Raw genomic sequence first — 144179 nt, forward strand, 5'->3', positions numbered from 1 at the left:
TGCGATTCATGGGGTCACAAAGAGTCAGACACGACTGAGCGACTAAACTGAACTGAACTGAGCCCTTTTTATTCTATGAAACCAGTACTATAATTGGAAGTGAAAGTGAAAATGAAGTCGCTCAGTCCTGTCCAACTCTTTGCGACCCCATGGACTGTAGCCTATCACGCTCCTCCATCCATGGGATCCTTCAGGCATGAGTACTGGAGTGGGTTGCCATTTCCTTCTCCAGAGGATCTCCAGACTCAGGGATCAAACCCGAGTCTCCAGCATTGTAGGCAGACTCTTTACCGTCTGAGCCACCAGGGAAGTCCTATGATTATTCTGATTTAATTTAGAGGTAATTTTACTTAAACACACAACCAGGAAGTGGAAGAGCTGGAATTTGAACCAAGTCTATCAGTTTCCTGAGCATGCCTTTGCATGCAACACTGTAGAATCTAATCTACAGAAACAAATATTCTATTTTTCTTGAGTCCTAAGAAAAATGGTTTGTGAACATTTTAATTAAAATTATCATTATCTTTAATTCAGCCCTTGAAAAAAAGTAAAAGTAAAATGGAAAGTAATTCTTCTTCATAATTAAATTCTTTCAACTATGAATCTAAGCAAGATGATGAATATAACATTGAAATCTTAACCCACTAAATCTCTTTCTACAGGGAATTAAGATAATACGGTCAGCATAATTTCCTTAATAAACCCTAGCTTTTGGTTCAACACAGGAAAGGAATTTGGAGAAACTTGAGGAATAAAGATTTAGTATGTTCTTAGACTATGTCTGTCCTATATCAACTATCTCAAGTAAACCTTCAGCAAGTGTTGCCCTACAGACTATTTACAGTGGAATCCTTTGACAAGTGCCTGAAATGCAGCTCTCATCCCTCATTGATTATAGATCTATCCATGTTATTTAAATTATAAACGCACAGGTGGCAGTGTTGACATCTCTTTTAAAAACTGAGGAAACAGTATTGCTTTCCAAAGTCCATCTCACATTGACATAGAGAGACTCCATGACAATTTGCAGGCTTCTGCAATGGAACTCTTTATTTTCAAGTGACTTTATTTTCTTAGACTCTGTTGTTATTAGTGTATATGGATGAGTTCAAAATCAAGATCTCTGTAATTGAGTTAACACCATATCCAGAGTTACAAGCTTTGAAATCCATCACATTTCTTGGAGGAAATATTATTTCTCCAGAATAACAGGAATTTAGAAAAAAAAAATCATACTCTCTCCATGATATCATGCCTCCATTCATTACTGGATAATATTGAATCAATTGACCCTGATATCTAACATCTTTGAGAGCTTCTAGTTGGAAGAACATCTTTTCACAACTGTTTCAAATATTGGCTGTTGCTTTTTATCTCACTGCCAACAACTACTGAATCATGAAGGAGCTCTCAGAAGCTTTTCTATTGTCAGTTGTGACAATTCCTAGTAGCCAGTTTACATTAAGTTTATCTTTCTGGTAGCTCATATTCTTTAACAGTGTCTAGGCTACTAAAGCACTGTCTAGTGTACTATCTTTGTATAGTTCACAGGACATGGTAAAAAAAAAGTCTGAGTCAGCTTCCTAGTGAAATTGATATAATATCCTGCTGCTGCTGCTAAGTCGCTTCAGTCGTGTCCGACTCTCTGCGACCCCATAGATGGCAACCCACCAGGCTCCGCCATCCCTGAGATTCTCCAGGCAAGAACTGGAGTGGTTGCCATTTCCTTCTCCAATGCATGAAAGAGAAAAGTGAAAGTGAAGTCACTCAGTCGTGTCTGACTCTTTGCGACCCCATGGACTGCAGCCCACCAGGCTCCTCTGTCCATGGATTTTCCAGGCAAGAGTACTGGAGTGGGGTGCCATTGCCTTCTCTGATATAATATCCTATATAAAACTAAAGGGACATCTTGATTTCATTTCTTTAAGAGTGCCTCTAAGAACACTGACTTTACAATTCAGTCTTATCTTCATTGGACTTACCTTATATAGATAAAGTTACGAGTCTAAGTTTATCTTTGACTCTTATTTTTTTAGCTTAGGATTTCATGTTTCATGGCTCAGGGTCTTAACCAGGCTGCTGCTGCTGCTGCTGCTAAGTCGCTTCAGTCGTGTCCAACTCTGTGAGACCCCATAGACAGCAAGTGCACCAGGGTCCTCCGTCCCTGGGATTCTCCAGGGAGAATTCTGGAGTGGGTTGCCATTTCCTTCTCCAAAGCATGCATGCATGCTCAGTCACTTCATTCCGTCTCTGTGTCACACCATGGACAGCAGCACGCCAGGCTTCCCTGTCTATCACCAGCTCCCAGAGCTTGCTCAAACTCATGTCCATCCAGTCAGTGATGCCATCCAACCGTCCTATCCTGTTATCCCCTTCTCCTCCTGACTTCAATCTTTCCCAGCATCAGGGTCTTTTCCAATGAGTCATTTCTTTGCATCAGGTGGCAAAAGTATTGGACCTTCAGCTTCAGCATCAGTATTTCTAATAAATATCCAGGACTGATTTCCTTTAGGATTGCCTGGTTTGATCTCCTTGCAGTCCAAGGGATTCTCAACAAGAGTCTTCTCCAACACCACTGTTCAAAAGCATCAATTCTTCAGTGCTCAGCTTTCTTTATAGTCCCACTCTCACATCCATACATGACTACTGGAAAAACCATAGCCTTGACTAGACGGACTTTTATTGGCAAAGTAATATCTCCGCTTTTGATTCTGCTGTCTAGCTTGATCATAGCTTTACTTCCAAGGAGCAAATGTCTTTTAATTTCATGGCTGCAGTCACCATCTGCAGTGATTTTGGAACCCAAGAAAATAAAGTCTGTCACTATTTCCATTGTTTCCCTATCTATTTGCCATGAAGTGATGGGACCGGATGCCATGATCTTTGTTTTCGGAATGTTGAATTTTAAACCGATTTTTTCACTCTCCTCTTTCACTTTTGTCAAGAGGCTCTTTAGTTCCTCTTCACTTTCTGCCATAAGGGTGGAATCATCTGCATATCTGAGGTTATTGATATTTCTCTTGGCAGTCTTGATTCCTGCTTGTGCTTCATCCAGCCCAACATTTCTCATGATGTACTCTGCATATAAGTTAAATAAGCAGGGTAACAATACACAGCCTTGAGGTACTCCTTCCCCAATTTGGAACCAGTCTATTGTTCCATGTCCAGTTCTAACTGTTGCTTCCTGACCTGCATACAAATTTCTCAAAGGCAGGTCAGGTGGTCTGGTATTCTCATCTCTTTAAGAATTTTCCACTGTTTGTTGTGACTCACACAGTCAAAGGCTTTCATGTAGTCAATAAAGCAGAAGTAGATGTTTCTCTGGAATTCTCTTGCTTTTTTGTTGATACAACAGATGTTGGCAATTTGATCTCTGGTTCCTCTCCTTTTCTAAATCATGCTTGAACATTTGGAAGTCCACAGTTCATGTGCTATTGAAGCCTAGCTTGGAGAATTTCAAGCATTACTTTGCTAGCGTGTGAGATGAGTGTAAGTGTGCGGTAGTTTGAACATTCTTGAACATTCTTTGAACATTCCCAAAGAATGTTTGGGACTGGAATGAAAACTGACCTTTTCCAGTCCTGTGGCCACTGCTGAGTTTTCTAACTTTGCTGGCATATTGAGTGCAGCACTTTAACAGCATCATCTTTTAGGATTTGAAATAACTAGAATCAAAAAAGATGTCTATCCCAAAATATGCCTTTTTGATCATATGGGACTGAAATGCAAAAGTAGGACATAAGAGATACCTGGAGTAACAGGAAACTTGGCCTTGGAGTAAAAAATGAAGAAGGGCAAAAGTTAACAGAATTTTCAAGAGAAGACTCTAGTCATAGCAAACACCCACTTCCAACAACACAAGAGAAGGCTCTACACATGGATATCACCAGATGGTCAATACCAAAGTCAGACTGATCATATTGTTTGTAGTTGAAAATGGAGAAGCTCTATACAGTCAGAAAAACAAGACCAGGAGCTGCCTGTGGCTCTGATCAAAACTCCTTATTGCAAAATTCAGACTTAAGTTGAAGAAAGTAGGGAAACCCATAGACTATTCAGGTATGACCTAAGTCAAATCCCTTATGATTATACAGCAGAAGTGTCAAATAGATTCAAGGGATTAGATCTGATAGAGTACCTGAAGAACTATGGATAAAGGGTCATGACATTGACAGGAAGCAGGGATCAAGACCATCTCCAAGAAAAACAAATTCAAAAAGGCAAAATGTTTGTCTGAGGAGATAAATAGCTGAGAAAAGAAGAGAAGCAAAAAGCAAAGGAGGAAAAGAAAGATAATCCCATCTGAATGCAGAATTCCAAAGAATCGCAAGGAGAGATAAGAAAGGATGCTTGGGGCTGGTGCACTGGGATGACTCGGAGGGATGGTATGGGGAGGCAGGTGGGAGGGGGGTTCAGGATGGGGAACATGTTTACGCCTGTGGCGGATTCATGTTGATGTGTGGCAGAACCAATACAATATTGGAAAGTAAAACAAAATTTTTTTTTAAAAAGCCTTCCTCAGTGATCAGTGCAAAGAAATAGAGGAAAACAATAGAATGGGAAAGACTAGAAATCTCTTTGAGAAAATTAGAGATACCAAGGAAACATCTGATGCAAAGATGGGCACAGTAAAGGACAGAAATTGTATGGACCTAATAGAAGAAGATAGTAAGAAGAGGTGGTAAGATTACACAGAATAACTATACAAAAAAGATCTTAATGACTCAGATAACCAGGATGGTGTGGTCACTCACTTAGAGGCAGACCTCCTGGAGTGTGAAGTCAAGTGGGCCTTAGGAAGCATCACTATGAACAAAGCTAGTGGAACTGATTGTATTCTCTCATCCTGGCTCTCAACAACTTTCTCAGGCAGCTGAGAAAGTTACAGTCAAAGACCTCTACCATGCAGCTGTCCCTATAGGGAAACCCACTCATTTTAGTTAAAAACTTGCTCAACTGGAGATGAAAATAAGAACTGGCTGTTCTGCAGTGTGAGCTTTATATGCAACCTGTAAAACCAAAGGCATGTAATATGGGACTAAAACAACTTTGGAGCAAAAGCTTGATGAATTACAGTCTCAAAAATTACATTGACCCACCACACAGTCATCACTAGCAATTTTTATTTCAACAAACTAAACTCAAATTGGGAGATAAAGCTTTCAGAACAAAAGAAAAAAGGGATGGTAGACTATCAGCCTCCAACTAATAACCCAGCCATTTTTCAGTCAGTTCAGTTCAGTTCAGTCACTCAGTCGTGTCTGACTCTTTGCCACCCTATGAATCACAGCATGCCAGGCCTCCCTGTCCATCACCAACTTCCAGAGTTCACTCAGACTCACATCCATCGAGTCAGTGATGACATCCAGACATCTCATTCTCTGTCGTCCCCTTCTCCTCCTGCCCCCAATCCCTCCCAGCATCAGAGTCTTTTCCAATGAGTTAACTCTTTGCATGAGGTGGCCAAAGAACGAGATTTAGCTTCAGCATCATTCCTTCCAAAGAAATCCCAGGGCTGATCTTCAGAATGGACTGGTTGGATCTCCTTGCAGTCCAAGGGACTCTCAAGAGTCTTCTCCAACACCACAACTAAAAAGCATCAATTCTTCGGCACTCAGCTTTCTTCACAGTCCAACTCTCACATCCATACATGATCACAGGAAAAACCATAGCCTTGACTAGATGGATCTTAGTTGGCAAAGTAATGTCTCTGCTTTTGAATATGCTATCTAGGTTGGTCATAACTTTTCTTCGAAGGAGTAAGCGTCTTTTAATTTCATGGCTGCAATCACCATCTGCACTGATTTTGGAGCCCAGAAAAATAAAGTCTGACACTGCTTCCACTGTTTCCCCATCTATTTCCCATGAAGTGATAGGACCAGATGCCATAATCTTCGTTTTCTGAATGTTGAGCTTTAAGCCAACTTTTTCACTCTCCTCTTTCACTTTCATCATGAGGCTTTTGAGTTCCTCTTCACTTTCTGCCATAAGGGTGATGTCATCTGCATGTCTGTGGTTATTGATATTTCTCCCGGCAATCTTGATTTCAGCTTGTGCTTCTTCCAGCCAAGCATTTTATGTATGTACAAAACTTAAAATACTTATTTAATTGGGAATTAAAAGAAATCTCACCCTAAAAATGAGGGGATTCTTTTATTGCACAGGCAGTTAAGTCTCAAAAGCTGGCTTGATAAAAATATCTTTTCAGAATTCTGACATTAAGTAACGCGTTTTGGGGGGGAACTTGCTTTTGTCTTCCTATGCCTTTGAGATGTATGCTTTACATGCTCATTTTAAGGTATTCTGTGAGTGTGTATGTGTGTTTTGAAAACTTGATCTCTACCATGCTGTTTTTGAGAGTAAACTCCCTGGATCTTATTTAGGTGTCTTCCCCTCCCATTCTTTTATGGGGAATCCTCTTGCATCTTATTGATTTGACTCACTATTGATATATTTCATTAAAGGCCAAATGATGTATCTTGTACATTGAAGCACAAGCTGGAATCAAGATTGCCAGGGGAAATATCAATAACCTCAGATATGCAGATGACACCGCCGTTATGGCAGAAACTGAAGAAGAACACTGTCGAGAGGCTATCTTGATAACAGTGAAAGAGAGTGAAAAAGTTGGCTTAAAGCTCAACATTCAGAAAACTAAGATCATGGCATCCGGTCCCATCACTTCATGGTGAATAGATGGAGAAACAGTGGAAACAGTAGCAGACTTTATTTTCAGGGGGCTCCAAAATCATTGCAGATGGTGAAATTAAAAGATGCTTACTCCTTGGAAGAAAAGTTATGACCTAGACAGCGTATTAAAAAGCAGAGACATTACTTTGCCAACAAAGGTCTATCTAGTCAAGCCTATGGTTTTTCCAGGAGTCATGTATAGATGTGAGAGTTGGACTATAAAGAAAGCCGACCAGCAAAGAATTGATGCTTTTGAACTGTGGTGTTGGAGAAAACTCTTGAGAGTACTTTGGGCTGCAAGGAGATCAAACCAGTCAATTCTAAAGAGATCAGTCCTGAATATTCTTTGGAAGGACTGGTGTTAAAGCTGAAACTCCAATACCTTGGCCACCTGTTGCAAAGGGCTGATTCATTTGAAAAGACCCTGATGCTGGGAGGGATTGGGGGCAGAAGGAGAAGGGGATGACAGAGGATGAGATGGTTGGATTGTATCACTGACTGGATGGACATGAGTTTGAGTAAACTCCAGGAGTTGGTGATGGACAGAGAGGCCTGGCATGCTGCAGTCCATGGGATCACAAAGAATCGGACGTGACTGAGCGACTGAACTGAAATTGAAGAAATGAATAAATTGGACAATTTCTTGAGTATTATTATTACAAATAGCTGTTTTATTGGTACCTATAAAAAACAAAAATTAAATTAAAGGTGGAAAAAAGAAATACACCTAATGGTCAATCTGAGTCAGACATGACTTAGCAACTGAACAACAACAAAAATCTAAGAACTTCCTTAGTTTAAATCAAAGAAAAACATATTTGGGAAGCCTTATTTGTGGCCTCTGCTTCCCTCTGAAAAACATTAGAATAACTAATATTAATAGGGGAAAAAACCTGTGAGAAAAGTCTAGATACTTTTTACAACAAGGTAGAAAATTTTAAAGGATTTATCTCAAGTTAATAAAGAAATCTTTAGATGGTTATTCAAAATGAAATAAATAAAATAGACATTTATGTAATTAAAACACAAGGTTTTGATATTATACTACATAAGGTTAAATTGGCCACAAGGGACCCCATGATGGTGTTCATTATTAAAGGCCAAAATAGTCCACTCCATTCAGTCCACTTTAAAAAATATATGTGTTTAAAGAACTAAAAATACTTATATTGTGATATCTGATCAAAATTGAGGGGGGCAACATTTCAGCCAAACGTTCTGAATCCCTTGGCTCAAATCCCCTCTGGGGATCCCAGAGCCTTTTATGTAAAAAATAGGTAAAATTGAAAGGGAATAAAAAGAAAAGCTTCTAGAACCCCTCCTGTTTTGGAATCCTATTTTGATTCTAATAAAGCTGAGGGTAAATGTTGATAGAATTGAGATGAAAGTGTAAAAATTGATATTTCAATGGGCTTTATATAAGATCTGTTTTTATAACAGAGAAAAGTCAGCGTTGACTTTTCCATGCTAGATCTGTTTCTTTGGCCACTTTTGTTATTATAATCATACATGATGGTTTTCTTCAGAGAATCCTGCCCCTCTCCCTGACTGTTAAGCTGAAATGCCTTTATTCAGAACCCTGTCCACCTGTAGATGGCAAGAAGGAAGAAATAAACACATTCCCCTGTCATTCTAGGAGTTAGTTGCAAGATTAAATGGAGTTTTTACTTTGTTTCCTAAGCTCCCCCATCTCTGATCCATAAAAGAAACTGGCATCCAGACCACAAGATAGTTATTTTGAGACATTAGTCTGCTGTCTTCTCAGTCAGCAGCTTTCTGAATAAGTCATATTCCTTGCCTTGATACCTTCTCCCTAGGAATTATTGTCCTCTCATATGGCAAGCAGAGAGAGCTTGGACCCAGTAACAATTTAATTATATTGCCGGCAGGCCTGTTTCACTAAGGAATGCTTCCCCTCATAGTATTATAAGACAAGGCATATGAATCTGCCCTTCAGGAAATAGTTGAACCTAATAAAAGAAAAGAATTGGGTTACTAATAGTAAAACATTAGTCATCTGAGCAAGCAACTTTAATGTATTCCAACTGTTCTTCATAAAGTAGTAAGTTTATATTAAAATACTTGATTCATAACTAGATTTTTTTATATTTATTTGACTGTGACATGTCTTACTTGAGGCATGAGAGACCTTTAGACGTGCCATGCAGGATCCTTAGTAGCAGCATGAAAACTCTCAGTTATGGCATGTGATGTCTTAGTTGTGGCATGTGGGATCTAGCTCCCTTGACCAGGGATCAAACCTAAGCCCCCTGCGTTGGGAGCTCAGAGTCTTAGCCAGTGGAAAACCAATGAAGTCACTTATGTTTTTCTTTTATTTTAAGAGAAGCCATGAGATCTCTAGTTTTGCCTGTGTACACATTAAATGTGTGTGTGTGTGTGTGTGTGTGTGTGATATCTCTCTCTATGGAAAGTATTAATCTAAATTGAATTTATAAACAACCCAATTTATTTATTATTTTTAATTGGAAGATAATTGCTTTATAATGTTGTGGTGTTTTTTGCCATACAAAAATGCAAATCAGATATAAGTGTATATATACAGGCTTCCCTGGTGGCTCAGAGGTTAAAGCGTCTGCCTGGAATGCGGGAAACTGGGGTTCTATCCCTGGGTTGGGAAGATCCCCTGGAGAAGGAAATGGCAACCCACTCCAGTGCTCTTGCCTGGAGAATCTCATGGACGGAGGAGCCTGGTGGGCTACAGTCCATGGGGTCGCAAAGAGTCGGACACGACTGAGCGACTTTACTTACTTATATATATACATATATATACCCCCCCTCCTTCTTGAGCATGCCTCCCACCTACCACCATGCCACCTGTCTAGGTTCTCACAGAGTACCGGACTGAACTGTGTTATATAGCAGCTTCTATTATATATGGTAGTATTTATATGTCATTGCTCTTTCAACTTGTTCCACCCTTTACTTCCTCCATTCAGAACTGCTATGGACACTGGAGTACACGTGTCTTTTGGATTATGGGTTTCTCAGGGTATATGCACAGTAGTGGGATTGCTGATTCATATTGTAGCTTTATTCCTAGTTTCTTAAGGAGTCTCCTTGCTGTTCTCTACAGTGGCTATATCAGTTTACATTCCCACCAACAGTGTACCCGGGTTCCCCTTTTTCCACATCCTCTCCAGCATTTATTATTTGAGGGTTTTTGATGATGGTTATTCTGACTGGTTTGAGGTGAGACTTCACTGTAGTTTAAGTATGCATTTCACTAGTAATTGGTGATGTGAAGCATCGCTCATGTGTTTATTTGCCATCTGTATGTCTTCTTTTTAGAAATGTCTGTTTAGGTTTTCTGCCCATTTTTTATTAGGCTATATGTTTTCCTGATTTTGAGTTGTGTGAGAGGCTTATATATTATGGAGATTAATCCTTTGTCAGTTGCTTTGTTAGCAATTATCTCCCACTCTGAGAGTTGTCTTTTAATCTTGTATACTGTTTATTTTGCTCTGCAAAACTTTCTAGTTTAATTAGGTCCCACTTGTTTCCTTCTGTTTTTATTTCCATTACTCTAAGAGGTGGGTCAAAAAGAATCTTGCTGCAATTTATGTTAAGGGGTTTTCTCTCTATGTTTTTATCTAAGGTTTTTATAGTTCCTGGTCTTACATTTAACTCTTTAATCTGCTTTGAGCTCATTTTTATGTATGGTGTTGGGAAGTGTCCAAATTTTATTCTTTTACATGTATCTATCCAGTTTCTGTGTAAAGAGGCTGCATTTTCTCCATTCGTGCCCTTTTGTCAAAACCTATAGGTGCTTGAGTTTATCTCTGAGGCTTTCTATCTTGTTCCATTGGCCTATATTTTTGCTTTTGTGACAATAACATACTGTTTTGATGACTGTAGCTTTGTAGTATAGTCCGAAATCAGGAAGCTTGATTCCTCCAATTCGTTTTTCCTTCTCAAGATTCCATTGGGCTTTTGGGGTCTTTGCATTTCCATAAAATTGTGAAATTATTTATTCTAGTTCTGCTAAAAATACATTGGAAATTTGATATTAATTGCACTGAATCTGTTGATTGTTTTGGGTATTATAGTCTTTTTCACAATACTGATTCTCCCAATTCAAGAATATGGTATATCTGTTCATCTGTTTGTGTTATGTTTGATTTCTTTCATCAATGTATTATAGTTTTCTGCATACAGATATTTTGTCTCTTTAGGTAGGCTTATTCCTAGGTATTTTATTGTTTTTTTCTGCAATGGTGAATTAGATTGCTTCCTTAATTTTTCTTTCTGATTTTTCATTTCAGTGTATAAGAATTCAAGGGATTTCTGTGTATTAATTTTGTATCCTGAAAATTTACTAAAGTCATTGATAAGCTTTAGTAATTTTCTAGTGACATCTTTATGATGTATAGTTTATGCCATCTGCAAACAGTGAGTGTTTTAATTCTTTTCAATCTGGATTCCTTTCATTTTATTTTTCTTCTCTGATTGCCATGACTAGTGCTTCCAAATTATATTGAATAATAATGATAAGAGTGGGTGCCTTCATCTTCTTCCTGATCTTAGAAAAGAATACTTTCAGTTTTTCACCATTAAGAATTTTCTCTGGAAAGGTTTTCTGTTTGTTTGTTTAATCATAAATGGGTGTTGAAGATTTTTGAAAACTGTTTCTATGTCTATCTAGATTATCATATGGGTTTTTTATCTTTCAAATTGTTAAGGTGGTGTATCACATTAATTGATTTGTGTATATTGAAGGATCCTTGCATCCCTGGGATAAATCCCACTTGATCATGGTTGATCCTTTCAATTTGCTGTTTTATTCTGTTTGCTTGTATTTGGTTGAGGATTTTTGCATTTATGATCATTAGTGATATTGGCTTGGAATTTTCATTTTTTGTGATATCTTTGACTGGTTTTGCTGTCAGGGTAATGGTGGCCTCAGAAAAACATTCCCTCAGTGGGAATGTTCTGCCCTTTGTAATTTTTTGAACAGTATGAGCAGACATGTGTGAGATATTCTCTAATCATTTGATAGAATTCACTTGTGAAAGAATGTGGCTCTGGGATTTTGTTTCTTAGAAGAATTTTGATGACAGTTTTTATTTCAAGGCTTGTGATTGGCCTGCTCATATTTTGTATTTCTTCCTAGTTCAGACTCAGATACTTTTCTAAGAATTTGTCCATTTCTTCCAAGTTGTCCATTTTATTGGCATATTATCTCATATATTCATATGAGTATAGTTATTCATAGTAGTCTATTATGATCACAATAAACTGTGGAAAATTCTGAAAGAGATGGGAATACCAGACCACCTGACCTGCCTCTTGAGAAATCTGTATGCAGGTCAGGAAGCAACAGTTAGAACTGGACATGGAACAACAGACTGGTTCCAAATAGGAAAAGGAGTACATCAAGGCTGTATATTGTCACCCTGCTTATTTAACTTCTATGCAGAGTACATCATGAGAAATGCTGGACTGGAAGAAACACAAGCTGGAATCAAGATTGCTGGGAGAAATATCAATAACCTCAGATATGCAGATGACACCACCCTTATAGCAGAAAGTGAAGAGGAACTAAAAAGCCTCTTGATGAAAGTAAAAGTGGAGAGTGAAAAAGTTGGCTTAAAGCTCAACATTCAGAAAATGAAGATCATGGCATCCGGTCCCATCACTTCATGGGAAATAGATGGAGAAACAGTGGAAACAGTGTCAGACTTCATTTTTTTGGGCTCCAAAATCACTGCAGATGGTGACTGCAGCCATGAAATTAAAAGACACTTACTCCTTGGAAGAAAAGTTATGACCAACCTAGATAGCATATTCAAAAGCAGAGAGATTACTTTGCCAACTAAGGTCCGTCTAGTCAAGGCAGGGGTCGCAAAGAGTCAGACACGACTGAGCGACTGAACTGAACTGATTATGATCCTTTGTATTTCTATGTTGTCTATTGTAACCTCCCCTTTTTCATTCTTTTATTAATTTTTTTTTTCATGATGAATGTGGTTAATGGTTTCTCAGGGTTTTTTTTTTTCTTTATTTTCTCAAGTTCAGTTCAGTTCAGTTCAGTTCAGTTCAGTCACTCAGTCCCATCTGACCCTTTGTGACCCCAAGGACCGCAGCATGCCAGCCCTCCCTGTCCCTCACCAACTCCCAGAGTTTACCCAAACTCATGTCCATTGAGTCGGTGATGCCATCTAACCATCTAATCCTCTCTCGTCCCCTTCTCCTCCTGCCCTCAATCTTTCCCAGCATCAGGGTCTTTTCAAATGAGTCAGCTCTTTGTATCAGGTAGCCAAAGTATAGGAACTTCAGGTTCAGCATCAGTCCTTCCAGTGAACACCCAGAATTGATCTCCCTTAGGATGGACTGGTTGTATCTCCTTGCAGGAGACAAGGGTTCAATCTCTGGCCTGGGGATATCCCACATGCTGCAAAGAAATTAAGTCCATACTCCACAACTATTGAGCCTGTACTCTACAGAAAAGAAGCTGCAACTACTGAAGCCTGTACACTGTAAAGTCCATGCTCCAGAACAAGAAAAGTCACTGCAATGAGAAGGCTGCACACTGCAATGAAGACTAGCCACCAGTCACCCTTGCAACTAGAGTAAAGCCTATGGAGCAATGAAGACCCAGCACAGCCAAGAATAAAATAAATAAATAAATCAAATGATTTTTAAAATTAAATTCCATTTTATCTGATATGAGTATTGCTACTCCAGCTTTTTTTTATTTCCATTTGCATGGAATATCTCCTTGCATTCCCTCACTTTCAGTCTGAATGTGTCCCTAGGTCTGAGATGGGTGTTTTGTAGACAGCAAATGTATAGGTCTTGTTTTTGTATCCATTCAGCCAGTACGTTTCTTTTGGTTGGAGCATTTAATTCATTTACATTTAAAGTAATTACTGATATGTATGATCCTGTTTTCAGTATTGTGGATGAAGCACAATCTGGAATCAAGATTGCCAGGAGAAATATCAATAACCTCAGATATGCAGATGATACCACCCTTATGGCAGAAAGTGAAGAGAAACTAAAGAGCCTCTTGATGAATGTGAAAGAGGAGAGTAAAAAAAAAAAAAAAAAAAGCTGGCTTAAAACTCAACATTAAAAGAACAATATTCATGGCATCCAGTCCCATCACTTCATGGCAAATAGATGGGGAAACAATGGAAACAGTGACAGACTTTATTTTCTTGGGCTCCAAAATCACTGCAGATGGTGACTGAAGCCATGAAATTAAGGCACTTGCTCCTTGGAAGAAAAACTATGAAAAACCTAAACAGCATAGTCAAAAGCAAAGACATTCCTTTGCTGACAAAGGTCCATATAGTCAAAGTTATGGTTTTTCCAGTAGTCATGTTATGGTTGTGAAAGTTGGACCATAAAGACTGCTAAGCACCAAAGAATTGATGCTTTTGACCTGTGGCACTGAGGAAGACTCTTAAGAGTCCCTTGCACTGCAAGGGGATCAAACCAGTCAATCCTAAAGGAGAGGTCAACCCTGAATATTTATTGGATGGACTAATGCTAAAGCTCCAATACTTTGACCACCTGATGCAAAGAGACAGCTCATTAGATAAGGCCCTGATACTGGGAAAGATTGAGGGCAGGAGGAGAAGGGGATGACAGAGGACAAGATGGTTGAATGATATGAGTTTCAGCAATCTCTGGGAGATCATGATGGACAGTGAAGCCTGTCGTGCTGTAGTCCATGGACTCGCAAAGAGTCTGACATGACTGAGTGACTGAACAACAATTGGCATTTATTGTTTTGGGTTTTTTTGTAGGTCTTTTCTTTCCCTTGTGTTTCCTGCCTAGAGAAGTTCCTTTAGCATTTTTTTGTAAAGTTGGTTTGATGGTGCTAAATTCTCTTAACTTTAGCTTATCTTCAAAGCTTTTGACTTCTCCATCGAACCTGAATCAGATCCTTGCTGGATAGTTATCTTGGTTGTAGATTTCTTCATTTCATCACTTTAAGTATATGCTGACACTTCTTTATGCATAACTGCAGAGTTTCTGATTAAAGGTCAGCTATTAACCTCATAAGGATTCCCTTATAGACTTTTTTCTTGCTTTTCCCTTGATGTTGCTAGTATTTTTATTCTGTGTTTAATTTTTGCTAATTTGATTAATATGTGTCTTGGTGTGTTTCTCCTGGATTTAATCTGTGTGGTTCTGGGGTTGGGTGACTACTTCCTTTACCATGTTAGTAATGTTTCTTCACTATAATCTCTTCAACTATTTTCCCATGTGTTTTTTTCCTCTTCTTCTGTAATCTCTATAATTTGAATGTTCATGTGCTTAATGTTGTCTCAGACATCTCTGAGGGTTTCCCTGATAGCTCAGCTGGTAAAGAATATGCCTTCTGTGAAGGAGACCCTGGTTTGATTCCTAGGTTGGGAAGATCCCTTGGAGAAGGGATAGGCTACCCACTCCAGCATTCTTGGGGTTCCCTGGTGGCTCAGCTGGTAAAGAATCTGCCTGTAGTGCAGGAGACCTGGGTTTGATCCCTGAGTTGGGAATATCCCCTGAAGAAGGGAATAACATTCTGGAGAATTCCATGGACTATATAGTCCATGGGGTTAGAAAGAGTCAGACATGACTGAGTCTTTCACGTCACTTCAGAGGTCTCTCAAACTGTCTTCACATCTTTTTATTCTTTTTTCTTTATTCTACTCTGCTTCAGTTATTTCCACCTTTCTCTTCCAGCTCATTCATCTATTTCTCTGCTTCAGTTATTCTGCTATTGATTCCTTCTAGCATATTTTTATATTAGATATTGTACTGTTATTCATTGATTGTTTGTTCTTTAGTTCTTCTATGTCTTTGTAGCTTCTTGATCTGTGCCTTCATTCTATTTATCTATGCCTCCTTTCTATTTCCAAGAGTTTGTATCATGTTTACTATCATTACTCTGAATTCTTTTTCAGACAGACTGTCTATTTCCTCTTTATTTGTTTGGTTTTAAGGGGTTTTATTACCTTTCTCATTCACATGCTGAATATTTCTCTGTCTTCTCCTTTTGTTTAACTTACTGTACTTGGTGTCCCCTTTCTGCAGACTGCAGGCTCATTGTTCCTATCTTACTCGTGGCGTCTTCACACAGAGTGTGGGGTTGGAACAGTGCCTTGTGTAGGTTTCCTAATTAAAGGTACTGGTGCCTATGTTCTTGTGCACAGAGCTAGATCTTCTCCCTCTGATGGGTAGTGCTGTACCTTCTGATGTGTTTTGGGGTTTCTGTGAGCTTAGTATATCTTTAGGTAGCCTATATGCTAATGAGTAGGGTTGTGATCCTGTTTTGCTTGGTTTTTGTTTTGAGGCCTCCAGTACTGGGGGTTGCTGGCCATTGAGTGAAGCCAGGTCTTAGTGTTGAGGTCAAGGCCTTTGAGAGAGCTCTCACCAATTAATATTCCATGTACTTGGAGGTTCTCCAGTGGTAACTTCTGGTTGGAGAACCAATATTCTGCCAGCCATAAGGCACAGAAGAGAATAGGAAAGAAATGAAAATGACAAAACCCAAAACAAATGGTAAAAGCAAAACTAAACAGGAAAAAAACACAAAGAAACTGACTCCATCAGACTCATAAGAAGGAAAGACAAAAAAAATAAATAAATAAATAAAGGGGGGGTGGGGGGAGAAAACCAAAAAAGAGAGCAATCAAATCAGTGAAAAATCCCATAAATGAAAACAAACACTAAAAACTAAACTGGAAAAACACAAAATCAAGAGAAATTCAAATACAGAAAGCAAACTAAGAGAGGCAAAGAAAGCATAAAACAAACATAATGATATGACTAAAAGGAAAAATAATGAACAAAAATAATAGAGATGAAAACAAAGGGAAAAACTACAAAGTAACAAAGAAGTAAAGTATAAAATAGGAGAATACAGAATACAGTTTAAAATAAAATAAAAACAGGCAAAACAAATGAAAAGGCAAAAACATGGAAAAATACAAAATAACAAAAAAGTACAGTAAAAATAGAAAAAAAAATTGGGAATTAAAAGCATTTAAATGTAAATAAAAGTAAAAGAATATAAAACAGGAACAACAATAAAAATAGAATAGAGCAAAAAAGAAAAGAAAAAATAAATGAGCAAGTAGTAAAAATATTATTTTTCTGTGGCCTCAACTGTCAGTATCGTGACCCCCACGGTCAGGGTCCAGCCAATCTCCCTACCCAGGAAGTCCTTCAATATGTATAGGAAGGTCTCTGAACCTCCAATGGACACTGTAAGTCTAGCTCAGCAGACTCTGATTTGGTCTTACTTCAGCTTGTACGTGCTTCAAAAATCCATAGTTTCTCCCAAAGTCCACAGCTTCAAATATGGGAACACATGTTGTATATTCATATATTCCACAGATGCAGGGTTACCAAGCCAACAGTGGCAATTCATTCCATTCTCCACCAGCTGCACAAGAGAATACTCTTTCTCTTCTTTGGTTATGTAGCCTGTGGAACTCAGCTTTGGTTTTAGCCCCACCTCTGTTTGTATGTGACCCTCCAGTGTCTGTTACCTGCTCAGACAAGAGGGGGCAAAGGCAGAAGCCAATTAGGGTTCACTTGATCACTCATGCCAGAGAGAGGGAGGAATAGGGCAGCTGCAAATGGGCTGTATGGGGAGTGCCTGAAGTGGCAGAGGTTAGCACAAATTTACTACAGACTGAAGCAGGACATGTGTTCTCCCAGCGAAACTGAGCCAGGATTGCAGGACCCTCAGCAGTGCCAGGCTGCACAAGTTTCCAGGAAGGTGCGAGCAGTGACCTACTGTCACTCAAAATTTGGCAGAAGTGGGAGCAGCTGTCCCACCCATGTCTGAGATTGGATACAGCAGCCACTGCTCACATTACCTCTGGAGCTCAGACAGGTGTGCCCTGACCTGTGTGAATGCACAGAGTTAGATGCTCCTTGTCTGTCCCAGCCTTTCTTTGCATACCCGAGAGTGGGTATGATCTATTGCCCACATACAATGATCTATTGCCTCTCTGGCAAGCCCAGGCTTTGTCCTGGACTCCCTTAGCTGTGTTATGCTAGTTTCCTCAGGCTGTCCTCACAGAGCCAACTCCCATCCTTACTCTGGGTAAACACCAAAGCCTCAGGTTCAGCAACCAGTCCTCACCCTCTGTGGCAGGCATGCAGACAAGCTTAGGGGTACTAGTTGGCACAGATCTGTGCGTAGATTTCTCTCCACTTTGCTCTTCACACATCTATTATTGCGCTCTCCTCTGAGGCTCCAAAGGTCCCCCTGTCTCCACAGTGAGGGGTTTCCTAATGTGTGAAAACTTTCCCTCTTTCACAGCTCCCTCCTGAGATGAAGGTCCCATCCCAATTCCAATTCCCTTTTCTTTCTCTCTCTCTCTCTCTTTTTTTTTTTTTTTTGGTATTATTTCCTTTTCCCTACCCCATTATGTGGAATGCAGAAGGCCTTTTTGGAAATCGTTTTTGGAACACTGACATTTTCTGCCAGCATTCAATAGATGTTCTGTAAGAGTTGTTCCTTGTGCGTAGATAGAGTTTTGATAGATTTGTTGGTAAGAAGTTGATCTCCATATCTTACCCCTCTGCCATCTTGAAGGTCCCTCTAAGAGCTCAATTTAAAAGTAAGCTCTTACAAATTAAATATAAAATACATTGGCCAAAAAGACTTTCAGTTTTTTGTGAACTGGAAAATATTCAATATTAAGTTGCTTTCTGATATTAACATTTAAGTTTGATCTAATTAACAAAGGCAGGTCTTTACAGTCATCAACATTATGTGCCATACTTCTATCACACCTAGGTTTAACAGAAGTCAAATATGACCTTATTGTATCTGGTACAAATTTGTCAGCAAGGAAATAACTTGACATGATGAAACTTTAAATTGAATGTAAATGAGATAAGAGCTTTTTGGGTAAATGCTTTAAAACTGATTATCTTAGAGGTGTCTGCTAATACTTATATCTCCAGATATTTCGCAACTTAAAGTTCTAGAGTTGTGATAATTTGAGTGATAGAAATTCACTGAATAGCTGGATCATCCCCATTAAAACAAGATACTGAGACATTACTGAAACATCAATTACTAAACAGAGAAACTAAAGGTATTTAATAAATATGTTTGTTGTCACCCTGAGATGTTCTCTACAAGAAAATGAATGTTTTTTAGAAATTATCACAGGTATTTATGTTCATTGACCTACAGAATGCCAATAAAAAGGCAGTTCATCGTTGCTTACTTCTTTGTTTTCACTAGAAATTAATTTTTAAGAGCTGGGAATTCTAATTTGAACATGTTATTAAAGCCAATAGAAAAGTAAAGAACTATTTATGTACAAAGTAGGAAATTAGATTGCATGTTTTCAATAAAAATATGAGGAATAAATTACATTTTATTGAGAAAAAAGAAAGTATGTCTTAGAGCTGGTTGTTTTTGGAGGGAAAAATAAGGAATTAAACTTATTATGGATACAGAAAATGACAAAGGTTGTGGAAAGGAACCTTGAGGAGAAAACAAGTTTTAAGTATGGTTAATATTAGGGAAATTTAGATTTAAGTTAATTAAGTAAGTAAATTTTATTGTTAAAAGTAAGCTAGTACAGACTGGAACTTGATTTCTCTCTCTGTTAAGAAAATGAAGTTTTTTAGAGCGTTTCTTTTTGATAACAGATTGTGTGAGTTTCTGAGATCTGTATTTTTAAAATGTTTTTGTGATTTTGGTTAAATGAAGAAGTATTGTTTCACAGTGACCTTTTTTTAAAAACCTTTCTGATATTTTAAACAAAATTCCCCAATATCAAAATCCAAAGTTCTTTTAGCCTCCAACTGACTCTGGGGTACTTCAAAGGAATCCTGAGATATCTCAGAGAAGAATATTAATCTAATTATGTTTATCTGGTATGTTAAATTACTTGAGAAAAATTTTCAAATGATTGGACATGAACCTTAGGTTATAGTATATGGATAAATTTCATTAATAGAGATATTCCAAAATTTACATGAAATTCTTAACATCTGCTATACCCTGAAATAATGTTATCAGTCATAATTCTAATTATTATCTAAAATGTTATATGTTATAGAAATATCTAAGTTTCTTGCCAATTGCATTATACTTAAAATTTTAATCATATTATTTATTTTGTCCTTTAAAGACAATCATTATTTTACATTGATGCATTTACAAAATAAAGATCTTCAAGAAAACATACAAAAAGGACTTTGTAAAACAAATATCTAAGTTTCCGAAAGTCTTTAGATAATACCACTCTACTTGGGAATAAATAACAAAATTCTAATGGAAAACCTGATGGAAAAACTTCATCCAGATCAACAGGAATAATGCATGGGACTGAATGAACTGATGAATCTTATTTATAACTTTATGATTTTTTGATAAATATACTAGCTTTAATCTTTTCGTTCCAGAGAAAACCTTTCCTCTTATGTTATGGAGTACAAGTTGATAAGTATACCTTTGTAAACAAAGATGAAACATTTATCTTTTTCGCTATATATGACCCTGAATTTGGTTTCTCCAGCTCTCCTGTGGAATTGATGGTTTAGCCCAACTTGATTAAGCTCGTTATCCTTATCATTGTTTTTATTTTCCTTTGTTTCCGAATTATTTATGCTTGAGTCTCCCTGCTGCCCTATGACTTTGTCACTGTTACTAATTGTATTACTTACATGCTGCCTATTTTATGAGATTATTGTCTGTTATAGTATCCAATGAGCAACAGAGCCTTCAGCAAAATCAATGGCTAAGCATCTTGAGGAAATAGATCACATTTTATGGCACCCCACTCCAGTACTCTTGCCTGGAAAATTCCACGGACAGAGGAGCCTGATAGGCTGCAGTTCATGCTGAGTCGGACACGACTGAGCGACTTCCCTTTCACTTTTCACTTTCATGCATTGGGGAAGGAAATGGCAACCCACTCCAGTGTTCTTGCCTGGAGAATCCCAGGGACGGGGGAGCCTGGTGGGCTGCTGTCTATGGGGTCGCCCAGAGTAGGACACAACTGAAGTGACTTAGCAGCATTATGCTTATAGAATAATCATAATAATGTGATTCTAGGTATGGGGAGAAATAATAAGGGAATTATTTCTTGAATAATAATAAAATATGTAAACATGTATTACTAGTAACACAAAGGATACAGAGAATCTTTAATTATAGAATGGCATTGAAACATGTATAATATCATATAAGAAATGAATCACCAGTCTAGGTTCAATGCAGGATACAGGATGCTTGGGGCTGGTGCACTGGGATGACCCAGAGAGATGGTATGGGGAGGGAGGTGGGAGGGGGATTCAGGATTGGGAACACATGTACACCCATGGCAGATTCATGTTGATGTATGGCAAAATCAATACAATATTGTAAAGTAAAGTAAAAAAAAAATAATAATAAATAAAATATGGGGGAAAAAAACAGTGCCTAATCTAGAAATTAGCACCTGGAGTGGCACAGCAACAAGAATATTGGCCAGAACTTGGATGAACCTCTCAGCACCATGGAACAAAAATTAGTCATGAAATGTCTCCCAAATATTGATCAAATTTTGGTCAAAGAGGAGGGATTGAGAAATAAAATATTGCCTTCCATATCAATAACTAAAGGATGTCACAGTTATCAATAACTGCAACCTTCCCTACTCCCTCCCTCAACTGTGAGCCTTGAGGGAACTCGGTAAGGAAGAATACCAGTCATCTAGCTGTAGCCAGACTGCAGCCATCCCCAAGGGTACACCCTGAGGAAACTCAGAATGAGAAAGCACAGGAGGCTGACCCCAGATACATGAGGTATATATCCAAAGAATAATTTCAGCAAGCCTCAACTCTCACATCTTCCCATACATAGAAAAGCTCTAAATTCCTTAACTTGAGATATCTGGTTTTCTTTAATTAAATATTTATCTTTTGAATTTCAGATACCTGCTCTTATTGCAAAACTCCTATATACCCTGGCTATGCCCCTTGCCTCCTCAGAGCAGTTTTCTCAGGGTTATTTGAAATGTTATCTCTGGGACTTGAAGTCTGCCTCCCAGGCTTGAATATCTGCCGAGTAAAACATAACTCTCAACTTTTAGATTGTGCTTTTTTTCCAGTCAACACCTCATTGGGCTACAGCTCCTCCAACTTTACATGTTGAACACAGCAGTGAGCTCCTCCACAGTCGATTTTTCCAGTCTAAAATGTACTGGGACTCCGAGAGCACACCAAGAAATGTGGGACTCCCTCTATAGTCATGGAATGCTTGTGTTATCTCTCATGAGTGGTGAAACAAATGCTATACTTAAGAGACTAATCTTTTACTCCATTTGAATCTTCATTAAGTCACATTTCTCAGGACAGTTTCGGTAACTATTATAGACTAATCTTAAAAGTGAACTAACTGCATGTATATTACTCTCCATATATGCAGTTTATCAATATAGACTTTTAGTTGGCAATAGCAATACTTTTTTCTAGAGTTAAATACCCAGCAGTCATAAGTGTAAGTCAAAGAAATTTTGTCTGAGTGTGGATTATCTTTTTAAAAAAAGATAGCATCTTTTGATATGCAGGTAAATATGGTTAGAAAAATTTTATCACTTAATATTTATATTTTAATATAACAATTATGACATTTGAAAAAAAAAAGGTTGATAAATTACATAGAGGCTGTTTCTTTTCACTCCAAGAATGCTGCAGTAAGCGTTTTCTGATGAAGAAGAAATCCAACTGGACAACTTAAGGGAACTTCCACACCTCTCATGTCAAACTCACCAGTTAAAGCTCCTGTGCACTTACAGATTTTTCACAACCTAAAAGTTGAGAGTTATGTTTTATTCAGTAAAAGGAATATTAGAATTATTTTCCAAAACTCTTCAGAATAGAACTAGGGTCAAGGTACACAAAGTGAAGAAATCTATTTGAATTAATATGAAGAATAAAATTGTGATAATTAAAGCTGTCCAACAAGGAACTATGCACTATGTACTGATATATTTAGTCCATGTATATTGGAAGTATTCAAGCAGGTGTTTTCCCATAAGATTGTCAAATAGATTCATGCAAGGATTCATGTTGTATTTTCTATGGTGTTCTTGGATTCCAAATGCCTTGTCACAAGTGTGGCATACTGTCAACTATATACTAGACTTCTAATTGAGATATAAAGTTTCTGAATTGCTCTGTCCAAACAAATAGTCTAAAACTCACTTAAATATAAACTCAACCTGATTTTTGTAAGGCAGGTGCAAAGTCACTTCTCATTACATTATTGTCTCACTTCATCTAAAACAGTGAATATGCATTTTTCAAAAATGTGAGCCTAAGCTTTCCAAAGATTTGGATTTTGCAATAAAAGCCCTCTCAAAATAGTCTGTATTATATACAAATTTACAGACAACACTAATTTTCACCCCACAACCAACTCCAGACAGAACACACCAAAATTTAAAAACAGAATAATAATAAAATTATTGTTGTTATTATTAATTATTATTAATAAAATAAAAACAAAATAATAAAAACAGAAGCAAAACAGATTCACTGGCAGCTAACAGAGGAAATCTGTCTTGTCTAATAGGTACAGTATTGCCTTCTTAAAGGAAATATTTTGGGAGCTTTAATTGAAGTAGGAAAAAAGATATAAATTTCAGAAAAAGACTGTCAGGTTTTTTTACAGGAAGATTCGTTATTCTTTCTCCATAATAGGAAAAGAAATCAGTGGCTACGGGTTGTATGAACATGTTATTATAAAACAGAAAGTTGAAATCTGGATCCAGGCCAAGGAATAAAAACATCATCTTATATATTTACTCAGAGAATGAAAAAAGTTCATCTTAAGGTTAAGAAGCTGGCACAATACAGACGTTTCATCAATGTTTACCCTAAGTTTGGCTATAGTACATGTATATAAAATGCCTAAAATTAAATCCATAATTGACCAAATGTAGTACGTTTGAAGTTACATAAAATATTTAGCCATGTTTTAGCATTCGTCATTGTCTGTTTTAAACATAAAGAGCTTAGATTTATGCTATTATTAGTTCTTGTGACAAAATGGGTTTCCTTAAGAGAACTATATTAATAGAATCTTCCTAATGCTAGGAATAGTTACAGAATTAAGAAAATTTGAAAAATTTTGTTTTTACTCACAGTAAAATATTTTCATTATATTTTAATAATTCCTTCTTCCCTTAACCCTTAATATTTCCTTTAAAAAGCTGAAGAAAATATTTTATATTTATGCCTTTATTTGCTATCTGTTTTTTAAAATTCTCTGGCCATACATTCAATTTTATTTAAAGGAGACAATAAGTAGAGTTACACAGAATAAAATAAGAAGAAAATCTTAACAAAGCAAAATGGCATATTAAAAGGGTGCAATAAGGGGGTCTAATGAATAAATTTCTATTAAAAATCTTATGATGTATTTGCACCACAATTTTTATTGCAGCACTATTTACAATAACCGAGACATGGAAGCAACCTAAATGTCCATCAACAGAAGAATGGATAAAGAAGATGTTGTACATATATACACAATGGAATAGTACTCAGCCATTAAAAAAGAATGAACTAATGCCATTTGCAGCAACATGGATGGACCCAGAGAACGTCATACTGAGTGAAGTAAGTCAGACAGAGAAGGGAAAATATCATATGACATATGTGGACTCTAAAAAGAAATGATACAAATCAACTTCCTTAAAAAACAGAAAGACTACAGACAGAGAAAATAATCTTATGATTGCTGAGGGGAAAGAATAGCTAGGGAGTCTGGGATATTTGTTATATTTCTGTTACATTGGAAACCAGTAACCAACAAATACCTACTGTATAGCACATGGAACTCTGCTCAAAAATGCTATGTGGCTGCCGGGATGGGAGGAAAGTTTGAGGGAGAAAGGATACTTATATATGCATGGCTGAATCACTGAAATTATCACATTTTAATCATCTATACCCCAATACAAAATATAATAATACTTACAGTTTAAAAAAATCTTATAATGTATTACATTGGAATGTATGTTGTAAATCTCTTGAAAAAGATTTTGGGAATAAGTACCAAGACAATTGAATGGTTTGCCTTGGAGACGAACAGAGATCATTCTGTCGTTTTTGAGATCACATCCAAGTACTGCATTTCAGACTCTTTAGTTGACCATGATGGCTACTCCATTTCTTCTGAGGGATTTCTGCCCGCAGTAGTAGATATAATGGTCATCTGAGTTAAATTCACCCATTCCAGTCCATTTTAGTTCACTGATTCCTAGAATGTCGACATTCACTCTTGCCGTCTCTTGTTTAACCACTTCCAGTTTGCCTTGATTCATGGACCTGACATTCCAGGTTCCTATGTAATATTGCTCTTTAAAGCATCGGACCTTGCTTCTATCACCAGTCACATCCACAGCTGGGTATTGTTTTAGCTTTGGCTCCATCCCTTCATTCTTTCTGGAGTTATTTTATGATTATACAGTGGAAGTGAGAAATAGATTTAAGGGCCTAGATCTGATAGATAGAGTGCCTGATGAACTATGGAATGAGGTTTCTGACATTGTACAGGAGACAGGGATCAAGACCAACCCCATGGAAAAGAAATGCAATAAAGCAAAATGGCTGTCTGGGGAGGCCTTACAAATAGCTGTGAGAAGAAGAGAGGCAAAAAGCAAAGGAGAAAAGGAAAGATATAAGCATCTGAATGCAGAGTTCCAAAGAATAGTAAGAAGAGATAAGAAAGCCTTCTTCAGTGATCAACGCAAAGAAATAGAGGAAAACAACAGAATGGGAAAGACTAGAGATCTCTTCAAGAAAATTAGAGATACCAAGGGAACATTTCATGCAAAGATGGAAGAGAATGGTATGGACCTAACAGAAGCAGAAGATATTAAAAAGAGATGGCAAGAATACACAGAAGAACTGTACAAAAAAGAACTTCACGACCCGGATAATCACGATGGTGTGATCACTCATCTAGAGCCAGACATCTTGGAATGTGAAGTCAAGTGGGCCTTAGAAAGCATCACTAGGAACAAAGCTAGTGGAGGTGATGGAATTCCAGTTGAGCTCTTTCAAATCCTGAAAGACGATGTTGTGAAAGTGCTGCATTCAAGATGGCAGCAAATTTGGAAAACTCAGCAGTGGCCACAGGACTGGAAAAGGTCAGTTTTCATTCCAATCCCAAAGAAAGGCAATGCCAAAGAATGCTCAGACTACCTCACAATTGCACTCATCTCACATGCTAGTAAAGTAATCCTCAAAATTCTCCAAGCCAGGCTTCAGCAATATGTGAACCGTGAACTTCCTGATGTTCAAGCTGGTTTCAGAAAAGGCAGAGGAACCAGAGATCAAATTGCCAACATCCACTGGATCATCGAAAAAGCAAGAGAGTTCCAGAAAAACATCTACTTCTGCTTTACTGACTATGCCAAAGCCTTTGACTATGTGGATCACAATAAACTGTGGAAAATTCTGAGAGAGATAAGAATACCTGACCATCTCACCTGCCTCTTGAGAAATCTGTATGCAGGTCAGGAAGCAACAGTTATAACTGGACATGGAACAACACACTGGTTCCAAATAGGAAAAGGAATATGTCAAGGCTGTATATTGTCACCCTGCTTATTTAACTTCTATGCAGAGTACGTCATGAGAAATGCTGGGCTGGAGGAAGCACAAGCTGGAATCAAGATTTCCGGGAGAAATATCAATAACCTCAGATATGTAGATGACACCACCCTTATGGCAGAAAGTGAAGAGGAACTAAAAAGCCTCTTGATGAAAGTGAAAGTGGAGAGTGAAAAAGTTGGCTTAAAGCTCAATATTCAGAAAATGAAGATCATGGCATCCGGTCCCATCACTTCATGGGAAATAGGTGGTGAAACAGTGGAAACAGTGTCATACTTTAATTTTGGGGGGCTCCAAAATCAGTGCAGATGGTGACTGCAGCCATGAAATTAAAAGACACTTACTCCTTGGAAGAAAAGTTATGACCAACCTACATAGCATATTCAAAAGCAGAGACATTACTTTGTTGACTAAGGTCCGTCTAGTCAAGGCTATGGTTTTTCCAGTGGTCATGTATGGATGTGAGAGTTGGACTGTGAAGAAGGCTGAGCGCTGAAGAATTGATGCTTTTGAACTGTGGTGTTGGAGAAGACTCTTGAGAGTCCCTTGGACTGCAAGGAGATCCAACCAGTCCATTCTGAAGGAGATCAACCCTGGGATTTCTTTGGAAGGAATGATGCTAAAGCTGAAACTCCAGTACTTTGGCCACCTCATGCGAAGAGTTGACTCATTGGAAAAGACCCTGATGCTGGGAGGGATTGGGGGCAGGAGGAGAAGGGGACGACAGAGGATGAGATTCCTGGATGGCATCACTGACTCGAGGGACGTGAGTCTGAGTGAACGCTGGGTGTTGGTGATGGAGAGGCACGCCTGGTGTGCTGCAATTCATGGGGTTGCAAAGAGTCGGACACGACTGAGTGACTGAACTGCACTGAACTGAACTGAACCAAGACAATTAATGTACATATTGGTTCGTTTGTGTTTCAGTTCAGCCAGTTCAGTCACTCATTCATGTCCCACTCTTTGTGGCCCCATGGACTGAAGCATGCCAGGCTTCCCTGTCCATCACCAATTCCCAGAGCTTGCTCAAACTCACATCTATCCAGTCGGTGATGCTGTGTAACCATCTCATCCTCTACAGTCCCCTTCTCCTCCTGCCTTCAATCTTTACCAGCATCAGGGTCTTTTTCAAGGAGTCAGTTCCTCGCATCAGGTGGCCAAAGTATTGGAGTTTCAGCTTCAAAATCAGTCCTTCCAATGAACACCCAGGACTGATCTCCTTTAGGATGGACTGGTTGGAAGTCCTTGCAGTCCAAGGGACTCTCAAGAGTCTTCCCCAACATCACAGTTCAAAAGCATCAATTTTTTTGGTGCTCAGCTTTCTTTATACTGCAACTCTCACCTCCATACATGACTTCTAGAAAACCACAGCTTTGACTAGATGGACATTTATCGGCAATTAATGTCTTCAATTTTTACTATGCTGTCTAGGTTGGACATAGCTTTTCTCCCAAGGAGCAAGCATCTTTTAATTTCATGGCTGCAGTCACCATCTGCAGTGATTCTGGAGCCCCCCAAAATAAAGTCTGTCACTGTTACCATTGTTTCCCCATCTATTCACCATGAAGTGATGGGACTGGATGCCATGATCTTAGATTTCTTAATGTCGAGTTTTAAGCCAAATTTTTGCTCTCCTCTTGCACTTCCATCAAGAGTGTCTTTAGTTCTTCTTCGCTTTCTGCCATAAAGGTGCTGTCATCTGAGTATCTGTGGTTATTGATATTTCTCCTGGCAATCTTGATTCCAGTGTGCTTCATCCAATCTGGCATTCCACATGATATACTCTGCATAAGATAAACAAGTAGGGTGTCAATATGTAATCTTGATGTACTCCTTTCCCTATTTGGAACAAGTCCCTTGTTCCATGTCCGGTTTTAACTTTTGTTTCTTGACCTGCATATAGATTTCTCAGGGAACAGGTAAGATTCTCTGGTATTCCCATCTCTTGAAGAATTTCTGCTGTTTGCTGTGATCTACACAGTCAAAGGGTTTGGCATAGTCAATAAACCAGAAATAGATGTTTTTTTCTGGAACTCTCTTCCTTTTTCTATGATCCAAAGGATGTTGGCAATTTGATCTCTGGTTCCTCTGCCTTTTCTAAATCCAGCTTGAACATCTGGAAGTTCATAGTTCACGTACTGTTGAAGCCTGATTTGGAGAATTTTGAGCATTATTTTGCTAGCATATGAGATGAGTGCAATTGTGGGGTAGTTTGAGCATTCTTTCACATTGCTTTTCTTTGCAATTCAAATGTAAACTGACTTTTTCAGTCCTGTGGCCACTGCTGAGTTTTCCAAATTTGCTGGCATATTGAGTGCTGCACTTTCACAGCATCATCTTTTAGGACTTGAAATAGCTCAGCTGGAATTCCATCACCTCCACCAGCTTTGTTAGAAGTGTTGCTTCTTAAGGCCCACTTGACTTCACATTCCAGGATGTCTGGCTCTAGGTGAGTGATCACACCATCATGATTTCTGGGTCGTGAAGATCTTTTTTGTATAGTTGTTCTGTGTATTTTTGCCACCTCTTCTTAATATCTTCTGCTTCTGTAGGTCCATACCATTTATGTCCTTTATTGTGCCCATTTTTGCATTAAATGTTCCCTTGGTACCTCTAATTGAAGGGATCTCTAGTCTTTCCCATTCTACTGTTTTCCTCTATTTCTTTGCATTGATCATTGAAGAAGGCTTTCTTATCTCTTCTTGCTCTTCTTTGGAACTCTGCATTCAGATGGGTATATCTTTCCTTTTCCCCTTTTCCTTTCACTTCTCTTCTTTTCTCAGCTATTTGTAAGGCCTTCTCAGACAAACATTTTGCCTTTTTGCATTTGATTTTCTTGGGTGGGTCTTGATCACTGCCTCCTGTACAACGTCACAAACTTCCATCCATAGTTCTTCAGGCATTCTGTCTATCAGATCTAGTCTGTTGAATCTATTTGTCACTTACAGTCTATAATCCACTTCTATAATCATAGAATAATGCACAATTCAGCTTTTTATTAACATGAACTGACAGTCAAATAAAGAGACCAGGTAATAGAAGAACACATGCAATATAAACATTTTTATGTACACAGAAAAAATAGTATAGAAAAGAATACTAACTATTAACAATGATTATGGCTGAGTTTGTAGGAGTAGGGAATGGACTAGCTGATGAACATCTTACATGAAGTCTTTTAAAAATATTTATTTAAAAATGTTTTCTTATCACATTAAATCACATTTCTTTTTACTCCCTAGTATACAGAAAAAGTTGATCATTAAAATCTTTATGAAATTATTTTAACATAGTTTGCGTGCATGCTAAATCGCTGTAGTTCTGTCTGAATCCGTGTGACCCCATAGAGCGTCTCCCGCCAGGCTCCTCTCTCCATGGGATTCTCCAGGCAAAAGCACTGGAGTGGGTTGCCAATCCCTAGCCAGGGGACCTTCCCAACCCAGGGACTGAACCTGTATCTCTTAAGTCTTCTGCTTTGGCAGGCTGGTTCTTTACCACTAGCGCCACCTGGGAAGCCCAGTGTAATTTTTAACACTCAAAGCAAACTACAATATCCCCAAAATATTAGTGATTATGTTCCTTCTATATTCTGTTTAAGTTCTTTGCTGCCATCTTCTGGAATTTGGTTACTAATGCATGCCATAGGATTTCTTTCCCCTTCGGGGGGCAGGGGGGAACTTTCCAAAGAGAAAAAGAAGGAATAATTGCAGTACAATGCTAAACCAAATTAGCTTCTGTACCTGGTGCTGAAGATTTTGTTTTGTTTTCATCACTTATCACCAGGCTCTGGCCTGTCTTTCCTTGAAATTTCTGAAAGGGATGATCTGTTATAAGGAGACTTCCCACTCTGTGATGTCTTTCCACAGAAACTCATAAAGTTCTTATGTAAAAACATGTAAATCAGTGATGTTTCTTCTCTATCCTCAAATCAGATTTGTGCTAAAAAGACAAAGCAGGAAGGCACCAAGTAATTTCAAAAAAGACAAACAGGAGGGGGAGCTACACATGGAAGAAAGAGCAGAAATGCATTATGCCCCACGTGCCACTACAGTAGGAAAGAGAGAACATTAGGTCAACTCCTGAGGAATAATATGTTTTCATATATGAAGTTTTATTAGTAGTAAAAATTTCTGAAAACCGTAATTATATAATGAAGTCTATGTAGCAAATCAGTCTTGTCTGGGACATTTCACAGACAAAAATATTTTTCAAGCCTACCTGTGTCTCGAGGTGTTCCCATACCATACATACCATATATGCCATATATACGTACATACCACACATACCATACCATACCATAAGAAAGAATTCTTGCCCCACTAACTTCTGGAAACAATACCTGTGTCTCTCCATCACACTTTTTCTCACCTCCCATCCACTTCTAGATGTAATGCAATTATGCTTCGCCTTCTTTCTCACCCATTTGAATGCAGGTAAGTGTTTAATCGGAGAAGGCAATGGCACCCCACTCCAGCACTCTTGTCTGGAAAATCCCATGGACAGAGGAGCCTGGTGGGCTGCAGTCCATGGGGTCACTAAGAGTCGGACACAACTGAGCGACTTCACTTTCACTTTTCACTTTCATGCATTGGAGAAGGAAATGGCAACCCACTCCAGTGTTCTTACCTGGAGAATCCCAGGGACGGGGGAGCCTGGTGGGCTGTCGTCTATGGGGTCGCACAGAGTCGGACACGACTGAAGCGACTTAGCAGCAAGTGTTTAATCTGGGGGAGGGGACAATAGATATCCTGATTTGTAACACTGTGGTGCTTGAAAATTCCACCATGACTGATTTCAAGCCACTAGCTTTATGCTGCTGGATGAAGGGTTGGGACATGATGTGCACAATGGATTCCTGCAGGTACCAGCATCTCTAACACATCTCTGACTTCTCTACTGTAACTGTCCTCACCTGGGTACTGTGCAAATCCCAGGGGCCTCCTAAGGGACAAAATCAAACCCTCAATTCCTGTCCCTGTGTGATGATTCAGACAGCATTGGCACTCCCTTATTTGTGGACCATCTCCTTTGGTTTTCCCTCAATGTCTCTGGCAGTCACTGCCCTTCCTGGGCTTCCCATCGCCCCTGCTCACACCCAGGTTGAAGTTCCTTACTCCCTTCCATTTCCACTCCTTATTTTCCCAGCCTCACACCCACTGCCATATATTTCAGGCTCCTCAATCACAGCAAGTTCAAATCCAGCAGCATATTGTCTCCTTTTACCCTGTTACTTCCCTAGCACACATTTTTCACTAAATTTCCAGTCATATTATTTAAAATGCTTTAAAACCTATCCATTCCTTTCTAGCTTCACTGCAATTCCACGGCCATGTCACAGCTCTCCTGAGCTTCGTGGGTGACACGGTAACTGAGCAAAACCCTCTGACAGCCCGTGTCCCACCCTACATCCTCTGCATGGGGCCCAGACAGTGCCCGTGACATAAGATGCTCCATTTTGCCCCATTTTAAGAAGGCTCAAGGAGATAGGAACAAACTGACCCTGGAGCTGAAGATGAATTGTACCTAAAATAATCAAGAAGATGCTGATCAGACCACTGCATGATCAATTCCAAGAGGACTGTCAGAGCTGACTGCTGTTCTGCATGTAGTGCCCTCCTTTCACCTACACACTTCTGAAATGCCCCTTTAAAAGCTCTTGCTCCCTGATTGGCAGCTGGGAGTTGGCTTTTGGATATGCATCCACCTTCTCCCCAGATTGCTGACTTCCTGCACAAAGCAAGCTTTCCTTTCCAACTTTCCAGTATTGGCTTTCAAGGGGCAAGCAGCCAAACCTAAGTTCAATAACAGTATCTTTCTTTTAGTTTCTTTCCAGTTTCTTTAACCTTCAAGTCATCTTTCAATTATTTCCTAGTTTTTTTCCATTTCTCCTACACAGCAAAATATTAATTTCAATTAGTTTAAGGCATCTTATTAACTCCCTAGTCAGTGTCCTAGGGAGCCATATACCAGACTAACACTAGCTTTTAGCTCCTGGATAGACCATGATTGGCTCTGTCTCCTCGTAATGTGGAGCAGAAAAATAAATAAGACATATTAACATAGAAATAGATAAATATTTCCCACTTTTTCCCATTCTGAGTAGCAGGAAGTTGACTGAAAATATCATGAATATGAAAATTTGGCACAAGTCTTGTATTAATTTCCTATTGCTGTCATAGCAAATTACTACAAACAGTGACTTACAACACACATTTATTCTTTTATACTTAACGCCGGCAGAAATCTAAAATGAGAGAAAGGGCTAAATCCTTTGAAGAATTTAGTGGAGAATCTGTCTCCTAGTCTTTTCTAGCTTCTAAGAGGCTGCCCACATTTTCTGATGGCTGGCCCCAAATCACTCCAATCTCCACTTCCATTGCCATTACATCCTCTTTCTGACTCTTACTTTGCCTGATTCTCTTTATAAGGACCCCTGTAATTATGTTGAGCCCACCCAGATAATCCAGGATAATCTCTGCACATTCAAATTTTTAACTAAATCATTCTGCAGAGTCTCTTTTGACATGCTCTGGTGATTAGGACATTGATTTTGGAGGGACACTCCTCCCCGCCAACAAAAGCATTGTTAAGAGCACTGGCTCTAGGTTATCCTGCCTAAATCCAATTATTAGCTATAATATCTTGGGGGAAAATGGTTTTCGTGCCTTCCATTTTCATCTGTAAAATGTAGATATAAAAAGCACCAATTTCACCGAGCTTTATAAGGAATAAATGAAGTGATACGAGTAAAGTATAGAACAGTTAGTAACATACAGGTAGTAAAAATGGTATCCACTCAGATCATTTATCTTTGTCTAGAACAATATCTCTAGGGGTTATTTAATTAAGGACATTATCCTAATAACAAAATTAATATGTTCAGAATGACAAGTTCTGAGCTGGAACCATGAGGAACCATATTTCTCTTGCTGCATAACTCATTTATCTCTACATAACAGCTCAAAAGAATATATACTGGAATATTTGACTAACAATGGCCAGTTTTCCATGACTCATAAGAAACTGATAAACACTTTATGCAATGTAGTTGGTCATGGTTGTCTTTCCCAAGATTCTAATACCTCCTTTCTATAAGCCTCTTGTTTCTATAAGCCTTCCATAAGCCACAAGTATTGACTGGCAAATGCACTTGAATCTAGGTGCTTTTTCCTATTCTCTGCCAACATGGGCATTCAGTGTTTAATGTAAATATAATCTTTATCAATTGACACCCATAGGGAATTGCTTTTGTAGTATACCTCTCAAAATGTTAGATGGGTGCTTTGTGTTTTCAACCAGGATTGAGTACAAGGATCTTTGAGTACAAGATCCTTTGTCTCCATTGTGTATATGTACCATTGTTTATTACTCAGACTTTAAAAAGAATACATTTGAATCAGTTCTAATGAGGTGGATGAAACTGGAGCCGATTATACAGAGTGAAGTAAGCCAGAAAGAAAAACACCAATACAGTATACTAACACATATATATGGAATTTAGAAAGATGATAACGATAACCCTGTATGCAAGACAGCAAAAGAGACACAGATGTATAGAACAGTCTTTTGGACTCTGTGGGAGAGGGAGAGGGTGGGATGATTTGGGAGAATGGCATTGAAACACGTATACTATCATGAAAGAAACGAATCGCCAGTCTAGGTTCGATGCAGGATACAGGATGCTTAGGGCTGGTGCACTGGGATGACCCAGAGAGATGGTACGGGGAGGGAGGTGGGAGGGGGGTTCAGGATTGGGAACACATGTATACCCGTGGCAGATTCATGTTGATGTATGGCAAAACCAATACAGTATTGTAAAGTAAAATTAAAAAAAAAAAAAAAAGGATCCTTTGTCTCTAACTCATGCTGCCAGTCAGAGGACATAATAATTTGCCTACTCAGGTGAAGACAGGGATCTTTTGTAGAAGAATCACTTTTCAGTTGCTTCTTGATCTGGAAATGGGCCTTCTTACTCCCTTCCTTGCTCAGCAAACAGCATAGTGTGAGCCTCCATATTCATAGACCATTTCCTCTGCTTAAAATATACTACTGATCTTCCTTATCTTCTAAACTCATTAATCAACTCAAATTCCCTTTCTCTGAATAATTTTTAGGACCTCCAGGATGAATTTTTCTCTCTTGAGAGTTTCTCACTATGTACTCTGATAGAGAAATTCTCACAATGTATAGTCATGATTTGTTTACCCAGTCTCCTAGCTATCTCTATTGTATATAATCCCCAGACACGGACTTAGTCTGCTTTACCTTGGAACTCACCAAATTTGACACAGAATGTTATAGGTACACTTACTTTTTGAATGAACAAAGGCAAAGTTCAGAAATGGAAAGAGTACTGAACTCTAAAAAGTTTGCTGCGATCAAATGCATATTAGAAAAATAAAGTATAGAGAAAATGTTAAATAAGCTACTGAAATTTTGTGTGTTGGAGTGTTTCATTTTCTCTGAGTATCTACAAGCTCTTTTAGGAGTGTTTCAAAAATTACTTTTCAACTTAAAATGCTTTTTGTTTATTCTTGATTTCATTCATTCATTCAAAAGTTATTTATTGCAAACTGTACATTAAACAACATCACACGATCAGTTCATTGGCTACAAAGTTCATTCGGGTTCTTTTTGGCCAACCCAATATTAATTCAGGTTTACATAATGCTATTATTAACATATTATTAACTGAAGTTACCTGAAATATTAATAAAGTACATAATATTCTGCCGCTTAAGATAATAGTGAAAGCCTCTGTGCATTAGGGCTTATGAAGAACTTAGCTAGTTCAGGTTAACTGTCTTGTTTATTGTAGCTATGTATGGCATAGATTTGATATCCTGCATTAATTATTTTGAATTAAGTTGAAAATATAAATCTAGTGGTTTGTAAAAAAGATATTCTTTTTCCTTAAAGGCTCTTTAATTTTTTTGAATTTTATTTTTTAAACCAAATATAAGTACAAACTATATTAACCAAATAGATGAAAAAAAATGAGTGTTTTTGAATGAATATAAATATTTCAACATGAGGAAATTAGTACTTCATATATAAGGAAAATGTGGACATGGTCCTCTCATTGTGGATATAGGTACTATGATGAAATCATATTTGTTGGTTAATAACTTATATGGGTCAGGAAGTTAACAGTAAGTGGTAAATGAAACTCTCTGATGCAGACATTCACTTAAAAATTTTTGAAAACATCAGAAGATTGGTTCAAGATCATGGACTAGAAGGATATCACACATCTCCTCCTGCAAGAGCACCAAAATTACAACTAGTCATTGAATGACCATCAACAGGAGGATGCTAGAACCCACCAAAAAAAGATACCCCACATCCAAAGACAAAGGAAAAGCCACAGTGAGATAGTAGGAGGGGTGTAATCATGCTAAAATCAAATCCCATACTCGCTGAGTGGGTGACCGACAAGCTGGAGAACAGGAATGCCAAGAAGTTCTCCCACTGGTGTGAAGGTACTGAGCCCCATGTCAGCTCCCCAGCCTGGAGGTCCAGCAAAGAGACTAGGAATCCCCAGGGAATCTGACTCTGAAGGTTAGTGGGATTTGATTACAGGATTCCCATAGTTCTAGGGGAAACAGAGACTCCATTCTTAGAAGGCACAAACAAAATGTTGTGTGCACCAAGACCCAGGGGGAAAGGAGCAGTGATCCCACAGGGGAGTGAATCAGACCTACCTGCTAGTGTGGCAGGGTCCCCTATGGAGGTATGGGTCAGCAGCGGCCTGCTATATGGATGGGGGCACTGATGGTAGCAGTCTGGGGAGGTACCCCTTAGTGTGAGTCTTCTTGGAGGTCACCATTAGCCCCACCATACAGCCTACAGACTCCAAGCTTGCACAGGCCAAGCAACTCACAGTAGACAACTGGATTAAAATTTTACTGTGTGTGGCCTGCCCACATGAGCAAGACCCAGTTTTTCCCACCAACAGTCTCTCTTATCAGGAAACTTGCACAAGCCTCAGCCTCATCCACCAGAAGGTGGACAGGAGAAGCCAGAAGTACAACTCCACAGTCTCCAGAACAAAAACCACAATCACAGATGCTAATCAAAATGAAAAAGCAGAGTTATAGTCTAAACAAAGGAACAAAATAAAACCCCAGAAAAAAGCAACTAAATGCAGTAGAGATAGGCAAATTTCCAGAAAAAAATTCAGTATAATGATAGTGAAGATGATCCAAGATCTTGGAAAAAGAATGGAGAAAATGTAAGAAATGTTTACCAAAGACCTAGAAGAACTAAAGAACAAATAAACAGAGATGAACAATACACTAGAAGGAATCAATAGCAAAATAACTGAAGCAAAGGAATGGATAAGTGACCTGGTAGACAACATGGTGAAAATCACTGCTGCAAAACAATAGAAAAAAGAATGATAAGAAATAAAGACACCCTAAGAGACCTCTAGGACACCATTCAATGCACCAACATTCTCATTATAAGGGTCTCAGAAGGAGAAGAGAGAGAAAGGATCCCAAAAAATATTTAAAGAGATAATAGCTGAAAATTTCCATCACATAAGGAAAAGAAACAGTTAACCAAGTCCAGGAAGCACAGAAAGTCCCAGGTAGGCTAAATTCAAGGAAGAGCACACATAGTAAACAAACTGACAAAAATTAAAAACAAAGATAAAATATTAAAAGCAACAAGGAAAAAATGACAACATCCAAGAGAACTCCGGTAAGGTTATCAGCTGATTTCTCAACAGAAACTCTACAAGCCAGAAGGGAAGTGAAGTAAAAGTCACTCAGTCATGTCCGACTCTTTGTGATCCAATGGACAACATGGTGCATGGAATTCCCCAGGCCAGAATACTGGAGTGGGTAGCCTTTCCCTTCTCCAGGGGATTTTCCCAACCCAGGGATTGAAACCAGGTCTCCTGTATTGCAGGCAGATTCTTTACCAGCTGAGTCATCAGGGAAGCCCAGTGAAAGTTGTGTCTGACTCTCTGTGACCCCATGGACTATAAAGTCCATGGAATTCTCCAGGCCAGAATACTGAAATGGGTAGTTGTTCCATTCTCCAGGGGATCTTCCCAATCCAAGGATCAAATACAGGTCTCCTGCATTGCAGGTAGACTCTTTACCAGCTGAGCCACCAGGGAAGCCCAAAGAATGGAATGGCACCATATATTTAAAGTGATGAGAAAGAATAACCTACAATCAAGAATACTCTATTTAGCAAGACTATCATTCAGATCTGATGGAGAAATCAAAATCTTTACAGACAGGCAAAAGTTAAGAGAATTCAGCACTACCAAATTGGTTTTACATCCAATGCTAAAGAAACTTCTCTAGGCAGGAAATACAAGAGAAGGAAAAGACCTACAAAACAAAACAATTAAGAAAATGGTAATAGGATCATACACATCAATGATTACCTTAAATGTAAATGGAGTAAGTGAACCAATCAAAAGACATAGACTGGCTGGGTGGATATAAAAATAAGACCCAAATATACATTGTTTACAAGAGATCCATCTCAGACCTAGGAACACTTACAGACTGAAAGTAAGAATATGGGAGAAGGTATTACATGTCAATAGAAATCAAAAGATTTGGGAGAATGGCATTGAAACATGTATACTATTATGTAAGAAACGAATCGCCAGTCTATGTTCGATGCAGGATACAGGATGCTTGGGGCTGGTGCACGGGGGCGACCCAGAGAGATGTTATGGGGAGGGAGGTGCAAGGGAGATTCATGTTTGGGAATGCATGTACACCCGTGGTGGATTCATGTCAATGTATGGCAAAACCAATACAGTATTTTAAAGTAAAATAAAGTAAAAATAAAAATTAAAAAAAATAAAATAAAATAAATGTAAAAAAAAAAAGAAAAAAAAATCAAAAGAAATCTGGAGTAGAAATACCCATATCAGACAAAATAGACTTCAAAACAAAGACATTATAAGAGACAAAGTCAGTTCAGTCACTCAGTTTTGTCCAAATCTTTGTGACCCCATAACTTTCAGCATGCCAGGTTTCCTTGTCTACCACCAACTCCCAGAGCCTACTCAAACTCATCTCCATCATGTCGGTGATGCCATCCAACCATCTCATCCTCTATCATCCCCTTCTCCTCCTGCCCTCAATCTTTCCTAGCATCAGGGTCTTTTCCAATGAGTTGGTTCTTCACATCAGGTGGCCAAAATATTGGAGTTTCAGGTTCAGCATCAGTCCTTCCAATGAACACTCAGGACTGATTTCCTTTAGGATTGACAGGTTTGATCTCCTTGCAGTCCAAGGGACTCTCAAGAGCCTTCTCCAGGACACTACATAATGATCAAGGTTTCAATCCAAGAAGAAGATATAACAATTATAAATATATATATGCACCCCAAAATAGGAGCACCTCAACATATAAGGCAAATACTAACAAACATAAAAGGAGAAATTGACAGTAATACAGTAACAGAGGTAGACTTTAACACCTCACTTTCATCAATATAGAGATCATCCAGACAGAAAATTAATAAGGAAACATAGGTCTTAAATGACACTTTAGAGAAGATGGACTTAATTGATATTTGTAGAGCATTCCATCCCACAGCAGAATACACATTCATCTCAAGTGCACAAGGGACATTCCCCAGGATCAACCACATCCTGGGCAACAAGGTGAGCCTTGGTAAATTTAAGAAAATTGAAATCATATCAAGCATCTTTTCTGGTCACAACACTATAAGATTAGAAATAAAGTATTAGAAAAAACTATAAAAACACAAACACATGACAGCTAAACAATATACTACTAAACAACCAATGAATCACTGAGGAAATCAGAGGAAATTAAAAAATACCTAGGGACAAATGAAAATGAAAGCAAAATGGTCCAAAACCTGTGAGATACACCAAAAGCAGTTCTAAGAGGGAAGCTTTTAAAAATACAATCATTCCTCAAGAAACAAGAAAAATCTCAAGTAAACAACCTAACGTTACACTAAAAATAACTAGAAAAAGAAGAAAAAACAAGACCTAAAGTTAGTAGAAGGAAAGAATTCATAAAAAGCAGAAATAAATGAAATAAATACAAAGAAAACAACTGGAAGGATCGATGAAATTAAAAGTTGGATCTCTGAAAAGATAAACAAAATTGATAAACCTTTAGCCAGACTCATCAACAGAAGAAAGAGAAAGGACTGAAATCAATAAAATTAGAAATGAAAAAGAAGTTACAACTGACTCCACAGAAATACAAAGGATCATGAGACTAGTATGAGCAAGTGTATGTCAATAAAATGGTCAGCCTAGAAGAAATGGACAAATTCTTAGACAGGTACAATCTCCAAAGGCTGAACCAGGGAAAAATAGAAAATATGAACAGACGAATTACAAGCCCTGAAACTGAAACTGTGTTTAACAACAAGCAAAAGTCCCAGACCTGATGGCTTTACAGGTAAATTTTATCAACTATTTGGAGAGGACCTTTCCTTTTGGAACTGTTCCAGAAAATTTCAGAGGAATGAAAACTTTCAAACTCATTCAGTGAAGCCACCATCACTCAGATGCTAAAACCAGACAAAGATACCACCAAAAAAAAAAAAAAAAAGAAAGAAAGAAAGAAAGAAAGAAAAAGGAAGAAGAAAATTACTGATATTGATCACTGAGGAACATAGATGCAAAAATTCTCAACAAAACACTAGCAATCCAAATTCAATACAGTAAAAAGATCATACGCCATGATCAAGTGGGACTCATCTCAGGGATTCAAGGATTTCTCAATATCCACAAATCAAACAATGTGATACACCACATCAAGAAATTGAAGAATAAAAACCATATAATCATCTCAATATAAGCAGAAAAAGCTTTTTAACAAAATCCAGCACCCTTTAATGATTAAAACTCTCCAGAAAGTGGGCATAGAAGGAACACACTTCAATGTAATAAAGGCCTATATAACAAATGTAAAGCTAACATCATACTCAATGGTGAGCTGAGCTCTAAGATCAGGAACAAGCCAAAGACGTCCACTCTCACAACTTTTATTCAGCACAATTTTAGAAGTCCTAGCTATAGTAATCAGAGAAGAAACGAAATAAATGGAATCCAAATTGGAAAAGAAGGATTTAAACTGTCACTATTTGCAGATGACATGATACTGTGCATATAAGATCTAAAGATGCTATGAGAAAACTACTAGAACTCAGCAATGAATTTGGTAAAGTTGCAGGTTAAAAAAAATACACAGAAATCTGCTGCATTTCTATACAATAACAATGAATGATCAGGAAGAAAAATTTAAGAGAATTTAAGTAAATTGCATTTACTGTCACATCAACAAGAATAAAATACTTAGGAATAATCTTACCTAAGGAAGCAAAAGACCTGTACTCTAAAAAATATAAGATGCTGATGAAAGAAATTGAGGAAGACACAAGAGATGAAAAGATATATCACTTTGTGGATTGGAAGAGTCAATATTGTCAAAGTGACTACTACACTACTCAAAGCAATCTACAGATTCAATGCAATCCGTATCAAATTACCAATGGTATTTTTCACAGAACAACAACAACAACAACAAAAATCTCAAAATGTGTATGGAGACACAAAATATCCTGACTAGCCAAAGCAAACTTTAGGGGCGGGGGGGAAAAAAACTAGCTGGGGGAATTAGGCTTCCTAACTTCAGACTATATTGCAAAGCTATAGTCATTTAAACAGTATGATACTGGCACAAAAATAAAGATATAGAACAAGATAGAAACCCCAGAAATAAACCTATGGACCTATGGTCAATTAATCTATGGTAAAGAAGGCAAGATTATACAGTGTTGGAAAGACAGTCTCTTCAACAAATGGTGCTGAGAAATCTGTACAGCTACACATAAAAAAATTAAATTAGATAATTCTTTAATACCATATTTTTTAAAAAGTTCAAAAAGGATGAAAGATCTAAATGTGACACTGCACATTATAAAACTCCTAGAGGAAAACTGAACACTCTCTGACATAAATTGCAGCAATATTTTTTTTTGATACATGTCCCAGAATAATGGAAATAAAAACAAAGACAAATGGGACCTACTTAAACACAAAAGCTTTTGCACAGCAAAGGAAACAAACAAAATGAAAAGACAACCCACTGATTGGGAGAAGATATTTGCAGATGATGTGACCAACATAGGATTAGTCTCCAAAATTTACAAACATGATAAGCTCATGATACTTAACAGCATCAAAACAAACAACCCAATCAATAAGAGAACAGAAGACATAGATATTTCTCCAAAGAGATATTCAGATGGTCAAGAAGCACATGAAGATGAAAATGTTCAACATTGCTAATTATTAGAGAAATATGAATCAAAACTACAATGAAATATCACCTCATAACAGCCAGAATGGCTACCATCAAAAAAAATGAACAAACAATAAATGCTGGAGGAGGTGTGGAGAGAAGGGAACCCTCCTACTCTGTTAGTGGGAATGTAAATTGGTATAGCCAGGATGGAGAACAGTATGTAGGTTCCTTAAAAAACTAAAAATAGAGTTACCATACGGACATATGCAGGGTCCCACAATCCCACTCCTGGGCATATATCCAGAGAAAAACATGATCTGAAAGGATACAGACATCCCAATGTTTATTGAAGCACTGTTACAATAGCAAGACATGGAAGCAACCTAGAATGGATAAAGAAGATATGGTATACATATACATATACAATTGAATATTAATCAACCATTAATAAGAATAAACCAATGCCATTTGCAGCAACATGGGCCTAGAGATTGCCATAGTAAGTGTAAGTAAGTCAGACAGAGAAGGAAAAATAGCAAATGACATCCCTTATATGTGGAATCTGAAAAGAAATGATACAGATCAATGTACAAAACAGAAAGACACCCCTAGACTTAGAGAACAATCTTACGGTTGTAGGGGGGAAAGCGTGAGGGAAAGGGATAGTAAGTGAGCTGGGGTGGACGTGTACTCACTGCTATATTTAAAATAGATAACCAACAACAACCTACTTACTGTATAGCACATGGAACAGTGCTCAATGTAATGTAGCAGCTTGGATGGAAGGGGAGTTTGGGGGAGAATACATACATGTATATGAGAAGCCAAGTCCCTTAACTGTTCACCTGAAACTATCACAACATTGATAATCGGCTATAATCCAATACAAAGTAAAAAGTTAAAAAAGAATTTCTTGAAAATGTCAAAGTTAAGCAAATGTTGATCAAACTAAATTTTTCAAACAAGTTGACCATAAGCTGAACACTGTATTTAAAAAGTTGCATTGCACAGATTGTTAAAAGCATGGACTGTCTTTTTAAAAAAAGTAAATTTAGTATTTCTTGGTATGCACATTTAGTTTTTCAACATGTTGATTTATTAAACTTGTATCCACTGTGATTTCTTTAGAAATAAATTGTTGAAGAAGTGAAAAAAATTCAGAGGTAGGGGGAAAAATACTGAGAACAAGTTTAATTAGTATTACTAGCCAATATTAATAAATTCAGACAATTCAATTAGGATTAAGCTTCTTCTAAATTAAAAAAAAATAGTAGAAATCCTTGTTATTTTAAAGTCTCTAAAGGAGTGTCTTTTCCTTTTGTTTATTTTGTTAAGGATTACCTATGCTAGTTAAGTGCTGTTATTTTTGGTTACTTTATCAGCACACAGTCCTCTGCCTTTTTAGATTATTTTGTTGACTGATTTAATTTTAGCCAAAATATCCACTGAGTACATACCCAAAGCATTTACATTAAAGAAACACTTGGAATGGGTTTTAAGCTGTGTGGACAAGGAATGACTTCTGTACAGGCCCTTTGTGGCTGAGTTACATAGAGTGTTATCTTACACTGATGGAATGCAATTCCAGGAAATCTTTCAAGTATTCCATCTGCATAATTTCGTTCAATACTCACAGCAACGCTATTAGCCAGTTCACCTCTGTTCAGTCACTCAGTCGTGTCGGACTCTTTGCTACCCCATGCACGGGAGCACGGCAGGCTTCCCTGTCCATCACCAATACCCAGCAGCTTGCTCAAACTCATGTCCATCGAGTCGTTGATGCCATCCAACCATCTCATCCTCTGTCGTCCCCTTCTCCGCCTGCCCTCAATCTTTCCCAGCATCAGGTCTTTTCCAATGAGTCAGTTCTTCGCGTTGGATGGCCAAAGTATTGGAGCTTCAGCTTCGACATCATTCCTTCAAATGAATATTCAGGACTGATTTCCTTTAGGATGGACTGGCTGGATCTCCTTGCAGTTTAAGGGGCTCTCAAAAGTCTTCTCCAACACCACAGTTCAAAAGCATCAATTCTTTGGCGCTCAGCTTTCTTTGTGGCTATTAAGGTTACTATTAATATTATAGCCTCCTTATTTTTTTTTTTAATACAGAAGAGGAAACTAGGGTATACAGACCTTAACTTGCAGGACATCACATGGACAGAGAGAGGTGCGCCAGGATTCAAATGTGCCCTTTGACTCCTGAGACTGCAAAAGTCATTATCTTGCCTTTCTGTCCCATCTGTCAGTGCATTAGTCCGTCAGTACACTACTCCGATTCACAGAACTTCATATGTGTGACAACCTTGGCAAAACAACGGATATGCTTTGCGGGGATGAAGCCCCTCACGCCACTGGCAGGCGCCAACTCTCAGTGCGCAGGCGCCAACTCTCAGGCAGCCGGACGGGTCCCGTCTCCTGGGTAACGACTGAAGCACAGGCGACAGGTAAAACACCCTTCTCCCCAGACCCAGAGGGCTGACGTCATTTCCTTCCTCTGGGCGGTCGCCTTAGTGACACGTAGGGCTGCAGGGCGGTGTTAGGTACCCGAGGCCCGGGGCGGGAGAAGTCACTTCCTCCCAGAGATCTTGTATCTTAGCAACCGCCCCCCACCTCCGTTCTTAGTCCCGCCTCCACGCTTCCTAAGAAGCCAGGTCTCTGAAAGCAGCCAGGCGCAGGCCGGGTAGAGGGCCCAGCCGCTGGGTTCCCGGGTCGCGGGCTGCCCTCCGCAGGAATGCCAGGTGAGTACAGAAGGCGGGACTTGCGGGTCGCGGAGAACTGGGGCCAGAGCCGCTCTCGGCTGTGCATTGGCCTGGCTAGTGGCGGCTGCTGGGTCGGCCGCGATGGGCCGAGCGGTTAGGCACAGGGCGCCACCTTGTAGGGCCAGAGCAGTCCCCGCGCGCTGCGGAGGGCAGCGAGACGGCCCGGCAGTCTCTTCTTCCTGGAGCAACTGGAAACCTTCACGGGACCATTTGACACTGATTTTGTAAAGCTTCATTTTGTTTTATCTAATTGTGTTAACATTTTTGTGAAAGGGTAGAATGAAAAAAAAAATTTAAATGATGATGTTCTTAGATGATCCTTTATGCTGACAGTAGTCTTTTAAATAAGTATAGCTTTTAAGTAAAAGTAGACTTTTCATTTTTTTTTAAAAAAGTAGCCTTTTAAATACTTTTAAATAAGTATTGCCTCTTTTGTAGGCAATATTATACTCTTGAATGGAAGAGAGGTAGAAAAGTTTCTGTTTTAATTGGCAACAAGCCATTGCGCTCGTTATTCAAGTGAGTGCAATAATTGTAAAACTTATTTAGAATAATAACAATTGTAAAAGTACTTTAAGATAACTTAAGTTTGAATTTTCTTTTCTCTTTGAAAACCAGTTTGTTGGTAGGATTTGCTATTTATTTTCAAGAACTCTGTTGAAGTGAACATGCAGCTCAGTGATGCTTTTCTTGTTTTTGTTTGGCTTTTCTGATGGTCAGATGGCAACCCACTCCAGTTCTCTTGCCTGGAAAATCCCATGGACGGAGGAGCATGGTAGGCTACAGTCCATGGGGTGGCAAAGAGTCGGACACGACTGAGCAACTTCACTTTCTGGTGGTCAAGGAAGCATTAAAAGTAATAATAGAAATTCTCAAGCACGCAAAAATGTCTGACTTGTTTTTTGTGTGTTGCAGCCATCATCAGAGGTTGAATTATTCCTATCATTTGTTAGACATTTTATAAAGGTCAAGAATTAAAACACACTATGTCTGATGAAGTTTTTAGCACAACTTTGGCATATACAAAGAGTCCAAAAGTCACCAAAAGAACTACTTTCCAGGTAAAGTATTTTTATTTTGAATGATTTTACAAGGTAATTCCTGTATTAGGAATATTGGACTTGAAAAAAATCCTAGAGCAGTCCTATATAGAGCATGAGTAAATCCTATGTTTCTTTTGAGACTTTGCAGATGATTGTATTTGGGCTCTAGTATTACCAGCTCTTCTGTGTGGCTTTAAGACTACTAAACTAAATACTAGGTTCTTCCTATATTAAAAATTAAATTCGCTTGTGAAAGTTAAATAGCAGCTTCTAATTGCCATTTTCATATAAAGATTGTTAATTTTTTTTTCTGGTTTAACATAATAACACTTAAGTTTTCTCTGTCCAGTTGCTACAATTTTGAACTGAACATCTCAATTCATGGTATTGATTACATCTGTTAATAGCAATATGCTGAAACAAAAGATCATAAAGAATACCAGTTTCTTCCAAAATATCAGTTTATAATGAACCTGGTCCAGATAGAGTCCCTCAATTAATTTTCTTGGTGTTGTCTGTCTTGTTTAACTGTAAGTTCCATGAAAAAAGGGGTTGTCTGTGATGTTCTGTGTTGCCTCTTAGAGTTTGGGTGCATGGCATAAAGTAGGGTTTCAGTAAATATTTGTTAGATGAATGAAATCTGAGTTTTAAAGCAGTTATTAATCAAGCATTATTTGTTTAAAGAATTAGTTCTACATATGAGAGTACACATTTGGGTGGAGACTGATTTTAATTATCTCATTTCAGGATGAGCTAATAAAAGCAATTACAGCTCGCTCAGCCAGACAAAGAAGTTCTGAATACTCAGATGACTTTGACAGTGATGAGACTGGTATGTGAGAACATGAGAAAAGAAATGTCTTCTTTTTGCTTCCTTAATTATGTATAGCCCAAACCTGAAAACAAAAAACAAAAATCACCATTCTAAAATAATACCAGTGAATTCACTAGTTTCAGGTCTCCAACTTTTTAATGAATAAAGTCACTCTTAATTTTCAAGAAGTTGTATGATTGTCCTTGTTCTTTTTCTGAATGTGTATACAAAACTGAAAATTAACTGATAGCAGATTTGCTTGTCAGTGGTAAATTATACTGGAGATGACGAGTTCATCTTTAAGGCCAACCCTATGAGACCTGCAGTGAGGTAATAATTAGGGACCATAGAGCTGGACTTTGGGTACATCAGAATCACTTTTATAATGCTTTCTCTAAATCAAGGTGTTTTGGCTGTGAAAGGGAATCAGTTTTAAAAACCCAGTATATCAGTACTGTATGCTTGATTTGGTTTCTTTGGTTATGTAAGATATTAACATTTCACATTTCAAGATAAACATACAAAATTCTGAACTTGAAATTCAGTGTTTTATTCTTTGCTATTCAATGAATCACTCTCGGTGTTCTCTGGAAAAGGTACCAGAACAATAGTTAAATCATTATAGTTAAGTTAGCCTTCTTTATTATTATTCTCAAAATAAAATCTAATACTCTGGGTATGGATGGAATAGCATTTCCAAAATTTTAATGGAAAAACATTGTTAGCTACTTCTTCCATTTACAAATATTCTTGATTTTATATGATGAAGTTTTTGAAAAAAAAAAAAAAAAAGTTTTACAGTCCAAAGTCTAAATGTCTGTGACTGATTGTTGTCTTGAAGAACCTCTGAATGGCTTCTCTCAGAGCAAGCACAGCGCTTGAGTTGATACACTACTCATACTCAGTAAGTATGTTTTAAATAAATGAAACTGAAATTTTTAATTTTTAGACTGCCCAAGTTAGGAGTTTTCTTAGGGTTCCAAATCTATTCACAGTTGTAAATTCATATCTAGTCTTTAAGGTAATGTTTTTGATTGATGTAACCTTTAAAACTTTAAAATGTACTATTGAAAATATTTTTCTCTTCTATTTTTCAGTTTCCTTAGGTGATTTTTCTGACACCTCAGTAGATGAAAATTCAGTTAAGAAAAAAATGAATAATTTTCACATATCAGATGATGAAGAAAACAACTCTCCCAAACTGTCTTTTTTGAAAACCAAGAAATCAAGCAATGATGTGGGGAAACATGGGCCAGTAGTCTCTATCAAAAACGATGACATTGCACTTGATAATGGTGAAGGCATGGTTGTAAATCCCTTACCTGAATCTCAAAATAAACAACAGGAAGTTGAAAAAGAGAAAATTAAAATGGAAACTAAACCTAGAATTCTTCCAATCAAAAGTACATCTTCAGGTAATTTGTTGGTTTGGTTTGGTTTTGTCACTAAGTTGTGTTCGACTCTTTGCAATCCCATGGACTGTAGCCCGCCAGGCTCCTCTGTGCATGGGATTTTCCAGGCAAGAATACTAAGAGTGGATCAAAAGCACATCTTCAGGTAATTTGTTAGGCTACTGTAATTGCATTTCTTGAAAATTTATTTTAAGATAATTACAAAATATTTTTACATAGGGGCTAATAAATATTTAAGAAAAAAGACTTAACTTTTCAATTTTATAGATATAAATAAAAATAATAGAGGTATAGAAAATGAAAGTGAAAATGTTTATCTCTCAGTCCTGTCTGACTCTTTGTGACCCCATGGACTGTTGCCTGCCAGGCTCTTCTGTCCATGGAATTCTCAGGGCAAGAACACTGGAGTGGATTGCCAGTCCCTTCTCCAAGGGATCTTCCTAACCCAGGGATTGAAACCAGGTCTCCTGCATTACAGGCAGATTCTTTATTACGTGAACCACTGAGAAAGCCCATATATTGGAGATCTGGCTGTGTAGAGGTTGGGTACGTGTGTGTGTAGTAAGTCACTTCAGTTGTGTCCTACTTTTTGTGACCCTGTGGACTGTAGCCCACCAGGCTTCTCTGTCCATGTGACTCTCCAGGCAAGAATACTGGGTGGGTTGCCATGCCGTCCTCCAGGAGATCTTCCCAACCCAGGGACTGAACCCACATCTCTTATGTCTCCTGTATTGGCAGGCAGGTTCTTTACCACTGGTGGGACCTGGGAAACCCAGAACCATAGAGGAAAGCCGTAATTCTAAGGAAAGTCTGGAGGCTTAAACAGTAAGAGCAATAACACCTCTCCCTCTTGTCCTCCAACCCCCATTTCAAATATACAAATGTCAAACAAATATTCTGGCAAATGACTGCCCCAGTGCTGCTCTAACCCTAATGTCTGGAGTATGAGATTGATTAGAAAAGATTCCACTGTAGTTACACTGCTAAAAACAAAATTGGAGCTTATAGGCCTTAGCAAGGATGGATGCGGATGACTGAAAGTTCTTTGGCTTCCTGTCAGGCACCAGCAGAGATGCAAGACTGAATGAATGCAGGAGGTGGAAGAACTTTGAGCATCCACATCCAGCCTCGCTTAGACATATGAGCTCCAATTCTGCTTTTAGCAGTGTAACTACAATGGAATCCTTTCTAATGCATCTCACACTCCAGACATTAGGGTTAGAGAGCAGCACTGGGACTAGTCCTAAAGAATCATTTCTATGCAGCCATTTGCCAGACTATCTATGTGACATTTGTATATTTGAAATAGGGGTGGGGGAGAGAGGTGTTGTTACTCTTATCATTTAAGCCTCCAGACTTTCCTTAAGAGAATCTCCATTTGGTTTCTCTGTTCCCCGGGAAAATCCACTAAAACTCAGTTTTCTGTGGGGAAGTTCCTGGTGTGACCATTACAGTAGTTTCTCCACAGTTTTACTGAGCCCTGGGCATAGTGGAGCAGGGATGGAGTGGAGCAGGCACCAACTGCTGTGAGATTCCCTGGGCTACCATGCAGGAACAGCGGCATAGAAGGTGAAGGATTTGGGGTCTTCCAGTCTTTTTCTGTTTTATGGAAAACAGTAGTAGTTGATAGTAACCTTCACAAAAACCTCTTTCCTTTATATCATCATTAAATACAATACTGGTAAGTATTTCGTACTTTATATATTAGATAGCACTGATAACCTCAGGCAAAGTTTATTTCAGATATGTATTAGGGACCCACTCCTTTTTCCACCCCTGACAATCCTATCCACTTTCAAATGAGAAGATATGAATCAGCGATGATACTAGGGAGAAAGCCACTGTATGTTAATTATGTATGACCTTAGCAATAGGGTAAGCCTTACTGTTCTCATGAGGAGGGAGAGGAACCTTGTTCTCCCTTCCTACAGAATTGTTTGAAGAATGTACCCAGGTGGCACAGTGGTAAGGAATCCACCTGCCAGTGCAGGCGATGCAGGAGAGGTGGGTTTGATCCCTGGGTCGGAGAGATCCTCCGGGAGGAGGACTCCAGTATCTTGCCTTGAAAGTTCCATGGACAGAGGAGCCTGGCAGGCGGGCTGTAGTCCCATGGGGTTGCAAAGAGTCAGACATGACCGCACACACTCATCACACTAAAGTATAAACGTCTACAAAAAAAGTGTAAGCACAAGATCTAATGAAACAGAATGTACTTGCTAAAATGTACCTTACCAGTGTGCTGAGTAAAATAAAAAATGGAGAGAAGGGAAACATAATCAAATAGTGAATAATCCAATAAATCATCATTTCCCACAGTATTTTCCACAGTTTGTTTATTGTATTAAGGGGAAAACACAGTTATAGGAATTTTAAACCGATTTCTTCATGAGAGAGCTTCTTGGAACCATTAGTAAAGACATGCACAGTGAATCTTTATGAAAGATAGAGTATGTAGTATTCCCTAGTCCTAGTTGAGTTTAAAAAACGATTTTCATAGATTTATGTTTATCCTATTTGTCCTGGTTCTGAAAAGCTTTTCATTAGGTAATAAGAAACTGAGCATGCTATAAAAGCTAAAACTTAGTTGGATATAGATATAAGTATATAATTAAAACTTTATGGTACATAATCAGCAACAATCCATCTATTTTAATACGTTTTTTAAAACTTGTGACAAATTAAAATGAATGGAGAAATACTGTACTTTGACCACAAGGTGGCCCCAGGATTATGAATGTGCAATACTGAATTTTTGAACAATCATTAACCATTTGCAATTCACTATATGTAGTATAAAAATAATTACTGAAATAGGTAATCATTTACATTTGATAATGAAACAAGACATTTTGATAATGTATAGACATTTTTTTTTTCTTTCTGAAAACTTAATGCTTCTGGAAGTGGAATGTCGGTAAAAATATTTGAAATCATTATTCCAAGGTTATTCAAGTTGAAGGAAAAAGTTGAGTCTGCTGGTTAGTGCCTGGCATGTAGAATTCTTTAAATATTTGCATATATAAATGAATAATTTATTCATTAAAGAAGAAATATATAAATGAATAATTTATTCATTAAAGAAGTAATGTGGTTTACAAGTTTAGCTTTATCTAAATTTTTAGACTTTTTTCTTTATCATGTTTAGAACTTAATATTTTTAATATGAGATATTGCTGAATATCACTTAATGCTTTATAAAAATATTAAAACCTGAAAGTTTCCTTTGTTCTCGCTTGTCTGCTGTTCAGTTCAGTCACTTAGTCGTGTCCAACTATTTGCCACCCCATGGACTGCAGCATGCCAGGCTTCCTTGTTAATCACCAGCTCCCGACAAGACCCAGTTTCCCCCTCAGCCAGTCTCTCCCATCAGGAAGCTTCCATAAGCCTCTTATCCTTCTCCGTCAGCAGACAGACAGAATGAAAACCACAATCACAGAAAACTAACCAAACTGATCACATGAACCACAGCCTGTCTAGCTCAATGAAACTATGAGCCATGCCTTGTAGGGGCAACCAAGATAGACAGGTCATGGTGGAGAGTTCTGACAAAACGTGGTCCACTGGAGAGGGGAATGGCAAATCACTTTAGTATTCTTGCCTTGAGAACCCCATGAACAGTATGAAAAGGCAAAACGATAGGACACTGAAAGATGAACTCCCCAGGTTGGTAGGTGCCCAGTATGCTACTGGAGATCAGTGGAGAAATAACTCCAGAAAGAATGAAGAGACAGAGTCAAAATGAAAACAACACCCAGTTGTGCATATGACGGGTGATGGAAGTAAAGTCCGATGTTGTAAAGAGCAATATTGCATAGGAACCTGGAATGTTTGGTCCATGAATCAAGGCAAATTTGAAGTGGTCAAACAGGAGATGGCAAGAGTGAACACTGACATTTTAGGAATCAGTGAACTAAAATGAACTGGATTGAGCAAATTTAATTTAAATGACCATTATATCTACTACTATGGGCAAGAATCCCTTAGAAGAAATGGAGTAGCCATCATAGTCAACTAAAGAGTCCAAAATGTAGTACTTGGATGCAGTCTCAAAAATGACAGAATGATCTCTGTTCATTTCCAAGGCAAACCATTCAATATCTCAGTAATCCAAGTCTATGCCCCAAACAGTAATGCCGAAGAAGCTGAAGTTGAATGGTTCTATGAAGACCTAGAAGACCTTTTAGAACTAACACCCAAAAAAGATGTCCTCTTCATTATAGGAGACTGGAATGCAAAAGTAGGAAGTCAAGAGCTAACTGGATTAATGGGCAAATTTGCCCTTGGAGTACAGAATGAAGCAGGGCAAGGGCTAATAGAGTTTTGCCAAGAGAACGCACTGGTCATAGCAAACACCCTCTTCCAAGAGAAGACTCTATATACATGGACATCACCAGATGGTCAATACCCAGACTGAATTGATTATATTCTTTGCAGCCAAAGATGGAGAAGCTCTATACAGTCAGCAAAAACAAGACCGGGAGCTGACTGTGGCTCAGATCATGAACTCCTTATTGCCAAATTCAGACTTAAATTTTCTGCTGTAAAAAGTACAATAATCAAACTCTTTTACTTTATCAGGTAATGGTCACATTGACGGTGATTGTAGAAAGTAATTTTTACAAGATATGCTGTCTTTGTTTTAACTTTAAAGCAGGAACACCTTGACTCCATTAGCATTGGAGCCAGGGTGCTCCTGCTTTAATTCCACAAACTAGAGTTTAATACCATAGGCACATGAGCTCTTTGTTCCTCATTTTATTTATCTGTAAAAGGGGCCAATAGTTGAACCACTGCAAGGGGTTTGAGGCAATTAAATGAGTTTATGTATCTGAAGGGTTTAGAGCAATCTGGCATAAATTAAGCATGCTATAAATGCTTTTACTATTCACTTTATTATTCAGCATTTGTTCATGGGCAGATTGTTTTATTTATCCACACATATTTGCTGTTTGTATGGTATGTCTCACTGTTACAAGCACTGTGATGGTAACTGTGACTGCAGCATTAGAGATGTGGTGCCAGTCCTCCAATACTGTCTCACTCATTTGGGCTGCTGTGATCAAATACTCCCCCAATACTACTGGGGCTTCCCAGATGGCGCTAGTGGTAAAGAACCCACCTGATAATGCAGGAGATGCAGGTTCAATCCCTGGGTTGGGAGGATCCCCTGGAGAAGGAAATGGCAACCCATTCCAGTATTCTTGCCAGGAAAATCCCAAGGACTGTGGAGCCTGGTGGGCTATAGTCCATGGATTCACAGAGTCAAACCTGACTGAAATAGCTTAGCAGCACAGCACAACCAGAAACTTCAAACTGGGTGAATTATAACCGACAAAAATCTGTTTCTCACAGTTCTGGAGGACGAAAGTCTGAGGTCACAGGGCTCATATGGTTGGTTAGGGTCCTTTTCCATGTTGCAGGCTTCCCATTGTAGCTTTACATGGTGGAAAGGGCAAGGGGACTTTCTAGAACATTGTTTTTAGGGCACTAATTCCATTCATGAAGGTCTGCCTTTATGACATAATCACCTCCCAAAGGTCTTACTTCCTAATATATCACTTTTGGGGTTAAGATTTCAATGTAAGAATGGTAGTTATGAGTGGCTAGAGGGAGAGGGAAATGGAAATCGCTAGTCAAAAGGTGTAAAGTTTCAGTTAGCAAGATGAACAAGTTCTAGAGTTCTGCTGTATGGCTTTGTGCCTTTAGGTAATAATACTGTATTCTGCAATTAAAATTTTGTTAAGAGAATGGATCTCCTGTTAAGTGTTGTTATTACAGTAAAAAAGACTCAAAACCTTTTATCAAGGTTTATATAATAGTCTGCTTAAACGGAGATTCCAAAGACCAGCAAGCATTTGTCAGGAGAAGCCAGAAGTGGACATCCTAGGCAAAGGAAGAACTAGGGTAAAAGTTTGGTGGCAAGAGAGGTGGCCCAACTGCAGAAGGAGAGCGAGCCCAGCATATCAAGACAGATTACCAAGGGAGTGTGCCAGTGATGAGGCAGCACAGCTAGCCAGGGACAAGACTGAAACCTTTTATATTGTTCAGAGGCATGCAGGACTGGATGATGGGAGCCACTGAAGAATTCTGTGGAGAGGGGTGGTGTGATCTGATTTGTGTTTTATAAACATTGCTGAGGCAGTAATCTAGGCAAGACTGGATAAGGAACTGACAGTGGGGTTGCAGAAAGTGGGAAAAATGAGAGGTATTTAGAGGTAGAGTCAATAGGATATCATGATGCTTTGGATTTTGAGGGAGAAATCTAGGATAACTCTTGGATTTTAAATTGGACATTTGACCAGAATTTAGGACATACCTAAAATTGGCAGGTAAACATTTATAGTGGTTCCAATTAGGTCTGACTCTAGAATCTTCTAGCAGGATTTATAACCCCACCTAGCAATAAAAAGGTATTCAATTTTGCAGGTTTGTCAGAAGAATACATTGGTAGGACAGCGGAGAAATGTATATATATATAAGGTGAAATTCAGGGAAAAGTTCATGTAAAAAACCTGTATATCATGTTTTGAGGGCTGGAAGTATACCAGCATTAGATTGTTGTTTTAAACTTAAAAGTAGTGGAAATGGTAACTGAGAAATTTTAATAACTGCTGGAGAGGTTTTATGGACTCAGAGAACAGCAGCTCACAAGTTGTCGAGTTCTCCATTCCTTTTTCCAGGGACACTGGCTCTTCTACCCCTGTACCGACTCATCTTCATACTTGTTACAGCACTTACCTTTGTCTGATAATTCTATTTGTTTACAATCATCTCCCTCCCCAACCTCTAAAATCCTAGGACAGGGCCATTGCCGGTGTCTTTCTTTCTGAGATCTGTTCATGTGAGTGATGTGAACAGGGCCTGGCGGCAGACACTCAATAAAGGGTTGACGGCTGAACTGCCTCATTTTATAAAGGCTGAAATCAAGACATGGTTTTGTTTGTTTTAAAAAAATTGTTATTTTTTTTAATGTCATCTATAATTTATTTTTATTTTTTATTTTTTTTTTTTTTTTTTTTTTTTTTTTTTTTTTTTTTTTTTTTTTTTTTTTTACTTTACAATACTGTATTGGTTTTGCCATACATCAACATGAATCCGCCCCGAGTGTACATAAGTTCCCACTCTTGAACCCCCCTCCCCCCTCCCTCCCCATACCATCCCTCTGGGTTATCCCAGTGCACCAGTCCCAAGTATCCTGTATCCTGCATCAAACCTAGACTGGCGATTCGTTTCTTATATGATATTATACATGTTTCAGTGCCATTCTCCCAAATCATCCTGCCCTCTCCCTCTCTCACAGAGTAAAAAATTGTTAATACTATGAGAGTTGATAAAGTAGAATAGTTAACTAATCACAAGAGTGAAGTATATTGGTTACTTTCAGAATGGCAGCCATTAAAAATTTTTTTTTTTGATTGTGAACTATTATCTATTTTTACTTTCTGGAGTTCCTTGTAGAGAAAGGTGTGGGCTTCTTCTCCAGGACAGAGTGGCAAGGCGCTTGGAAACAGGAGGGAAGTTTGCTGGCATGTGGGGTGTAGTTGAAGCCATGACCATCTTAAAAATATATGGGTTTTTACTGTATTAAGTGTATGAAAGCACTGTATTTTCCTGCAGAAAATAACAGCAGCCTTGAAGCAGACAGCCAATTTAAGCCTTCACCTCGACCAAGGAGCATGTTGCAAAAGCACAGCCATGGGGAGAAGAAAGGTAGCCTAGGAGACAGTAGAGAAGCTGTCCCACACGAAGATTTAGAGGCACATTCCGCACCTTCATTCCTCCCAAGGCTGCATGACAGACAGCCAGAAGCTGAGAAGAATGCTTTCTCTGAAAACCTTGGTCCTGAGGTTAGCACTGTTGCTGAATTGTGTTTTGGGTTCCGGTTTTGCATCTGATTATAAGAGAAAAAGAATGTTTGTGTACATGCATGTGTGTGTGTGTGTGTGTCTTACATGTTTTCTTCAGCAAATGACAAGGAACTTTAATTTTTAAAATACATTCTATTGGGTCTAAAACTGCATTGTAAGATAGAGCAAAGATGCAGAATTATTTCGTGTACTGCTAAGAAGGAAAAAAACTGCTAATTAAGCTATAACATGCCAGCCATTCTAAGATGCATCCAATATCAGAGAAAGTTAAATGTGAAAAAACAGTGCAGTCCTTTTGAATCTTTGCAACACTTTCATTGCAAGTATATATTTACACGTATTTTAATTGTATAATTTACGGCCAGTGTCATTTTAGTCAGTTGGTTTTAGTCACTCAACAAATGCATATTGAATGTTCACAACAGTGTCCTATCTTTTGGGGGACACCACAATGGGAGTAGATATGATCCTTCAGGAGTTCATCAGGAGTTTACTGTGTACTGTCATTAGGGAAGAACACTTGGCCTCCTGTATTTAAATTTCACTATGGCTAGGAAACTTCGACCTCACATTTCAGAAGGGATAAGTATGGGAAGAACATTCTTGCTCCACAATCTGCTTAAGCAGATCAGAGAAAACTAAACAGTACCTGGGTAAGCTTCTTTCTTCTGACTCCTCTGTGGTTCAGATGTGAGTAAGAAAGGTGGTACAAAGGGAGACAGGAAGTCCTTTGTATCACAGCTAAATGAATGGATCTCTCCAGTTCAGACCAGAAGGTGATTACAGTAGGCTTCTTCATCCACTCTTGTCCTGTAGGTTAGCTTTATCAGTAAAGCTGGCAATTTGATATAAGCCTCTCTAACTTCAGTGTGCTATGTCCTAATTTGTTATAAAAATCTGGAGAAGAGATGGGCTTATCAAAGCCAAACAGTTATTGTATATTGAATAAGATCATCTGACTGAGTGGATGTTGTGGTATTTCACTGTAGCTGTTACAACAAATTGCCACAAATTAGACTTAAAACAACAAAAGTTTTTTTTCAGTTCTGGAGGTCAGAAATCCAAAATTGAAGTGTAGTAGGGTCATATTCTCTCTGAAGGCTCTAGAGAAAAATCCTTCCTTGCTTCTTCCAGCTTCTGGTGGTTGTCAGAAATCTTTGGTGGGCCTTGGCTGTCAGCTGCATCACTCTAATCCCTGTCTCTATCATCACATGGCCTTTTCCCCTTGGTCTCTGTGTCTCCCCTCACTTTCCTCCAAAAAAAGGCACCAGTCATTTCACTTAGGGTCCACCCTAGTCTAGTATATCCTCATTTTAATTAATTCCATCTGAGATTCAGGATAGACATGAATCTTGAGGTACGTTATTCAGACTGGTAGTGATGCCTGACTAAATCCTCTTTGTGATGCATGTTATATCCCTTGATTAAAGAAAAAAGTATTCCTAAAGTTTTTAAAGTAACATTATATAATGACAGAAAGTTTAATTGAAAAATATCTACTCATAATCCCACCGCTTAATAACAACAGTGTTCATTATTCTTATTCCCTTTGGGGCTATTTTTCCTATACTTCAGTTCAGTTCAGTCGCTCAGTCGTGTCCAACTCTTTGCGACCCCATGAATTGCAGCACGCCAGGCCTCTCTGTCCCTCACCAACTCCCGGAGTTCACTCAAACGCACGTCCGTTGAGTCCGTGATGCTATCCAGCCATCTCATCCTCTGTCGTCCCCTTCTCCTCCTGCCCCCAATCCCTCCCAGCATCAGAGTCTTTTCCAATGAGTCAACTCTTCGCATGAGGTGGCCAAAGTACTGGAGTTTCAGCTTTAGCATCATTCCTTCCAAAGAAATCCCAGGGCTGATCTCCTTCAGAATGGACTGGTTGGATCTCCTTGCAGTGCAAGGGACTCTCAAGAGTCTTTTCCAACACCACAGTTCAAAAGCATCAATTCATCGGTGCTCAGCCTTCTCCACAGTCCAACTCTCACATCCATACATGACCACTGGAAAAACCATAGCCTTGACTAGACGGACCTTAGTCGGCAAAGTAATGTCTCTGCTTTTCAGTATGCTATCTAGATTGGTCATAACTTTTCTTCCAAGGAGTAAGCGTCTTTTAATTTCATGGCTGTAGTCACCATCTGCAATGATTTTGGAGCAATCCATTAGTGATGGAAGATGGAATGTCATGATAATTACATATCTATACTTTTCTGTTAAATTAACTCAGTATTCCTGGGGTAAAATCTGGTCGATCATAGTAGCTTACTTTAGTGTGAGATTTTCTTAATGTTTTGTTAAGACTTCTGTGTCTTTATTTATGGAGGCAGACTATAATATTTTCCTTATAATGTTATTGTCAGGCATGGGTATCATGAATTGGGGAATGTCTCTTTCTCTTTGTTTTCTAAAATTTGGTATGAAACCAAAAATTTGGTATCATTTTTCCCATAATTGGGAGACTTCACCAGCAAAATTAAATGGGCCTGGAATTTTCTTTGTGGAGAGGTCTTGGATACTAAATTTAATTTTTTTCCTTTTTTGAATATATACTTTGGTATTCAGATTTGATACTGCATCGCTTTAGTAATTTTTGTCTATTTAGAAATTAGACCACTTTTTCTGAGATGCTGTATTTATAAAATTGTTTGTGATATTCCCTTATGCTTTTGATGGCAATAAAATTATTATGATATTCCATCTTCCATCTCTAATGTATAGTTTGCGTTTTCTGTCTTTTTTGTTAAATTTTCATAGGCATTGCCCAGTTTTGTTAAAACTTTTCTAAGAATCAATGTTGACTGTTAGTTTTCTCTATTGTTTCCAGTTTCACTGATTTTTATTCTTTATTATTTCTTTCTTTTATTTTCTTTGAGTTTAATTTGCTTATCTTTAAGTTAGAAAATGTATACATTCATTTTAAGCTTTTCATTCTTTCTATCAAACCTTTTAAAAACTATGAATTTTCTTCTAACGCTTGATTAACAGCACCCATTTTTGATGACATTTATTTTCATCATCAGACTTCCCTAGTGGCTCAGATGATAAAAGCATCTGCCTACAATGCAGAAGACCTGGGTTCAATCCCTGAGTTGGGAAGATCCCCTGGAGAAGGAAATGGCAACCCTCTCCAGTATTGTTGCCTGGAAAATCCCATGGAGTGGGCTGCTCCGTCCATGGAGTTGCAAAGAGTCAGACACGACTGAGCAACTTCACTTTCATTTTCATTATCATTCCTTTAAATATGTTTTCTAATTTTCCTTGTGATCTCGTTTTTTGACCAAATGGTTATTTTATGGTGAATGATTTTAAACTTTTAGTCTTAGACTTTTAAAGAACTGAAAGAGTAGAATAAACTAGAATAAACATTTGTAGTTTTCTTAGATTTATATACCATTTCTAAGGATCCTCATTTCTTCCTTTAGATTCATATTCCTTCTAATGTTATTTCTCTTCAATCTTAAGAACTTATTTTTATTTTTCTTGTAATATAGATTTGCCACTGACAGGTTTGCTCAATCTTTACTTATCTAAAAAAATTCACTTCATCTTCATTTTTGAAGGATGACTTAGCTGAATATGTACTTGGCTGACAGTTCTCTTCTGCTACCTCCAGCTCTTTATAGGTTTCCATTGTTCCTGAACTCTATGATTTCTGTTAGAAAATCAGCAGAAATTTATCTTGTTGTACTCATTATATAACATTTTGAGTTTTTTTTCTGACAGCTTTCAGGACTTTTTTTTCAAGACTTCATCTTTTTTCTTTGAATTACAATAATTTGACTACAAGGTACCTAGGTGTAGTTTTTCTTTATATTTATCCTGCTTGGGTTTTGTTGAGGTTTCAGGATCTGTAAACTGATATTTTCTGTGAAAATGGGAAGTTGATTTTTTTTTCTGTTTCATTTTCTTTTCTCTTGTTTGTAATCTAGTGCACTGAAACTTCTAATATGTCTCACTGATCTCTCATGTTCATGTTTCTTCAGTCTTTTTACCCTTTGTTTTCTTCAGTTTCTGTCTTCAGACTTTGAGTTCACTGCTTTTTTCTACCATATCTGATCTGCTGTTAAGTCTATCCAGTATTTTTTTTTTTTTTTTAATTTCAGTACTCTTCAACTCTGGAATTTCTTTTTTTTTTTTGTATTTTCTGTATCTAATAACAAAGATACCCATCTGTTCCACCACTGTGTATATATTTTTCCTCCTAAATGCTTGAAGGTATTTATAAAACCTACTTTAAAGTTCTTGTTTGCCAATTGCAATATCTGGGTCATTGCTGGCTTGGTTACTGTAGACTCTTTTTGTTGTTTGTATTCATAGTATAAGTCACTATTTTCTGTTACTTAATTTTTTGATTGAATACTGAATATTATGGATGATAAGTTGTAGACATTTTGGATTCTATTATGTTTCTCTGAACATGTGTTCTATCATACTTATTTTATGGCCAGACTCAAATTTCCAACTCTGTCTCTGTTGCCATGGACATTGACTAAAACTTCTTTTTTTTTTTTTTTAACTTTCTAGCTACTACAATTTTACAGAGCCCTCTGAGGTCCTCTCCATGCCATGCATAGTTGAGCCAAGGGTTTGAGGTGGATTTTATATGTAGATTTTGGGGTTCTTGCCCTCTGCAGCTCTTCTCCAAATTTATTGGCTGATCATCTATTCCTAAACTCTATTCTCTGACTCCTCAAGCAAGTCTGGTAGGGTTGCAGCCTACTACTACTTGAGCTACACAGTTGGGGAAGTTTTCTCAGGAGAAAAGCTATTAACTTGCAAATCTTCTTGGGTAAAGCTTTATCTCTTAGGGTAGACTCCGGTGTTTTAGTACTTCTGCCATCTTCCCAGATGGTTTCTCTCTATTGCTTTTGACATTAAATATATGGGAAAAAAATAAAAAATTTTATACAACAAAAATCAAACTTCTTATAGTATCATCACTCTTAGACTAGAGTATTATCCTATAAAGAGATGTTTAATATAGGAACACAAATATAATTACTTCATTTCATATATAATTATTTTATTTCAGATATAGTAATTTTGAGGAAAACTAAAGTGCATGAAATCTATGTACTTTTTAATGTAAAATATTTGGAAGTAGCTACTTGGCTTTTGGGCTTCTCAGGTGGCATTTGTTTCAAACTAAGGATTTTTGACCTTCGATCCTTATGCTTTCTTAGAAAGTATATACTTAGAGGAAGAGATGTCAAATACTTAAGTACTTAGAGGAAGAGATGTCAAATACTTAAGTATTTCTGAGCTTTGAATCTAGAGCAGTAGTAGTTTTGAAAATTGCTAAAAATAGATTTAGAAGTTTCAGTTAAAGAACTGAAATAGCTCTTAATTTGAAAGTAAAGTATATTATAACCTCCTTTGACTTAACCCTTATGGTGTTTCAGTGGAAAACTAATAATGCATATTTCAGAGTTAAGAAGTAGTCTTAATACTGCTATTGCCCTCCACAAATCTTGAGAACTAAACTTACATAGTTTCTTTAAATAGGATCCATGGTTAACAACTATACCATCATCATCTGTTAAAGAAAATCTTAAAGATTCCTTTTCACTAGGATCTGAGGAAAAAGCCTCCATTACAGGTGATTATATTAAAGTATCCTACCTTATTTTATTTTTGAACTTCTGTATTGCTTAGAATGCCATAGAAGTATGCCAAAGGAGTAATACTTCACATAGTTACAGGAACAATATATGTTTGTGTTTGCCTGAGTTTTAATCTTGATGATGCAATTTATTAACCTTGTGATTATAGATGCAGAACTTAATTTCTCAGCGCCTCACTCCACCAAGTTATAATAATCAAACTCATTAGGCTATTGTGAAAATTAAATGACACTATGCATTTTAGCCACTAACTCAGTTCTTGACACAAGTAGAGTATTCGCTCAGGGTGAGCTACTGTTATGTATTTGTTGCTCCAACACTCAGCATAATGGTTAGGTGGACTTTTAAATCGAGACTAAGGTGGACTTAAATCCAGGTACAACCACATGAAAAGGTAGCTGACCTTTCTGGCCCTATGTATGGATCTTTAAAATGGGCATAAGAGTAGAGTGGTTGTGAGAATTAAATTAATTAATACATGTAAAGCACATATAACAGGACCGTAGTTAACACACAGTAAGTGTGAGGTATGAATAACATTCTTTCTTTCCTTAGTCCTATGACATGTAAAGGCATAGCTGTTTCTAAAGTTGGGGTGTATAACTAACATTTATTAAGTGCTTACTAGGTAGTATAATTTTTATCCTTTTACAGATGAAAAAAACTGAAGTGCAAAGATATTGGGAAACATACCTAAGGTCAGTGATGGAGCCATAATTTAAATCTTTGGCTCCAAAGTCCTTGTTCTTTTCAGTTCTTTTCACTGAGTACATTGATTAGCAGAATACATTATTGATACTTTGAATCATGAGTACTGTCCAAATATGAACATATAATTGGAATTATAAGGTGATATTATATCTAGCTTACCTCAAAATGAGTTCCCCCAAAATGGCTGTAATGAAAGCCTCAGAATTAAGACTTTGACAGTAAAGATACAGGTTTGGCCAGGTACTGGTAGAACTGAAAGTTGGTGATCAGCACAGAAAGCACTGATTTTCTGTTGTACATTCTAAAGTGTGATAGAATCAAAATAGTAGAAGCAATTCTGCAAACGCAAAACTGAATCCTCCATGCCAGAGCCTAAGCCTGTTCCTAGAGCACTGAGATGGTGAGTATTAGGCCTTCCTTTCCTGCCCTTTTGTTATCAGAGGCAACACTGCATCTTAGTGAGAGTAAAACTCTGGCAGATTACTTTATTCTCTGTGTGGTAGACTCTTCTAGAATTGCATTGATTCTTGGTTTTCTCTGTATCTGTACAATTTCACAACTGCATTGCTAGTAACTGTGGTAGCTTAGAGCTCTACGCCTTTTGTTCCAGCTAAGAAACACAGGCTTTTAAATAGAATAGATATTGCTATCTCATTTCCTTGATTTATACAAGCGTTTGTGACGTGTCTATATTTCAGGATGGTTATTCCATTCTGTTTACTTTATGATATTTTTCTAAGGTGTGCCAAATGCTTTAGTAGGTTTAGTAGCCATTTTCTCTCTGTTATAGATCACTTTGGAAAAATGTTTATTCAAGTTGAATATGGTTGTTTTCTCCATTTCTATTTTGCAAGATAGATCAAAGACAGTTTTCATTTAGCAGAAAGCAAATGAATCAGTTATCCACCTCATTAATTCAGAAGGGAGATTTAATTCTGTTACTTTATCACAAAGTAGATCAGAATGAAGAATGCACTGAAAGCCATAATTCCTTGAAATCAACCAAAAATGAAAAGAACTCCTTTTCGATAGACTTTGTTACTACTACACTTGAGAAACCCAAGGAAAGTCAAGTGACTGTTGGTGATGTTGAAGAAGAAAAGGAGAAAGCTGAACTGATGATGAATGATGACTTAACAGCTGAAGATCCACCGCGACTTCAGCTTCAGAGTATCTTATGTACTGAGTCTTCAAAGGTATTTATATAAAAGTATGCCTTCTATACTATACCTTAAAACTCCACGTAGGACTCTTAAATGTTTTATCTGCCATGTTAGGCACTTCTGAATTGTCTGTGTGAGACTCATCTTCTGACAGTGATATCATACTGCCATGTGGTCCTTACTCAGTGGAATTTTCACTTCAGAGACGTGTTGGAGTGAATACAGTAAAGCCCAACATTTCTTTAAACTTCTCAGAGGCATATGATCATAATATTCTTTTAAATGTTTCAGAAATACATACCCAGAAGTGGGTAGATTTCTATAGGTCTTCACGTAATAAAAATATAGCTGTCTGGAATAATTTCTGAAGGTTTGGAATTAGTGAAAGGTATTCCTTTGGATATCATCTTTAAATACTTTAAAAAAAATTTAAATAAAAATCTTTAAGAAATATTTATCAGCATCCATACCTATTTAAATGGAAGGACAGGGTCATTATCAAGAATAATATTATCATTACCTTGAGAACCAGATTTGTGATATGTAGGATTACTTGTCCCTATGCAATACTGCAGGCGGCCTTGGTGACTTAGAGGTAAAGAATCTGCCTGCCAATGCAGGGAACACGGGTTCGTCCCTGGGTTGGGAAGATCCCCTGGAGAAGGGAATGGCAACCCACTTCAGTATTTTTGCCTGTGAAATCCCATGAACAAAGGAGCCTACAGTCCATGGGGTCACAAAGAGTTGAACAACAAACAGCAATATACTATATTACACTAGAGTACTATACTGTTAAAATTTATGGTGGAGCATTTTTAGTGTCTATTCTCCTGAGTTTTCTTTATCCAGTTTCTCTTGCAATTAACTGGTAGATATCTATATTTACTATTGGGGAAAATAACAGTTATCTGAAAACTCGTGGTCAAACAGGACTTTTATAATACAGGCTATTAGATTTTTATTACATTTTAAGGAGAAGGTTCATTAAGCCATATTGCAGGTATATTTCCTTAGGAAAAACACTAATGCCAAGTTAGGGATGTGTTTACATCTGTGGTCTCATGTTAGTGCTAGCACCCGTCTGTCTGTGGAAAGTAGAAAAGTCATTCCTTAAAAGGAAGAATGATATTCTGGAATTTAAAGATGGGGTTTTAGAAATGTGTAACAGAGGTAATTCTAAATTAGAACAGGTGATTTATATATAGCAAGTAAGATTATAACATGTTTCTTTTGATTGAATCTTTGGCTTTATCCTTACTTGTTACCAAGTGACTTTAAGTTTGAATAAGTAATTCCCCTCTAAGGTCTCTTCGCTGGACTTTCATCATGGAATAAAATGCAGGCTTCTCGCCACTGCCTGGAGATCTCTCGTGGTTCTTTCTGGACCTCATGGTCCTCAGCTGCTGTCCCTGACGCTCACTGTGCCTCAGCATCTTTCACTGGCTTCTGCTTCTCACAGCTATCAAGGTCTCCACAGAGTGTCACATGGCCCTTTCCTATCCATCATCTGTCTGAGCTCTGATGTCACGTCCTGAGGGGCCCTTCCCTGATCACCTGCATTAAAGTAGCTCCTCACCTCCACTCTGTCACTGCCATTACACCCTACTTTATCACTTTCATGAGTCACATTATTTATCTGTCTAGTATCAGTGAGTTTCCCTGAAATGTGATATCCTTATTTGTTCCTGATGACCGCTATGCTTAACACATAGTAGATGCTCAAAAAACATTGACTTTCTAGCAGTTGGCCTCTAGCTATAATTGTGATATATACAGTGAGTAATCTTTTGCTTTTCTATTTAATAGAAAGCAATTCAAGATAGAAATATGAAGAATAAAAAATCAACAAATAATAGAGCATCCAGTGCATCTGGCAGGTAATAAAGTTTTCATTTTCCTTCAGTTATAGGTTTATATTTCAACAAAGCAGGTTTAGTTTAATTACTGAAAGTAAATTTCATTTGGTATTCTTAATTTTCTTCTTATGAGAAGAATGAATTAGTTACTTCATGATCAATACCCCTAGTTGAATATACTCTTTTACAAAAGGGATTGATTAAGGATCCTCTAAGTTCTACATTGCTCATGAGATGGAGTTTCTTTCTCCTATTTTTCCTGAGACAGTAGATATAAAGTAGTAATAAAGCTGAGGTCTAGCATTCACTTTCTCTGTTAAGTGCCTTTGTCCAATGCATGTAAAATTATACTTTAAACTTTGAGGTTCTGTGCACTAAGTTGGTTTATTAAAGTGATAAGAACTGATCATCATTCACACTGATGCCTAACTCATACGTGCTAATCAAAACCTTCAGCGTCTTTTAAATTATCATTACTCAAATAGAAGAGGGGTCAGCAAACTTTTTCAGTGAATTTGCCAATTAGTACATATGGCAGGTCCTATAGGCCATATGGTCTCTGTTGTAATTACTTACATCTGCTATTATAGCAGGGAAGCCATTGTTGGCATTATGAAAATAAATGAAATAGCTGTGGTGTAATAACTTTATATACCAGAAGAGGTCGTGAGCCAGATTTTCCCACCAACCTCAAGTTAGAGGTTATTAGTCTAACTTTATATTTAAGATGGTTTATGTAGCAAAATGGGGCTTCTCTGGTGGATCAGCAGTAAAGAATCTGCCTGCCAATGCAGGAGAAGGGGTTTGATCTCTGGCTCCGGAAGATTCCCTGGAGAAGGAAATGACAACCACTCCAGTGTTCTTGCCTGGGAAATCCCATGAACAGAGGAGCCTGGCGGGCCACAGTCCGTGGGGTGGCAGAGTTGAATGTGACTTAGTGACTAAACAACAGTGCAGCAGCAGCAATGTAGCAAAATAATACAAGAAATTATTAAAACCTACTTATTAATATTGTTTTTTCGCATGTAACTTGAGTCCATGTTTAAAAAAAATGTTTTAATTATAAATAACCTAAAAAGAAAAATTACTTTGAAGCTATATGTAAATTAAAGTAATAAAATTTAAATTATATTGAAAGGGTCTTTGTGTACTAATAAAATACCACATCATTTTCAAAGTAATTATAATTTATTAAATTATAATGTAGTTTTTAGATATAGTAGTTTCAAAATCCAATGAATCTTTTTTCTACCATTGTTTATTTGTAGTAGTTTGTCTTGATTCATTTGGATCTTTTCAGATTAATGACCTCTGAGTTCTTAAAGAAGCCTAGTTCTGTAAGGAGGATTCCGTCGACAGCTCCAACTTCTCACTATTTAGGGACTTTGAGAGTCTTGGACCAAAAGCCCTCACAACAGAACGCAGAACCTGACAGAGCAGATAATCTAAGGGCAGCTGTTTATCAGGTAAAGAGGAAAAAAAATTTTTTTTAATTAGAATTAATCACATAAGATTTTTTTATCAGGGAGTAAAATGAACCTGTCAGAAATGATGATTTATTAACTCATTTCCTTTATAATACCTGAGCAATCCAAATCTCCTCCCATTTGCTTGTGTGTGTGTTTGTGTTAGTCGTTCAGTTGTGTTCGATTCTTTGTGACCCCCATGAACTGTAGCCCGCCAAGCTTCTCTGTCCATGGAATTCTCCAGGTAAGAATACTAGGGTGAGTTGCCAGTCCCTTCTCCAGGGGATCTTCCCAACCCAGGACTGAACCCAGATCTCTGTTAGTGCAGGCAGATTCCTTACCATCTGAGCCACCAGGGCTGCTTTAAACTGCTTAACTGATCATAATTGTAAAGAAAGAGAATTTGCCATAGGAATTGATAAAAACATAACAAAAGCAAAATATAGTTATGGGATATCTATGTTTTTATACTTTTTCAATTTATACTTTATATTGTTATGAACAAAAGTGTTTTAATATTTTTTTCTTTCCTGCGACTTTTTGTATTTGAGTTAAACTTACCTAGAAAAAAGCTGTTCTAATTTTTCAAAGTTCCAAACAGATGTTTTTTTTGGTCTTATTTGTTATATAAAATACAAACAAAATATATTTTAATATGTATTTTTAATGCATAGAAATATGAAAATAGAAAATAATCTCTGTGAATTTCAGAGAAAATGTTAATATATTCAGTCATCATAGTCAGTCTTTGAAATCTGTTCCTAATACTGAGAAAGATAACATAGATATGATTTTCTTAATTCTTGCTCATTGTTGTATATTAGAATATTATCAGAAAAAGAGGAATGATATTAGCACATATAAAGTTTGTAAGGTTTATTTTTTTTAAGTTTTAATTATATATTTCAGAAATAAATAAGAATTCTAATTCATTTGCAAAACTTTGCTTAACATATAGCCTTTTTCTTTCCACAGGAGTGGTTAGAAAAGAAAAATATTTATTTACATGAAATGCACAGAATTAAAAGAATTGAAAGTGAAAACTTAAGGATTCAAAATGAACAGGTATTCTGAATATAGAAATGATAAATATTCTGGATTTTTAAGTGAGTAAAATAGTTTCAAATGCTTAATATTTTTAAATCACCTGTTTTTTAAATGGTGAAATAAATTGTATATAAAATAAATGATTTCTGATTTTATTTCTCTAGTCCTTTATACATTTTTAGTTGATATAACTGGTTTACATGAAAACATAGATACACAAATTTTCTTATATGTGTGCAATATTTTGGCAATATTGATTATGAATATTTTTTTCCTGTGACCATGTACCTATTTCATTCTTAAAAATTGACTTCAGTATTACCACTTAGGCAAGAATATAAAGGGTCTTCAGACATTAACCTTCATTTGTCCTCTTTTCTCGATTCACAGACCTGACATTCCAGGTTTCTATGCAATATTGCTCTTTATAGCATCGGACCTTGCTTCTATCACCAATCACATCCACAACTGGGTATTGTTTTTGCTTTGGCTCCATCCCTTCATTCTTTCTGGAGTTATTTCTCCACTGATCTCCAGTAGCATATTGGGCACCTACCAACCTGGGGAGTTCCTCTTTTGGTATCCTATCATTTTGCCTTTTCATACTGTTCATGGGGTTCTCAAGGCAAGAATACTGAAGTGGTTTACCATTCCCTTCTCCAGTGGACCACATTCTGTCAGACCTCTCCACCATGACACACCCATCTTCATTGAGTTAGACAAGGCTGCGGTCCTAGTGTGATTAGATTGACTAGTTTTCTGTGATTATTGTCTCAGTGTGTCTGCCCTCTGATGCCTTCTCGCAACACCTACTGTCTTACTTGGATTTCTCTTACCCTGGACATGGGGTATCTCCTCACAGCCGCCCCTCCTGACCTTGAACGTGGAGTAGCTCCCCTCGGCGCTTCTGTGCCTGCACAGCCACCACTCCTTGGGACGTGGGGTAGCTTCTCCTGTCCGCCACCCCTGACCTCGGACTTGGGGTAGCTCCTCTTAGCAGATGCTGCACCGTCACAGCCTGGCACTCTCAGCCACCACCCTGACCTTGAGCGAGGGGTAGCTCCTCGGCCACACTTCTGCACGGTCTGTCGTTGCCAACGTGCTTCTGCCGCTGGTCCGTCACAGCCAAAGCATTGAACATTTCATGCAAAGATGGGCTCGATAAAGGACAGAAATGGTATGGACCTAACAGAAGCAGAAGATATTAAGAAGGGGTGGCAAGAATACACAGAACTGTACCAAAAAGATCTTCATGACCCAGATAATCACAATGGTGTGATCACTCACCCAGAGCCAGACATCCTGGAATATGAAGTCAAGTGGGCCTTGGAAAACATCACTATGAACAAAGCTAGTAGAAGTGATGGGATTCCAGTTCAGCTATTTCAAATCCTGGAAGATGATGATGTGAAAGTGCTGCACTCAATATGCCAGCAAATTTGGAAAACTCAGCAGTGGCCACAGGACTGGAAAAGGGCAGTTTTCATTCCAATCCCAAAGAAAGGCAATGCCAAAGAATGCTCAAACTACAGAATAATTGCACTCATCTCACATGCTAGTAAAGTAATGCTCAAAATTTTCCAAGCCAGGCTTCAGCAATACATGAACTGTGAACTTCCAGATGTTCAAGCTGGTTTTAGAAAAGGCAGAGGAACCAGAAATCAAATTGCCAACATCCGCTGGATCATGGAAAAAGCAAGAGAGTTCCAGAGAAACAACTATTTCTGCTTTATTGACTAAGCCAAAGCCTTTGACTGTGTGGATCACAATAAACTGTAGAAAATTCTGAAAGAAGCGGGAATACCAGACCACCTGACCTGCCTCTTGAGAAACCTATATGCATGTCAGGAAGCAACAGTTAGAACTGGACATGGAACAACAGACTAGTTCCAGATAGGAAAAGGAGTACATCAAGGCTGTATATTGTCACCCTGCTTATTTAACTTACATGCAGAGTACATCATGAGAAACGCTGGGGTGGAAGAAGCACAAGCTAGAATCAAGATTGCCGGGAGAAATATCAATAACCTCACATATGCAGATGACACCACCCTTATGGCAGAAAGTGAAGATAAACTAAAAAAAGCCTCTTGGTGAAAGTGAAAGTGGAGAGTGAAAAAGTTGGCTTAAAGCTCAACATTCAGAAAATGAAGATCATGCATCTGGTCCCATCACTTCATGGGAAATAGATGAGGAAACGGTGGAAACAGTGTCAGACGTTATTTTCGGGGGCTCCAAAATCACTGCAGATGGTGATTGCAGCCATGAAATTAAAAGATGCTTACTCCTTGGAAGGAAAGTTATGACCAACCTAGATAGCATATTGAAAAACAGAGACATTACTTTACCAACAGTTGTCTGTCTAGTCAAGGCTATGGTTTTTCCAGTGGTCATGTATGGATATGACAGTAGGACTATAAAGAAAGCTGAGTGTTGAAGAATTGATGCTTTTGAACAGTGGTGTTGGAGAACTCTTGAGAGTCCCTTGGACTGCAAAGATATCCAACCAGTCCATCCTAAAGGAGATCAGTCCTGGGTGTTCATTGGAAGGACTGATGCTGAAGCTGAAACTCCAATACTTTGGCCACCTCATGTGAAGAGTTGACTCATTGGAAAAGACCCTGATACTGGGAGGGATTGGGGGCAGGAGGAGAAGGGGACGACCGAGGATGAGATGGCTGGATGGCATCACCAACTCGATGGACATGAGTTTGTGTGAACTCTGGGAGTTAGTGATGGACAGGGAGGCCTGGCGTGCTGTGATTCATGGGGTCGCAAAGAGTCGGACACGACTGAGCAACTGAACTGAACTGAACTGTCCTCTTTTCTATTTTGAATTTTTTTGTCTTTAAGACCAATCTCTACCTGAGTGATTGCCCCTATCCTTCCCATTGAATGGAGCTGGGCTCTCATTTCAATCTCACTTGTGCTTCACTTTCTGCCTCTAACTCCTGCCCCATAGCCTACAACATGCTCATTTGTTTTTCATCTACTAAAGTAAAACCAGTGGAAAAAAAAAAAACAACAGAACAAAACTAAACAAACCCTTCATTGTGTTTTTTAATACTACCATGAATAGAAATAATTCTGAGTGGAGCAGACCTGCAGGTGGGGTGCTTGGACTCTGGGCCATGTTTGAGCTTGATCTGCCATAGTCAGTGCCAGACACCTCATTTGATCTTCACAGCTCAGTGAGGGTGGCCATACTTCTCCTTCTAAATTATGTTATCTCTGTAATAACAGTTTATAGCATTTAATCCTAAGGTATATTATAAGGCAAACAATATTATGGGATTAGACTGAAGTAAGTAAAGTAATAACATTTTCCAGTCTGGCCCATGTTTTCAACATTTGGTACATGTTTATGCAGTAAGAATTGTATGCTCTGATGTCAGTCAAAACTCAAGGTTAAAGCAAAGACCTGTGGCTTACTGTGTGACTTGGCCAATTTATCTTACTTTGACTGTAATTTTAAACTAAACTAGGTTAATTGGCACTGCAAAGTGCTCATAATGAAATATTGCATTAAAAGAAAAATATCAGGGAAGTTACAGGCCAGAGAGGTAATTAAAACAATTTTTTTAATTATTAATTTTACCCTGATATTTTTCTTTTAATGCAATATTTCATTATGAGCACTTTGCAGTACCAATTAACCAATTTCCGTTTACTCAGAAAACATTTGTTCAGTACACTTCCCAAAAAAGGTTCCTTCCCATGCATGGTAGTACATCAGTATCTGAGAAGTGCTTAGAAAAGGATATTTTAAAATATAGTGAATAATTCAGATAACATTTTTTTATAAGTTAATTTTTCTAAATCATTTAAAATAGATTGCTTTGAAACCTAACTTGATGAACATTAAGGAAAAGACACATACTTATATGTATATCTGTATCTATCTATATTTGTAATATTCATACACATATGACTGTTATTTTTCCAAAATAGAAAAGAGCTGCTAAGAGAGAAGAAGCCTTAGCATCATTTGAGGCCTGGAAAGCCATGAAAGAAAAGGAAGCAAAGAAGATAGCTGCAAAAAAAAGGCTTGAGGAAAAAAACAAGAGGAAAACTGAAGAAGAAAATGCTTTGAGAAAAGGAGAAGCATTGCAAGTATGCAATAGCTTTAATATCTTACTTAATTTTAAATATTTGAAAATTAGTGATTATCTGTACTTTTACTATTTTATTATATTCACATTCAATAAGAAGGTAATTCCTAACTTCTTCAGGCTTTTGAAAAATGGAAAGCAAAAAAGATGGAATACCTTAAGGAGAAAAATAAAAAAGAGAAAGAATATGAAAGAGCAAAGAAACAGAAAGAGGAGGAAACTGTTGCTGAGAAAAGAAAAGATAACTTAACTGCTGTTGAAAAATGGTAATCTAAAATAGCAAGTGTTTTGATAGATCTGAAATTAGTAACACTTTAGGTTTTTCTAAAATTTGTTTACTTGAATGTTATTAATGTACTCAATCTTATTGCAGACACATTAGGGAATCTTTATTATATAGTCTCCTTTAACTTGCCAATGTTTTATACTACCCTACATAGGAATGAAAAAAAGGAAGTTTTTTTCAAGGAAAAGGAAAAAGTAAAAATACATGAGAAAAGAAAAGAAGAACTGAAAAGAGCTGAGAAAAAAGAAAAAGATAAACAAGCTCTTGAGGAATATGAAAAATGGCTGGTAGGTGTTCTTTGTTAATGCAGTTGTGTATCTTAAATGTACTTTTTGTGACTTTTCTGTCCCTAATTCCAGTTCTGTTTGTCTCATGCCTACTGACTTTCTACCTGGAAGTTGCCTTGTTGAATTCATCCTCTCCTTCTACATATATCATAATTTCTTTGATCTACTCATTTCTATTAATGATTGTGTGTGTGCTCAGTGATGTCTGACTCTTTGTGACTCAGTGGACTGTGGCCCACCAGGCTCTTCTGTCCGTGGGGTTTTCCAGGCAAGAATCCTGGAGTGGGTTGCCATTCCCTTCTCCATGGGATCTTTCTGGCCCAGGGATAAAACCCTGGTCTCCCACATCACAAACCGATTACCATCTGAGCCATCTGGGAGTCATTAATGATTCTACTATTCCTTAAACCACTCAGGCTTAAAACTTTAGTGATAATATTGTTGCCCATTTATCCTTTGCAATAATTCTCATATCTAAAATCATAAAAGGCTGACAAGGGTATTACTGAAGATATACCAGGTTAGTTTATGTAGAACTTGGTCCCAACACACAGTAAAATAGTATTTAATGAGAAAGTTATTTCATTTTTTATTTCCTTTTGATCTTCCTGATGGCCTCAAGGAGACGGTCTTACTTAAGTGGTTTTTTAATGAAAGAAAGCAAGTGTGAAGATTGGGAGAAATGATAATAAATGACTTTATTTTTTTTTGTTTCTTTCAATATACTTATGTTTATACTTGCTTTTCATTGAGGGCAAGCAATATATCATTTTATATCTTAAAGCATCAATATAAATATGTATTTTATTAATTGATTTTTGAATAAGTAAATACAGTTCAGATGAATAAGTATTTTGTATGCTAAGTTGCTTTTGGCATGTCTGACTCTTAGCAACCCCATAAACTGTAGCCTACCAGGCTCCTCTGTCCATGGGATTCTCCAGGCAAGGATGCTGGAATGGGTTACCATGCCCTCCTCCACAGGATCTTCCTGACTCAGGGATCGAACCCATGTTGCTTTCGTCTCCTGCATTGTCAGGCAGGTTCTTTACCACTAGTGCCACCCTGGGAAGCCTGATTGAATACATTAGTCAAAAAGTGCAAAATTTCTCCACAGGGATTAGGGTCCAATAAGGTTTCTGATTAAAAATTTCATGTATTTTGACATGAATTTTTGAATTCATGTCTATCAGCAAGTTAAAAGTATGTCATTCAGACATTTTTTTTGGCATATTTTTGAATTTTTTGCATTTTTGTATTCTCTGTTTAGGATTGAGGTTGAGCATTTTTCATTTGTATAAAGATTAATTGTATTTATTTTTTCTATAAAGAGTCCATTTTACACTGAACATAAACTGAACATTTTTTCATTGGTCTTTTTCTTATTGATTTCTAGAAGCTTTTATAAGTACTAGGGAAATTAACGCATCATATCTGATATGAGTTACAGAATTTTTTTCCCCATTGTATTGTATAGTCAACTTTGCTCATATTATTTAATGAAGAATTTAATTTTATTTTCAGGTATCAAATCTATTAGTCTTTTCTATGGCTTCTCAATTTTAAGAATAGTTGAAAGGACCTTCTCAAAATCTGAAGTCAAAGCTCCCATTTTTCTTCTAATAACATTATGATTTTAATATCTTAACATTTTAACATTTGCTCTACTTAGAACTCATCCTGGTGTATGATGGAAAATATGATTCCATCCTTATTTTTTCCAAATGCATCTTTCATGAAACAACACATCTTTTACCCACTGATTTGAGATACATTAGATCATTCCCATATTTTTGGGTCTGTTTCTTGACTTTCTGTTTCATTCATCAGTCTCACTAGAAATATTCCAGTGCTATGCTCTTTCCCTTATCAGGACTTTATATATTTTCATATGTTTGTGTTAATCTCCCTTCATAACTTCATTCAAAGTTTTTCTGAATATTCTAGTTTTCTTCATATAAAGTTTAGAATCAGTAACTAGAGAAGCACACAGGACCCAAAGCAGGCTATTTAAAGGTAGGATAAAAGATGAAATACCTAGGAATAAACTTAGGAAATGCACAAGACCAGTATGAAGAAAACTTTAGAATACTCCTGAAGTACACAAATGAATATTTGAGAAATTAGAACAAAACTACCTTCGGATAGAAACAATATTATAATGATATTATAAAGATGTCAGTTTTTCCCTGAAGTAATTTGCAAATTTAATGTAATCCTAATAAAAATACCAACAGAATTTATTCTTGTGTATGTGTTGACTAGTACTGCTATAATGCTAAATCTCTGCAGAGAAATAGTAATAAAACAAGGCAATCAAAATTGCTTCAGTGGTTTGAATGAGAATAGTAATGTTCTATGGTGATTTTCTTAGACTGAACTTTTAATGCTTTATTATTTAAGCTTTGTTCTAAGAAAAATTAAAAATGTTCTTCTATTAAGGAAATGCATGCTAATTCTACTAGTGTCTCTTTAGACTAGTGCATGTGTGCTCAATTCGTTCAGTCATCCTGGATCCTGTGGGCTTGTAGCCTACCAGGTTCCTCTGTCCCCGGGATTTTTCAATCAAGAATACTAGAGTGGGTTGCCATGTCCTCCTCCAGGGGATCTTCCCGACCCAGGGATCGAATTCGTGTCTCTTACTTCTACTTCATTATCAGGCTGGTTCTTTACCACTAGCACCACCTGGGAAGCCCTTTAGAGTACTGATTGAATATAAATGTCTCACTTTTCAGTTTTATTTTCACATTGTCTCCAAAATTGGATAGAATTTGCCAAATGACTGTCATACATGACTAATGTGAAATACTAAGTTAGGTACATTATGTTTTATTATAATGTTTAGTCACTTTCTCATTCTAATCAATCCTGTGGAGAACAAAAACTCATCAAAGACATAAGACAAAATAACTTGTTCTGATGTACAGTATATCCCTATAATATAGTGCTACCTAAAAAAAATTCCATGACAAAATGTTATAGATCTATTTCCCATCTTACCAATTTCTTATTGAAATTTGCTTGTAGAGAGAATGGGAAATTACTCCTATACAGAAGAGCTAATTACTTCATTTTCATATAAAGTAACATATCACCAACCTAGATAGCATATTCAAAAGCAGAGACATTACTTTGCCAACAAAGGTCCGTCTAGTCAAGGTTTTTCCATTGGTCATGTATGGATGTGAGAGTTGGACTGTGAAGAAAGCTGAGCACCGAAGAATTGATGCTTTTGAACTGTGGTGTTGGAAAAGACTCTTGAGGGTCCCCTGGACTGCAAGGAGATCCAACCAGTCTATTCTAAAAGAGATCAGTCCTGGGTGCTCATTGGAAGGACTGATGCTAAAGCTGAAGCTGCAGTACTTTGGCCACCTCATGCAAAGAGTTGACTCATTGGAAAAGACTCTGATGCTGGGAGGGATTGGGGGCAGGAGGAGAAGGGGACGACAAAGGATGAGATGGCTGGATGGCATCACCAACTCGATGGACATGAGTTTGGGTGAACTCCAGGAGATGGTGATGGACAGGGAGGCCTGGCATGCTGCAATTCATGGGGTAGCAAATAGACGACTGAGCAATTGGACTGAACTGAACATATCAAAATTTTGATGTACAACCTAGCTTGGGGAGTGAACATTTGATGGGTCACTGTTTTAGGTGAAAATTGTAGTCAAAAATCAAGTAAGATGCTTCATGCTGGTTCCCATATTAATTCATGTGCTTAGTGTGTCTGTAGTTGCTCAGTCATGTCCGACTCTTTGTGACCCCATGGACTACAGCCAGCCAGGCTCCTCTGTTCATGGAGATTCCCCTGGCAAGAATACTGAAATAGGTTGCTATGACCTCCTGCAGGGGATCTTCCCAACCCAGGGATCAAACCCAGTTCTTCCACATTGCGGATTCTTTACCAGCTGAGCAACCAGGGAATTCCATATTAATGCATCAGTTCAGTTGAGGTCAGTCGCTCAGTCATGTCCGACTCTTTGCAACCCCATGAAATACAGCACGCCAGGCCTCCCTGTCCATCACCAACTCCCAGAGTTCACTCAAACTCACGTCCATCGAGTCGGTGATACCATCCAGCCATAACATCCTCTGTTGTCCCCTTTTCTTCCTGCCCCCAATCAGTCCCAGCATCAGAGTCTTTTCCCATGAGTCAACTCTTCCCATGAGGTGTCCAAAGTATTGGAGTTCATTACTTTTAATAAAAAAATAAAGCAAAAGATTCATACTCCAAAAAACAACAGAAGAACTTTAACAAGCCTCTTTTAATTATTACTCAAGATAATATCAGTTCAGTTCAGTAGCTCAGTCGTGTCCGACTCTTTGCGACCCCATGAATCGCAGCATGCCAGGCCTCCCTGTCCATCACCATCTCCCGGAGTTCACTCAGACTCACGTCCATCGAGTCAGTGATGCCATCCAGCCATCTCATCCTTTGTCGTCCCCTTCTCCTCCTTCCCCCAATCCCTCCCACCATCACAGTCTTATCCAATGAGTCAACTCTTCACATGAGGTGGCCAAAGTACTGCAGCTTCAGCTTTAGCATCATTCCTTCCAAAGAAATCCCAGGGTTGATCTCCTTCAGAACAGACTGGTTGGATCTCCTTGCAGTCCAAGGGACTCTCAAGAGTCTTCTCCAACACCACAGTTCAAAAGCATTAATTCTTTGGCGCTCAGCCTTCTTCACAGTCCAACTCTCACATCCATACATGACCACAGGAAAAACCATAGCCTTGACTAGACGGACCTTAGTCGGCAAAGTAATGTCTCTGCTTTTGAATATGCTATCTAGGTTGGTCATAACTTTCCTTCCAAGGAGTAAACATCTTTTAATTTCATGGCTGCAGTCACCATCTGCAGTGATTTTGGAGCCCAAACAGATAAAGTCTGACACTGTTTCCACTGTTTCCCCATCTATTTCCCATGAAGTGATGAGACCGGATGCCATGATCTTTGTTTTCTGAATGTTGAGCTTTAAGCCAACTTTTTCGATCTCCTCTTTCACTTTGATCAAGGGGCTTTTTAGCTCCTCTTCACTTTCTGCCATAAGGGTGATGTCATCTGCATATCTGAGGTTATTGATACTTCTACCAGCAATCTTGATTCCAGCTTGTGTTTCTTCCAGTCCAGCGTTTCTCATGATGTACTCTGCATAGAAGTTAAATAAGCAGGGTGACAATATACAACCTTGACGTACTCCTTTTCCTATTTGGAACCAGTCTGTTGTTCCATGTCCAGTTCTAACTGTTGCTTCCTGACCTGCATACAGATTTCTCAAGAGACAGGTCAGGTGGTCTGGTATTCCCATCTCTTTCAGAATTTTCCAGTTTGTTGTGATCCACACAGTCAAAGGCTTTGGCATAGTCAATAAAGCAGAAATAGATGTTTCTCTGGACCTCTTTTGCTTTCTCCATGATCCAGTGGATGTTGACAATTTGATCTCTGGTTCCTCTGCCTTTTCTAAAACCAGCTTGAACATCAGGGAGTTCATGGTTCACGTATTGCTGAAGCCTGGCTTGGAGAATTTTGAGGATTACTTTACTAGCATGTGAGATGAGTGCAATTGTTCTGTAGTTTGAGCATTCTTTGGCATTGCCTTTCTTTGGGATTGGAATGAAAACTGACCTTTTCCAGTCCTGTGGCCACTGCTGAGTTTTCCAAATTTGCTGGCATATTGAGTGCAGCACTTTCACAGCATCATCTTTCCGGATTTGAAATAGCTCAACTGGAATTCCATCACCTGCACTAGCTTTGTTCATAGTGATACTTTCTAGGCCCACTTCATATTCCAAGATGTCTGGCTCTAGATTAGTGATCACATCGTCATGATTATCTGGGTCGTGAAGCTTTTTTTTTTGTACAGTTCTCTGTATTCTTGCCACCTCTTCTTAATATCTTCTGCTTCTGTTAGGTCCATACCATTTCTGTCCTTTATCGAGCCCATCTTTGCATGAAATATTCCCTTGTATCTCTAATTTTCTTGAAGAGATCTCTAGTCTTTCCCATTGTGTTCTTTTCCTCTATTTCTTTGCATTGATCGCTGAAGAAGGCTTTCTTATCTCTTTTGTTATTCTTTGGAACTCTGCATTCAGATGCTTATATCTTTCCTTTTCTCCTTTGCTTTTCGCCTCTCTTCTTTTCACAGCTATTTGTAAGGCCTCCCCAGACAGCCATTTTGCTTTTTTGCATTTCTTTTCCATGGGGATGGCCTTGATCCCTGTCCCCTGTCTCCTGTACAATGTCACGAACCTCATTCCATAGTTCATTAGGCACTCTATCTATCAGATCTAGGCCCTTAAATCTATTTCTCACTTCCACTGTATAATCATAAGGGATTTGATTTAGGTCATACCTGAATGGTCTAGCAGTTTTGCCTACTTTTTTCAATTTCAGTCTGAATTTGGCAATAAAGAGTTCATGATCTGAGCCACAGTCAGCTCCTCGTCTTGTTTTTGTTGACTGTATAGAGCTTCTCCATCTTTGGCTGCAAAGAATATAATCAATCTGATTTTGGTGTTGACCATCTGGTGATGTCCATGTGTAGAGTCTTCTCTTGTGTTGTTGGAAGAGGGTGTTTGCTATGACCAGTACATTTTCTTGGCAAAACTCTGTTAGTCTTTGCCCTGCTTCATTGTGCATTCCAAGGCCAAATTTGCCTGTTACTCCAGGTGTTTCTTGACTTCCTACTTTTGCATTCCATTCCCCTCTAATGAAAAGGACATCTTTTGGGGTTGTTAGTTCTAAAGGTCTTGTAGGTCTTCATAAAACCGCTCAACTTCAGTTTCTTCAGCATTACTGAATGGGGCATAGACTTGGATAACTGTGATACTGAATGGTTTGCCTTGGAAATGAACAGAGATCATTCTGTCATTTTTGAGATTGCATCCAAGAACTGCATTTCAAACTCTTTTGTTGACCATGATGGCTACTCCATTTCTTCTGAGGGATTCCTGCCCGCAGTAGTAGATATAATGGTCATCTGAGTTAAATTCACCGATTCCAGTCCATTTTAGTTCGCTGATTCCTAGAATCTTGATGTTCACCCTTGCCATCTCTTGTTTGACCACTTCCAATTTGCCTTGATTCAACCTGACTTTCCAGGTTCCTATGCAATATTGCTCTTTACAGCATCGGCTCTTGCTTCTATCACCAGTCACATCCACAACTCGGTTTTGTTTTTGCTTTGGCTCCATCCCTTCATTCTTTCTGGAGTTATTTCTCCACTGATCTCCAGTAGCATATTGGGCACCTAATGACCTGGGGAGTTCCTCTTTTGGTATCCTATCATTTTGCATTTTCCTACTGTTCATGGGGTTCTCAAGGCAAGAATACTGAAGTGGCTTGCCATTCCCTTCTCCAGTGGACCACATTCTGTCAGGCCTCTCCACCATGACCCGCCCGTCTTGGGTTGCCCCCAGGCATGGCTTGGTTTCATTGAGTTAGACAACGCTGTTATCCTAGTGTGATTAGATTGACTAGTTTTCTGTGAGTATGGTTTCAGTGTGTCTGCTCTCTGATGCCCTCTTGCAACATGTACCATCTTACTTGGGTTTCTCTTACCTTGGGCGTGGGAGATCTCTTCACGGCTGCTCCAGCAAGGCACAGCTGCTGCTCCTTACCTTGGATGAGGGGAATCTCCTTACGCCGCGGTTCCTGACCTTCAAAGTAGGATAGCTCCTCTAGGCCCTCCTGTGCCTGCATAACTTCAGTTTATCTTAGTTGATATTAAGGTTGATACTTAATTGCCCTTTTCCTGCCCTGACTTTTTAGCATCTGCTGGTAAACTCAAAATTGCTTCATGTTCTTCTTTCTCCCCATCTTAAATGGAATGGATAAAGAGGTTGGTTTAGTCAGTTTCTAAAAACACAGCATGGTCACTGCTTTTCCCTCACCTAGCTAAGTGGGCTTCCCACTCTCTAAAGTATTAAGATGATTGACAGTGGTCCAATTACAGCTTTTATTTTCTCAATTAGCATTCTGAAAGGAGATTCTTTACTAGGAGTAGCAAGGATACAAACATTCTCATGAGGAAGAGCAAAATGTTAAGACAAAAATAAGTCTCATTTTTCTTCACTTCTTTTATTGTATGCATGCTAATGGACCCTTGTATTAACATATTCTTCTTGTGACATTTTCAATTGCTTTTATGCACTGATAAAAGAAGCATCAGTTCAGTTCAGTCACTCAGTCGTGTCCGATTCTTTGTGACCCCATGAATTGCAGCATGCCAGGCCTCCCTATCCATCACCAACTCCCAGAATTTACCCAAACTCATGTCCATTGAGTCGGTGATGCCATCCAGCCATCTCATCCTCTGTTGTCCGCTTCTCCTCCTGCCCCCAATCCCTCCCAGCATCAGAGTCTTTTCCAATGAGTCAACTCTTCGCATGAGGTGGCCAAAGTATTGGAGTTTCAGCTTCAGCATCAGTTCTTCCAATGAACACCCAGGACTGATCTTTAGGATGGACTGGTTGGATCTCCTTGCAGTCCGAGGGACTCTCAAGAGTCTTCTCCAACACCACAGTTCAAAAGCATCAATTCTTCGCCACTCAGCTTTCTTCACAGTCCAACTCTCACATCCACATACATGACTGCTGGAAAAACCATAGCCTTGGCTACGGACCTTTGTTGGTAAAGTAATGTCTCTGCTTTTTAATATGCTATCTAGCTTGGGTATAACTTTCCTTCCAAGGAGTAAGCGTCTTTTAGTTTCATGGCTTCAAAGAAGCATAGACAACTAATAATTTACCAGACTGCCACTCCTCCCAAGCCATTCAGCAGAGACTGTCAAAGGGTTCCCTGATACCACTGCTCTTTGGAATACAAGGAAACCGCTTTATAGTTTTAGCATAGACTTAAAGAAACACACAGTCAATACTGCAGAATGAAAATACCAAATGCTATTAACATTTCAGGTATTCATATATCACTGTTTGGATTTTATATTAATTCTCAGATACATGGTCATTTCTTGGAAGAGAGTATAGCAGGGAAATTAATGGTTCTAGAATTCACCTGATATAATAAAAATGTGAGGCTATGGAAGATAAATTTTCAGAATAATGTGAAACAGTATTATACCAATCACACAATGAAATATGAACTTACCATTTCAGTCACCTATTAATCCACATTCTTCTGCCTTCCTGGATTATTCCCATCAAGTCTCAGAAATATAATCTTAAATAAAAATAAACTTTTTAAAATTCTTCATTTCTCTCCAGCTACAGTTCCATATTTCACTACTCTTTTTTATAGCTAAACTTCTGGAAAGTTTGTTTATACTTCCTTAGTTCTTCATATTCTTTCCATCCTTAATAAACTCCAATCTTAACCTTTTCCCAGAACTCCATTTTGAGAGTTATGATTTTGCCAGACCATTTAACCTATAGGATGTATTCTTTTCTGCCCCATGTCCTAGACCTCTGGGCATTCTGCATACTTGATTTCTCCTTCCACTTATAGCTGTCTCCTCTGTTGCCCTGGTCCCCCGTTTACCTCTGAACTCTCTGTCTTCCTTCTCCAAATCACCTGTTGACAGCTTTTTTTTTTTTTTTTTTAACTTGTGTTCTAAATGTTACAATGACCTGCCACAGTAGATAGAAGATCTTACATATTCACCATGTCATTCTCATCAGGGACCCTCCCCCACCCCTGCCAGGCTATGTTCACACTGGACTCTATTCACCCAGCTTCTCCTTGTGTGAGAGTCTCACGCAGACGCCTCTCCTCAGTGCACGTCACCAGTGTCTCCTCTTACCCATCACATCTCACTGAAAGTGAATGCCTGAATCCACTTTTATTTGAAAGTAAGAACTTCCTTTTATTTTTTTTTTATCAATCACAACAGCTTACTTATATGTTTCATAAAATTTCACACAATTTGGAATTATCTGTTGTTTACATACTTGTTTATTAACCATCTATTTTGAAAGTTCTCTAAGGGACAGGGACAGTAATTTATGTATTTCGATTTTATAGTCACTTCATGCATGGCTTCTTGTATACTAATTGACCATGGTAAAGTCTTGGTTCTTAACAGAATGAAAGAGCATACTGTAGCCAAGAAATTAAAAGATGGTTGCTCCTTGAAAGAAAAGCTATGACAAACCTAGAGAGCAGATTAAAAAGCAGAAACACCATTTTCCAACAAAGATCCGTATAGTCAAAGCTATGTTTTATCCAAATGTACATGTACAAATGTGAGAGTTGGACCACAAAGAAGACTGAGTGGTGAAGAATTGATGCTTTTGAACTGTGGCTTTGGTGGAGACTCTAGAGAGTCCCTTAGTCTGTCAGGAGATGCAACCAGTCAATCCTAAAGGAAATCAATCTTGAAATTTCTTTAGAAGGACTGATGCTGAAGCTGAAGCTCCAGTACTTTGGCCAGCTGATGCAAAGAGCTGACTCATTGGAAGAGACCCTGATGCTGGAAAGACTGAAGGCAGGAGGAGAAGGGGACGACAGAGGATGAAATGGTTGGATGGCATTACTGACTCAATGGACATGAGGTTGAGCAAACTCTCGGAGATGGTGTAGGACAGGGAAGCCTGGCGTGCTGCAGTCCATGGGGTCACAAAGAGCCAGAAATGACTGAGGAACTGAACAACAGCAGCAACAAGGAGAGTAATAGGCCATGGACTCCTCAGAACCTGTTACCTGTAAGGATGTACTATATAATAAAGTAACACAAATTAATGAATGTGAGGCAGTAACAACTGGGATTATTCAGGATATTTGGACATAAAGTCACTTCAAACAATTCGTTATTGTAATACGTACTTCAAAAGACAAACATTAAGCTGGCTTCCTCGGTGGCTCAGCGGTAAAGAATCTGCCTACAATTCAGAGAATGCAGGTTCAGTCTCTGGGTTGGGAAGATCCCCTGGAGCAGGAAATACCAAAACACTCCTTTATTCTTGCCTGAGAAATCCCATGGACGTGTAGCATGGCAGGCTACAGTCCATGAGGTTTGCAAGGAGTTGGACACGACTTACTGACTAAACAACAACAGTAAAATTCCAAACAATAGAATACATAATAATACAAAATAAAAAGTAAGTATATGTCAGGGGCAGCGGCTGTGCTTTGCTGAAGCAGCCATGAAGAGATAGATATCGCATGTCCAAGGTAAGAGAAACCCAAGTAAGATGGTAGGTGCTGAGAGAGGGCATCAGAGGGCAGACAGACTGAAACCACAATCACAGACAACTAGCCAATCTGATCACACCAACCACAGCTTGTCTAACTCAGTGAAACTAAGCCATGCCGTGTGGGGCCACCCAAGATGGATGGGTCATGGTGGAAAGGTCTGACAGAATGTGGTCCACTGGAGAAGGGAATGGCAAACCACTTCAATATTCTTGCCTTGAGAACCCCATGAACAGTATGAAAAGGCAAAAGGAAAGGACACTGAAAGATGAATTCCCCATGTCAGTAGGTACCCAATATGCTACTGGAGATCAGTGGAGAAATTCTCAGAAAGAATGAAGAGATGGAGCCAATGTAAAAACAACACCCAGTTGTGGGTGTGACTGGTGATAGAAGCAAGGTCCAATGCTGTAAGAGCAATATTGCATAGAAAACTGGAATGTTATGTCCATGATTCAAGGCTAATTGGAAGTGGTCAAACAGGAGATGGCAAGAGTGAAGGTCGACATTCTGGGAATCAGCGAACTAAAATGGACTGGAATGGGTGAATTTAACTCAGATGACCATTATATCTACTACTGTGGGCAAGAATCCCTGAGAAGAAACGGAGTAGTCATCATAGTCAACAAAAGAGTCCGAAATGCAGTTCTTGGATGCAGTCTCAAAAATGACAGAATGATCTTTGTTCATTTCCAAGGCAAACTGTTCAGTATCATGGTAATCCAAGTCTATGCCCTGACCAGTAACACTGAAGAAGCTGAAGTTGAATGGTTCTATGAAGACCTACAAGACCTTTTAGAACTAACACCCAAAAAAGATGTCCTTTTCACTATAAGGGGACTGGAATGCAAAAGTAGGAAGTCAAGAAACACCTGGAGTAACAGGCAAATTTGGCCTTGGATTACAGAATGCAGCATGGCAAAAGCTAATAGAGTTTGCCAAAAGAATGCACTGGTCATAGCAAACACACTCTTCCAGTAACACAAGAGAAGACTACACATGGAAATCACCAGATGATCAACACAAACATCAGATTGATTATATTCTTTGCAGGCAAAGATGGAGAAGCTCTATACAGTCAGCAAAAAAACACTATGGTCGGGAGCTGACTATGGCTCAGATCATGAACTCCAAATTCAGACTTAAATTGAAGAAAGTGGGGGAAACCATTAGACCATTCAAATATGACCTTAATCAAATCCCTTATGATTATACAGTGGAAGTGAGAAATAGATTTAAGGGAATAGATCTGATAGACACAGTGCCTGATGAACTATGGGCGGAGGTTCATGACATTGTTCAGGAGACAGGGATCAAGACTATCCCCAAGAAAAAGAAATGCAAAAAGCAAAATGGCTGTCTGAGGAGGCCTTACTAATAGCTGTGAAAAAAAGAGAAACGAAAAGCAAAGGAGAAAAGGAAAGATAAGCATCTGAATGCAGAGTTCCAAAGAATAGCAAGGAGAGATAAGAAAGAGTTCCTCAACAATCAATGCAAAGAAATAGAGGAAAACAACAGAATGGGAAAGACTAGAGATGTCTTCAAGAAAATTAGAGATACCAAGGGAACATTTCATGCAAAGGTGGGCTCAATAAAGGACAGAAATGGTATGGACCTAACAGAAGCAGAAGATATTAAGAAGAGGTGGCGAGAATACACAGAAGAACTGTACAAAAAGGATTTTCATGACCCGGATAATCACGATGGTGTGATCACTCACCTAGAACCAGACATCCTGGAATGTGAAGTCAAGTGGGCCTTAGGAAGTATCACTACGAACAAAGCTATTGGAGGTGATCGAATTCCAGTTGAGGTATTACTGGGGACCAGCCCCAGTTGGATCCAGGGTATCTGAAGCATGGACAGCGTTGGTACTGAGATTTATTTATTTATTTAGAGATACAGAGAGATATAAGGAAAGAATTTTGCAGTTAAGAAAATAGAGGAGAGAAAGAGGCTGATATTCCTTGGTTTACACAGAAAGCCAATAAAGTCCCAAGACAAGGGACTTACACCGTTAACGTAGGCCACAGGCGCCCACTTGAATAGCAGAGGGTGCCCCGCCTTGGGCTCCCTCTTACGTGGGCCTGAGATCCCGGGCAGGAAAGTGTACACAGTGAGCCCCTACGCTCCAGGGGATCAGCCTGAAAAAGAAAGTAAGAGAGAGAGAAAGAGAGAATTGACATGGGGAGCCAAGCAATGATGAGGCGAGGCCCAAAACTTTATTTTTCCAGGGAACTTATATACCTTAAGCTCTACATAGAGAATAATGGAAAATACAAAGTCATGCAGGGTCAGTAGCCCTGACCCTTATCGAAACCAGGCTTTCTCTCTGCATACCTATCTGTATACACAGGTCTTAGGTGATTTACTTCATCTTCTGGCCAGGAGGCCTATTAGCATTTTATGATCCTTTTCTGATAAGGATCCATCAACCAGAAAACTTATTTGCCCTAAAAGTGTTGTTCTTTCCAAAGTCTGGTGCCACTCTCAGAAAGCACTAAATAAAGTTACATTCTTACATAGCAAGGATACAATGATTTATAACAAAGAAAGAAGAGTACAGTGAATTATAACAAAGAGAAAATTCATTAACTCAAAAGTCTAGTATTGTTAACATCAAAACTACTATATTCCTATTTCTGCATCCCAATTACATTGATTAATATCCTCCCAGGTGCCTAAAAGATAAAGGATATGTAGGCCTGGTGGCAATCATTAACTTAACAATGAAACCCTTCACCAATATAATTCTTAGCTCTTTAAAAGGCTCTATATCTTTAAGATGTTTTATGCTTCTTGTGCCTCTCGTGGTTGGGAGGCTGTAAACAATCATATGTGTAGTTGTAAAAGTCCAGGGAAACCTGTCAGGCAAGTTAGAGAGCCATCAGAGGGGTTTGAGCTGAGACACTCCGTTTATATGCAGACTATTATCTGGAGCTCTAAGTTAAATTTTTCCAGAGAAAGGTGGTCAGGATAGCCCCCTGCTAATGTCAGAGGAGTTGGTGAAAGTCATAAAATAGTAAGACAGACAGATTCTGGTTTTGGGGTAGATGCTTGAGAAGGTCGAGGGGGGGTCCATCGAGGCCTCATCTCGCCTTTGCCCATCAGGTCTCTTCCTCATGACCTTTGCCATGGGTAGGATCGCCTGTGCTGGCTTTTGGCAAGCTATTTCAGATCTTAAAAGATGATGCTGTGAAAGTGCTGCACTCAATATGTCAGAAAGTTTGGAAAACTCAGCAGTGGCCACAGGACTGGAAAAAGATCAGTTTTCATTGCAATCCCAAAGAAAGGCAATGCCAAAGAATGCTCAAACTACTGCACAATTGCACTCATCTCACACGCTAGTAAAATAATGCTCAAGATTCTCCAAGGCAGACTTCAGCAATACGTGAATCATGAACTTCCAGATGTTCAAGCTGGTTTCAGAAAAGGCAGAGGAACCGGAAATCAAATTGCCAACATTTGCTGGATCATCAAAAAAACAAGAGAGTTAGAGAAACATCTATTTCTGCTTTACTGACTATGCCAAAGCCTTTGACTGTGTGGATCACAATAAACTGCAGAAAATTCTGAAAGAGATGGGAATACCAGATGACCTGACCTGCCTCTTGAGAAACCTGTATGCAGGTCAGGAAGCAAGAGTTAGAACTGGACATGGAACAACAGACTGGTTCCAAATAGGAAAAGGATTACGTCAAAACAGTATATTGTCACCCTGCTTATTTAACTTCTGTTCAGAGTACATCATGAGAAACGCTGGACTGGAAGAAGCACAAGCTGGAATCAAGATTGCCAGGAGAAATATCAATAACCTCAGATATGCAGGTGACACCACCCTTATAGTAGAAAGTGAAGAGGAACTAAAAAGCCTCTTGATGAAAGTGAAAGAGGAGAGTGAAAAAGTTGGCTTAAAGCTTAACATTCAGAAAAATAAGATCATGGCATCCGGCCCCATCACTTCATGACATATAGATAGGGAAACAGTGGAAGCAATGTCTGACTTTATTTTGGGGGGCTTCAAAATCACTGCAGATGATGATTGCAACTATGAAATTAAAAGACGCTTACTCCTTGGAAGGAAAGTTACGACCAACCCAAACAGCATATTAAAAAGCAGAGACATTACTTTGTCCACAAAGGTCCGTCTAGTCAAGGCTATGGTTTTTCCAGTAGTCATGTATGGTTGTGAGAGTTAGACTATAAAGAAATCTGAACACTGAAAATTTGGTGCTTTTGTACTGTGGTGTTGGAGAAGACTCTTGCGAGTCCCTTGGACTGCAAGGAGATCCAACCAGTCCATCCTAAAAGAAATCAGTCCTGGGTGTTCATTGAAAGGACTGATGTTGAAGCTAAAACTCCACTGTTTTGGCCCCCTGATGCACAGAGCTGACTCTTTTGAAAAGACCCTGATGTTGGGAAAGATTGAAGGCAGGAGGACAAGGGGGTGCCTGATGATGAGATGGTTAGATGGCATCACCAACTCAATGGACATCAGTTTGGGTGGGCTCCTGGTATTGCTGATGGACAGAGAAGCCCGGCGTGCTGCGGTTCATGGGGTTGCAAAGAGTTGGACACGAATGAGCAACTGAATTGACTGAACTGATTGATAGGTTGTTGGACGATAATTTACTACAACTTTGGAAAATATATTGTTGTCATCCAGCAAAGTCGTACATATTCATACCCTACAAACTGGCAGTTTCATTCCTAGGCATGTATATGGAGATTCTTGACTTATAAGCACAAGGAATCAGACATTTACAGCAGCATTGTCTTTGTGTGGGAAGAAAACATTAGAACATCATGTCTTCAAGACCAAAATAGGTGTGTTGTAAATTGTAATATGTCGATATACTAGGATTCTGTGCCTCACTGAATTAGAACTATGACTCTATATAGATGTATCTTAGAGATATAATGATAAAGAAGACAGTTGCCAGAGAATATATAGCATGGTGCCATTTAGCATTGATTTAAAATTGATGCTTTCAAATTGTGTTGCTGGAGAAGACTCTTGAGAGTCCAAAATAACACCTTTTTGCATAAATTTTAAAAATCTGCCAGAAACTTATTTGGGATGAATGCATGCATGACAAAGGTATTAAGAGATGTGCTGCAACTATAAGCATGACATTCAGAGTAATGGTTAGGTCTGGAGGGTAGAGAAAAAACAAGTGCAGTGAGAGAATGGATGCAAGGGCTGCACAAGTATTGATCGTGTTTTATTTCAAAACGCAGGTAGTGAGTGTACAGGTTTTAACTATTACTCTTAAAACAGTTTAGTTGTCTATGATTGAAATATTTTTTTTAATTAAGGACTAAAAATAATGTGGATAAAATGCTACAAGGATAATATGAATTACATGAAAATATGCAAATTGCTAAAAATTTTAAACACTGATACCCATGCAATTAGGTGAGCAAATAATTGCGCAAAAAATTCACAAGAAGACTAAACAAATGAAAAGATGCTCAAGCTCAATAATAAGCAAAGAAATATGAGCCTCAATATTCAAATATCTGTAAACACTAAAGTATCTTCTGCTGCCATCACATACTCAACCTTTGCATCTAGTAATTTATTTCTGAGACCCTGTTCTCCAGAAGTCATCACTAACTTCTGACAATTATTCTCTTTGAATTATGGAATTACAAGTCTTTTTCTTCATATTTTACATAATTCTTTAAAAATATCACTTTTAATATTTTAAAAAATTGAGTGGTGTGCTAATGCCTGTTGATAGTATACTTATAAATCAGCAACATTCCCTGGCTGCTATTGCTTTCTAACCAATTAAGGGATTTCCAGAAATACGTGATATACAGATTATACCACCCTTATGGCAGAAAATGAAGAAAAAAGTGTACTGATGAAAGTGAAAGAGGAGAGTGCAAAAGTTGGCTTAAAACTCAACATTCAAAAAATTAAGATCATGGCATCTGGTCCCATCACTTCATGGCAAATACATGGGGAAACAATGGAAACAGTGAGAAACTTTATTTTCTTGGTCTCCAAAATCACTGTAGATGGTGACTGCAGCCATGAAATTAAAAAATGCTTGTTCCTTGGAAGAAAAGCTATGACCAATATAGACAGCATATTAAAAAGCAGAGACATTATTTTGCTGATAAAGGTCTGTCTCGTCAAACACATGTACACCCCTGGTGGACTCATGTCAATGTATGGCAAAACCAATACAGAATTGTAAAGTAAAATAGAAAATAAATTTAAAAAAAAAAAGTATGGTTTTTCCAGTAGTCATGTATGGATGTGAGTTGGACTATAAAGAAAGCCGAGTGCCAAAAAAAAATTAATGCTTTTGAACTGTGTTGGAGAAAACTCTTGAGAGTCCCTTGGACTGCAAGGAAATCAAATCAGTCAATCATAAAGGAAATCAGTCCTGAATATTCATTGGAAAGACAGATGCTTAAGCTGAAGCTCCAGTACTTTGGCCACCTGATGTGAAGGACTGACTCATTGGAAACGACCTTCACTCTGAGAAAGATGGAAGGCAGGAGGAGAAGGGGACGACAGAGGATGAGATGGTTGGATGGTATCACTGACTGGATGGACATGAATTTGAGCAAGGTCCAGAAGTTGGTGATGGAGAGGGAAGCCTGGCATGGGGTTGCAAAAAGTCGGACATGAATGAGCAACTAAACTGAACTGAACTGAGAAAAACATCTACTTCTGTTTCATTGACTCTGCTAAATCCTTTGACTGTGTGGATCACTACAAACTGTGGAAAATTCTTCAAGGGATGGGAATACCAGACCACCTTACCTGTCTGCTGAGAAATCTGTGTGTAGATCAAGAAGCAACAGTTAGAACCAGATATGGAACAACGGACTCAAAATTGGGAATGGAGTACATCAAGGTTATATATTGTCACCCACTTATTGTATTTCTATGCAGAGGATATCATGCGAAATGCCAGGCTGGATGACTCACAAGCTGGAATCAAGATTACTGGGAGAAACATCAACAACGTTAGATATGCAGATGATACCACTCTAATGGCAGAAAGCAAAGAGGAACTAAAGGGTCTCTTGATGAGGGTGAAAGAGGAGAGTGAAAAGGCTGGCTTAAAACTCAACATTCAAAAAACTAAAATCATGGCATGTTGTCCCATCACTTCATGGCAAATAGATGGGGAGAAAGTGGAACCAGTGCCAGATTTTGTTTTCATGGGCTTCAAAGTCACTGAATAGTAACTACAATCATGAAATTAAAAGATGCTTGCTCCTTGGAAGAAAATCCATGGCAAACCTAGACAGCATATTAAAAAACAGAGACATCACTTTGCCAACCAAGGTCCACATAGTCAAAGCTATGATTTTTCCAGTAGTCATGTATGGATGTGAGAGTTGGACCATAAAAAAGACTGAGCACTGAGCAATTGATGCTTTCAAATTGTGATGCTGGAGAAGACTCTTCAGAGTCCTTTGAACAGCAAGAAGATCAAATCCTAAAGGAAATCATCCCTGAATATTTATTAGAAGAATTAATGTTGAAGCTGAAGCTCCAGTACTTTGACTACCTGATTCAAAGAGCCAGTTCATTGGAAAAGACCCTGATGCTGGGAAAGATTGAGGGCAAGGAAAGAAGAGGGCAGCAGAGGATGAGATGGTTAGATAGCATTACCAACTCAATGGACGTGAGTTTGAGCAAACTCCAGAAGATACTGAAGGACAGGGAAACCTGGCATGCTGCAGTTCATGGGGTTGAAAAGAATCAGATATGACTTAACAAAGCTAACAAATGACATTTAAATACCTTATAGTGATTATTTTGTTCTTCAGCAAGCAACTTGATTTTAAAATAATGGTCATATTTGTATATAAATTTATAGTTTTTTGTTTTCTCTTTAGGAAAAAAAAGAAAGGAAGGAAAGACTTGAACGAAAACAAAAGAAATGCCATCCCTTTCTTGAAAATGAGACACTTCCTCCATGGAGCCCTCCAAGTAGAATTGTATTCTCAAAAGTGTTTTGATAATTCTGAAAACTAAGATCATGGCATCTGGCCCCATCACTTCATGGCAAACAGATGGGGAAACGATGGAAACAGTGACAGACTTTATTTTGGGGGGCTCCAAAATCACTGCAGATGGTGACTGCAGCCATGAAATTAAAAGACACTTGCTCCTTGGAAGAAAAGCTATGACCAACATAGCATATGAAAAAGTAGAGACATTACTTTGTCAACAAAGGTCTGTCTAGTCTAAGTTATAGTTTTTCCAGTAGTCATGTATGGATGTGAGAGTCAGACTATAAACAAAGCTGAGCATCAATGAATTGCTTTTGAACAGTGGTACTGGAGAAGACTCTTGAGGGTCTCTTGGACAGCAAGGAGATCCAACCAGTCCATCCTAAGGGAAATCAGTCCTGAATATTCATTGGAATGACTGATGCTGAAGCTGAAACTCCAATACTTTGGCCACCTGATGCAAAAAACTGACTCATTTGAAAAGACCTAGATGCTTGGAAAGATGGAAGGCAGGAGGATAAGGGGACCACAGAGGATGAGATGGTTGGATGGCATCACCTACTCAATGAACATGAGTTTGAGTAAACTCCAGGAGTTGGTGATGGACAAACAGGCCTGGCGTGCTGCAGTCCATGGGGTGGCAAAGAGTCAGAGACTCTGACTGAGTGACTGAACTGAACTGATTCTTGCCTTATTTAGTTATTTATCAGTTCAACAATTTTAGCCAAACTAACTTTAAAACTATTCATTCAGTTATTTATTGTTAGAAGAGTCTGTTTTAATTAATGTTGATCATTTCTGCTGACAATGAAAAAGATTCTTTGGAGTTTAATCAGTGAAAGCAGTGAAGGTATTTTTATCTCTAGATGTGTGTGTGCTTTGCGCGCTCCGTCGCATCTGACTGAACTTTTGCAACCCCATGGGCTGTATCCCGCCAGGTTCCTCTGTCTATGGGATTTTCCAGGCAAGAGTACTGGAGTGGGTTGTCATTTCCTTCTCTAGGGGATCTTCCTGACCCAGGAATCAAACCCACATCTCTTGTGTCTCCTGCACTGGCAGGCAGATTACTACTGTGCCATCTGGTAAATTGCCAAAAATGAAGAGCTAATAATCAGATTGCTTTTAACCATTGAAATATATAACCCTTTATCATGTCCTGATAATTCTTGCAGTCTGATGATCCATGATGACTTACACTAACCTGTGCGTGTTATTTAAGTGTGTTTATTCCCCAATATCAAAAGAAAGTCATCTAGTACCTTAATCATAGAAATAATTAAATTTCTGAATGATTGACTGCACAGCTAGATTCAGGTTTTAAAATGAATGATTACCATGTAGTGTACATATACTGTTTCTTATAAAACTAACCTTTAGCTCAAAGTAGTTGCATTTATACTGTACAATTTAGAATTCTGATCAGCTGAGGCAGTAGTTCAGTAGAATCATTCAAAGCATTGAGGAATTTTATTTAAGAATGTTGCCTTATGTTTTAATGAGTGTACTTTATCTGTTCCTGCTAAAATGACAATCATAGGCACTTTATAATGAGTAGACCTCTAAAATATATCTTACTAAATTTTATCTCACTTTATCACTTCATTGATATCAAAAGATGTCCATTTCATGGTAGTGGTATACATTAGTTATGGAAATTTCACAAGAGTCCAGGGTCATTATAATTTCTAGACTAAAGCCATAAAAATGATAGACAATTTTTGTCCTCTTAGCTAATCCAGAGTCATATAACTTAACTTTAGAAGAAATTATGAAAAGATAGTTTGTAGAAAATATCTAAAGAATGTATTTATTTGATCTCTGCATGTCCTCATTAATCGGACTCATACTTGTCATCTAGTTTATCACAGACCAAGTGTGTGCTCTGAGTTTAAATGCTGCTCTAACTAGTGAAGCAATGCAGTAGTAGATGAGAGTAAAGTTACTGTTTATTAAGCATCTGTTGTATACTCTCTACTAGATCTTTACAAGTATTATTTTTTTGTCTTTACAACAGCTATTCAGAGTATGTGTTATTATCTTCATTTTGCAGATAAAAGTACTAAGAGAGAAATGAAACAAAAATGAAAAAAGGAATTCACAATATTTAAGGAGTTAGTTCAAATGCCCATGTCTATTAATTGAATATCAGAATACCCAGTGGGTTATGAAACTTAGAGTCTGAGACAGTTAATCAGGAGGTTTCACACTCTGAGGATTAGCCTGCTTGCTGCAGTGGATGTGCAAAGTAGGGAAAATGTCATAGATATCTCTGTAAGATCACATCAGTGCTACAGATTTAAAAAAATCATAAATCAGAATAGATTAAGTATTTATTGTATTGAATTAGCTATTTAGAGCTTAAAAGATATTTGCAAATTCCATGGAGGTAAAGAAAAATAGAAAAATAGTACATCTACCTTTATTGCTGAGATCTTCACTATGTGTGTGATAGATTTCACATCAAATATTTTCTTCAGCATCCTGACCATTTTCTTCTATTTATCATGCTTAGTGATTAACTGTTATCACATCATAGTTAATTAACAAAGCATAAGGAAAGGCTTAATGAGTAATTGTTGATTGTTTTCATTTACTTCTTATGCTGAGCCATGTGTTTCCCCATCTCATGTTTGTGACAAGATTAACATGGATGGGACTGATAATGGTAAGTTAACATTGCACATGACTGATGTACAAGAATAAACCTCTGCTTCCCTGGACAGTCTAGTTGTAGCACTCAAAAGAAAATATAAAGGTGACCTGCATTGGGGACCTTCTAAAAAGAAATCTAAATAGTAATTCCATAGCATTCTTGTGAGGTAAATGAAAAGGGAAATTGAGGTGTTTTCAAAGACCCAACAAGTCATTTCCTTCAAATAGAATTTCCATCTTACTATGCTAAATAAAATATTATTTCCTGTTTACAGAAAGCTGTACTGATTGAATGGTCTAACAGAATGAAATAACCTCTTCTCCTGTAGCAGAAATAAAGCTGAGTTCTGAGAGCTGAGTGAATTTACTTTTTGAGGTCCAAAGAGATGAATCAAGCCTGGTAATATTCTCCTGAAGATGTTTATCTATTTAAGGCATATGATTTCCCTGTATTTATTTTAAAATGATCAGATATCTATATCATTAACATTTATTAAGTTTTTCTTAAAATATGTGTATGCTCAATAGTGTCCAACTCTTTGCAACCCCAGGAGCCTGCCAGACTCCTCTGTCCGTGGTATTGTCCAGGCAAGAATACTGGAGTGGGTTGCCATTTCCTTCTCCAGGGGATCTTCCTGACCCAGGGAGTTGAATCCAAGTCTCCTATGTCTCTTTCACTGGCAGGCAGGTTCTTTACCACTAGTGCCACCATTTTATTCAGAATGAAAGTTCATAATAACCAAGGAAATTAGTGTTACATAAATAAAAAAAAAATGATATGGCATTTTAGATCAGGAAGAGGTTAAAATTTTCTTAATGGAAGAAAATAAGAACTAGGGCTTCACTGGTGGCTCAGTGGTAGAGAATCAGCCTGCCAGAGGAGCAGACGGTTTGATCCCCATTCCAGGAAGGTCCCATGTGCCTCGGAATAACAAAACTTGTGCCCAACAACTCACGAGCCTGTGTTCCAGGGGCCTGGAGCTGCAACTGCTGAGCCCATATACTGCATATACTGCAGCTGTGGACATCTGTGCAACCTAAACCCGTGCTCTGCAACAGGAGAGGGCACTGCAGTGAGAAGCCCAGGCACCACAGCTAAAGAGAGCAGCCCCACTCGCTGCAACTATTGACAGAGAAAGGTCCGTGAGGCAATGAAGACCCAGCACAGCCAAAAATAAACAAAATTATGAGGAGAAAGTAAGACTTGTTCGGGGATAACAGTATTCCAGTGGTTTGTATTGCAACACATTTTGAAAATGTGAGTAGTTCATTTACTGTTTTAAATAGTATTGAAACTGATGTTTTTCACTGTTGCCAAAGCAGTAGCTGTTAGTTACGTGTCCAAAGTTTGGTACCATAGTGTGATACAACTATGCATCTGAAAGAGATTTTAATAATTTAGTAAACCTGGTCCAAATTCTTGTTTCTAACTTAAAGAAATGGATTTCCAAAGCCTTGCACTTGCCTGTTCTCACACAAAGGACCATAAGAAATCTAGAGTTACAACTCAGGTATCAGGTTTCCCAGCTGTAGATTGTCCACTATTCTACAGTTTTGATAATCTGCCATTATTAATGTCATTGATTTTTATACTCTCAGATGTGTCCTTGCACTTCCACAGCCTTCTCCATAACCTCAGATCAGAGCTGTTTGTGCACCTACATTCTCATGGAAAATGTGGGGAAATACTGTAGTTTTTAAAATGCTGAATCATGGGCTAAGATACAGGGAGAAAAAGAATTTTACAAAATAGGACAAATTGATATTTCTCAAAATCATTCCTAAGAATAAACTTGTGCAAAGAAACTCACTGTCCTGATTTAATTTTGACTCTGCTTTCAATAATGCTCTATTAAAAAATATTTAAACCCACATGCCTCCATTCTATGCAAAGCAAAGATACTATCAATTATCCTGCTTCCTGGCTACATTGGCTTCCAGAAATAAAGAATGCTATGTAACATTTAACTGGAGACTACTATGAAATTTTTTTATGTTAAAATTTCATGTTATTTGGTTATTTTGAAACATACGTATTACATGTAGTTGTATAATGTTGACTTGAGTGAACTAAACTCTTCCTAAAGGATGTTTTAAGAAATATTTTAGGAGATGTGTTTAACGTCTGCTTTTTAGTAGCATAATTCATATGATGCATTAAAAGTGAATCATTCAACATGTATTTTATTGGGTGATATTTACTGAGTCCAAGTTTCATTTCATAATGATAAGAACTATTGTGTTAGTTTTATTTGTGGGCTAAAGGGCTAAAAATAAGACCTGGAACTGACTGTGGCTCAGATCACCAGCACCTTACTGCAAAATTCAGGCTTAAATTGAAGAAAACAGGGAAAAGCACTAGGCCATTCAGGTATTTGGAACAACAGACTGGTTCCAAATAGGAAAAGGAGTACGTCAAGCTGTATATTGTCACCCTGCTTATTTAACTTATATGCAGAGTACATCATGAGAAATGCTGGACTGGAAGAAACACAAGCTGGAATCAAGATTGCCAGGAGAAATATCAATAACCTCAGATATGTAGATGACACCACACTTATGGCAGAAAGTGAAGAGGAACCAAAAAGCCTCTTGATGAAAGTGAAAGAGGAGAGTGAAAAAAGTTGGCCTAAAGCTCAACATTCAGAAAACTAAGATCATGGCATGTGGTCCCATCACTTCATGGGAAATAGATGGGGAAACAGTGGAAACAGTGTCAGACTTTATTTTGGGGGGCTCCAGAATCACTGCAAATGGTGACTGCAGCCATGAAATTAAAAGATGCTTACTCCTTGGAAGAAAAGTTATGACCAACCTAGATAGCATATTCAAAAGCAGAGACATTACTTTGCCGACTAAGATCCGTCTAGCCAAGGCTATGGTTTTTCCTTTGGTCATGTATGGATGTGAGAGTTGGACTGTGAAGAAGGCTGAGTGCCGAAGAATTGCTGCTTTTGAACTGTGGTGTTGGAGAAGACTCTTGAGGGTCCCTTGGACTGCAAGGAGATCCAACCAGTCCATTCTGAAGGAGATCAACCCTGGGATTTCTTTGGAAGGAATGATGCTAAAGCTGAAACTCCAGTACTCTGGCCACCTCATGCGAAGAGTTGACTCATTGGAAAAGACTCTGATGCTGGGAGGGATTGGGGGCAGGAGGAGAAGGGGACAACCGAGGGTGAGATGGCTGGATGGCATCACAGACTCGATGGACGTGAGTCTGAGTGAACTCCGGGAGATGGTGATGGACAGGGAGGCCTGGCGTGCTGCGATTCATGTGGTCGCAAAGAGTCGGACACGACTGAGCGACTGGACTGAACTGATTCAGGTATGACCTAAATCAAATCCTTTATGATTATACAGTGGAGGTGATGAATAGATTCAAAGGATTAGATCTGGTAGACAGAGTGCCTGAAGTACTATCGGTGGACATTTATAGCATGTGCAGGAGCCAGTGATCAAAACCATCCCAAAGAAAAATGCAAGAAGTCAGAGTGGTTCTCTGAGAAGGGTTTACAAATAATTGAGGAAAGAAGAGAAGCGGGAAGCAATGGCGAAAGAAAAAGATATGCATAACTGAATGCAGAGTTCCAGAAAATAGCAAGGGGAGATAAGAAGGCCTTCTTAAATAAACAATGCAAAGAAATAGAGGAAAACAAAAGAATGGAAAGACTAGAGATATATGCAAGAAAACTGGAAATAAGGAATATTTCATGCAAGGATAGGGGTCATAAAGGACAGAAATGGTAAATACCTAGCAGAAGGAGAACAAATTAAAAGGTGGCAAGAATACAATGAGAACTATACAAGAAAGGTCCTAATGACCCTTATAACCACTAAAATCAGACATCCTGGAGTGTGAAGTCAAGTCGGCTTTAGAAAGCTTTACCCTGAACAAAGTTAGTGGAGGTGATGAAATTCCATCTGAGCTATTGGATTGGCTTACCATCTATGTAGCTTTGCCTTTCCTGGAAAGTTATAAATGGGGTCATACTGTGGGCAGCCTCTTCATACTGGATTCTTTCACTTAACAGTATACACTGAAGACTTATCTACGTGTTTCCATTGGTTGATGGTTCACTGCTTTCTATTGCTGAGTAGTATTTCATTTTATGTGTACAGGAGGAAAAACAATTTTTACTCTGTCTTTCTAGATTCTTGGTTGAGAACCCCCTTGTATTAAAAGATTACTAAGAGAAAAAAAGACGTTAATGGCATGTATACCTTCTCTGTACAAGGGAACTACCCAGAAAAACTGAGTTACTCCCCAAAATAGCCAAAGCCATCACCTTAAATATAAATCTTCCGATAAAAACAAAAGAAGACCTTGTGAAAGAGGGGACGCCAGTTGTGGCAGGATATTATGAAAAGCAGGGTACACAAAGATATGATTGTTTGCAGATTTAAGTCAGGGCTTCTACAGTGATGAGTTACTTGAGATTTAATCATTCTATTTCTGGTGGAAAGAAGGACATGTGTGCATGTTCAGGCATGTCTGACTCTTCACGAACCCAAGGACTGTAGCCCGCCAGGCTCCTCTGTCCATGGGATTTCCCAGACCAGAATACTGGAGTGGGTTGCCATTTCCTTCTCCAGGGGACCTTCCAGACCCAGAGATTGAGCCCATGTCTCCAGTGTCTCCTGCCTTGGCAAGTGGATTCTTTACCACTGACCCAAGACACATGTTCCTTGGAAGAAAAGCTATGGCCAAACTGGACAGCATATTAAAAAGTAGAGACATTATTTGCCAACAAAGGTCCATATAGTCAAAACTTTGCTTTTTCCAGTAGCCATGTATGGATGTGAGAGTTGGACAATAAAGAAAGCTGAGCACCGAAGAACTGGTGCTTTTGAACTGTGGTGTTGGAGAAGATTCTTGAGAGTCCCTTGGACTGAAAGGAGATCAAACCAGTCAATCCTAAAGGAAATCAGTCCTGAATATTCATTGGAAGGACTGATACTGAAGCTGAAGCTCCAATACCTTGGCCACTTGATGCAAAGAACTGACTCATTTGAAAAGACCCTGATGCTGGGAAAGACTGAAAGCAGGAGAAGGATGGGATGGCAGAGGATGAGATAGTTGGATGGCATCACCAACTGGATGGACATGAGTTTGAGCAAGCTCCAGGAGTTGATGATGGACAGGGAACCTGGCGTGCTACAGTCCATGGGGTCACAAAGAGTTGGACAAAAGTGAGCAACTGAACTGAACTGATAAAGATTGAACTGTATCCCATTGTGTACATACTACATAATGTTTATCCATTCATCTGCTGAAGGACACTTGTGTTGATTCCACCTTTTGGTTACTGTGAATAATGCTGGTATGAATATGGGGTACAACTATCTGTCCCAGTCTTTGCTTTTAAATATTTCGGTTGTATACCCTGGAACAGAACTGAGGGATTCTACATTAACTCTGTGTTTAGATTTTGGAGGAGCCTCCCTACTGTTCTCCACAGCTGTGGCTCTATTTTACTTTATTCCTTTATATGGCAGAATAATGTATCTTATGGCTCTACCCTATTTTGCTTATCTATTCATCCATTCGTGGACATTTTAATTGTTTTTACCTTGAGCTATTGAGAACAGTGCTACTATGAATATTGATGTACAAGTTTATATTTGAACACTTGTTTTAAATTCTTTGAGCATATATCTATGAGTGTAGAAATTGTTGAAACATATGATAATTACACTTTTATATTTTTAAGAAAATGCCAAATTTTTGCATACATAGTTTGCACCATTGTACATCTCAGTAAGTAAAGTTTGAGTTCCAATTTCTCTACACTGTTGCCAACGTTTGTTGTTTTTCTTTGTTAGTTTTTCCCATGTTCATCCTGTGTGTCTTATTTAGGAAGGACCCATATTTGAGGAGAGGGGAGTTAGCATCAAATACTTGGTGGACAACTAATTGTCTCTATCAATTGTTTAGAATTTTTCTGCATAGAGACGTCTATTTAACACCATTCATAAAAATTATGTAATTTATTTTAACCAGTTTGGACACATGAAAATTAAACTTTTGGCTATAATCCAGTACTATGTTATGTACTGTTTAGTTCACTCTTGCTTTGACTATTGAGAGCTTTTTCCACTTGGTCCTGTTTTCATTTTACATAATTTATCTTTTGTGGGGTTTTGGGGGTAATTCTTTCTTTCATTTTAACATTATCCTGATTCACATATTTATTTTCTCAGTCCTAGTATCCGTCCTTTATTCAAAGATCTCTTGTTCCTTTTTATTAGAGAATAGTATTTAAAACTTGCATGCAGGAGCTTAATACTCTCAGCAAACAATGCAAGGAAGTATGTATATGCATCCCAGCCTGTGCACACACATATAATTATATGTATTTCCACGTGGAACTATGTGTATATGTATATGAGGCTAAAGACAGTTTACACTGATGTATCCAACCTGATCTGTTATGACATGTATATTGTAATCTTCTCTCTTTGTCTGTATGCAACTGCCCACACCAGTGATAAGAAAACTGGCTTCCACTACTTGTCATTTATCAAATTCAGTGCTTGTTCCATTTGATGACTGACATAGTAGTTTCAGAACTATTAGCTACTACCCTACTACCCTTCATGGGAAAGAACTCAGAGTCCACTCTTATGTATATATGGTACATTTTGCTTTTGACCTGCAGGTTCCATTCATTTGCACAGTTAACTCAGTTCAGCCCATTTGTCCCACCACCAAGTGTGAATGTTTTTCTTTTTCTTCCTCTTAATCTCTTAGCCTCACTGTATGGCATGTGAGCTTTTAGTTTTCCAACTAGGAATTGAACCCACATACCCTGCATTACCAACATGGAGTCTTAGCCACTGGACAACCAGGGAAGTCTTGAGATTTTTCATACATTTCTCGATCAGTTAGATTCTTTGTTAAATATTGCATTCCAGTCTTAGACACTCCAATACCCTAAATAACTAAATTTGAACAGATAAAAATTTATTTGTTGGGTTGTATATATAAAAAAGTCTAATGTGTTTGATTAAATGCATAGTGGCAGGTAGTCATCACTAAGATTATCATATGGAATATTTCAATGATATCTTCCATAAACTGTTTATTCTGTCCGTTTTGCCCTTTCTATAATGTCTTATAAATATGACCATACAGTGTGTAGCACTTCAAATTAGATTCTTTCGCTTAGCAATATAAGGATTAGAGTCTTTTTTTTTTTTTTTTTGGTAAGGGTTGATGGTTCATTCCTTTATATCTCTGAATAGTATTGCATTTCATTATATAAAAGGAAAAATAGTTTTTCCTCTACTCTTATATGTTCTTCATGGAGATTCCCCCTTATAATGAAAAGGAGCTGAACTGGAGAAAAAACAATTGGAAGTTTAATATATGTCATGCATACCTCCTGTACACTTGAAAGATACCTGGGAAAACTCAATCACTCTCTGAAATGGCCCAAGACTTAACAATTTTTAAATTCTATCTTCAGCTAAGAATGAAAGAAGGATGTTAGGGAATGGAAAAAACCAATTAAGAGAGGTTATTAGGCAAAGCACTGTAAACAAGAGAATGGCGGTTACACAGATTTACATCCCAGTCCATTCCATTGACAAACTTTTCCTGATATTTAGTCATCATCCAATTCCTGACTCAGAGAGGGACACATCTTATAAAATGGAGATATCATTAATAAAAACAAATTTACTTCATAAAAAGGCATTTTCTTCTTGGTTTTCAAAGATTCTCCTGAGTCTGCTGTTTCTTAAATTAATCAGCCCCAAATAATCCTTTTGTCAAATGGGCATATTTTGGCTTGCTGTATAATGCTCCCCTTGACAAGTTTGTGCCATAATTTGCTTATAAATTCATCTACCGAAGAACATTCTGATATGTTTAAGTTTTCAGCCTTTATGAATAGAACTGCCGTGCATTACTTGATGCTAGCTTTATACTGAACAGAGTTTTTCAAAGCAGTTGTCTAAATACGAGAGGTACGCTTCTTAGATCCTAAAGGTGAGACTGTTTAGCTTTAGCAAAAACTGCCAAACTGTCTTTGAAGTTGATTGTACATGCATTCCACCAGCATCTTGAGTATATTCTTATATGCTTATTTACTATCTGTTTATCTTCTTTAGTCAGGTGTGTGTTTCAACCTTTACCAAATTGTAATAGGGTCATTTGGTATAATTTGAGTACAGATCCTTTATTAGATATGTGTTTTGGAAATAGCTTCTTCCAGTATGTGGTTTGTCTCTTGGTTTTCTAACATCTTCCATAGTGTAGAAGTTTTTAATTTTATAAAATCCACATTATTTTTTTCTTTGTTGATAGATTTTTTCATTAAAAATTGTTATTTTTGATTATTTTTATTTTTGGCTGCACTGTATCTTTATTGTTGTGTGCTGGCTTTGTCTAGTTGTGGTGTTGGGGGGTACTCTCTAGTTACGATGTGCCGGATTCTTCATGCAGTGGCCTCTCACCATGGAGTACATGCTTCTAGGCTCATGGGCTCAGTAGCTGTGGCACACAGGTTTAGCTGCCCCAAGGCAGGTGGGATCCTCTGGGACCAGGGATTGGACCAGTGTCCCCTGCATGTGCAGACAGACCCTCAACCACCAGGGACCACCAGGGAAGCCTGGTATTATGTTTTAAAACTCATCACTGAAGCCAAAGTCATGTAGATTTTTGTGTCAAATTTTTAGTTTGATAATTTAAACGTCTATGGGCAGTTTTCAGAGAAGGCGATGGCACCCCACTCCAGGACTCTTGCCTGGAAAATCCCATGGATGGAGGAGCCTGGTAGGCTGCAGTCCATGGGGTCGTGAAGAGTCCAACACGACTGAATGACTTCACTTTCACTTTTCACTTTCATGCATTGGAGAAGGAAATGGCAACCCACTCCAGTGTTCTTGCCTGGAGAATCCCAGGGACGGGGGAACCTGGTCAGCTGCCATCTATGGGGTTGCACAGAGTCAGACACGACTGAAGCGACTTAGCAGCAGCAGCAGCAGCATGGGCAATTTTAAGTGAATTTTGGTTTCCGCCATAAAGTTTGTATCTACATTCATTTCATTCCATTTGGTTTTCAATTAATTGTTTCTTAATAATTTTTTGAGAAGATATGGTGAGATACTTGGCTCCATTTCAGTCTGGCTTCAAACTCAGTATGTGCCGCAGAACTGCATTTGGGATGAGGCCTCTGGTTAAGATGCAGGGCTCCCTGCATTGCTCTGACAATTGGGATGAGGCCTCTGGTTAAGTGCAGCCCTCCCCGCACTTCTCTGGCATCTCACTGGGTGCACAGAAGCCACATCTCTGCCCCTTGGGACACAGGTGCATCCTGACCGTAGACTTTGCTCTGTGATGAGCAGACAGCAGCTTTGTCTCCTCGGAACCCATCAGGGCTTAGGTTTTTGGACAAAAGGGTAGTGTCCACACTGACAGGAGCTGGGATTTCTCAGGACCCACCAGTGAAGAGATACCACAAGGAGAAAAAACGAACAAGTGGGGAGAAGATTCCTGTGTGCAGCTGACTGCTGAGGGTGTGGGTTCCATCTTCAGGGGACTCAGGAGAATGAGAGTTTATGGAATATTGTGCATTTTTAGTTAACTTTATGTGCAGTGTAGATGGTGACCAGTTTCGTTCTTTGGAACATGGTATCTAGTTTTCCTGGAACCTTTTGTTAATGGCTTTGGGTAGACTAAACATTTTAATAATAATTTGTTCTGATGCATGAGCATGGAATATTTTTCCATTGCATCTTCAGTTTCTTTCTTTAGCAGTGCAAATTTATCCTAGATAGTTTGTTTTTTTGATGGAATTATAAATGGTATTATTGTCTTAATTTTTCTTTCTGATGATTCATTAGTATATAGAAACAAAATTGATTTGTGTATATTGAATCCACTTTTGCAACTTTACTGAATTTATTTTTTAATATATTTTTTGAAGTAATGTGATATTGTAATGGAAATCTCACTGTTTCTACTGCAGTCCAGGTCACTGCAGGACCCAGGACATGGTAGCTAATAATATACTCTGCCCACAGTGCCTCTTGATACCAAACAAGGAAAACGAGTATCACCAACTTTGCATGACCTTGGTCTGAGTGAGTCCTGACCTCTATAACAAAGTGTGCTGGCTGTCTTATCACATCGTCTTTCTCCATTCATCAGTTGCTGGAAAAGTGGCTTCCCTTCATTATCTTTGCTGTTGTGAATAGTGCTGCTATGGACACAGTGGTGCATGTATCTTTTTGAATTACAGTTTTGTCTGGATATACTCCCAGGAGTGGGATTGCTGGTTCATATGGCAACTCTCTTGTTAGTTTTTTTGAGGAAACTCCAAACTGTTTTCCACAGTGGTGGCACTAATTCCCACCAAAGTGTAGAAGGATTTCCTTTTCTCCACACCCTCTGCAGAATTTGTTATTTGTAGACATTTTACTGATGGCCATTCTGACTAGTAGGAGGTGATACCTCATTGTAGTTTTGATTTGCTTTGCTCTAATAATTAGCAATTTGGAGTATCTTTTCATATGTCTATTGACCATTTGCATGTTTTCTTTGGAGAAATGTCTATTTAAACCTTCTGCCCACCTTTTTTTTTTTGGCGGGGAGGTGGGTGGGTGTATGAGCTGCTTGTATATTTTGGAAATTGAACCATTTTTGGTGACATCATTTGCAGATATTTTCTCCCAAATAATTAATACAAGTCCTGGGTCAATGAACTCCCACAAGCAAAAGAATAAAGTTGGACCCTTGCCTCTCCTTCTATACAAAATCAACTCAAAATGGCTCAATGGCCTAAACATAGGAACCAAAATTTTAAAACTCATAGGAAAAAAACATGGAAGTAAAACTTCATGACCTTGAATTTGGCCATGGTTTCTTAGATTTGCTACCAAAAGCACAAGCAACAAAATAGATGAATTGGGCCTCTTTAGAATGAAAGCTGCTGTGCACAAAATGAGTAGGTAAAAGATAATCCACCATCCAAAATGGCACAAGATGTTTACAAATCTTGTCTTTGATAAAGGTCTGTAGCCCACTAGTCCTCTGCTGGTCAAGTGGGGGTGCTTGTGGCACCCCTCCCATCCCAGGTGATAAGGGGCCTTCTGCCCCCACAGCACTCTTGAGGAGACACTGGTCATCCTTAGCACCCTCAAGGAGTGAGTGCTGGATTGGTTTGAGCCCAGGCTCCTTCTCGTCACTGCCTTCAAAGACTGGAGGCTTCAGCATGCCTCCAGAAGAACACGGAGTCTTTGCAAGTCTTTTGAGAACAAAGAGGTCATCCTTAACTTTCTTGAAAATACTTCTTATTTCATAGCAGTTACTTTTTCCAATCTGGCTCCCAGGGGTGCTCTCCTACCTTCTTTATTTCTCTGAAAGTGACCACGACAGTTTGGCTCTTCGCAGGTGACAAAGTCAGGGGGGCCAGCTCCTGGTAGTCCTTACCTTCACTGCAGATTAACTCAGACTCTCAGGCTTCTCCCCATCAATTCTCATCTCCCACCTCTTTTCCTCTTGCTTTTCAGTCTTAGAATTACGTGATAGTCACCATTTACAGTTCCTGCAGAGCTCAGCAATTTCTCCAAAAGGAAAGATTCTGGAAAAAATGGAGGGATAAAGAATTGTTTTGCCAAATGTTTTCACTTTTGTCTCAGGTTCAAAGGATCCGTTAACAAAAAATAAGTCACTCATTATATTCAAATAAACAATACAAATATTTATTAGTGAACTCTCTAATCTACTTTCAATATACTAACATTAAAAGAAAAAAAGAAACAGAAACAGCAAAGGAGTGCAACAGTACATACATCACCAAATGGGATTTGCCGGCATCCAGACTTAAAGCATTCTGGAGAAAGCGATGGCACCCCACTCCAGTACTCTTGCCTGGAAAACCCCATGGACAGAGGATCCTGGTAGGCTGTGGTCCATGGGGTCGCGAAGAGCCTGACAACTGAGCGACTTCCCTTTCACTTTTCACTTTCATGCATTGGAGAAGGAAATGGCAACCCACTCCAATGTTCTTGCCTGGAGAATCCTAGGGACGGGGGAGCCTGGTGGGCTGCCGTCTATGGGGTCGCACAGAGTCGGACACAACTAAAGTGACTTAGCAGCAGCAGACTTAAAGCGTACTGGGAAGTTCTGTGTGACAGCAATCCGGAGGTCCAATTGGGAAAAAGTCCCAGGCAGAGCTTCTGCTTTGAGACTTTGGACTGCTGTCTCCTGGGCCTCCCCTAATAATCCCCAGGCTACAAACCATGAATATCATTATCAGTCTGTGAGCAAAACTGCAGCTCTGGTATTATGTTATTTTTTTACAATGCTATTTGCTTTGTTCTGCGAATCTTGGAATGTTGCTAAATCCAGGGAGTGGTTGGCCAGACCTCCACAGACTTAAAAAGTTCCAAGATCTGCTTCCTGTTGTGTCTCTCTTCCACAGCAGGTGTGGCTGACACCCACGCAGTAGTCAGGGCAGTGTCCAGTAGGTCAGAAGCAAGGTCAGAGGCCTGCTGTACTCTTTTGTCTATGAAGCCTGAACAATACTACTATTTTATTTCCCTAAGAAGAACGTAGCTGATCCCTGCACCTTGCTGATACTCAAGGTGATGAGAGTGTTTTCACATTAGAATTTTAAAATCCTCCAAATAGATCACTGGGGGATATCCTGTGTCTTCCTGCTCATTCTAATAATGTCATTCCTGAATTTTAATTCAATAATTTATCTTATGCTGCTACTGCTAAGTCACTTCAGTCGTGTCTGACTCTCTGCGACCCCATAGCAGCATCCCACCGGGCTCCCCCGTCCCTGGGATTCTCCAGGCAAGAACACTGGAGTGGGCTGCCATTGCCTTCTCCAAATTTATCTTATAAATATGCCAAAAGGGAGATCCATTTAAAAATGCTATTGAGGTAACTCCATGGGTTTTACAACAAATAGGAACATAGAACCCATGATCGGACACTGGCTGAGAGATTCCCACCTTGAACAGCTGTCCCTTGGAGGGTGAAGTAGCTGGGACCGTCCTCCTGGGGGTGAGCCTGCTTAGGCTCATCCCATGTGGGCCCGCTGTACTGCTGAACCTTAGATGGCCCAATGGCAAACAGCTGGCTAGAGAGGTGGAAAAAGAGAAAGCTGCCCAGCAGCCTGGGACAACCCACGGGTGAGGACTTAGTAAGGGTCAGTGTCCAGGTTGTTAGTTAGAGCTAGCATCAGGGCCTTACTTAAAGACAGGATCTCAGAGGTAACCTGAGGGCCTTAGCAAGGGTCAGTTCAGGCTATAAGTTAAGAACACCTCAGAGACTTCCCCAGGGACATATTCAGGGCCTTGGTTATGGACAAGATCAGAGTGTTTATTTTGTGACAGCTTAGGCTATAAGGGACAGCATCATAGCATAAGTCAGGAACAGTGTCAAGGTCTTAGCGATAGGGTTAGGGCGTTCATAAGTTATAGTTCAGGCCCTTAGCTAGAGAAAGTATCTGGGGCTTAGTTACCGTGAAAATGTTAGTTGCTCAGTTATGTCTGACTCTTTGCGACCCCAAGGACTATAGCCTACTAGGCTCCTCTGTCCATGGAAATCTCCAGGCAAGAATACTGGAGTGCATTGCTATTCCCTTCTCCAGGGGATCTTCCTGACCCAGGGATCAAACCTGGTTCTCCTATATTGCAGGCAGGTTCTTTACCATCTGGGCCATGAGGGAAGCCCCAGGGCTTAGTTAAGGAAAGCATCAAGGCTTCTGTTAGAAATAACTTGGAGATGTTAGTTAAAGAAGTTCAGGCTGTAACTGAACAGCATCTTCAGGACTTTAATACAGCTAGCATCAGGTCCATAGCTACACTCAGTGTCAGGGCATTATTTAAGGACAGCATCAGAGACTTACTTAAATAAATATACAGGGCCTTAGTCATGGACAGGATAAGGAGGTTGCTGAAAGACAACTCAGCCTATTACAGATTTTCTGGGGCTCCAAAATCACTGCAGATGGTGACTACATCCATGAAATTAAAAGACACTTGTTCCTTGGAAGAAAAGTTATGACCTAGACAGCATCTTAAAAAGCAGAGATATTACTTTACTGACAAAGGTGCATCTAGTCAAAGCTATGGTCATGTATGGATGTGAGAGTTGGACCATAAAGAAAGCTGACTGCCAAAAAACTGATGCTTTTGAACTGTGGTGTTGGAGACGACTCTGAGAGTCCCTTCGACTGCAAGGACATCAAACCAGAATATTTAGGAAATCAGTCTTAAATATTCATTGGAAGGACTGATGCTGAAGCTGAAGCTCCAATACTTTGACCACCTAATACCAAGAATTGACTCATTGGAAAGGATCTTGATGCTGGGAAAGACTGAAGGCAGGAGAAGGGGATGACAGAGGATGAGATGATTGGATAGCATCACTGACTGGATGGACATGAGTTTGAGCAAGCTCTGGGAGTTGGTGATGGGCAGGGAGCCTGCATGCTGCAGTCTATGGGGTCACAAAGAGTCAGACACGACTGAGTGACTAAGCTGAACTGATTATGGATAGCATCAGGATTTTAGTGAAGGAAAGTCAACCCATTATTACAGACATTGTCAGGGCTTTCTGTAGAGACAGCATCAAGGCCTTAGAAAGAGGATTATGGTCTTGGTACATGGTCAGAAACATAGGCACATATTCAGGGCCTTAGTAACAGACAGACTATTGCAAAAGTAGGGACATCAAGGGCTATTAGGGACACTCCAACTGTGGTGTTGGATGTCAAGACCGGCTCGACAGGCAAGGTTTCCGAAAGCGTGATACAGTGGGAGAATGAGAAACAAGATACAAGAATTCAGTGAAAAGCGAGGATAAGGGGACCAATACCACTCCAGGGTGAAGGTGCCGAAACTGAATCCAAGCCAGCTTTATTATGCTCTCATCCATGAAGGAAAGAATATGTGGGGAGTTAAGCTATAACTCATGTGCCCTTCAGGGCCAAAGAACAAAGTGATCATTAACCATTGAGTAATTAAGAAACAGTAATCAATAACAAATAAGTAACTAAGACTAATAATCTTATCTATAGATTTTCCACCAGATACGTAAAACATGTGACTCTGAGACGCCCGTTGAGAATAGTCGGGGTCAGTTTTCCGACCCCAGGATCATATCCTGTTTTCACGACTATCAACTGTTCCCTCTGGGCTTGTTCCAAGAGTCTCATGCCTTATAGCATCCAGTTTATCAATATTTATACATTTCTTTTGCACCTTTGCCAGGGCCTACTTTTCTTTTCTTCTTCCTTTCTTCTACAGTTGGAGAAGACTCTTGAGAGTCTCTTAGTTAGGACCAGTGTGGGATTGGTCCACCCGTCACCAGGGTGGCACTAGTGGTAAAGAACCCACCTGCCAATGCAAGAGACAAAAGAGATGCGGGTTTCACCCCTGGGTTGGGAAGATCCCCTGGAGGAGGAACTGGCAACCCACACCAGTATTCTCATCTGGAGAATGCACAGGGTGTTATTTAGAGACAAAATTAGGATGTTAGTTAAGGAAAGAGTCAGGGAATTAGTTACAGATAGTGTCAGCTCCTCAGGTAGAGACTTCTTCAAGGTGTTAGTAAGAGCATCATCACCACAGTGAGGAACTGTGTCAGGCCATTACTTAGCAACAATGTTAAGGTCTTAATTAGGGAGAGTGTCAAGGCCTCAGAGAAAATGTGAAGACCTTAGTAACAGATACATTAGACCATTTGTTACTGACATTGTCAAGGCATTCATTAGGGCCAGCATCAGGGCCTTAGTTAGGGAAGAGAGTGAACTCTACAGTAAGGGAAAGCTCAGGCCATCTCAGACAGCTCAGGGCCATAGTTAGTATATGGTCAGGGCCTGGTAGTGAAATTGAGCGGGACCTTGCGGGGCTCCTGGGCATGGAAGCCTTTCTCTTGCCTCCTGTTTCTTATTTATTGAGAATAGATTCCAGGCTTTATGACTTCCCTGAGTTCCAAAAGGCAGGTTCAAGCAAATGCCAATCAGGAAGGGGAGCAGATGCAGAGAGAAGGAAGGCACAGTCAAGAAACAGTAATTTGGTCTTGGGTCAGGGTCCTGTTTCTGGCTAAAGAGATACACATAATATCTATGAGCTCTTTACTGAAATAACCCTGCCCCCTAAAAGAAAATGGAAGATTTAGCATTCTCCTTTCCAGAGACCACGTGAGGCCAGATTAAAGGAGTTCAGGCCCTGTACACACCCTGCTGCTGCTACGTCGCTTCAGTCCAACTCTATGCGACCCCAGAGACCAGGCTACCCCGTCCCTGGGATTCTCCAGGCAAGAACACTGGAGTGGGTTTCCATTTCCTTCTCCAGTGCATGAAAGTGAAAACTAAAAGTGAAGTCGCTCAGTCGTGTCTGACTCTTAGCGACCCCATGGACTGCAGCCTACCAGGCTCCTCCGTCCATGGGATTTTCCAGGCAAGAGTACTGGAGTGGGTACACTCTTATTAAATCTCTGCCCTTAAAACATTGCTATAAAACTCATAACCAAAAACTCCTGCATTGGGGCACAGTTTTTGAGAGCACAAGTTTCCTGTGTCCCTGTTTACCTGGAGGAGCAGTAAAGCCATGCTTTTCTACTTCATGTGATAGTCTGTCTCTGCGATTTTGGTTTGGCACATGTGCACAGATGTGGAGTTTTGGAATCAGATTGGGTGCTCAATGAGAGGCTGACTTGGGGACTGTTCCTGTGGGTACCCTGACTTGATGAGATGCTCCAAGATTTTCTCCATGCCAGCTTCTTTCAAGAGAGTGGAGGGTTGGATAATTGCTTTAGAGACCAGATCGCCTGGGGCCCTTGCCTCAAAAGGCCAAGCCCTAGTCATAACCCATCTGTCATCCTGGCAGTTGAAGCTCCAGGGCAGGAGCAGAGGAAGAGGGTTTGCCCTAGTACCTGCCAAAGCCAACATTGCCTTGAGGATGGTCCTCTCTCATCCTGTTTCAGTTCAGCTCAATTCAGTCACTCAGCTGTGTCTGACTCTTTGCAACCCCATGGACTGCAGGATGCCAGGCCTCCCTGTCCATCACCAACTCCAGAGTTTACTCAAACTCATGTCCATTGAGTTGGTGAGGCCAGGCAACTGTCTCATCCTCTGTCCTTCTCCTCCTGCCTTCAGTCTTTCCAAGCATCAGGGTCTTTTCAAATGAGTCATCTCTTCGCATCTGGTGTCCAAAGTATTGGAGTTTCAGCTTCAGCATCAGTCCTTCCAATGAATATTCAGGACTGATTTCCTTTAGGATGGACTGGTTGGATCCTTGCAGTCCAAGGGACTCTCAAGAGTCTTCTCCAACACCACAGTTCAAAAGCATCAAATCTCTGGCACTCAGCTTTCTTTATAGTTCAACTCTCATCCATACATGACCACTGGAAAAACCATAGCCTTGACTAGACCGAGCTTTGTTGGCAAAGGAATGTCTCTGCTTTTTAATATGCTGTCTAGGTTGGTCATAACTTTCCTTCCAAGGAGCAAGCGTCTGTCTCTTTAATTCATGGCTGCAGTTACCATCTGCAGTGATTTTGGAGACCAAAAAAAAAAAAAGGTCTCTCTGTTTCCCCATTTATTTGCCAAGAAGTGTTGGGACCAGATGTCATGATCCTAGTTTTCTGAATGTTGAGCTTTAAGCCAACTTTTCACACTCCTCTTTCACTTTCATCAAGAGGCTCTTTAGTTCTTTGCTTTCTGCCATAAGGGTGATGTCATCTGCATATCTGAGGTTATTGATATTTCTCACAGCAATCTTGATTCCAGCTTGTGCTTTCACCAGCCCAGAGTTTATCATGATGTACTCTGTGTTTAAGTTAAATAAGCAGGGTGACAATATACAGCCTTGATGTACTCCTTTCCCTATTTGGAACCAGTCTGTTGTTCCATGTCCAGTTCTAATTGTTGCTTCCTGACCTGCATACAGATTTCTCAAGAGACAGGTCAGGTGGTCTGGTATTCCCATCTCTTTCAGAATTTTCCAGTTTGTTGTGATCCACACAGTCAAAGGCTTTGGCATAGTCAATAAAGCAGAAATAGATGTTTTTCTAACTCTCTTGCTTTTTTGATGATCTGATGGAGGTTGGCAATTTGATCTCTGATTCCTCTGCCTTTTCTAAATCCAACTTGAACATCTGGAAGTTCACAGTTCATGTACTGTTGAAGCCTGGCTTGGAGAATTTTGAGTATTACTTTAGTAGTATGTGACATGAGTGCAATTGTGCGGTAGTTTGAGCATTCTTTGGCATTGCCTTTCTTTGGGATTGCAATGAAAACTGACCTTTTTCAGTCCTGTGGCCACTGCTGAGTTTTCCAAATTTGCTGACATATTGAGTGCAGCACTTTCACAGCATCATCTTTTAGGATTTGAAATAGCTCAACTGGAATCCCATCACCTCCCCTAGCTTTGTTCATAGTGATGCTTCCTAAGGCCCACATGTCTTCACATTCCAGGATGTCTGGCTCTAGGTTGGTGATCACACCATCATGATTATCTGGGTCATGAAGATCTTTTTTGTATAGTTCTTCTGTGTATTCTTGCCACCTCTTCTTAATATCTTCTTCTTCTGTTAGGTTCATATCATTTCTGTCCTTTATTGTGCCCATCTTTGCATGAAAATTTCCCCTGGTATCTCTAATTTTCTTGAAGAGATCTCTAGAGTTTCCCTTTCTATTGTTTTCCTCTATTTCTTTGCATTGATCATTGAGGAAAGCTTTTTTATCTCTCCTTGCTATTCTTTGGAACTCTGGGTTCAAATGGATATATCTTTTCTTTTCTCCTTTGCCTTTTGCCTCTCTTCTATTCACAGCTATTTGTAAGGCCTCCTCAGGCAACAGTTTGCCTTTTGGCATTTCTTTTCCATGGGGATGGTCTTGATCCCTGCCTCCTGTACAATGTCACTCATCCTGTTTGGAGCTACTCAAATGTCCTACTCCACAGAATTAATTTGGAAAACCAGAAAAGTAGCACTTAGGATGTTGTGACTCCTTGGCCCGCATGTAGTAACTCCTTGGCATGCAGTCTGAAGTCCTTTTAACTTTGTATATTCGGCATAATCTTGGTTCCCATTTGGGTGATTTTTTTGTTCCAGGAAATTTCATTTGGAAGGTGCTTGTGAGTTCCTTCAGAAAACTAAGATCTGGTCCCATCATTTCATGGGAAATAGATGGGAAAACATTGGAATCAGTGTCAGACTTTATTTTTGGGGGGTCCAAAATCACTGCAGATGGTGACTGCAGCCATGAAGTTAAAAGATGCTTACTCTTTGGAAGGAAAGTTATGACCAGCCTAGATAGCATATTAAAAATCAGAGATATTACTTTGCCAACATAGGACCATCTAGTTAAGGCTATGGTTTTTCCAGTGGTCATGTATGGATGTGAGAGTTGGACTGTGAAGAAGGCTGAGCACCAAATAATTGATGCTTTTGAACTGTGGTGTTGGAGAAGACTCTTGAGAGTCTCTTGGACTTCAAGGAGATCCAACCAGTCCATCCTAAAAGAGATCAGTCCTGGGTGTTCATTGGAAGGACTGATGCTGAAGCTGAAACTCCAATACTTTGGCCACCTAATGTGAAGAGTTGACTCATTGGAAAAAGACTCTGATGCTGGGAGGGATTGGGGGCAGAAGGAGAAGGGGACGACAGAGGATGAGATGGCTGGATGGCATCACCGACTTGATGCACATGAGTTTGGGTGAACACCGGGAGTTGGTGATGGACAGGGAGGCCTGGCGTGCTGTGATTCATGGGGTCACAGAGAGCTGGACACAACTGAGCGACTGAACTGAACTGTGAGTTCCTTTGCTTTTAAGTGATCTGTATTTGTGCTGGAATTAACTATTCTCTTTGGCTAAGTAAGTACTATTTGACAGATTCTAATAGTTCTTTTGATCTCCTGCTAACTTTGAGATGTTTTAAAAGGCCCCTGAAACATCTTTAAAATGTTTGATTAGTATGTTAAATTACATGGAATTCATAAAAATCTAGTATGTCCTGATAACATGTTATCAGTCATAATTCTAGTCATTTTTAAATGCTGAATGTCAAAGTAATAACTAAGTTTCTTTGGTCAATTACATTGTGAATGAATGTTTAACTATGACCTTTTAAGTCTTTTCATGATTTATAGACAGTTATTGTACTCTAACAATTTTGCAAAAGTGCTCCACCTTCAACAAGGTTGATGTAGAGGACTGTCTAACAAACACCATATCATACCACTGAACCGGATAAGAAATTAAAAATCTTACTTGAAAATATGATGGCTTCATAAAAAGTTAACAGAAGGATTGTTTACTGAGTGAACTGGTGAACATTGTTATGTTTATAGTTTTCTTTCATTACTGGTTTAGATCTGTTTTCCAGATATAGGGAAATCCTTCCCTTCAAGCTAAGTAGGACTTCGAGCAATTGGATGAATGACACCTCTGTACTGAAGTCCATATTTATGTTAGCTTTGCTTTTTCTCTAATATTTAGAAGGAAAGGGAACTTATCTAGTGAAGTTATCAGAGTATCATGATGCATGATGTATCACTACTTATTTTAGGTCTACTGCTAAAAGCACATGTATAATGTTTATGTGACAACTGGGTATAAATGATAAAATGTATGGCCTATAAAGCATTTTCTCATTAACATGCCTCTGAGCATGTTCACAATACTTGATCAGTATTCCCCCCACATGGATTATCTCGGCAAACAGAAGAATCCTAGCCCTGAGGGACATGATACTTATGCAGGGCAAAGAGCTGAATCACTCTTGCACTGAGGGATAGATATTTTGATCATCAGTGTTCTCTTTTGAAGACTTGTCATCAAAAGCAAAAAAAATATCTTCACGTATTGAGGTCTGAGGAAGTCACTCTGATCCATGGTTTAACTTAAATGTTACTGACCAAAGTGGCCTGTTTCATGGCCTTTCAGACATGCATCATACATCTGTTTTGGCATCGAGGAGGGGGGTTGCTTTTGAAAGTCAAAAAGGAGTACCTATGTTTCAGGCACCTAAGCGACCACTGTGGGTGTGATTGTAGACACATCCCTGCAGTGCTGAGCTTATACGTCTGAGCCATGTCAGACTTGGGATGCCACTAGCCATTCTCAAAACAATGTCTGCTGGTAGCTGCAACCTTAGGTTTCAAGAACTCCTCTCCTAACTGTCAAATTTTAAACAATGAAATTAGATCAGATATTAATAGAAAGATAAGACATACCTGTAATGGTCAGTAGCTCCTATTATGAATATGTTAATAGTACATCAGAAGTTAAAACCTACTGAGGTAGAATTAGACAACAGTCTCTGCAAAGTGCTTATTTGAGACTGGGTTTCAGACTCAGCCTGCTGAATTCCTAAGGAAATGAGATGTATATTTACTATTAAAATTTAGTAATAGTTCCTGCTTTTTAACTTTTAAAAAGTTAAAGTTCCTGCTTTTTAACTTTTTATTTTGTATTGGGGTGTAGCTGCTTAACAATGTTGTGATAGTTTCAGGTGAACAGTGAAGGGGCTCAACCATACATGTATTATGTATCCATTCTACACCAATCACTCCTCCTACTTTTAACTAGGTTGGTTGCACCAAAATAGCAGACCAAGAGATTGAGATCTTAATCATACAAGATTCTGATTCAGGAGCTAAAACTCAAATATTACTACTCCAATATCCTTTCCCCCAAATTTAGGCAGGCCTATGCCCCATTTAAGCAGGAAGCAGTCAGAGTGGTCATCATCCCACCTCCTGAAAGATGTGGGGAAAGATAAAGCCAAAGTGGAAATTAAAAATGAGTCTCCCTTAAACCAAGTTCCTCTGCCAAACTTATGATTAATGTCTCAATCTGAAATTATTCCTTTTCTTATAAAACATCTGATCTCTGCAAGATTGAGGAGTATCAACGAGAAGAGAGGGGTGAAACTGAGAGGGACACTAAGGGTTTCTTGGGCATAGAAGTCTTTCTGTGTACCCTGGTACTTCTTTGCAGGGAACTTCCCTGAGCTCCAAAGCACAGATTTGAACAGTTTCTAATCAGGGAAGGCAGGGGATGCAGAGACAAAGGAGGAATAGTCAAGAATAATAGTGCAACCTTGAGGCAGGGTCCTGGTTCTGACTTAAGAGACACACATAACAATAGTTTTGAGCTCCTTACAGAGCTGAAACTCCAACAAATGGAAGATGATGGTGTTCTTCATTCCAGAGAAGCTGATTAAGAGACCTTTGAGGCCAGATTAAAGGAGTGCAGGCTTGAACACACTCTAATCCTTATAAAAAAACTCTGTCCTTGAACTATCTCTACAAATACCTTACCAAGTCCTTTGTCATTGGGACACACATTTTTGAGGATATCAGTCTGCTGTGTCTCCAACTGGTAGGCAAAATGATAAAACTAATCTACTTCCTAAAATTACATCTCTAGGGTTCAATCTAGTACTGGTGCAGAGAGGCTGAGTTCTTCAAATCAGTTAGGTAGCAAGTCAGGCTGTCAGTTAGAAACAGTGTCAGGTCTTTAGTTATGGAAAGTGTCAGAGCAATAGTAAGGGACAGACCAAGACATTACGGTCAGCATCAGGGCCTTAGTTAAAGCTTTTGAAGACTGTTAGTTATGGATATCATCAGGGATTTAGGCATAGTAGCAGGGCTTTTAGTTATAGACAGCATCTGGGTATTAGTGATGGACAGCTCAGGCAATTAGAGACAATGTCAGGGCCTTAGATAAGGACATCCTTGGAGCTTGGGGAAAGGGAGTATCAACATCTTAATTAGAGATAGTGTCAAGACGTTGGTTAGCACAGTGTCAGGGCGTTAGTTAATGAAAGAGTTAGGTAATTAGGTAAAAAGTATCAGGGCCTTACAAACAGTGTCAAGGACTTAGATCATAAGGGACTTGGTTAGAGACATCATCACTTTTGTGTATTTATTTCATACTCAACTCTTTCCTGGTGGCGCAGATGGTAAAGAATATGCCTGCAATGCAAGAGACCCAGGTTTGGTCCCTGGATCGGGAAGATCCCCTGGAGAAGGAAATGGCTATCCACTCCAGTATTTTTGCCTGGAGAATGCCTTGGACAGAGGAGCCTGGCAGGCTACAGTCCATGGGGTAGCAAAAAGTCGGATGCAACTGAGTGACTAACACTTTCACTGTCACATTCAGAATAAAGACAAGAACCAAAAGGAGAGCAAGGCTTCAGGCTGACAGGGACAATGTCTGATTGACATTTAATGCTGCATTCATAATGCCTATTACCTAGAAGTAGGATAAAATTGCCAACATCTGCTGGATCATGGGAAAAGCAAGAGAGTTCCAGAAAACATCTATTTCTGCTTTATTGACTATGCCAAAGCCTTTGATTGTGTGGATCACAATAAACTGGAAAATTCTGAAAGAGATGGGAATACCAGACCACCTGACCTGTATCTTGAGAAATCTGTATGCAGGTCAGGAAGCAACAATTAGAACTGGACATGGAACAACAGACTGGTTTCAAATAGGAAAAGGAGTACGTCAAGGCTGTATATTGTCACCCTGCTTATTTAACTTACATGCAGAGTACATCATGAGAAACGCTGGACTAGAAGAAACACAAGCTGGAATCAAGATTGCTGTGAGAAATATCAATAACCTCAGATATGCAGATGACACCATGCTTATGGCAGAAAGTGAAGAGGAACTAAAAAGCCTCTTGATGAAAGTGAAAGAGGAGAGTGAAAAAGTTGGCTTAAAGCTCAACATTCAGAAAACAAAGATCATGGCATCCAGTCCCATAACTTCATAGGAAATAGATGAGGAAACAGTGGAAACAGTGTCAGACTTTATCTGTTTGGGCTCCAAAATCACTGCAGATGGCGACTGCAGCCATGAAATTAAAAGACACTTACTCCTTGGAAGAAAAGTTATGATCAACCTAGATAGCATATTCAAAAGCAGAGACATTACTTTGCCAACTAAGGTCCGTCTAGTCAAGGCTATGGTTTTTTCAGTGGTCATGTATAGATGTGAGAGTTGGACTGTGAAGAAAGCTGAGCACCGAAAAATTGATGCTTTTGAACTGTGGTGTTGGAGAAGGCTCTTTAGAGTCCCTTGGACTGCAAGGAGATCCAACCAGTCCATTCTGAAGGAGATCAGCCCTGGGATTTCTTTGGAAGGAATGATGCTAAAGCTGAAACTCCAGTACTTTGGCCACCTCATGCGAAGAGTTGACTCATTGGAAAAGACTCTGATGCAGGAAGGGATTGGGGGCAGGAGGAGAAGGGGACAACAGAGGATGAGATGGCTGGATGGCATCACTGACTTGATGGATGGGAGTCTGAGTGAACTCCAGGAGTTGGTGATGGACAGGGAGGCCTGGCGTGCTGCGATTCATGGGGTCGCAGAGAGTCTGACACAACTGAGCGACTGAACTGAACTGAGGATAAAATAATTTATTTTGAGAACATAAAAGAGTAAAGTTTACTTATCCTGAACACTCATTTATGAGAAAAACTTCACTCTCCAATGAAAGTACCTAAATAGGTTGTTATTACCACACAAAATTGCTAGAATCCTTTGGCTTGTATATAATTTTAATTTTCAACATAAGCCTATAATCACAATAACATAATCAAAATTTATGAAACTACTTTAGATTAGCATCTAAGGATTCTTAATTAAAATTCACAAATATCCAGCAAAAGTTAATGTACTTAGAAATTATAATAAAGGGTTTAAAAAGCCAATGACCCAAACTTTAGTGTCAATGAAGATATATCCATCAAAACGATCTCTAAAAAAAGGATGTCATCAGGATTTCTAAAGTTAATGTATGCTCTTGAGTGGGGGTGAGTATAAAGTCTAAAAGAAGAGACAACAATGAAAATAGTAGGAAACTCAAGACGTCTTTTTCTTTTTCTTTTCCTGAATACAACAAACTAGTTCAGATAACCTTTATGCCAAAGAATAACCTCTCAATTATTTTCAACAATTGGATATTCTTTAGCAAGAAAACCAAACAAAATATTAACAGATCTTTTTAAAGATTTCGGAGAAGCATTTGAGGTCGGTCTCTTTACTGCACAAAGCTATGGTTAGAAAGCCGGTCCTCAGAGGTAGAAAATCAAAGGTCCTGCAGTGCAGCTTGTGGGCTCTTAGTTTCCAACCAGGGGTTGAAACCAGGCCCAGCAGAGAAAACTCCGAGTACTAACCACAGTACCGCCACAGAACTCCAGGTTGGCCTCTTAATGTTGGTAAAGGCTTCTCACCCAAGCTCAGTGGTAAAAGTGTGCGGGCAGCAGGTGCAGCTGCTGTTTCACCTGCTCCTTGGTGATGCTAGGGGCAGCCGCCGGATGGCCACCTGGGAGAGACGCCGCTGGTTTGTTTCACTAGATCCGCTTTAAGCTCCAGCTCCCCGGGAGCCCGGACACCTGTGTTTATGTTTTTGGTGTATCCAGCACAAACACGCATTTTAGGAAAGATTAAGGATAATATGCGCGGAGAACACCGCTGTCAAAAGGGTGACGAGGGCTGAACAATCTAAAAGGGATCTGTGAGGTCAGAAAAGGCTGTGCACACTGCCGTTTTTCAAGAAATCTTTTAATTAAAACCAGACAGTAGTTGGCGGTGGAGCCCCCACGCTCCTTATTGTGAGGTCGGGCACCCGCAGGGCGGATCCGCGGCCCTCAGCAGTATGCAAGACCACTATGCGGCGCTCGAGGGCCTAGTGTCCTAGCCTCGACGGGAAACATCCACAGGCTGAAATGATTTTTCTTTCTCCGAAGCCAGAAAAGATCACGTCCAAGAGCGTCCTCGCCGCCCAGACACCGCCCTCTGGCCGCTGTCCTCGGTGCTGAAGCTCCCGCCCCTCCCCGCGCCGCCCCCTACTGCTCCGGACAGACCTCTTACCGCGAGGTTTGCCGGCTCCCCCCGACACCCCCGGCCCCGCTCTCACTTTGCTTAGGGCGGTTCTCTTTAGCTGGCAAGGTCTGCCTGCGCTGCTGTGAGTCCAGCGCTTCCTTGGACTTCCCCAGGGGTGATTCTAGGGAGAACTGGCTTTTTACGGGTGACGGCTTCTCCCCTGGCTCGGACCCCGGGTAAAAACGACCACCCCAGGCCCTCCTGTGAGCGAAACCCACTCTCTCCTCCAAGCTATCGCCGGTTCCCGTCAGGACGAAACCTCGCGAGAACTGGACCGCTTCCACCAAGTCCCCGCCTTTCAGAGGCAGGCGCTGTGGTCCTCTGTCTCCGGGGGCTGAAGGTCGGCATCCGTCTCCCACCTACGCCGGGGCCAGGGTCTGGGATCGGCTGTGAGCGGCGATCTGTGGACCTGGAGTCTCGGTCAGCGGGAAATTCGGAAATATCGGGCTTAGCACTAGCGGAAGCTTTGAATTGGGCTGTGCGGGGCAGAATCTCTTTCCAATAAAGAAATATTTCAGGGAATTACACACTCGTGCTTAATAAAGTAGTGGTTACAGCTGTTTGTTCCTTTCGATGGGCTTCCCTGATAGCTCAGTTGATAAAGAATCCTCCTGCAATGCGGGAGAGCTGGGTTCAGTTCCTGGGTGGGGAAGATCTCCTGGAGAATGGAACGACTACCCACTCCAGTATTCTGGCCTGGAGAATTCCATGGACTGTATAGTCCATGGGGTCACAAAGTGTCGAACACAACTGAGTGACGTTTACTTCACTTCATTCTCGAAAGAAATCTGAACGTTGCATCAGAGTAGCGATTACATTTCAGAAAAAGCAAGCGACTGACAAATAGCACAAATCAGTACACAGCTCTCCTCTACTAAGTAGAATACTTGAGAGTTGAGAGAAAAAACTGGGTTAAGGTTAGGGTCAGATGGTAAAGAATCTACCTGCAATGGGAGAGAACTCTCCCTATTCTCGGAAGAGACCCCTGGGTGGGGAAGTTTCCCTGGAGAATGGAATGGCTACCCACTCCATTTTGTTAAAACTGAGATCATGGCATCCTGTCCCATCACCTCGAGGCAAACTGATGGGGTAAAAAATGCAAACAGTGGCTGACTTTGTTGTCCTGGGCTACAAAATCACTGTGTATTGTGACTGCAACCATGAAATTAAAAGACGTTTGCTTGCTCCTTGGAAAAAAAGCTATGAGAAACCCAAACATGAAAAAGCAGAGACAACACTTTGCTTCTGACCATCGTCCATATAATTAAAGCTATGGTTTTTCCAGTAGCCATGTACAGATATGAAAGTTGGATGATAAAGAAGGTGGAGTGCTGAAGAATGGATGCTTTTGAATTCTGGTGCTGGAGAAGACTCTTGAGAGTCCTTTGCACAGCAAGATCAAACCAGTCATTCCTAAAGGAAATCAGCCCTGAATATTCATTGGAAGGACTCATGCTGAAGCTATCGCTCCAATACTTTGGCCACCTGATGCAAAGAGCCAACTCATTGGAAAAGACTCTGTTGCTGGGAAAGATTGAGGGCAGGAGGAGAAGGGGGCAACAGAGCATGAGATGGTTGGATGGCATCACCGACTCAATGACATGAGTTGAGCAAACTCCAGGAGATACTGAAGGGCAGGGAGGCCTGTGTGCTGCAATCCATGGGATCACAAAGAGTCGGACACAACTGAGTGACTGAACAAGGAACAGCAACCAGTATTCTTGCCTGAGGAATTCCATGGACAGAGGAGCCTGGCAGGCTACATTCCATGGCGTCACAAAGAGTTCTGATGCTACAGAGGGACTAACACTTTCACTTCAGTATATCAAGACTAGGGGTAATGGTAGTTGCTTGGGCCATGTGACATGTTTTTTTTCACTCTTTTTCCAGTAACTTTCCAATTTTGCATGTTAATAAATATCTGTGGGAGGCATACTTCCCTGGTGGCAACTAAGCCCATGCACTACAACTACTGAACCCACATGCTGCTTCAGAGAAAGCCAGCTGCTTTTACACTTAAACAAAGATCCAGCACAGGCCAAAATTTAAAAAGTGAATATATATATATATATATATATATGAAGATCAATATCAAGCAAAACAGAAATGCAAACTTAATATTCTATTCCATAGCTAATAGCTGACAGATTCACAAAACACTGAATTCACAAGTGTTTTATTGTGATTTATAGTAAGAGAAATATATACATGCAGATGTATATGTGGGGAGGTTACCTTCCCAGGTGGCACAGTGGTAAAGAAGCCACATGCCAAAGCAGGAGACACAAGAGATGGAAGAGATGCACGTTTGATCCCTGGGTTGGGAAGATCTCTTGGAGGAGAAAATGGCAACCCCCTCAAATATTCTTACCTGGAAAACTCCATAGACAGAGGAGCTTGGTAGGCTACAATCCATGGGGTTGCAAAGAGTCAAACAAAACTGAGCAGACACACACATAAACATACACACATATGTATGTGTAATTTTGGTCTTTATCCCTATTTCTGGCACAGAGCTCCTAAAACTCTTTGGAATTTCCTACAAAGTGGTGACAGCAATATACATGTCTTGTGCTGTGTTAATGAGGTCACTTTTGGAAAGCCGTCAGGTAACTTAAGGATGGGCTGGTACAGGAGACCCAACCATGTGATTGGTGGGTTTGAAATTTCAGTCCCACCTCTGATATTGGGGGAGGGGAAAGGAGATGGAATTAATATGTATGGCTATCTATATCTATGGCTAATATTGTAATCAATCATACTTATGTAATGAAGTCTCCATAAAAACTCAAAAGGACAAGTTCAGACAGCTTCAGAGTTGGTGAACTTAAGGAAATTTGGAAAGAGTGACGTCAGAAAACGAAGATCATGGCATCTGGTCCAGTCACTTCATGGGAAATAGATGGGGAAACAGTAGAAGCAGTATCAGACTTTATTTTTGGGGGTTCCAAAATCACTGCAGATGGTGACTGCAGCCATGACATTAAAAGATGTTTACTCCTTGGAAGGAAAGTTATACCCAAGCCAGATAGCATATTCAAAAGCAGAGACATTACTTTGCTGACTAAGATCCGTCTAGTCAAGGCTATGGTTTTTCCTGTGGTCATGTATGGATGTGAGATTTGGACTGTGAAAAAAGCTGAGCACCAAAGAATTGCTGCTTTTGAACTGTGGTGTTGGAGAAGACTCTTGAGAGTCCCTTGGACTGCAAGGAGATCCATCCAGTCCATTCTGAAGGAGATCAACCCTGGGATTTCTTTGGAAGGACTGATGCTAAAGCTGAAACTCCAGTACTTTGGCCACCTCATGTGAAGAGTTGACTCATTGGAAAAGACTCTGATGCTGGGAGGGATTGGGGGCAGGAGGAGTAGGGGACGACAGAGAATGAGATGGCTGGATGGCATCACCAACTCAATGGACGTGAGTTTGAGTGAACTCCGGGAGTTGGTGATGGACAAGGAGGCCTGGCGTGCTGCAATTCATGGGGTCCCAAAGAGTCGGACACGACTGAGCGACTGAACTGAACTGAGCATGTCTGGAGAGGGCATGGAAGTTTTGTGCCCTTACCCATGTCTTTCCTAGGCATCTCTTCCATCTATTTGTTCCATAATTATATATTTTTGTAATAAACCAATAATCTAGTAAGTAAAATGTTTCTTTGAGTTCTGTGAGCAGCTCTAGCAAATTAAACCAACCCAAGAAAGGGATCATGGGAACCTCCAATCTGCAGCTCATTGGTCAAAAGCACAGGTGACAACCTGGGCTTGTGATTGGCATCTGAACTGGGTAGTGGGATGGGACAGGAAGACAACACAGTCTTGTGGAACTGAGCACCTTTACCTGCGGGATCCAATGCTATCTCTGGGTAGATAGTATCAGAATGGAGTTGAATTGTAGACGTTTCAACTTGTGTCACAGAATTGCTTATTGATAGTGTGGAAAGCCCTCCATATATTATAATCTGGTGCAGAGCCCACTGAACAAGTTACAAAGTGAGAGTCACTCCGTCATGTCCAACTCTTGCAACCCTGTGGATTGTAGCCTGCCAGGCTTCTCTGTCTGTGGAATTTGCCAGGCAAGAATACTTGAATGGGTTGCCATTTCCAAGAATATACAGAAAAAATTAAGTCTCTCTTTACTGTTCTCAGCCCTCCAGCATACCTTTCCATAAAGCAACTGTCATTACTAGCTTTTTGTTTCTTTCTAAATATGTGGTATGTATTAAAAGTATATAAGTATTTGTTTTTTTTAACCTCTGCAAATGATAGTGTACTGCTGCTGCTGCTGCTGCTGCTAAGTCACGTCAGTTGTGTCCAACTCTGTGAAACCCAACAGGCAGCAGCCCACCAGGTTCCTCGTCCCTGGGATTCTCCAGGCAAGAATACTGGAGTGGGTTGCCATTTCCTTCTCCAATGAATGAAAGTGAAAAGTGCAAGTGAAGTCACTCAGTCATGTCCAACTCTTTGCGACCCCATGCACTGCAGCCTACCAGGCTCCTCTTCCCATGGGATTCACCAGGCACGAGTACTGGAGTGGGTTGCCATTACCTTCTCTAAGATAGTGTACTACATATACTATTCTACACATTGCTTATATCTCAGAAAACTTTCCAGATTAATGCTTATAGAACTTTCCTGTTCTTATTCATAGCTACATGCCATTACATTGGTCTTCCCAGGTGGCTCAGTGGTAAAGAAACTGCCTGCTAAAGGAGGAGACTCGGGGTCAAGCTGTGGGCCAGAAAGATCCCCTGAAGTAGGAAATAGCAACCAGCTCCTGTATTCCTGCCAGCAGAATCGCCATGGACAGAGGAACCTGGAGGGCTATGGTCCACGGGGTCGCAAAGAGTTGGACACAACTGAGTGACTGAGCATACATGCACACCATTACATTACATGGATATTTTTAATTTACTTAAACAGTTCTTTTTTGAAAGATAATTTCTTTCCAATCCTTCTAAGGGATAGTGTCAACTAATTAGATCAGACATAGAGTAACATTAACATGTTATTTTACTTGTATATAAGGGAAAGCAATCAATAGATTGATTTCATCTAAAAATAAAATAAAAAAAAAGCCCACCAGGGATTATAGAAGAGGAAAAATAGAGGCAAAAGAAAGAAGAAAAATACAATAACAATCTGTGTATCTTATATTTTCATCTCCTTGAATAAGCTGCTGATTCGCTGACCAGTTCTGTTCAGAGGTCAGTTGGGTTCTGCCTTGGACCATCTAGACAGATCATTAAAATAACAATTTCAGCTGTTTATAGAGTCTTTGAAAAACCTTGAGATTGGTGTCGATAATGTATATATGAAAGACTGTCCCAGGAAAATTCCTGCCTGTGTCTTTAGTTAGCACTTTGTCTTATTCAGGCCAGGACTGTACCATTTCCCTCTTCGGAATAACTCACAGAAATGCTGCAGGGAAGAATTTTGTACATGTGGAAAACATAATGGTAGCATCAGTGCTGACAACTGGAATTGCTGAATTGAAAGATGTTTTTTAATTATGAGAGATATTGCCCTACTGCTATCCACGGCAGGGTATAAGAGGAAATACACTCATGTATAGACGATACACTGTCAACTTTCTCCTCTTTACTTTCAATTCACATTTAATTTCTAGTCTTTCAATACACACTAAACCTGATGTGAAGAGTCAACATAAAAGACCCTGATGCTGGGAAAGATTGAGGGCAGGAGGAGAAAGGGATGACAGAGTGTGAGATGGTTTGATGGCATCATCGACTCAATGGACATGAGTTTGAGCAAACTCTGGGAGACAGTGATGGACTGGGAAGCCTGGTGTGCTGCAGTCCATGGGGTCACAAAGAGTCAGACATGACTGAGCAACTGAACACTGGATTTATTAATAGAACACATAAGCATATTTTGACTTTCGTCAAGAAACAATTGATATTTTTCTTAAAAGATGGAACCATTTCTATCTCCAGGTTTCCCATTTTAACAGATATGATTAAAAGGATCATTTGGCTTTCTTTCTAATTCTATCACAATTATGTTGATAAATAAAACTTCCACAGACCCTTGATATTGAGGAGACAAAAAGAGAGGTGAAGGTATTAACCAATGATGAATACAGAGCCTAGCTGTTTCTTGGCAACAGAATTCATGTTTCTATATATTTGATGAATTTGTGTTTTTCAGTATCAGCAAGTACATTAACCAAATAGATAAAACAGTTTTGTGTTAACTTACAGTTAACACTGTGTGTGCAGTACAAATGAAACTGCTCTTTGAGGTTTCCTGGTTATTTTCTTTCCAAATCCCAAACATGTGTGTCAAGGCATATGCACAAGCCAAAGCACACTGATGTGCTGCAAATGCCGTAGGTTTGCTCTCTGTCAGGGAAGCAAAGGGAGTCATGAGCAAAGTCCCAGTGGAGTCAGTCATCTCCAGCTGCAAACAGCTATGCATGAACTTCTCGGAGGGTGCCATAAGATTACCTGGGCCTGCCGGTATGTTGCCCTCTACTTGCAGATCACTACACAGTGCAGAACAGTGGAAGTCATTTCTCTGCCTCGACTCTAAAGATCCTTAATCATAAGGAATCTGGTTCAGTAGCCAGCTGCATAGTTGGATGCTTCTTAGGGACAGGATTCTGTAAGCTGCTGGAGAAGTTTCTTTTTTGGGTGCCCAAGAAGCACAACTGTGGTGGACAGCCCAGGTAGGATTCATGGGAGTGGGACGTGCCTAGAAGCCATTTATTAAAATAGGAACCCTGGGGATCAAGTTTGGGAGGGAAATGAAAAGTTCTTTACTGTAGGTGTTAATTCTAAAAGGAAATGTCATTGTAGGTAATTTAGATATTCTGATCAAAAGAGAGAAGTTGCAGCAGTGTAGATATGGGCACCACAAGGATACAGGTGATATGATATTAAAGCATGAGATTAGGCAGAGGCCACCTAGAAAGGGATTATAATAAAGAAAAATAGAGGGTCCTAAACTAAACTCCAGGGCAGCCCAACATTTAGAGGTCAAAAAGAAGAAACAGCATACCATAAGAGACCGAGAAGATGTGCCAGTGTGGTAAGATGAAGCCATGAGAGATAGAGTCCCAGAAATCAATGAAGTAAAGGGTTTCAAGAAGGGGAACGATGCACAGCTTCAGATCTTTCTGATAGATCAAGTGATCAGGAGATTGACAATTGATCTATTCTGTAAAATGGAAGTCATTGCAACCTAAAAATAAGATGTCAACAGAGTGATGGGGATGAAGAACTATTTCTAAGAAAAAGAGGGGAAAAAATTAGATTATTAATCACTACCAGGAACAGAAAAATGGGAGGGGTGCCATAAAGTAAGGGGATGTAGGGTGAAGACTTGGTTTATTTGTTTTTAAGGAAGCTAATTTATAGCTTCTTTCCAATAATTACTTAACAGAAATGGAAAAAAAGATTATGTTTTGTGTGCTTTCATAAGCAGGACATATTGCAGAAATCAACTAATTTAGATGACAATTGTATATGCCATTCTAACAGCAATGTTTGAACTTTCTCCCTTGTTGTTGTTCAGCTGCTAAGTCATGTCTGACTCTTTGCGACCTCAGGGACTGCAGCATGCCAGGCTCCCCTGTCCTTCACTATCTCCTGGAGTTTGTATAAATTCATGTGCATTGAGTCAGTGATGATGTCTACCATCTCATCCTCTGTCACTCCCTTTTCCTTTTGCCATCAATCTTCCCGAGTTTCAGATCTTTTCCAATGAGTTGCCTCTGGTGGCAAAGTATTGGAGCTTCAGCTGCAGCATCAGTCCTTCCAAAGAATATTCAGAGTTTATTTCCTTTAGGATTGCCTGGTTTTTTCTTCTTGTAGTCCAAGGGATTCTCAAGAGTCTTCTCCAGCACCACAATTCTAAAGAATCAATTTTTTCAGCACTCAGTCCTCTTTATGGTCCAAATCTCATATCTGTATATGACTGCTGGAAAAGCCACAGCTTTGACTGTACAGTCCTTTGTCAGCAAAGTGATATCTCAGCCACTTAATATGCTATATAGGTTTGTCATAGGTTTTCTTCCATAGAGCAAGCGTCTTCTAATTTCATGGCTACAGTCACCATCTGCAGTGATTTTGGAGCCCAAGAAAATAACATTTGTCACTGCTTTCACTTTTTCCACTATTTGCCATGAAGTGATGGGACTGGGTGCCATGATCTTAGTCTTTTTAAGTCTTTTTAATGTTGAGTTTTAAGCCAGCTTTTTCACTCTCCTCTCTGACCAAGAGGCTCATTAATTCCTCTACTATCTGCATATATGAGGTTATTGATATTTCTCCCAGTAATTCTGATTCCAGCTTGTGATTCCTTGAGCATAACATATAAGTTATGTAAGTAGGGTGACAATATACAGCCTTGACATACCGTTTTCCCGATTTTGAACCAGTCCATTGTTCCATGTCTGGTTCTAACTGTTGCTTCTTGATCACATGCATGTTTCTCAGAAGACACACAAGGTGGTCTGATATTACCATCTTTTTAAGAATTTTCCAGTTTGTTGTGATTCACACAGTCAAAGGCTTTAGAGTAGTCAATGATACAGAAGTAGGTGTTTTTCTGGAATTCCCTTGCTCTCTCTATGATCCAACAGTGTTGGCAACTTAATCTCTTGTTCCTCTGCTTCTTTGAAACCCAACTTGTATATCTGGAATTTCTCAGTTCACATTGTGCTGAAGACTAGCTTGAAGAATTTTTTAGCATAACCTTGCCAGCATGTGAAATGAGTAAAATCGTATGATAGTTTGAACTTTCTTGGGCACTGCCATTCTTTAGGAATGGAAAGACAACTGACATTTTCCAGTCTTGTGGCCACTGTTGAATTTTCTAAATTTGCTGATATACTGAGTGCAGCCCTTTAAAAGCATCATCTTTTAGGATATTAAATAACGCAGCTGGAATTCCATCACCTCCACTAGCTTTTTTTTTAAAATGTTTTTAAATAATCTTTTTCTTTTTATTGAAGGATAACTGCTTTATAGAATTTTATTGTTTTCTGTCAAACCTCAACATGAATCAGCCAAAGGTATACATATATCTCCTCCCTCTTGAACCTCCCTCCCATCTCCCTCCCCATTCCACCCCACTAGGTTGATACAGAGCCCCTGTTTGAGTTTCCTGAGCCATACAGCAAATTCTCATTGGCTATCTATTTTACATATGTTAATTTAAGTTTCCATGTTGCTCTTTCCATATATCTCACCCTCTCCTCCCCTTTCCCATGTCCATAAGTATATTCTCTATGTCTCTTTCTCCACTGCTGCCCTATACATCAATTCTTCAGTACCATTTTTCTAGATTCCATATAGATGCATTAGACTACAATATTTATCTTTCTCTTTCTGACTCACTTTACTCTGCATAATAGGTTCTAGGTTTATCCACCTCATCAGAACTGACTCAAATGCATTCATTTTTATGGCTGGGTAATATTGCATTGTGTATATGTACCACAACTTCTTTATCTATTCATCTGTCAATGGACATCTAGGTTGCTTCCGTTTTCTAGCTATTGTAAATAGTTTTTCAGTGAACAATGGGATACATGTGTTTTTCTCAATTTTGGTTTCCTCAGGGTATATGGCTAGGCATGGGATTGCTGGGTCATATGGCAGTTTTATTACTGGTTTTGTAAGGAATCTCCATACCATCTTCCATAGTGACTGTATCAATTTACATTCTCACCAACAGTGCAAGAGAGTTCCCTTTTCTCCACACCCTCCCCAGCATTTATTTTTTGTAGACTTTTTGATGATGGCCATTCTAACCAGTATGAGGTGATATCTCATTGTAGTTTTGATTTGTGTTTCTCTAATAATGAGTGATGTTGAGCATCTTTTCACGTGTTAGTTAGCCATCATGTGTTAGAAGCTATCTGTACACCTTCTTTGGAGAAATGTCTGTTTAGATCTTTTCCCCACTTTTTATTGAGTTGTTTGCTTTTCTGGCATTGAACTGTATGAGCTGCTTGTATATTTTGGAAATTAATCTTTTGTCAGCTGTTTCAGTTGCTATTGTTTTCTCCCATTCTGAGGGCTGACTTTTCATGTTGCTTATAGTTTCATGTGCTGTGCAAAAGCTTTTAACTTTAATCAGGTCCCACTTGTTTACTTTTGTTTTTATTTCTGTTACTCTAGGAGGTGGGTCATAGAGGATCTTGTTTTAATTTATGTCATCAGGTTTTCTGCCTGTTTTCCTCTAATAGTTTTATAGTTTGGGGGTTACATTTAGGTCTGTCTTTGCTCCATTGTATATTCATGCTTCCTTAGTCAAAAATAAGTTACTTATAGGTGCATGTGTTTATTTCTGGACTTTCTATCTTGCCCCATTGGTCTATATTTCTGCTTTTATGCAAGTGCCATACTGTTTTGATGACTGCAGCTTTGTACTATAATCTGACAAAGGAAGGTTGATTCCCCCAACTCTATTCTTCCTTTGTAAGACTGCTTTGGCTATTTGGGGTCTTTTGTGTTTCCATATGAATTGTGAAATATTTTGTTCTAGTTCTGTGGAAAATGTCATGGGTAATTTAATAGGGATCATATTGAATCTGTAGACTGCATTTGGTAGTAGAGTCATTTTCAAAATATTGATTCTTCCTATCCAGGGACATGGAATACCTCTCCATCTGTTAATGTCATCTTTGATTTCTTTCATCATTGTCTTATAATTTTCTGTGTACAGTTCTTTTGTTTCCTTAGGTAAGTTTATTCCTAGATATTTAATTCTTTTTGTTGTGATGGTGAATGGATTGATTCCTTAATTTCTCTTTCTGATTTTTCATTGTTAGTATAAAGAAATGCAAGCAAATTTTGTGTATTGATTTTCTATCCTGCAACTTTGCTAAATTCACTGATTAGCTCTAGTAATATTCTAATACTATCTTTCAGTTCAGTTCATTCCCTCAGTCATGTCTGACTCTTTGTGACACCATGGACTGCAGCACGCCAGGCCTCCCTGTCCATCACCAATTCCCGGAGTCCATGCAAACTCATATCCATTGAGTTGGTGATGCCATCCAACCATCTCATTCTCTGTTCTCCCCTTCTCCTCCTGCTTTCAATCTTTCACAGCATCAAGGTTTTTTCAAATGATTCAGTTCTTTGCATCAGGGGGCCAAAGTATTGGAGTTTAAGCTTCAATATGAGTCCTTCCAATGAACACCCAGGACTGTTCTCCTTTAGGATGGACTGGTTGGATCTCCTTGAAGTTCAAGGGACTCTCAAGAGTCTTCTCCAACACCAGTTCAAAGGCATCAATTCTTTGGTACTCAGCTTTCTTTATAGTCCAAATCTCACATCCATACATGACTACTGGAAAAACCATAGCCTTGACTAGACAGACCTTTGTTGGCAAAGTAATATCTCTGCTTTTTAATATACTGTCTAGGTTGGTCATAACTTTCCTTCCAAAGAGTAAACATCTTTTAATTTCGGGGCTGCAATCACCATCTGCAGTGATTTTGGAGCCCCCCTGCCAAATAAAGTCAGCCACTGTTTCCACTATTTCCCAGTCTATTTCCCATGAAGTGATCGGACCAGATGCCATGATCTTAGTTTTCTCAATGTTGAACTTTAATCCAACTTTTTCACTCTCCACTTTCACTTTCATCAAGAGGCTTTTTAGTTCCTCTTCACTTTCTGCCATAAGGGTGGTGTCATCTGCATATCTGAGGTTATTGATATTTCTCCCAGAAATCTTGATCCCAGCTTGTGCTTCATCCAGCTCAGCGTTTCTCATTATGTACTCTGCATATGAGTTAAATAAGCAGGGTGACAATATACAGCCTTGATGTTCTCCTTTTCCTATTTGAAACCAGTCTGTTGTTCCATGTCCAGTTCTAACTGTTGCTCTTGACCTGCATAAAGATTTCTCAGGAGACACATCAGGTGGTCTGGTATTCCCATCTCTTGAAGAATTTTTCCCAGTTTGTTGTGATCTACACAGTCAAAGGCTTTGACATAGTCAATAAAGCAGAAATCGATGTTTTTCTGGAAGTCTCTGGCCTTTTTGATGATCCAACAGATGTTGGAAATTTGATCTCTGGGTCCTCTGCCTTTTCTAAAACCAGCTTGAACATCTGGAAGTTCACAGTTCCCATATTGCTGAAACCTGGCTTGGAGAATTTTGAGCATTACTTTGCTAGCATGTGAGATGAGTGCAATTGTGCAGTAGTTTGAGCATTCTTTGGCATTGCCTTTGGGATTGGAATGAAAACTATCCTTTTCCAGTTCTGTGACCACTGCAGAGTTTTCCAAATTTGCTGGCATATTGAGTGCAGCACTTTCACAGCATCATCTTTCAGGATTTGAAATAGCTCAACTGGGATTCCATCACCTCCACTAGCTTTGTTCATAGTGATGCTTTCTAAGGCCCACTTGACTTCACATTCCAGGATGTCTGGCTCTAGATGAGTGATCACACCATTGTGCTTATCCTGGTCGTGAAGATCTTTTTTGTACAGTTCTTCTTTGTATTCTTGCCACCTCTTTTTAATATCTTCTGCTTCTGTTACATCCATACAATTTCTTTCCTTTATTGAGCCCATCTTTGCATGAAATGTTCCCTTGGTATCTCTATTTTTCTGGAAGAGATTCCCATTCTATTGTTTTCCTCTATTTCTTTGAACTGATCACTGAGGATGGCTCTCTTATCTCTTCTTGTTATTCTTTGGAACTCTGCATTCAAATGGGTGTAAGTTTGCTCTTTGCTTCCCTTCTTTTTACAACTGTTTGTAAGGCCTCCTCAGACAGCCATTTTGCTTTTTTGCATTTCTTTTTTTTTTGGTGATGGTCTTGCTCCTTGTCTCCTGTACAATGTCACGAACCTCCACCCATAGTTCATCATGCACTCTGTCTATTAGATCTAGTCCCTTAAATCTATTTTTCACTTCCAATATGTAATCATAAGGGTTTTTATTTAGGTCATACATGAATGATCTAGTGGTTTTCCCTACTTTCTTCAATTTCAGTCTGAATTTCACATGCTTTGAGCCACAGTCAGCTCCCAGTCTTGTTTTTGCTGACTGTATAGAGCTTCTCCATCTTTGGTTGTAAATAATATAATCAATCTGATTTCGGTGTCAAGCATCTGGTGATGTCTATGTGTAGAGTCTTCTCTTGTGTTGTTGGAAGAGGGTGTTTGCTATGACCAGTGTGTTCTCTTGGCAGAACTCTATTAGCCTTTGCCCCACTTCATTCTGTACTCCAAGGCCAAATTTACCTGTTACTCCTGGTATCTCTTGACTTCCCACTTTTGCATTCCAGTCCCCTATAAGGAAAAGGACATCTTTTGTTGGTGTTAGTTCTAGAAGGTCTTGTAGGTCTTCATAGAACCATTCAATTTCAGCTTCTTCAGCGTTTCTTCTACAGGATTCCTGCCCACAGTAGTAAATATAATGGTCATCTGAATTAAATTCACCCATTCCAGTCCATCTTAGTTCGCTGATTCCTAGAATGTCGATATTCAGTCTTGTCATCTGTTTGATCATTTCCAATTTGCCTTGATACATGGACCTAACATTCCAGGTTCCTATGCAATATTGCTCTTTACAGCATCAAACCTTCAATTTATGACTTCCAGTCCAAATCCCTTTGCTTCATCATGAATGTAGTTTTTGGTATAAAAGGTATTAAAATTTCTTGTTCTGGTCTTTTCTTCAGGTCTTCATTCTCTAATGAAGACTTCCAAATACATGTGAAAAATTAAAGTTTGTATGCCTTTTTCCTTTTTAACTCTCTCTGTTGAATTTGCAGATTCAGTCAAAAACGCAAAGAAGCTCATTGAAAACTTTTTCCTTTTCTACACTATGATGGTGATCAAATGACTCTAAACTTGTGACAAAATTGAATAGAATTAAGTTCATGGACACACACACACATCAGTTCAGTTCAGTTCAGTCTCTCAGTCATGTCCGACTCTTTGAGACCCCATGAATTGCAGCACGTAAAGCCTCCCTGTCCATCACCAACTCCTGGAGTTTACCCAAACTCATGTCTATTGAGTCGGTGATGCTATCCAACTATCTCATCCTCTGTCATCCCCTTCTCCTCCTGCCTGCACCCCAATCTCTCACATGAGACCATGTAAACTGAAGAAATTTGAATAAGATTGGGAGGGTGTATCAATGTCATTTTCCCGGTGGCAATCTACATGATAGTTATGCAGGACATTTCCTTTAGAGAAAACTGAAGTGTGCTCAGATTTCTCTGTACCGTTTCTTACAACTGTTCGTGAATTTAATTAAAAAATGGCTTCTCATGAACAGTTTTTTCCTCTTAGGATGAACCAGTTAGTGAAATATATTTTTGCTGATTCTTAGTAATTTTATATATATATATATGTGTGTGTGTGTGTGTGTGTGTGTGTGTGTGTGTGTGTATGTATATTTATCCCTTTGGTAGTCTGGACTTTTTCCATTACTAAATGATAAATAGTTTATATAAAAGGGTTAATAGGCAATTGGAATCATTAATTAGAAAATTTTTATTATGAACATGAATCAGCTTGAAATGGAAAATTTATCTTGCTAATTCAGTCAGTAATTGGCTTTAAAATTAGTGCATTCATAACCAGATAAAAGTCAAAATGTTCAGAATTTTGGAAAATATGACCCTTATTTCACAGAAATATTTGGCTTTGATTTTCATATAAAGCTAATAGGCAACAATAATTGTATTTACAACTAAAGACTCAAATTCCTATTTAATAAAAAGATAGATATGCCTGGCATTGATAAATATAATTTTTAATAACTATTTTATTTTATAATAATTTTAGATACTCTACACCCAATTTCCTTTGTTTTTCGCATCTTACATTTGTATGGTAAATTTGTCACAAACAATCAACTAATAATGATTCATTATTATTAACTGAAGTCTATATTTATGTGAAATATTGAGCTGGATCAATCATAAGCTGGAATCAAGATTGCCAGGAGGAATATCAACAACCTCAGATATGCAGGTAATACCACTTCAATGGCAGAAAGTGAAGAGGAACTAAAGGAACTTGATGAGGGTGAAAAAAGGAGAGTGAAAAAGCTGGCTTGAAACTCAGTGTTAGAGAAACTAAGATCATGGCATGTGGCACTATCACTTCATGGCAAGTACAAAGGGGGAAAGTGCAAGCAGTGACTTTATTTTCTTGGGTTCCAATATGACTAAAGATGGAGATGGTGACTGAGCTATGAACTTAGAAGACACTTACTCCTCGGAATAAAAGCTGTGACAAACTTAGACAGCATGTTAAAAAGTAGAGACATCACTTTGTCCTCAAAGGATCATATAGTCAAAGCTATGGTTTTTCCAGTAGTCAGAAATGCCAACAACTGCTGGATCATTAAAAAAGCAAGAGAGTTCCAGAAAAACATCTACTTTTGCTTTACTGACTATGCTAAAGCCTTTGACTGTATGGATCACAACAAACTGGAAAATTCTTCAAGAGATGACCAGACCACCTGACCTGCCTCCTGAGCAATCTGTATGTAGGTCAAGAATCAAAAGTTAGAACTGGACATGGAACAACAAACTGGTTCCAAATTGGGCAAGGAGTATATTAAGGCTGTATATTGTCACCCTGCTTATTTAACTTATATGGAGATGTATCATGTGAAATGCCAGACTGGATGAAGCATAAGCTGGAATCAAGATTGCTGGGAGAAATATCAATAACCTCAGATTTGCAGATGATACCACCCTTATAGCAGAAAGCCAAGAAGAGCTAAAGAACATCTTGATGATAATGAAAGAGGAGAGTGAAAAAGCTGGCTTAAAACTCAACATTCAGAAAACTAAGATCATGGCATCTGGTCCCATTACTTTATGTCAAAGAGATGGGTAAACAATGGAAACAGTGAGAGACTCTATTTTTTTGGTCTCCAAAATCACTGCAGATGGTGACTGCAGCCATGAAATTAAAAGACACGTGCTCCTTGGAAGACAAGCTATGACCAACCTAGACAAATTATTAAAAAGCAGAGACATTACTTTTCCAACTCATATCTGTCTAGTCAAAGCTGCGGTTTTTCCAGTAGTCATGTATGGATGTGAGAATTGAACTATAAGGAAAGCTGAGTGCCGAAGAATTGATGCTTTTGAAGTGTGGTGTTAGAGAAGACTCTTGAGAGTCTGTTGGACTGCAAGGAGATCCAACCAGTCCATCCTAAAGAAAATCAGTCCTGAATATTCATTGGAAGGACTGATGCTGAAGCTGAAACTCCAATACTTTGGCCACCTCATGCGAAGAGCTGACTCATTTGAAAAGACCCTGATGCTGGGAAAGATTGAGGGCAGGAGGAGAAGGGGATGACAGAGGATGAGATGGTTGGATGGCATCACCGACTTGATGGACATGGGTTTGGGTGGACTCCAGGTGGACAGGGAGGCCTGGCGTGTTGCAGTTCATGGGGTCGCAAAGAGTTGGACACAACTGAGAGACTGAACTGAACTGAACAGCACTGGTGAGTCCTCTTTCTTCAACCACAGTCTCCTATTCTCTTTCCCCTTCCAGAATTTCTAAACGGGAAGGGAGCTCATGTTGTCCATGTGTCCCTAGGAATCAACTTAATTCTGATAATTAAAGCAGGGGAAGAAGAAACTCCCGAAATCCTGTGGCCTACATTTGGCAGGTAAGTTTTAGAGCTCAGCATGGAATAAAGAGGGATTCAAGAGAGTAAAATTAGGTTCTACGTTAGAGTAAATTTTTGAAATTTGAATTGTTGCTCCCAAATTATCCACTTAGTTACTTTCCTCCTGTGATTTTTTTTTTAACCCTCTTCGTCTTGTCTTCCCACCCTTTCTTTGATGTACACTCCTTTCTCCACCCAGGTAATTATTTAGAATGTTCATTTAATTTAATTATGTCAAATAAAGAACCAAACATCTCAGGCTTTCGTCATCTGTAAAGCATTCTGCTTTTTTTGTTTTGGCCCATTCCTTGTGACAGTCTCAGGATTTTGGTCCCCTGACCAGGGACTAAATTGTGCTCCTGCAGTGGAAGCATGGATCCTAACCACTGAACCACCAGGAAGTTCCCAAAGCGTTCTGTTATTGAGTTTAGAAGATGTATTAGTTTTCTATTGCTGCATAAAAAATTACCACAAATTTTGTAGCTGAAATCAGCACACATTAATTATCTCAGTTTCTCATACTTAGGAGACTTGGTAAGAGTTTAAGTCCTTTACTTAGGGTTTCACAATCAAGGTGTTGCCCAGGATGCATTTTCATCAGGAGGCTTTATGGGGTAAGGATCTCCTTCAAAGCTCACTTAGGTTATTGGCAAAATTCATTCCCTTTCTGTTACAGGACTGAGGGACTCAGATGTTTGCTCAGTATGAACTGGTGATGTGAGAGACTGCCTTTAGCTCCAGAGATCAGATATGGTTCCTAGAGCTGCCCACCGTTCCTTGCGATATGGTCTTCCCTGCAAGGCCACTTAATTGACCAATGGCTGCTTACTTGAACAACAAAGAGAATTCCTAGTACAAGTCTGCTAGCAAGAAAGAGTCATAAATTATAATATAAGCAATCACAGGAGTGACATTTCATCACTGTTTCCATGTTTTATTGGCTATGAGCAAATCCAACCACCCTCAAGAGGAAGAGGTTACACAGAGTCACAAACACTAGGAGGTGGCCATCATAGGGAGCCATCTTATTTCAGCCTACTACAGTAGAGACTGGGAACACTAAAGAATTATATATATATATATATATAAATATATATATATAAAACTTACATAATTACTTATATAACTTACATAATTATTTATAACTTACTTGAAATTGATTGCCTTGTTTGAAATTGATCTCTAGAATGACTATAGGTTAACAGTAAGCCTAAATGAAACCTAGCATGTTGATATATTTCCTGTTTTATAGTCATAATAGATGTGCTCAGGGCTAGTCTTTTATTGCAAATTGTGATTCCTTTTAAAATAGCACACATAAGAGTGTACGATGGCCTCCTTGCTGCACTTACATATTGCCCACAATGGTTTTATGCACAGAAACATTCAACACTAGTGTTTTATCCACAGCACTTTCCCATCAAACCTGAGTCCAGAGACTAGGATGTCAAATGCAGGAAAGATATACCACGTCTACTATAGAATTAAACTCCAAATGATTGCAGAATAATTTTTGTAAGCTGTGCTCATAATTCTACTCATTTTTTGTTTTACTCAACCAATTAGAAAATATGTACTAAATTTCAGATAAATAATTTACATTCTCTGTAGAAATATATATCATTTTTTTCTTCTTTCCTTTTCACACGTATAGGTACTAGCACAAAAGAATATAATCTACACATTAATGTTTTCAAAGAATATGTATAAAGTATTTCAAAATTGCACATGTATTAATCCCTCAGTCATGTCTGACTCTTTGTGACCCCATAGGGTACATCTCACCAGGCTCCTCTGTCCATGGAATTTTCCAGAAAAGAATACTTGAGTGGGTTGCTATTTCTTTCTCCAGGGAATCTTTCCAACCCAGGAATTGACTCTGGGTCTCCCGCATTGTAGGCAGATGAAATAGCTGGCAAATGATATACACCAGCACAAACTGATCACCTGTACCTACAACACACAAATCACAGAGAGTGGTTTCAGAAAATGAAATTTTATTTTAAAGGAAGATGTAAAGATTTAATCAAGATTGTCTTAGGTTATTTTGCATTAATTAGCTTCTCTTTGCATACCTGTGGGTTGGAATGTGAAATTATTTTTCTGGGCTCCAAAATCACTGCAGATGGTGACTGCAGCCAGGAAATTAAAAGATGCTTGCTCCTTGGAAGAAAAGTTAAGACCAACCTAGACAGCATATTAAAAAGCAGAGACATTACTTTGTCAGCATAGGTCCATCTAGTCAAAGCTATGGTGTTTTCAGTAGTCATGTATGGATGTAAGAGTTGGACTATAAAGAAAGCTGAGCACTAAAGAATTGATGCTTTTGAAGTGTGGTGTTGGAGAAGACTCTTGAGAGTCCCTTGGACTGCAAGGAGATCCAACCAGTCCACCCTAAAGGAAATCAGTCCTGAGTATTCACTGGAAGGACTGATGTTGAAGCTGAAACTCCAATACTTTGGCCACTTGATGACTCATTTGAAAAGACCATGATGCTGGGAAAGATTGAAAGCAGGAGAAGAAGGGGAAGACAGAGGATGAGATGGTTGGATGACATCACCAACACAGTGGACATGAGTTTGAGTAAACTCCGGCAGTTGGTGATGGACAGGGAGGCCTGTGTGCTGCAGTCCATGGGGTCACAAAGAGTTGGACACAACTGAGCAACTGAACTGAACTGATGTACATTTATACCAGTTAAATTCTGTTCTGATATGTCTCTTCCCCTCCATCTAGTGATCTCAACCGGGCCACTGTTACTGTCCGTCTCTCTTTATCCAATTTTTCCACTCTGTAGTCTATATTTTGTATAAGCATGAATGTAATCTTTATAATTAAAAACTTTCAGTGGCTCCTTACTGCCTACAGATTACTAAGAAGAACATAGTCTGCTTCTGGTCTCAAACTGCCTTTCCAAGTCAGCCTTTGCTACTGCCTATCTCATCACACAGAACTATGCTCAGTCATCTCCAAGTGCACATGTTTTAGCTAGATTCTTTCCATTTACATAAATAGAATTTATATATGATGTTCATGAAACCAGTTTTCTGTTCTCCTAATACTATTGATGTTGATCTCCTGTGCATCTATCAACACCAGACTGGAAAACCTACTGCTTCCTTCATATAAGGTGCCTTACCCACCTTTCCTAGGACTTACAAAGAGGATTTATTCTCATTGCAATTTAAAAATAAAGACTTAATTTAACTATTTTGTGATTATTTGTTTGTTCCCCAATTAAGCTAAATTGCTCAAAGTCAGGTACTATAGCTCATATTTTTTATTTGAAGCACTTTCCATGGCAGTGGTGTCTGTTCCATGATATAAATGATTAAATTATTAAATTAAATTATTAAATTAATGTATATATCTTTATTGTTGTTTTTTCTAAGAAAATACAGAGATGCTTTAATAATCATACTTTAAAAATTTTCAGTATAAATTCATCAAACATTTATTGGACTCTCACTATATTTAAAATGCATTTATTGTATCCTTTTTAGGCTTAAGATACTGCTTAAACACTGGGAAAGATCTCATAATATAAATGTAAAGAGATTAATATAAACCAAAAAACCTACACTGTATTTAGTGCTATGCTATAGATACTTATAAAACATGAAAACAGAGAAGAATGGGTAATTAATTATGATTAAAGAATTCATAGCCTGGAGTGCTGGCATTCAGGCTAGTGTAAATGAGTTTGAAATATGGGAGTGGAGGATCCTAGAGAAGGCCATGTAAAAAGATGTATAAACATGGAAGAAGCAAGAGACAGTTACAAGACAGAGTTTAGAGTGAATGGGATATAGGTGTGAAAGTCAACTAACGTGTCTGTTAAGACAGGTTGTGACTTTGGTTATGTAAGAGGAAAGAATAGAAGGGAGTGGGAATTATATTAAGTTGCCAAGAGGGAAGTTTCCCAATCTACTCCATTTTGCCTTCCATTCAGTATCTATTCTTGTTTTTATATCCATGTTAACCTTCCAAATAACAAAAAGTATAAATAACCTCATATTTTCATTCAAAATGATGCAATTCTTCCTCTACAAACCAAGATAAGCTTAAGTACTCTCCCCAAAGTTTTGGGAAGATCCTCGGGAGAAAGGAATGGCAATCCACTCCAGTATTCTTGTCTGGAGAATTCCATGGACAGAGAAGCCTATCGGGCTACAGTTCATGGGGTCACAAAGAGTCAGACGTGACTAACACACAAACACACACACTCCCCAAAGTAAAAATATAGTCTCAAAAGATCCTAGTATTCATATCTACATTATGTTATTTCCTTTTTTAACTAGTCACAATCCTGAATATTTTATAATCTAGAGACTGAATTATTAATTTAACTAATACCAAGACTCCCTATGTAAGATACTCAGTTAAATAAAGAGGAAAAATACATATAATAAATACATACATAACAAAGAAAGGAAGAAACCACTTATAGTTGTTATGGTCCTCATTGGAATGGTCTGTATGGTCATGAGACCATAGATGATATTAATACTACCCTGGGACTTAAGAGCTCTTAATTAGTTGAAAGCAACATTGCATTGATGGTAATCCTACATTTTGCGAATGCGTCATTAGGTGTTGGACAGAGTTTATCACCCTTAACACTTTGGAATGGATTATCAGTTATAGGCAGCTGTCCTGTGCAGCACCCCTACCCTCTATCTCTACATGCCAGTTTAGCATTCGTAGAGTCATGAAACAAACAATGTCTGCAGAGATTGCCAGATATTTCTGGCAAGTGTGAGGAGTTAGGGAGGAGACAAAATCTTGCCCAAGTAAGAACACTGCATAAAATGATAAAAACCACTTCTTTTACACTCCTTGCTTCCTGAACCTTTATGTACTGCCATCGTCTTAGAACATACATCAGAAGTCTATTTACAGCTCAGCATCCTTATAGGATTTGTCATCCAGGTAGGGACACGACTAAACAATTATCAGGCTATTCCTCCAGTTTATCATGCCAGATGATGGAGTATGTGACGATACCTGTGACTCATGAGCCTTTTTCCTCACTATTTTGTTGTAAAATTAATTCTTTGCTGAGTGTTGTGTCAGATACCATAATGTTATTCATCACTCCATAGATGGCAGTAACTGAAAAAGCACTGCTTGTGGGAGATACAAATCCTCACTTCTGCCTCTATAATCAATGCACCACCAAAGGGCTGGTTGGTTTTCCGATGAATGGGGCTAAGTTAACAGGAGGGCTCAATCTTGACAGATTTGACACTCAGCTGGCCACTTAAGGGCTTCCCAGGTGGCACCAGGGTTAAAGAACCCGCCTGCCAATGCAGGAGACATAAGAGACATGGGTTTGATCCCTGGGTGGGGAAGATCCCCTGGAGAAGGGCATGACAACTCAGGTTCTTGTATTCTTGCCTGGAAAATCCCACGGACAGAGGAGCCTGGCAGGTTACAGTCCATGGGGCCACATAGAGTCTGACATGAATAAAGTCACGTAGCAGAGCTGGCCACTTAAAGCCAGATGAGCCATCGTGTCTCTGTCATGACTTGGGTAACAAGACAGATCAAATGCTCTCTAGCTGATTATGGCAGGAGGAAGAATAGCTATAGCAGGAAGTGGGGGAGAAGGGCTAGAGTTCTTACAACCCTATTTTGTTGACTCTTTTTAAGACCCAATCTTTATTTTACTTGTTTTCCAAGTCCTTCCCTTTGTTTTCACTAATTTGACCTTGTAAAAAGAGCTGAGGATTTGTATTTGTTTGGATATATGGAAGTCTTCAGAAATGCAAGATCAGTTTAAAAAGACTGACTTTTGCTGCAAGATAAGCAGCTTGAGATACATTAGCCCACAACTCTAAACAACTCAAAATATTTTTTTTGACTAGTGAATAAATAAGCCAAATAGGTTATCCTCATCAGTGAAAAAGAACAGATTATTGGTATACACAATAATATGGACGAGTCTTACATCTCAAAGACATTATATTGAGAGGAAAGAATCCAGAGACAAAATTAGACATTATATATGATGTCATCAATATGAAATTCTAGAATTGGTAAAGCTAATCTACATTTGACAGAAACCAGATCAGTTGTCTCTGTGGCTGGGGTTGAAACAAATGAAAGCAAAGAAGCAGGAGAGATTTCTTTGACATGATGAGAAGCGTATTTTGATTAGGGTGGTAGTTATATACAGTGTGTGTATTTTTTAAAATTCTTTAGTTTTTGCACTAAAATTTGCCTCAGTTGTGTTGGTTTATAAAGAAAAAAGAGAAATACAGAAGGAAGGCAATGAACACATGTTTCTCAAACAACTCAGTAGGCAGTTGAAAAAATTGACTTCAGGTTCTCAGAAGCATATTTAGCAGAGGCTTGAGTTTAGGATCTTGAGTATTTAAATCAGTGATTCCCAACCAGAGCTGCCCATTAAGCCATTAGAGGAAATGCTGGGTACACTAATCTTTGGGGATTTCCCAGACATTCATCAGTTTGGAGAGAAATACAGAATGTGGTATTTTTTTAAAAAATAGATAGGCATTTCTCATGTGTGTTCAGGATTAGATTTTATGAAGGGTTATTGAAACTATGGAATTAGATCAGATCTGTTTTAGATAGCTTATCAAATGAGAAAAGAAGTGGATCATACTCTGGAGGATACTATATTTAAAAGGCTAAAAATTTAGAAAGTAGTGAGTCTTTACTAGAAGTTTTATGATGTTATGCTTATCAACAAAGACATTAAAAGGATAAGAAATTAATACTATGAAATAGTTTATGTGAACAAATCTGACAACTTAAAAGCAGACAAATTTTTGGAAAACACAACTTACCAAATCAGCTTAGGAAGAACCAGATCTATATCTATTACAGATTTTTTTTTTTTTTAACAAAATCCTCTGAAAAGGAAACTCCAGGCCCAGATGATTTCACTGGTGAACTGCATAAAAAATATTTAAGGAGGAAATAGCACTAATTTGGCACAAATGATTTAGAGAAGGTAGATCTTATTTTATGAGACCCATATAACAGTAATACTAAAATCTGACAGACATTAAAAAAAAGAATATCATAGACCACTATGCCTCATGCAAATAGATGAAAAAAGTACTTTAAAGGTTAGCAAATCTAAAAACCTCTAACTCATGATAAATTGTCCCCTGGGTATAAGGATTCACCATAACAGAACTACATGAGATATGAGAGGAGCAGCTTCAGAGTACAGATGGATATTTGCAACAACAGACAAACAAAAGTAACTACTACAATGGGTGCAATTTCTGATTATTTCTATTATAATTATGCATATTTTTGCTAGTGGTAATTAGCTCAGAATTTAGGGGTGTTATTTTATCTTGAGTAAATGAATGTACCTTTCTGAATATCAGTGAAGAAGTACCTAAGACAGAGGGAAGAATATTATTATTATTATTTATGTCTGATTCTTTACAACCCCATGGACTATACAGCCCATGGAATTATCCAGGCCAGAATACTGGAGTGAGTAGTCTTTCCCTTTTCCAGGGTATCTTTCCAACCCAGGATCAAACCCAGGTCTCCTGCATTGCAGGTGGATTCTTTACCAGTTGAGCTACCAGGGAAACCCAAGAATACTGGAGTGGGTAGCTTATTCCTTTCCCAGGGGATCTTCCTTGACCCAGGAATCAAACTGGGATCTCCTGCATTGCAGGTAGATTCTTTACCAGCTGAGCTACCATGGAAGAATATGTTTCATTAAAAAGACCCCTATAGTGTTAGAGAGTGGTAGGAATAAGATCTTTAATTTATAATCTTCATTTCATAACACTCCCTAGTTAGCACAATTAAATTTTCAAGAATGAGTTTTAAGCTCTAACAGTCCT

The 144179-nt window shown here is 38.9% G+C and overlaps 1 protein-coding gene across 7 annotated transcripts; it reads left to right on the top strand.

Annotated features, from left to right (window-relative positions):
• The first annotated feature begins 44187 nt into the window (after window positions 1–44187).
• MAP9 (microtubule associated protein 9) lies at window positions 44188–98307 on the top strand. Of its 7 annotated transcripts, XM_040251333.1 has the most exons (15): window positions 44188–44305; window positions 45242–45387; window positions 46117–46201; window positions 47281–47598; window positions 55213–55442; window positions 60969–61062; window positions 62753–62994; window positions 64768–64838; window positions 66118–66283; window positions 67259–67348; window positions 71282–71443; window positions 71563–71708; window positions 71883–72015; window positions 72926–72964; window positions 73050–73290. In XM_040251333.1, exons 2-15 carry the CDS (start codon window positions 45313–45315, stop codon window positions 73071–73073), a joined length of 1875 nt encoding a protein of 624 aa, XP_040107267.1. In that variant the 5' UTR covers window positions 44188–44305; window positions 45242–45312; the 3' UTR covers window positions 73074–73290. The 7 variants fall into 7 exon arrangements, with proteins under 7 accessions (XP_040107267.1, XP_040107270.1, XP_040107264.1 ...); XM_040251336.1 differs by lacking the exons at window positions 72926–72964; window positions 73050–73290 and adding an exon at window positions 97965–98307; XM_040251330.1 differs by lacking the exons at window positions 72926–72964; window positions 73050–73290 and adding an exon at window positions 91045–91364.
• Window positions 98308–144179: the final 45872 nt, after the last annotated feature.

The sequence above is a fragment of the Oryx dammah genome, unplaced genomic scaffold, assembly GCF_014754425.2.
Source record: "Oryx dammah isolate SB20612 unplaced genomic scaffold, SCBI_Odam_1.1 HiC_scaffold_12, whole genome shotgun sequence".
Classification (NCBI taxonomy): domain Eukaryota; kingdom Metazoa; phylum Chordata; class Mammalia; order Artiodactyla; family Bovidae; genus Oryx; species Oryx dammah.

Bases quoted from the DNA above. Each gene is read 5' to 3' on its own strand.
- MAP9 (XM_040251330.1), top strand. From the start codon at position 45,313: ATGTCTGATGAAGTTTTTAGCACAACTTTGGCATATACAAAGAGTCCA. The intron at 66,284-67,258 runs GTAAAGAGGAAA...TTCTTTCCACAG, and splicing joins TAAGGGCAGCTGTTTATCAG to GAGTGGTTAGAAAAGAAAAA. The intron at 71,444-71,562 runs GTATGCAATAGC...TAACTTCTTCAG, and splicing joins GAAAAGGAGAAGCATTGCAA to GCTTTTGAAAAATGGAAAGC.